This window comes from Suillus fuscotomentosus (assembly GCF_016647785.1).
Source record: "Suillus fuscotomentosus strain FC203 chromosome Unknown F5891scaffold_55, whole genome shotgun sequence".
NCBI classification, from domain to species: Eukaryota; Fungi; Basidiomycota; class Agaricomycetes; order Boletales; family Suillaceae; genus Suillus; species Suillus fuscotomentosus.
The window spans coordinates 1-110340 of record NW_024539567.1 but is presented as its reverse complement, the minus strand read 5'-3'; the positions used below and the strand labels follow the sequence as shown (position 1 = coordinate 110340).

The following is a 110340-nucleotide window of genomic DNA, read 5'->3' as shown; positions in this document are numbered from 1 at the left end:
AGTTCCGAATCAGAAGAGGGGCTTGAGAGAGAGTCCATACTAGAACGGGTATCTTGCACTACGTGCTCATAAGTGGCCCTGGCTATGGCAAGCGCAGCCATGTTAAGGTCATGCAGTATCTGTGCACGGTTGCTTGGACGAGGCATAGTGAGGTTCGAGGGATCAATTCCCCTATTTTTGCGCTGGCTGATATGATGTTGGTTACGGCGGAGTTTAAAAATTCGGGAATTTCCGGTCAAGTCCAGCTCACAGCCTAGGTCAAGCCTAGATGCACCTCATGACCGACATCCACGACGTCAACAATGATCACGGGTGCACCAGCTCCACAGATCTGTGCTATCCCTTGACGATCTGCCAAACGAATGTGTTCTACTTTCACCATTCACACACATTCTTATCCAGGCTCTCATTTGCAATCTCCTCCGGCACAAAGACTTTACTATTGCCGTCCTCACTCCACCTTGTTCTCCGTCTTTGTGGCGGTATGCAGATCTTCGTCAAGACCATCACATTGGAGATGGAGTCATCAGACACCATCGACAACGTGAAGGCAAAGATCCAGTTCTCCGTGCTCTCGGCATCATATCTTACGATCCACAGACTACTTCTCGCCGCTCTTGAACGGAGAGAGCTGGATGGTCCTCTACTCGCTGGTCTATTCCGCATGCTGTTCAAGAAGTTGACGAGGGATGTTTACCGTTATCTCCAGAAGGTACGTCACTCTGTCTAGTTGCACGTTTCTCTATGCTTATTATTTCATAGTGTGTGGAGATGCACAAGGAGTTCAATCTCTCGCTAGCCGTCAAGCATCAAACAATTACCAACAGTCTCAATCACACTGGAGGTGAGTCATCCGGCACTCATCATCCTCCTTCACCCGGCACTCAGCCTCAGCTTCTTCCCCCTGGCACGCAACCTCAGCCTGCTCCCTCTGGCAGTGAGCCTTATTCAGCTCCCTCCGGTGCTCCCCACCTACGGCATGCACCCTAATCTCAGTGGACTTCGTTTATTTTCACAAATTTATTGATATATGTCAGTTCAAATACAAAGCGCCTTGGGGGGATCTACTTTATCACTACTCCTCACAAGTACATATCTCAGATTGCCTACTCTATCTAATTTACTCATTTTGTGTATCACAACCTTTGAAAATGCACAAGTGTCGTTTCTAACTCCGCTATTGTGCCGATGCATGCCGAGTATTATGTAGCTTTTCAGCCGCTGTTTCCTGCAAACTCGACCCGAGTTTAGCGAGTTTCCCAAAAGCTACTGTGAGTCCCACTAGAATTTAAGTATGAATATGGTGGCTGACACCTGAGGCAGGACGGAATCTGTCTGCAGCACAGATTGGTATCATATCCGCAGAAATATTTTGCATTGGTGATAGGATCTGTACTGCAGTAGTATTGGATATCAAATTTTACATATGTTCGTGATATGACATATAGCCAAATTGGGGGACAATATCCTAAATCTGATGACATCACATATCTAAACTTTGAAATAAAATCTGTTTTGCTCTAAGATACGTGTCATATATAGAATTTAAGTATGAATATGGTGGCTGATCAATTTTAATTACAAATTTTAAATATGAACCCTATACATATTTGGTATAGCGATTTCTTATTGGTCAGTCATCGAACAAATTCAGAATAATACAAACCAGATCTGCACATACAAAATATTATTGTCATAATTTCAATATGAGCATGGATCTGGTGCACAAACAAAGCCTTCCTTTCAAATTCTCAATATTGTGGTCTATATATTCTTCATTTGGAGATAAATCTGGTAGGGAATCAATTTCAACCACAATTTTTACATTTGTGCTCTATTTGTTTAGGTTCAACATCGAACAATAGATGTAAAATATTTTACAAATATGTTCCGCATATTAGCCTCCAGCCAATCCGGCAATGTCTCTGGTGTGATACGAGAAGCGGGCCAAACATCACGTCAATAGTACCAAACATATAACAGTACTGTGTTGAATCAGCTCGTCATCCGAGTCGACCAGGATTGCCACAACCCCAGAGCTTCTATGTGTAAAAGTAGCCTCGAACGCCACAAGCTCGACCATCCATGACGCGACAACTACATATGGTATGCAATGTGTATCCAAATGTTAGGAATCCTACACGCAATATACATGATGGTTCCGTGTAGAATTCCGTGTACTAGACACAGCTAGAATGGAAACACGAATTTCGCTGGTGGGCCCATCTAGAAGGTCAGAGTCGCCTTACCCATTGCCATCCTCAACCACCGGAAATCCGAGAAACAACGTGCCTTGGACTAGTTGCCGATTCAAGACCCCGAATCCAAAATAATCCAACGTTCAATCCCAGCTGACTTGAATCAGAGTTTGAAACGATTGATTATCTTGAGTGCTCATAGCAAATCCCACATACCGTGATGCCAGCAACCAGGGCAGATCAGAGGAAGCCTCGGATCTCCGCTACGAAAGTTCCAGGGAAGAGAAGTTTTGAACATAACACCGGGTGGAATACTACGTCTTTGGATGGCGACTTGATTAAAACTCAAGGACATGGCCAATCAAGTCAATCGGGTGAACCGTGTATGTCGCCTTCCTATCTGCTGCGTGGATACCTGAAACAATTGCCATCAGGTGCGTTGATTGATGTGGAACATCGCGGCGATACGATTTGTATGCATGAGCCCATTTGCTTAGATTGTCAAATAAGGTACTTGTGATAATAGCCTCGTGTTTTAGGCATCTAGTGAGGGGGTGATGCACGAACCAGGTTTAAAACACTCCATCAAACGCACCTCTGCAACTTCGAGCAAGACGCCATCCCCCTCAGCTGAGCTGCAGCTCCACTAAAATGGCGGCGCTCATCCCAAACATCACGCCCATTCGAGCATTTGAAGATCACGAAGATCGCGTGGTCGCAATCGCGGTTTTCAAACCCCAATATGGCTCCGACGAGCGCATGGTCACGGGCTCGTATGATGGAATGCTTCGTCTGTGGGACTCAAAAACAGGTGTAGTGTTGAAGAAGATGGAGGGGCATCGCAGTCGAGTGCGGGCTTTGGCTGTTTCACGAGATGGGAAATGGATAGCCAGCGGCGATGAGAGCGGAGAGCTCATCGTCTGGCATGCAAATACTGGGGAACTCAACCAAACAATCAGTAAAACCCACGACGGCTGGATATTATCACTCGACTTTTCTTCGAGTGTCAGGATACTGGCTAGTGGATCATCTGACACTACCACGAAGCTATGGGATACATCAACGTGGCAGGTGCAGTATACACTCAATTGCGGTGGAACTGTCCACTGCGTTCAGCATTCGCCACAGTCACACTATTCGTATGCACTTCTTGCGATTGCAACGGACCACAACATCCAAATTTACACTGGAAAGAGTTACTACAGTCACAATCACCCATCACCACCAGCATCTCCCACTCAGTTGATGACGACGATCAGTGGAAGATTAAACTATTCACTCGCGTGGACGCCAGATGGCACACGGCTTCTCTCGGGTGGTTATGGGGCTGATCCCACCATACGAGAGTGGGATGCACGGACCTGGCAGCAGGTCGGTGATCCTTGGAAGGGCCATTTCAAGGATATCCATGCCATTTTTGTGGACTCTAACGGCACTCTCCTTGCCTCCGCATCTCATGACAACCGTGTCCGCCTCTGGCGACTCTCAGATCGACGAAACATTGGTATATTCAAGCACTCTGGGGAGGTGGACTGTGTCACGTTCTCTGCGAATGGCAAGCATGTCCTCAGTGGAGGTGTGGACAAAAAGATCTCAGAGTGGCCAACATCCGAGGATGCTTTGCTAGAGGATGGTTCAAAGAACGGCCTCATGAAGGAGCAGGCTATGCACCAGGTACGTTTATTTTCATATTCCTGCCCATTCATCATTGAAGCGTCTTTTTTTATGCCAAGGCTCAAGCCTACTCTGGTTTCAAGGCATGTTCCAACCTTTGACTCTTATAACGCAACATGAACATGTTTTATGCAGGTCCTCGCTATGAACTCGACAGTCCGCAACGCATGCATAGCTGGGGACTGGCCTACCGCTGAAAGAATGCTAAATCTAGATATTCACACTGACGTCAAAAAACACATTGCATATGCTAATCGCGGATTTGTTATGGCGCGAAAGTACGACTGGGACCAAGCACTTCAAGACGCAATTCAGGTGAGACGGACTGACCCATCGTGACCTCCTCACAAAAGTCAACTTTGATGATGGTATAGTCCGTCAGCATTCAGCCATCGTTGGCAGGACATATCTCCGAGGGCATTGCCTTCTGCGGAAAAAAGCAGATTCTGGCCGCGAGGATCTCATTTGACCTCGCCTCCATGTTTACGAACCGAGATGTGAAGACCGACCACTTCCTTTTCTTGATTAAGGCAGGTAATATTTTCCAACATACTCCGTGCTTCATTGCGGTTTTTAGGCCATTACATTGTTCAATGCAAATGAACATCAAGAGGCAATTCTTCGCATCCGAGAACTAGCTGCGTGTCCCAATGTCGATCCTGTCGCTTGTCGCATCGTGGAAGTGAGTATCATATACTCACTCACGATGTGTTGCTATTAATTATTACCCTTCGCACACCAGGCCTACCTACGCGTCCAACTAGGAAACATTGCCTTGGAGGGCGCGCGCTACAACGAAGCTGTTGAACACTTCACTGTCGCTGCAAATGATAGCACTTTCTTTTATAAATCGCCAATTCATCTGACGTACGATGAATTCATCGTGGTACGCTGATATGACGCAACCGAAAATTGTTTCATGCTCAACTGTGTGTTTTCTACAGCTATTTGGTTGGGACCTCAAGTCCTTATGGCAAACCGCGAACCAGCAGCAGTGTTATGCACTCTTTCGAGCAGGTAGTTTTAAAGCAGCCGTCGAATCGTGTCAGTCCATGATGGACAAGATTGACGAGGATATGAAGGCCGACTTACGCGCCTGGTTCACTGGTAAGTATTCAATAATGTCTACCCGTCTCTCCGTCTACAATCATTAACTGTACTTCACTCAGCTCTGAAGTAAGATCAAAACGCTCTCTATTTCTTATGGAGATGGTGCACTCGCAGCGAGCGGTCACTCGTATAGTTTGATACAGATATTCTCGAGTATTTTCGCTTGTACCTCAACGATCGCTGTATTGCTTAAATAGTTCTTAGTGCTCGTGTACTGAACAGCAACCACAGGTGAAGCGCATGTGAAGAAGGACCTTCACGATCGGTGAAGCATAGACTGACACATACCATGAATGGTTCGATACGGGAGTGGCATATCATGATGTGCGAGATGAGGAGAAATCGGGTTGGATTGTGCTACAGAATGCTACAGAGTGCTCTGTAGCACTCTGTAGTGAATTACGATTCCCTGATCGTGCATAACATAATTTCGCAAACATCTACGAGAAAACAAGGTGGCATAGCTGCGATCTCGTATGACCTGACTTGTTGCATCAACAAACTAAGTAGCTCGGAGCTTGACGAGCTCGTTCGTTCCATGCCATGTTCAAGTGACATTGAAACTCACGCCGAGTATGCATTGTCTGCCTTCAGGAGTTGAGTGGGTGCGGCGGTCTGATGGTTGACCATACAGATGCCTCCATGATAACGGTCAGAGCGTGTTGATATACCCCGTCAAGACGGCGCGACAAATATTACTTAGTAGCAGATGGCGTAGTGGTGCTCATGGTCGCAGTTGACTCAATCCACTATTGTATCCTCGATGCCCAGTGATGGTTTTACACTTGAATATTATCACCATCTGTAATACCAGTGTACTTGCCCAATCCTATCACAAAAAAAACTTGCATGATTCGGATGATCTTCGAGTATCTCTCTCGAAATGTTTGTTCATCTTGCACTGGTCAGGCTCAAGATTGAGATCTACATTCGTCTTGCTCAATGTGTAATTTGATGAGGACTGGACAAACAACGGGATCCAAAGCGGGCCGAGTATCACGTCAATAGTACCCAACATCGATAATCATACCTCGATTCGATAAGCTCGTCATCGGTATTGGCCACGTCTCCAGAGCTTCTATGTGCAAAAGTAGCCTCGAACGCCACAAGCTCGACCATCCCTGTCACGAGAACCACCCACATGGATTAATGTGTATTCAAATATTAGGAACCATACACCGCAATTGACATATATACAAAATGGTTCCGCGTAGAATTCCGCGTACTAGAATGGAAACACAAACTAGTGGGCCCATCTAGAAGGGCATCACCATACCCATTGCCATCCTCAACCACCGGGAATCCGAGAAACAACGTGTCTTGGAGTTGCCGATTCAAAGCCCCGAATCCAAAATAATTCAACGTTCAATCACAGCTGACTTCAATTGACAATCAGAGTTTGAAACGATTGATTATTTTCGATGTTGATGGCGAATCACACATACCCACGAATCATGATGTTGGCAACCAGAGTACATCAAAGGAAGCCTCGGATGCCCGCTGCGAACGTTCCAGGGAACAGAAGCTCAACATGTCACCGGGTAGAATACTCCGTCTTTGGATGACGACTTAGTTAAAATTCGAGGGTATGGCCAATCAAGTGAATCGGGTGAACCGTGTATGTCTTTTTCCTATCTACTGCGTGAACTCCTGAAACAATTGCCATCAGGTTCATTGACTGATGTGGGACACTGCGGCAGCACGACTTGAACGCATCAGCCCGGGCCATTCGCTTAGATCGTCAAGCAAGGCACTTGTGATAATAGCCTCATGTTTTGGGCGTCCGGTGAGAGTGTAATGCTTTAAAGCAAGTTTAAAACACCCCATCACACGCACCTCGGCAACTTCGAGCAAAACGCCATCCCCCTCAACTGTGCTGCAGCTCCACTAAAATGGCGGCTCTCATCCAAAACATCGCACCCATTCGGGCATTTGAAGATCACGAGGATCGCGTGGTCGCAATAGCGGTTTTCAAAACCAAATATAACTACGACGAACTTGAATGCATGGTCACGGGCTCGTATGATGGAATGCTTCGTCTGTGGAACTTGAAAACAGGTGTAATGTTGAAGAAGATGGAGGGGCATAGCAGTCGAGTGCGGGGATTGGCTGTTTCACGAGATGGGAAATGGATAGCAAGCGGCGATGAGAGCGGACAACTTATCGTCTGGCACGGAAACACAGGGGAACTCAACCAAACAATCAATAAAGCCCACGATGGCTGGATATTTTCACTTGACTTTTCTTGGGATTCCGGGATGGCCAGTGGATCATCTGACACTACCACGAAGCTATGGAATACATCAACGTGGCAGGTGCAACATACACTCAGTTGCGGTGGAACTGTCCGCTGCATTCGGTATGCGCCATGGCAGAACTATTCGCCTGCATTTCTTGCAATTGCAACAGACCACAATGTCCAAATTTACCAGAGTTACTCCAGTTACAATTACAGATCATTACCATTACTTCTATTTCCCACTCAGTTGAAGACGACGATCAGTGGAGGATTCAACAATTCACTTGCGTGGACACTAGATGGTAAACGGCTTCTCTCGGGGGGTAATGGGGCTGATCCCGCCATACGAGAGTGGGATGCATCGTCCTGGCAGCAGGTCGGTGATCCCTGGAAGGGTCATTTCAAGGATATCCATGCCATTTCCCTGAACTCTAGCGGCACTCTTCTTGCTTCCGCATCTCGTGACAACCGCGTCCGCCTCTGGCAACTCTCAGATCGACGAAACATTGCTATATTCAAACACTCTGGGGAGGTGAACTGCGTCACATTCTCTGCGAATGGCGGCCATGTCCTCAGTGGAGGTGTGGACAAAAAGATCTCTGAGTGGCCAACATCCGAGGATGCTTTGCCAGAGGATGGCTCAAAGGACGGCCTCATGAAGGAGCAGGCGACACATCAGGTACGTTTGTTCATTTTCCCACCTGTTCGTTATCTAAGTGTCTGTTTTATGCCAAGGCTCAAGCATACTCCGATTTCAAGGCATGTTCCAACCTTTGACTTTTATAACACAACATGAATATGATTTACACAGGTCCTCACTATGAACTCGACAGTCCGCGGCGCATGCATAACTGGGGACTGGCCTACCGCTGAAAGGGTGCTAAATATAGAGATTTACACTGATGCTAACGATCACACCGCCTATGCCAATCGCGCATTTGTCATGGCGCGAAAGTGCGACTGGGATCAAGCACTTCAAGATGCGATTCAGGTGAGACCGACTGACCCATCATGACCTCCTTACAAAAGTTAACTTTGATGATGGCATAGTCCGTCAGCATTCAGCCATCGTTGGCAGGCCATATCTCCGAGGGCATTGCCTTCTGCGGAAAAAAGCAGGTTCTGGCCGCGAGGATCTCATTTGACCTCGCATCCACGTTCACGAACCGAGATTTAAAGACCGACCACTTTCTTTTCTTTATCAAGGCAGGTAATATTTTCCAACATACTCCGTGCTTCACTGCGGTTTTTAGACCATTGCATTGTTCGATGCAAATGAACATCAAGAGGCAATTCTTCGCATCCGAGAACTAGCTGCGTGTCCCAATGTCGATCCTGTCGCTTGTTGTATCGTAGAAGTGAGTATCATACACTCGCTCACGCCAGGTTCATGTGTTGTCATTGATTATTACCCTTCACACACCAGGCCTACCTACGCGTCCAACTAGGAAACATTGCCTTGGAGGGCGCGCGCCACAATGAAGCTGTTGAACATTTCACTGTCGCTGCAAATGCTAGCACTTTCTTCTATAAATCGCCAATTCATGTGACGTACGATGAATTTGTCGTGGTACGCTGATCTAACGCAGCTGAAACTCATTTCGTGCTCAACTACGTGTTTTCCACAGCTATTTGGTTGGGACCTCAAGTCCTTATGGCACACCGCGAACCAGCAACAGTGTTATGCACTCTTTCGAGCAGGTAGTTTTAAAGCAGCCGTCGAATCGTGTCAGTCCATGATGAATAAGATTGACGAGGACATGAAGGCCGACTTACGCGCCTGGTTCACTGGTAAGTATTCAATAATGTCTACCCGTCTCTCCGTCTACAATCATGAACTGTACTTCACTCAGCTCTGAAGTAAAATCGAAACGCGCTTTATGCTTTCCATGAGGATGATACGCTTGCAGCGAGCGATTGCGCATAGTTCAAAATAGAGATCCTCGAGTAGTTTTCATTTGTACCTTGACGGTAGCCATATTGTCTTGGTGCTGGTGTCATAATGTATTGGCTCGCTTGAACATGTTTACCCAAGTAGCTTTACTTTCGCTCGGAACCACTTCTGAACATCGCCCCGCGTGTCTGTCTTGATGTTTCAGGCTGTGAGCTAAGTGCGATAATCATGTGTATTCTAACTTGTTGTCAATATTTCATGAAAGACATCGATGTCTGATGTTCTTCCTGCACACTGCCTATCCCACAACGTGATCCTAAGCCTTACCAAGGCAGGCACCAGTCCATAATGATACATAAAATACATGAGTACTGTCATAAAATGGTGATACATACATGTGAGCAAATTATCGGCGACCGTGCAGCGATGGCCGCTGTAGGTTTAGATAAAAGCTCGCGTTTCCTCCATAATGCACAAACCCCATCTCGATGTAAATTGCATCACATTCTAGAATAGCATATATCACAGGGGGAATCAAATGTTACTTTTGCTTGATAATTGATGCTATCATTCTGAAGAAAGATTATCCGGCGCTGCGCACTTCTCCACACGGTGCCCGTCAGATTGTTTCACATCTCCAACATGGAGTTCTTCGACAGATCTCAGAACAAATATTACAAGCCTACAGTCGTTAGCATCACCAATCATGAATTTGAACAGCTACCCTAGCCGAAATGCATATGAAGAAGAACCTTACGAGTACGTGTCCGAAAACACAGAATGATAGTGCCATACCACCAAAAAAACACATACGGGGGAAAAGCATATGACGAGAAATGTCCAACATAGGGTCTATGACCCCAAAGGACTCAATCTGATGCCAAAAAAAAAAGAACCTTGCGAGTTGGTGAAGCAGAGAGTAAGACATAACATAGATGGTTCGGTACGGAAGTGGCATATCATGATATGCAACATGAGAGATTTGTGATTCGGGCATAACATAAGCTTCTGCAAGATGACAATGTGGCATGGCTGCGATTTCGTATAGTCTAATACATGCTGCATCGACAAACTAAGTAGCTCAGAGCTTGACAAGCTCGTTCGTTACATGTTCAAGTGGCGTGTAAACTCACAAGCGTGCATCGTCTACATTGAGGAGTCGAGTGGAAGACCTGGAAGGGGGATAAGCGGTTTTTGAAGGGATGGATTCTACAAGAGTTACTTTCCACACGTTATGAAATCCTATAAATGGGACAGGACGCTGCTCACCAATGACAAAATGACATCGCTGTCTCCAAAGTCACCAAGACTCTGATGAATGAACTCATAGGTCTCATTCCGGAAGGCGCAATCCGAGCGAGCGCCTATGATGGATATTCCACAGGTCAACTATTCATAAGCAGGACATGGCTGATTCTTCGAGTGAGATCTCAGCATCTGTCACATACGGAGAAAACAGGAGCGTTCCATCGATTACTCAGAGCAAGCCAAAATGCTACTGCAACCAGAGCTATGCATATCAGATGGACCCGAGGGGAGACAAGCTGTTCGTCACGACGAACCACGGTCTGCGCCTGAAAATCATGTGGCGGGAAGGTGAGTTGAGACTTCAACAAGAGTGTGATTTGTATGTGGTGCCCTTGAACTTGCCAGCAATTTGATGACCTCAAAGAAGGTGACTCGGAAATCATGGGTCACTGTTCGATTGTAGGGTTGTCTTTGGCATTTGGGATGGCGAAACCGGAGAGATACAAGTCGTAAACTGTGGTTTCATCTACCACCGGCACACGGTAAATGTCTTGGAGATAACCGTGACGAAGCGGCATATCCGAGTCGAGTTGAACGAGTAATCACATCGGGGTGAACGATATTTAAAAGAGGTTTATATGTTGTACAAAATGTGAAAACAATATTTGATATTTAAACTAACATAAAGATGGGTGCACGACTTCAAATTTTGGTGGTGTTTTGTGTGTCATCCAAAATATCAAATATTCACAACCATATTCCCACAGACAATATGTCAACAAATATAAGAAATATAATCAGATTTTCCATGTCTGCTTCAATTTAAAGTTTGATTCTTACATAAAACTTTGGAGAAAACTTGAAGTTTTGCCAAAGCTTGACATTTAAATCGAGTTTTAATGTCATGTCATCTGTAAAACTTCAAGTTTTCTCCAAAGTTGTACATGGAAATTGAACTTTAAGTTGAAGCAGACATGAAAAATCTGACTATATTTCTTATGTTTATTGACATATTGTCTGTGGGAATATGGTTGTGAATATTTGATATTTTGGATTACACACAAAACACCACCAAAATTTGAAGTTGTGCACCCATCTTTATGTTAGTTTAAATATTAAATATTGTCTTCACATTTTGTACAACATATAAACCTCTTTTAAATATCGTTCACCCCGATGTGTAAATGCGTAAGCTGGTGTTACAGGGAGTTGACGCCGCGTGATTCTTGTAGAAGGACCTGTGCCCATGGAAAATTTAATTTTGCAAGGTAACACTGGTATGTGCTGAGGCAGAAGTCCGTGCAATGGCGGTAAATCGCAGAAGTCGAGGTGAATGATAACAAATGCAGGGGGATAACACAAGAATGCTCTCTTTGCCATCAGTAAACCGGTGAGTTCTTGCTGGGGATTATGCTGATTATGGTGCTTTTACATGGTCATATATTGCTTTATATCACTTTATATTACAATGTGACAAAAACCTTTCCTATATATTACGATATATTACGATATATGACGATATCTTCTTCTCACAGGTTCTCTTTGCTTCCACAGTGTTGCTCCCAATCTTTGGCTCTCTGGGATCCAGAACGATATCAGTAATTCTCAGTCTATACTCACTGAAAATGAAAGCACATTGATTGTCTGAGGTACTTAGCAGTTCAAATACGCTAGGTTGCATGGTGTTTCGATAGATAGATAGTAAATACGATGTTTAGGGGCGCGGCGTAAAATTATAGGATTAATTTTTATTTATTCATCACATTATTACCAACATATTAACAAAAAAGGGAGTTGTCCGAAAACGACGAATATTGGAAGGGAAGCGCGCTAGCTTCGCCCTGTGGGCGGAGCTCTGGGCACGAGGGAGTTGCACAGTCTAAGTTATTACTTTGTTATTCAGAAAACGACAAGTATTGGAAGAGAAATCGGAGGTAGGTGATAAGTTCACATCATCGTATCACGTTGTATGGCGTCACTGTATTTACTATTATTTGGAAATCACATAAAATGATCCATGTGAACCTGACCTTGCTTCGCAAGGTAATATTGTCTTCACATTTTGTACAACATATGAACCTCTTTTAAATATCGTTCACCCCGATGTGAATGAGTCATGACAGCCAAATCGGCATGAAGTCCAAAAAAAGAAGCGAGTTGTTGGTTGGCAGCTATGTATAGATAAGCCTGAGAACGTACTAGACACAACTAGAAAACTGGTGGACCCATCTACATAGAAGGTCATCGCCATACTCATTGCCATCCTCAACCCGAGAAACAACGTATCTTGGAGTTACTGATTCAAAACCCCAAATCCAATGTTCAATCACAGCTGGCTTGAATCAGAGTTTGAAAAGGCTCAATGCTGATGGTGATTTGCACATACCCATGAATCATGGTGCAGAGCAGACCAAAGGAAGCCTCGGATGTCCGCTACGAACATTTCAGGGAACAGACGCTCAACATGTCACCGGGTGGAAATTCGAATACTACATCTTTGGATGGCGACTTAATCAAAATTCGAGGGCATGGCCAATCAAGTGAATCGGGTGAACCGTGTATGTCTTCTTCCTATCTGCTGCGTGGATACCTGAAACAATTGCCATCAGGATCATTGACTAATGTGGAACATTGCGGTGACACGTCTTGGATGCATGAGTGCATTCGCTTAGATTGTCAAGCAAGGTACTTGTGATAATAGCCTCATGTTTTGGGCGTCTAGTGAGGGGGTGATTCTATGAAGCAGGTTTAAAACAACCCATCACACGCACCTCCGCAACTTTGAGCAAGACGCCATCCCCCTCAACTGTGCTGCAGCTCCACTAAAATGGCGGCGCTCATCCCAAACATCACGCCCATTCGAGCATTTGAAGATCACGAGGATCGCGTGGTTGCAGTCGTGGTTTGCAAACCCCAAGATAGCTACGATGAACGCATGATCACGGGCTCGTATGATGGAATGCTTCGTCTGTGGGACTTGAAAACAGGTGTAATGTTGATGAAGATGGAGGGGCATAGCAGTCGAGTGCGGGGATTGGCTGTTTCACGAGATGGGAAATGGATAGCCAGTGGCGATGAGAGTGGAGAGCTCATCGTCTGGCATGGAAACACTGGAGAACTCAACCAAAGAATCAATAAAGCCCACAACGGCTGGATATTTTCACTTGACTTTTCATCGGATTCTAGGATGCTGGCCAGTGGATCATCTGATACTACCACGAAGCTATGGGATACATCAACGTGGCAGGTGCAACATACACTCAATTGTGGTGGAACTGTCTGCTGCATTCAGTATTCGATGGCACAGCACTATTCGTCTGCACATCTTGCGATTGCAACGGACTGTAATGTGCAAATTTATTACAATCTCTACAGTTACCATCAAACACAATCACCCATGTTGCTGATGACATTCCGTGGAGGATTCAACTACTCACTCACGTGGATGCCACATGATGGACGGCTTCTCTTGGGGCGTAATGGGGCTGATCCTACCATACAAGAGTGGGATACATCGACCTGGCAGCAAGTCGGTGATCCCTGGAAGGGCCATTTCAAGGATATCCATGCCATTCCCCTGAACTCTAGCGGCACTCTCCTTGTCTCCACGTCTCATGACAACCGTGTCCACCTCTGGCGGCTCTCAGATCGACGAAATATTGCCATATTTAAGCACTCTGGGGAGGTGAACTGCGTCACATTCTCTGTGAATGGCAATCACGTCCTCAGTGGAGGTGTGGATAAAAAGATCTCAGAGTGGCCAACATCCGAGGATGCTTTGTCAGAGGGTGGTTCAAAGGACGGTCTCATGAAGGAGCAGGGGACGCATCAGGTACATTTGTTTTCATTTTTCCTACCCATACATCATCTAAACGTCTTTTTCATGCCAAGGCTCAAGCCTACTCTGATTTCAAGGCATGCTTCCACCCTTAACTGTTATAACGCAACATGAACGTGAGCTACGCAGGTCATCGCTATGAACTCGACAGTCTGCAACGCATGCATAGTTGGGGACTGGCCTACTGCTGAAAAGGTGCTGAATCAAGATATCCGCACTGACGCCAGCGATCACACTGCTTATGCCAATCGCGCATTTGTTATGGCGCGAAAGTATGACTGGGCCCAAGCATTTCGAGACGCAATTCGGGTGAGACTGACTGACCAATCATGACCCCTCTATAAAGGCTAACCTTAATGATGGCATAGTCCGTCAGCATTCAGCCATCGTTGGCAGGCCATATCTCTGAGGGCATTGCCCTCTGCGGAAAAAAGCAGGTTCTGGCCGCCAGAATTTCATTTGACCTCGCATCCATGTTCACGAACCGAAATTTGAAGACCAATCACTTCCTTTTCTTGATCAAGGCAGGCAATATGTTTCCACCAAACTCCATCTTTCTTATGGTTTTTAGGCCATTGCATTGTTCAATGCAAATGAACATCAAGAAGCAATAATTCGCATCCGAGAGCTAGCTGCGTGTCCCAGTGTCGATCCTGTTGCTTGTTGTGTCGTGGAAGTAAGCTTGATCACACCAGCTTCATGTGTTGTCGTTGATTCTTGCCCTTCGTAAACCAGGCCTACCTGCGCGTCCAACTAGGAAAAATTGCATTGGACGGTGCACGCTACAATGAAGCTCTTGAACATTTCACCGCCGCTGTCAATGCTAGTACTTTCTTTTACAAATCGCCAATTCATTTGATGTATGATGAATTTATTGTGGTACGCTGATATGATGCAACCGAACATTATTTCGTGCTCACCTGCGTGTTTTCTGCAGCTATTCGGCTGGGACCTCCAGTCTTTGTGGCACACTGCGAACCAGCAACAGTGTTATGCACTATTTCGAACAAACAGTTATAGAGCAGCCCTCGAATCTTACCAGTCCATGATGGATAAGATCGATGAGGATATGAAGGCCGACTTATGCGCTTGGTTCGCTGGTAAGTATTCGGTAATGTCTCCGTCTACAATCATTAACTATACTTCACTCAGCTCTGAAGTGAAATAGAAGCGCGCTCTATGCTTCCCATGAAGATGATATGCTTGCAGCGAGCGGTTACTCTTCGTTAGACATCCCTGAGTAGTTTTCATCTGTACCTTGATGGTAGCTTTATTGCCTTGATGCTCGTTGCGATATATTGGCTCATCTGAACATCTTTACCCTATGTTTCCAGGTAGCTTTACTTTCACTTGAAACTACTTCTGAACATCGTCCCGCACGCCTGATGTTGCAGGCTGTGAGCTGAGTGCGATGATCATATGTGTATTCTAACTTGTTGTGGATATTTAATGAGAAACATTAATGTCTGATGGTCTTCTTCCTGCACTCTGCCTATCCCACAACGTGGTCCTAAGCCTTACCAAGGCGTGGCACCAGTCCACAGTGTCATAATGATACAATAAATACACAAGTACTGTCATTATAGGTGACCAGCAATGGCCACTGTAGGTTAAGATAAAAAAGCTCGTTTGTTCTCCATCACGCACAAACCCATCTCGATGTAAATTGTACCACATTCTAGAATGGCATGTATCGCAGGGGAAATGAAATGAGCTTACTTTTGCTGACAGTTGATGCTATCATTCTGATGAGAGCTTATTCGGCGCTGCGCACTTCTCCACACGGTACCCGTCAGATTGTCTCACATCTCCAATGTGGAGTTCTTCGACAGATCTCAGAACAAACATTTTCATTTTAAGCCTACCGTCGTTAGCATCACTAATCGTGAATTTGAACAGCTACCGCAGCTGGAATGCATATAAAGAAGGACCTTACGAGTTGGTGAAGCATAGAGTAAGACATACCACAAATGGTTCGGTACGGGAGTGGCATATCATGATGAGCAACATGAAAGATTTGTGATTCGTTCATAACATAAACTTCTGCGAGATGACAAGGTGGCATGGCTGTGATTTCCTATAGTCTAACACTTGCTGCATCGATAAACTAGTAAGTAGCTCAAAGCTTGACGAGTTCGTTCGTTAAATGTTCAAGTGACATGCAAACTCACGAGCATGCATCGTCTACATCGAGGAGTTGAATGGAAGACCTGGAAGGGGATGAGCAGTTTTGGAAGGGATGGATTCTACAATAGCATGGCATGAAATTCTATAAATAGGACTGGACGCTGCTCACCGACGACAAAACGAGATCGCTGTCTCCAAATTCACCAAGACTCCAATGAATGAACTCATAGGTCTCATTCCGGAATGCGTAATCTGAGTGAATGCCTATGATGGATATTCTATAGGTCAATTATTCGTAAGCAGGACATGGCTGATTCCTCAAGTGGGATTTTGACATCAGCGCTCAGCGCTCAGCCTCCGTCACATACGGAGAAAGCAGGAGCATTCCATAGATTACTCAGAGCAAGCCAAAATGCTATCGCAACCAGAGCTATGCATGTCAGATAGGCTAGACTCAAGGGGAGACAAGCTATTCATCACGACAAATCATGATCTGCGCCCGAAAATCATGTGGCGGGAATGTGAGTTGAGACTTCAACAAGAATGTGATTTGTATGTGGTGCCCTTGAACTCACCAGCTGCTGCACTTTGATGATCTCAAGAAAGGTGACTCGGAATATTAATCATGGGCCGCTGTTCGACTGTAGGGTTGTCTTTGGCATTTAGCATGGCAAAACCGGAAGGATACAGGCCAGTTAATCTACCACCGGCACATGGTAGATATCTTGGAGATAATCGCGACGAAGCAAGTCGAGTTGAACGAGCAAGTCAAATCGGCTGTCACGGTCACGAATCTGGATAGAGTCATTGATGGTATAGCCTGAGATAAGCATGAGAACATACTAGACAACTACATCAGGCATTTGACCCCGGTCTGACAAAGATTTAGCTTGTTTTACCTAATACACAATATTGAAAATATCTATCATAATTGCAGATCAAATGATTAAGGAATAGATAGGCAGCCTTCAGTGGAGGAATCCACCACCACTGACATAGTGCCAGGGTGCGAGAATAGGCTATCATGCCATACCTGACTGCTGAGTTTTGACAATACATGCCCGACTTTAGATAGGCAGCCTTCCGTGGAGGAATCCACCACCACTGACATATTGCCAGGGTGCGAGAATAGGCTATCTTGCCATACCTGACTGCTGAGTTTTGACAATACATGCCCGACTTTAGATAGGCAGCCTTACATAGAGCGGTTCTGATCAGATTCATCAAGTTTAGACTCAAGGTGCTACACTGGAGATTGCGGTCATTTCATAATCACATTCATTAGATTCACAGGCTTTACAACATTACTATAGAATATGACAAATTAACTAATTAGCACAAGCAGTGTTTCGTTCTCGCAGGGCAGCCCGTTTTTCCTGAATTTTGGATAATGCGCTGTTTTGGCTGATACTTCGCTGCGAGCAGGAAGAATTTGGAAAAACCTGACTGTAGATGAGTTAATTCAGCGCTTCAAGATGTGAAATCTGTTACGGACCGAGTCCACCACGTCATCAGGTCAGTTACTTCCTGGATTTCATCAGGATCGTCCAAGAGGTCAAGGATAGTATGGTAAAAATTCTCAGAGTCCGTGACAGTGTCGGTATGTGAAAACACTGAAGATGAACTCAGAGAAAACCGAACCTGAAGGAATGAGTGAGATAGGCATGTATTATCAAAATTCGAACACACCTGTGTAGCAATATACGCCAAGGACCCTTTAGTTACAGATTTCATGCCATGGAGATATGCATTACTGGAGCGCGTAGCTTTTGGCTCCTTGTCTACGGAGCTTGGAGACGTGAATACGTGTTTGAAACCCTGCTGAAAATATTATGTTGCGTTGGAATTTGATGGCCGATGGTGAACTCACGAAGATAAGTAAGTCGCTCCTCAGTAAACCCCTCCACGGATCTTCTGGATCATAGACGTACCCTGCATATAAAAACATGGGCCATTGGTCACCGCGCACTGCCGTTTCACCGCTTTTAAGACTTTGTTTGGTCCTGGGTAGCGTTAACATCATTAGGCTATTACAAACTCGAAATGCTCACTCTGCGTTGGACCAGTCAAGACCTGCAGGGCAGAGCAATGCGCCAGTGACTTCATGATTGAACCCGCGGTCAGACTTTATGTTGCACGAGAGGGGCGGTATCACCGCCTGTCCTCTGGGTACAAGCCATTCGAGGACAGCGGATTTGAGAGTCTTCGTATCGTCGCCTCACGCACCAGATGCTCCTTTGCCCATCTGCAAGAATGTGACTATCATAACAGCACAGAATTAAAGACCTACCAGTTCTCCTATGTGAATGACATCCTCCTCGTCACCATTTGTCAGGCGTTCTAGAAGACCAGGGTATGAGTCTATCAGTTCCATAAATACCCTGTGTTCTCATCTAATACTAGTGTAAAAGAACGTCAAGGCACTGATGGCATGTGATCACTATACTCGTACTCACTCCGCCGGGTAATCCTCTATCGGGGAGTCTTGCAATTCTTGGAGTCGAAGTATGCCAGAAGTCAAAAGAGCAGGATAGTTACATAATGCAAATACCGTCCGGCCAAAATGTCGCCCATGAAGAACAAGGGGATTCGAGGAGGTTCTGATTGAGAAAAGTCAGGAAGATAATGTCTCGACGTGAAAGACCACTTACGCCTTTTTGCGCGGGCCCATGTAAAGTGCTGAGCCGCTATGCTTGCGCGAACTACCGCCAGCAGTGGAGTTATTCTCGTCGCCGCTCATACTACTACGTGGAAGGAACTAGGGTCAAATATAAGGAGCAAACGAGACACTTTATATACCTCCAAAGTCTTATAAAAAAAACCTTGACGGCATAATTGCCAAGGCGGAGAACAAATCGCGCCATCTTCGCACCATCTTCCACGCCATCTTCGCGCCATCTTCTGCGCCATCTCAATTGGATGGCCCACCGCCGTTCCTGCAATCTAAAAATTATAATTGTGGGGATACATAAGCCGAGACGGTTGCAGCAACTACCACCTACATCATGCACAACGACGCATCAGTTGGACCTGAGACGCCTCACTCACCCTCCCGGGAATGTTTACGACAATGCATCCACATAGGAAGGAACGTCACGCTAAGGTGGGTCTTTTTCAGAGCGAGGTAGAAGTTAACAAACAAATCACGTTCACCTCGAGCTTCCATCTTTCATCACAGTGCTCTAATGTAGATGAGCCATCAACCAACACTGATTGCAAGTCAGTGACAACATGGCAAAGACTAACTCAGACAAGACTTATGGTGCAGGCAGTTCTATCAAAACAATCGATTAGTCCATAGAGGAACGCAGATGACAGGTGAGATCTCACATTTAAAGACTGTTAAGTGTACGACAAGTCTAACAAAATATTCACCTAGTCACAGACGAACCATATATGAGCAAATTGGAATATGAGTTGCATCAAGTGAAGGAACAACTGAGAGATACGGAAAATCAGGTTGCGGCCCTTTCAGATAAGGTGATGACCTACAGGTATAGATGGCTTGAAGAATACTACCGCGCCGACAACCTCGAGCACCATATGCCTTTTGACATCTACGTGCCTGTCCTTGGTCAGATTGCAGCAGGTGCTCCATCTCCCACTTACTCCTTGGAGTTCTTGGAGTATAATGAAGCGGGCGAAGTTTCCGGTGAGGAGCATGGTGAAGAAGAGCATCTTTGAACAATGATTTCTGAAATCAGCATGCATTACCGATAGTCGTACTTAGGAATTTGATTATACCTGAGGCCTGAACATTGGTAAACACGCGATCATTATGATCAACCGACATCGGGTTTTTTCAGAAGGCCAGACTTTAGCTAATCAATCTTGTCTTAGGATATGGGTACATAGTATTTCCAAATCAGCGCTACTACTAAATGCTAAGATCTAAGGCACATCGATGGATGCAGAAAACTAGAGCGTAAGGTAAGGTACAGTAAGTGCCATAGTGGGGAAGCGAAAGGAAAGAAAGAGACGAAAGAATAGGCATGACACTATATAGTGAACGACATATTCAAACTCAGTCGGAATCTAGCGCTCCGCTTCCAAATCGGTCATTGCCAGCTGAGTTTGAATATGTTGCATCCATTGCGTTATTCTGAGTGACTCAGGCTGGTCACAGTACATTCCTATCCCTATTCTCGCGCTATTTTGTATCCCAAGGGATGATTGATTGATGAAGGATGGGTTTGGGTTTGAGAAATGTCGGGTCCAGGCATACCCGTAGGGTCATTGTATTATATACAGTGTATGGCCACCAAGTGTGTACCGGCCCGGGATGGGTGTATTCCTGACGCGTAGTTACCATTTCGAGCGGAGCCACCAGCACCCCTCGGTGGCACATCATTATTACCAGGTTCAAGTTTTATTTCAATTGTTACTACTCAATATCATACTGTTATAATTCGGACATATAAAACATAAACCATTAACTGCACTGGTCAGTCATTGGGCATATAGTATGTGAGATTTATTTTTGCTATGGACATAATATTGACCCACACGGTGGCTGCAGTCTGATACATAATCATGTCCACTGCCAGTGGCAAACGCGCTGTAGAGACTCGCGCGTCTCAATGACGAAATATCCGGCCTTTAACCATACATTCCTATATGTTACAGCTCTACTCCTAAGGACCAGTCTCGCGCGAACTCGCGCGCGCCTTATCCGAACTCGCGCGCACTTAGGCGCGCCTTGCCTACGCACGCGCTATGCGCGCTTCGCGCGCGCGTTCGCGCACCTCCTCATAGGTCTTCGCACTATCGTCCGTCCATCCGTCCCATGTCCTTACTGATTCGCTGGTGCGTTATTTCTATCTTATCCATTGAACTAATAAAATCTTCGGTCCGACATCCGCGCTACTTATGGAAAGTTTATTTAAACTTAGTTATAATTAGAGTTGATATGGTTACTCGGTTCGGGAGCGCGCTCGGAAGCGCGCCTTCTCCATTCTTAAATACAGAAGGGTTTCCTTTGGGTTCTGGTACTTACTTTTCCCTTATCTTTGTGTACTGGAAAGTGAATAGATCACCTCCCCACTTGTTATCAGATCATATCCTCCTGTCAATCCTCCACCTTTGCACTCACTCCTCAGTAAGATCTTGCCTCTAACGCTTTAGGCGCGCCTTCGCTTCGCGCGCGCATATTCTCGGACCTCCCGCTCACGCGCGCATCTCGCGCGCCTTATCTTCTCGCGCCTATTAGCGCCCGCCTAGCTCACAGAGTTTCCCTCCACTTTATTTCGAGGAACTTCTCTCAGTGGTTGTCCTTTGGGTCGAGTCGTTGTCTCGTATCCCGGTCTTGCTGTTGAGCACCCCTTTTGTTTTAAGTGTTTTCACGTATAGTCAAGATTCCTCATCTACAGCGCACTGGCAGCACCCAGTGATGATGAACCTGCCACGAAGCACGTCAGAATTAATCATGACGGTGAGTATAATGCACTTTTGTTAAGATTGTCATCCATGAGTATGTTCCCATGGGATAGGGAATTGGCGGACGCCAGTGTTATCACCTCTGTCGGACGAAGGCAGCTGGTGCATACTGGAACAATTCCTTACCACGGAAATGACATACCCTCAGATGGAAGAGGCTTTGTTATCGCACCTCGGCCCCCAATACTCAGCAGACGACTGGAAGGACGCCCGAGACGCCTTGTTCTCCGGTGATGGCAATGACAGTATTGCATTGGCGAATCTTCTGGCCTTGAAGGCCAGGTACATGCCTCAGGCCTCAGATGGTCCATCGAAAATGATGCATCCAGCAAAAGCTTCTCCCGCAGGCGCCTTCGTGTCGAAGACGGATGGATACTCGTCAAGAACTCGAAACCATCGATCGCGTAGGCGATCCAACATACACGAAATAATATTATTGAATGATTTATTGTGCTAAAAAAATGTAGCCCTTCATCCTCGACGAAGCCGAGGAGGGTGATGATGAGGATGAGGACGAGGACGAGGAAGGGGATGGGGATGGGGATCATCGAGCGCGTAGGAGGCAAGCCAATGTACGTGAAACGCCCCTTTCTAAAAACTCTTACACTAAACCCGAAAACGTAGCCTTTTATCGATGACCAGGCAGGGGAAGATGAAGATGACAGTCTTTTCGACGATGAGACAGGGAGTGAAGATGGCATTATGAGATTGCAGAACATGACATGCTTGACAGGACCATCGGCCAAGGACACATTGGCTGTAGCGATCGATAAAATCTTCGTCAAGTTCGGAGAGAAAAACATCAGTTCTTCGAAAGGACGCCTTTCTTACAGGGCTGCTCGGTTCCCTGACACAAGTAAAAGTAGGACATATCTTCTTCATGTTCACAGTGCGTCTATTTTATGATCATGTAACCTGTCACTCAGCACATCGTAGGAACTGCCACGCCATATATCGCGGAGCACCTAAGTAGCAAGGGATTTTCTGTTATCGTGTCAGCCTGGGTACCAGGTCAGCTGTACGTGGTTTTGGATAGCCCCAGGACCATCGCAGCTTCGCTTCCGACTTCCTATAGTCTCTCCGTGAAACAGTATCTTCTCATTTTGGATGAAGAATTTGGAGTGGTGAAACATTCCAATCTCAAACTTCCAAACCCATCGTGGGTGAGGATCAAGCACGGTAAATATAAGGGTGACATCGGCTATGTGTTCGACTCAGAACAATCGACTGGTTTTGTGGTAGTCTTGATTCCTCCACGAGAATTCCCATATTCAATGCCTCATGGATCTAAGGTGCTCCTCGACCGATCTCGCCTTCCGAATGACAATAGAGTGTCTGACATCATTCATGACGAAAAGGTCGTAGGATGGTCGTAGGATGGTCGTATAAAGGAGAACGGTACTATATGGGACTTTTACTCAAAAAATTTCACTGTTCTCTCTTAGAACTCGTCGCCTCCCCTCACGCTGATGACATTCGACTGCATTTCCACTCCGGGTGGGACACATTATTTGTCAAGAAGTCTATTGCGTCATTTTCCATGCAGTTTTTGCGTGTAGGCGATGCGGTCAGAGTTCTCAGAGGCGAACTTTATTCGAAGATAGGAACGGTCGTGTCAACCGACTATATATTTGGTTCTGCGCACTTAGAATTTACCTTTGACGGCCATTGAAAAGAAATTGACCTGCGACTCAAGGACTTAGAGCGCATCTTTCGGGTTGGGGACACAGTTCGAGTCGTGGCAGGTTCTTACTTGGGCGTGGAAGGACACATCATTCAGATATTTGATGATATCTGCCACGTTTGTCAAGCGGTATCGAAGGAAGAGGTAGGTGTCTCATATACACCTTGTGATGCTGTCTGACATTCATTTCGAAGTTGCAAGTTTCGAAGTACTACTTAGAGTGCTGTTCATTGAATCACACGTTGCACCTACGGCTACCGATCCAGCAAAAATTTGAGCCTTTCCCCGACTGCGACTCGATACAAGTTGGCGATGAAATAAAAGTACTTGCAGGAGAGCACATGGGGAAATATGGGGTCATAGAATGGTTTCCTGTGGGAGACACCCAATTGTGGTTCCGAGATGCGAACCCTATATTCACTGGAGACGATATCTCCACACTGCCACTTATTAAAGTTACCGCGACCTTTGTTCGACAGACGCACATTGCGCAGACAATGAAATTTATGAGGGAGCGGGGTTATGATGTCAGACCCGGAGACTTCGTGAGTGTAGCTCGCGGGCCGGAGTATCAGACAAAAGGTGTTGTTCAAAGTGTCGACTTCCGGAAGGCTCATTTGACGCTGCTGTCTGAAGGCAATGCTTCTCTTGTAAGTTCCCTTCGACTGGATTTGAGCTATCTCTAATTTGTGACAGATTGACGTTCCAATTGGATTCGTCATGAAATTAAGCAATGCGGACTTGGATTCGTTGAAAGAGATCATTGGTCAAGAAGTACTTATTGTTGGAGGTGACTGGAAAGGCTTCCGAGCCACGCTATATGGTCTCGGGAGTGACCTTTGCACAGTTGCTGTGCATGGGCAGGCACGTATCACTTTGAAAAATCAAGACATTGTTACCAGGTGAGAAACGAGCTAATTTTCATGTTGATTTGATTTAATGTTTACGACTGCTAAGTTATGGTATGAGGCTCAATGGTGCAATACTTGAAGCACCAGATCTAGCTTCATTCTGCGAGATGCGAAAAAGATCGTACTTGCCATCACCGCATCAAAGAAACATTACGCCTCCTGAACGATTTCCTCCCGCTAGCCGCACAGATTCCAGCCTGTCGTCACCTAACATGTGGACCACGTGGAACACCAGCGCTGAGGGTATCCATATCGCAGACAACCCTTCCTCGAGTGCCCATCCCAGCTCGTCAACATTTGACCCTTGGACTCTCAACGCCCAAGACATCCAAGATAACATTCGCGCCAATTCTGAGGAACTCTGGGACAGTGGTGAGTCGTCAACGAAGGCAACACAATATCTATCTTATCTCATCACAGGCCCCCTACCTTGGTTGATGAGTCGAGAATTTTCTTCGACGTTCCTTAAGCATCACGCAGTGTTGAAAGTCTCCCCGAGCTTCATGGGTGGCAGGCTACACAAACGGTTTGTATTCACTGCCGTTCCTGACCCATTCTGCAGCACGAATGGACCTGCACCCACGGGCTGCATCTCAGCATTTTGTACATCTAACAGCGCAGGCGCCGCGCTTCAACACTACCATATCCCGGCTAAGGATCTCCATCTAGCTCCTCCACGCAAAAAAAACCAACGGTGCCTTGTTTTGGATGGTGATTCACGCGGTCAGATCGTAACTGTCGCGAAATGCAATGCTAAGAAAAATACCATCGATGTGATTACCGGTACAACTTTCTTCACTCTACGTTTCGATCAGATTTGTATGGTGGAACAGGGACATGATTTTCCTTGACTCTTAACTACTATTGATCTATAAACATACATCCCCTGGACTTTGTAATTTTCAGACGCTATCCGTTGATTCTGACACTACATTACCGATTCATGTAATGACAAAGCTATACGTTAATGTCTACTCTTAGCAGTACATGCATTCCCCTCTTTTATAGCATGATCTCGGTGTCGTTGTTCTTCAGAATAGTAGCAGATAGATTCATGAAGAATTCCTATTCGTCAGTACTCCAGACTCTATTTACTTTTGGCGTCAATATAGCTTCTGCGGAAGACAGTATCTGAATCCATCTCATGGATGCACAGATCACTATTGGTCCTGACCATCGTTTATGAGGACAGCAAATTTACTCATACTCTCTACCTCCGAGTTTATGTGTCTGCAAACAAGAACCGACTGAAGGAGAGAGCCTTGTGTGTGTATGAAGATTTAGCTCCGTGGCAGTAGTAACGATGCTGCAAATGTCGGGTGTTGCCGGTGGAGTTGAATTTAGAAAGTCAGTCAGTATATAAACCCTATACATTTGAGTTATTCTTGTTTTCGACCTTTTGCTATCCACTATGATGTTTAGTACGATGATGCCTTGATTAAATTAGAATATGCGAATGTGTTTGTTGTTGAACGTTGAGCACGGTCAAAGGAGTGCCACAATAATGTTACTATACTTTTCACGCCACACGACGCAAGATGGTGAGATACGATACACACACCCCCGTAATCAACATATCTGATGTACCCGGATTGATGAAGCTTGAAGACCACTACTCGATCGGCCGTGTAGGTCCTCAGATCTCGTGCAAATTGTATAAACGCAAACACGAGTATCACATCAATATGTGACAGACGTCAAGCAGTTTGCACCACATGCATGCTGGTTGCTAATCATACGGCGGATGCGGGCACAGCGGTTGCTGGTCTCTAAGCGTATGAGCATGCGGGGACGAGTGTAAACGAGAACACAAGGATACCTCTGCGAGGATAATAAATGGCAGGTACGCAGGCTCTTCCGAAGAATTTGTGAATATTGACTAAATTGAAGATCATCCACCATTCTTTATTTGGAGGTAGCCAGCTTACCCATGTAACCGCAAGTGCTGGTGGCGCATTCCGCAACATACTCACCTCAACATATTCCTTCAGTTCTCTCAAATACCGCTGCTTCAACATAACTACCACCCCTGGCGCAAAGGCAAGATGGGTAGCGAAATAAATGTGCCTTGTGGTAAGTAGCGAATCGTGAAGGGTGGATCTTATTTCCATATTCGTCGTTCGGCCTTAAATTCAAGTGTACATGTGAGTCTACAAATGTTTTATATGAGGGCGATGTGTTTACCATTGATATGTGGCCAGTTCTCCCGTTTGCCCATGGTAATGCAGTATACCATGGTGTGCTATTAAGATTTTCACCAACATGCTGACGACTTTAGGGTCGACTTGGAATTCCGGGGGTTCGAGATCTGAGCATGTAGAACATGGGGAGGATGGTGCGGACATCTCAGGGCGCATAGATGGAAGACTCATGTCAGATTTCAAGTGTTATATACATCTGCGGCGATTTACATTTGTCACAGCACATGAAAATATGGCAATGATCGCATATGGTAATTATCACTCCATCGCAATTATGGCATTGCTTAATTTCGTGCCATCGCAATTAGCACGCCTTAGCTATAAGCGCGCCATCCCATCCGCTTTCAGAATTTGTCTGGTCTATTCTCTTGCTTTCATTCCCTCATGTCATCTTTCGGTTATACCTGCGTTTGCAAGTGAATGTTCACGGCCCAGAATTACTTCAGCCTACACCAGCATTCATGCCCCCAGACGAAAAAATGTCTGTCGTCGGCAATATCATCAATGAAGGAGTTTGCAAGCCGCAGGAAAAGGTCTCGCGTCTCGAATGATGCGGCTGCTCCGGTGGAGCTGGCCAGAGCGCCTGATATAGAGTCTCACGCTTCAATGTTGAATGTTCAAGATATTCCTCTGCCTAACGCATCCCTTGCTCCTGCCCATGTAGGCATGGACATTGACGAAGACATGTGTTTGGCACAGCGTAGACCGAGACATCAAAACCGTCTCATGCCCAAGAGATTTAGAGATGTACTGCCTCAGCCTCCACCTACTGTGCCTGTGGAGGTGCGGGACCAACCTCCGGAATCTGTTGGTTCTGTTGTCACATCTGACGAACGCTCTGCTTCACCTGTGCGCACTGTATTTCGTACTCCCCCAAATATTTTTGGGCTTGTGCGTCAATATTTCTCTTCGAAACCGCCATCCCACGATCCGGAGGAGGTCATCACTATGGCAGACCTCTCATTTATTCCAGGCAGCCCTCACATCCTCGAAGATGCCCACACACCTGCTCCTTCGAGCCACATCTCTCAATATCACCCCTATCCCAATCGTGCATCATTCCAACTTGGGGACTGGTATTGGAACCAGGGTGTGCAGAAGTCACAAGGAGACTTTGCAAAACTGATAGAGATCGTGGGCGACAGCACATTCCAGGCCACTAACGTGAGCTCCACCCAATGGAAGAAAATCAACTGTAAATTAGGTGCCAATGAGTATGATGAAGGAGATGGAGAGGAATGGGAGGATGAGGACGCTGGATGGCAGAGCACACCAGTTTCCATCCAGGTTCCTTTTTCTCGCACCACTGACACGCCAGGCCCTCAGCTCTACCAAGCCGCAAATTTGTACCATCGTTCCATCGTAGCTGTTATGCGAGAGAAGCTTGCGAACGCTCGAGATGACGCTCTTTTTCGCTACGAGCCATATCACCTGCATTGGACACCTCCGCACATGGACAGCGAAGTCCCAATCTATGGAGATTTGTACACGTCCCGGGCCTTCTATGAGGCCCATAGTCAACTCCAAGAATTGCCGGGGGATCCTGACTGTGATTTACCTCGAGTGGTGGCTGCACTAATGTTCTGGTCTGACGCCACACAACTCACTTCATTTGGTAATGCGAAACTATGGCCTACTTACATGTACTTTGGCAATGAATCGAAGTATCGTCGGTGCAAACCGTCGTGCAATTTAAGCAACCATGTTGCCTACTTCGAGACGGTACGTGTACCGAATCTTATTCACTTTCTTCGACACCTGACCTTGCGGTACCAGCTCCCAGATGCGTTTAAGGACTTTACTGGTGGAACCGGCGAAGGTGCCACTCACTGTCATTGTGAATTATTTCACGAGCAGTGGAAGATCCTGCTAGACGACGAGTTTCTGAAGGCCTATGAACATGGAATAGTCATTCGTTGTTGCGACGGCATTACGCGTCGGTTCTACCCTCGGATCTTCACTTACTCGGCTGACTATCCCGAGAAGTGCGTGAAATCATATTACAGATTGAAATCTGTTGATGCTAATCTTATCAAGAGTTCTCATTGCCACAGTTCGAAACCTGGGAGGTTGTCCTTGTCCTCGCTGCCTCATACTGAAGGATCGCATACAGAATATGGAAATGTCTCGAGATAGACAACAATGCAAGACTCTGGCACGCAATGATCAGAAACGAGGCACTATGGTTAGCGAGGCGCGGACGTTGATTTATGAGAAGAATCTAACGGTTGGCGGCGCAGCGGTGGAACATATTCTCAAACCACAGTCCTGGGTGCTGACCTCAGTGAGATTTGAACTTTGATAACCTACATAGCTAACCATCCCCTAGAATGCCTTCTCGGATTGCCTAGGTCATTTAGGATTTAATATCTTTCATGCCCTTGTTGTAGATCTCTTACATGAATTCAAGATCGGGGTCTGGAAGATGCTGTTCATTCACCTGCTGCGAATTCTTGTGGCACAAGATAAGGGTCTTATCCATCGATTGGACCAAAGGTATGTCGCATAGGTATGCGTAGCTCGTACCATTCTGCTAATCTTTGTTATCAGATATAGACAAACTCCAACATTTGGCGCGGCCACCATTCGAAAGTTCTCGGCCAATTCTTCGGAGATGAAACGCATGGCCGCTCGCAACTTTGAAGATCTCCTCCAGGTATGTGCTTTTCCCGCCATTAAAGTCAGATAGGCCACTGACGCGATTTGTAGTGCTCTATTCCTGTCTTCGATGGCCTTCTTCCCGAGCCGCACAATCAGATTGTTCTTAAGTTGCTGTATACCATGGCTCATTGGCATGGCCTAGCAAAGCTTCAGATGCATTCTGAGCTGACGCTCGAGATTATGGACCAATTGACATCAGTCCTCGGCCACCAGTTTCGCCAATTCAAGGCTACAGTTTGCGCTGCCTATGAGATGCACGAGCTGCGCCAAGAGGTCGAGGCTTGGTCCCGACGCCAGACAAAGAAGGTGGCTGTCATATCCCGTATTCCGGACCTACATCCGATAATATTCCCACGCCTCATCCGGACCTTCGGATGTCCTATCCATGTCTCCAGTACCCATCCGGATCCCTGCACCTCTGCACATCCACATCCGCATGTCCACGTCCAGATCCCTTATCCTTCGCAGCTAGCCTGCATCATTCATCCTTGTCCCATCGCCCTAATGCCACATCCTATATATCCACGCATCTCATCCAGACCATATCCGATCCGGTCCGATCCGATGTATAGATCCGTTTCCTATCCGATATACGATAAGCTTCATAATTCATTTCCTGTGCATATAACGTTAACACAGCCTATCCGGTATTCCTTGTTACCGGTACCTCGGTTATATCTATTACCGGTATGCTTACTGATCCGTTAACCTATGTTCATTTCTGACTCGCGTTTGTCAACCTTTGCATATGCTTCATACATAGCCTTGGACTCTGCTTATTGATCCTTCCGTTATTTCTCTTAGTATATAAACTCGTGTATATGTCTTGTAGTACCTCAGTCTGAATATCATATTAGTCCTTGCACTAGTCTTCACTCTAAGTCCTCATATCAGTTCTAGTCTTCCAACTTAGTTGATATCCATCTCAGGCCTAGGGAGTTTCTCCCTAGGCCAGAGCTCCGCTCCTCCGCTCCTCCGCTCCTATTCTGCTTCGGACTTTGTCCTTGCAGCCTTTCCTCTGTTTACTTCTACTCAGGACAAGTCCCGAGTAGCCATTATACATATCCGTATCAGGACGAAACCTCATTGTAATTTCCGGAAGTTCCTCCGGAACTTTCCCGCACTCATCCGGAAGTTACTTGCACCCGTCCGGAAAGTCCTTCCAAAGTTTCCCGCGCCTTCGGATGTCCTTCGGACGTCTTCGGACTTTCCTCGGACACCAATCTGAAATTAAGGGCACATACTCGGGTAAGGGGCGCAGCGCACGAGCTGAAGCCAAGCCCCTCAGAATCAGTCCTACCCTTTGTGCATGGTCTTAACAGTGGCGAAACAGAAGGCCGGGCACAAAGGCAAACAAACTGTTCCCTTCGTAGAGCAAGGCGAGGCAGATGAGTCGCAAGTATTGACTCAAAATGTAAAGCGAAATAAAGTATTCAATTTTCAAACATACAAGTTCCATGCACTGGGAGACTATGTGTCTACGATTCGCTTGTATGGCACGTCTGATTCGTATAGCACAGAACCGGTAGGTCCTCCAGCGTCCATCATTGAAACTCGTGCATTGAATTATTTTCCAGGGTGAACTCGAACACCGCTCTCCTAAGGCGAGATATCGTTGTACCGATCGCAAATCCTTTGTGAAACAACTAACTCGGATTGAACGCCGTCAGGCTCGCATTCGTCGCATTGGTGATAACATTACTCATCGCCCTCACATCGAAATTTCTGAGTTAGCAAAAAGCCCTCACGTCCATCACCACATTGGTCTAACACAAAAGAAACCCATACACATTGGATCGTACTTGGTCAACCACCAAGGTGATCCGGCTATCACAGTTGGTCTAATATTCTTTCGTCGAGACACTTTTAACATGCTTGCGAAGAACTTCATTTCCAGATTGAAGAGTCATTTATTGCGCCGAATCAACACATCACAAGGTATTCCAGGGATCGGAGATGAACACGATATCAATAAAATTATACTGAAGGATGATCGGATGTATCAGCACAACATCGCTAGGTTCAACTACACGACCTATGATGTTCGTAGGGCCCAAGATGTTATTAATCCAAGGACTTCACATTGCAATGTTATGGTGCTCCGCTCCGACAACACCATGGGGTGCAAAGGGCACAGATATATCTACGGTAATGTACTGGGCGTATATCACGTCAATGTGATATTTATTGGACACGGTATGGTCGACTACACCCCAATTCGGATGGAGTTTCTGTGGATTCATTGGTACGAGTCCATGGACCAGTACTCCACCTGGGAGACCTCGACCCTAGATCGAGTACACTTTCCGCCCCTGGTGGACGAGCACTCATTCGACTTTCTTGATCCCGCAGATGTCCTTCGGGGCTGTCACATCATACCTCGTTTTGCCCGTGGCAGAAGACACGACGACGGATTGGGTTTGTCGGCATGTGCGGGGGACAAGGGGGACTGGCATGAGTACTATATCAATCGGTAAGTTAGTTGCACCACATCATCAATCAGCGGTATTGAGTTCATTTGGTCAGGTTTGTAGATCGCGATATGCTTATGCGCTACCACTTTGGGCTTGGTGTTGGACACGTGTACTCTCACCATCGTGATGCGCAGACTGATCTCCAGCGAGATGAAAGTACAGTACAGTCTGCGTTCTCTCATGCCGGATTCGATGATGCTGATAAAGGCACAAACGAAGGGGCACATGATGGTGAAATTGGAGAGGATGATAGTAGTGAAGATGACGATGAAGATTATGATACTGCAGTGGTGGATCACACTGAACAGTACTTTAGCGGTAGCTGTGAATCGCTACTAGAGGAATATGACGAAATGTACGAGAGCGAAGTAGAGCTAGATTATGAGAATTAGATAAGAGGCCGTACTTTTTGTAATAGCGAACGTAATGGCCGTCGCTGCGTGTATTACTACTCTTGGCACCGCGATGGAGTGAACGTATTTCGGTTCGATTTTGTCTCAAATTAGAGTTTTACAGTGGTATGTACATGTAATAACTAGATGGTGCATTGAGTGCATACTGATTGGGTTCGTCAGGACTACCCCCAAAGAAAACGACTTGATGGCGCGCTAACCCGGACCAGGCCTCTCAGAATCCACTTTAAAAGCTGCTTCAGCGCTTTTCCCCCACTCAGTTCACGAATATCTTCATCTTTGCATTTTACTTCTAATCATCCTATGAATCTGGCCATCACAGAGGTCTATTGCTTCGTCTTCGATGAAGCTCTCAAAGTGATCATGCCGCGTTATGTCAGTTTTCGTACCTTCACAATTCTCTAAACCGAAGTTAATCGATTTTTTAGTTTGACTTCGACAAAACCACTGACTACGATTTTGTTGGCTACATCGCGGTAGGGATCGTCGCCAAGCTATTTCCTCTATATGTAAGCATTTGTATTTCTGACGAATGTATGTCGTCTCATTTCACCGCAGTGCCCAACGACATCCCATCAGACTGTACGTGGTTGATTTTGCATGACAGTCATATACTTATTTCCTCCTAGTTGCGTCCGTGCATAAATCAATGTGCATACATATACACGTCAATCGATCACTTTGCGGCGTTCGAGATCCAACAGAGCAAGACTGTACCTGTGTATATCATACCTGCAAGTTGAAAATCCACTTTGCCACGCCTTCCCACTGATCTGATTTGTAGGATGACCTTGTCGGGCCTTTGCATCTCCCTATGCACAACACGGTTATAGGCTTGGATGGCAAGTCCTATATGGTATACAACTGCGTAAGTCCAACTTGCCATTTTACGGGTATCTCACATATCAATATACCATAGGCGGGCCCAGATGTTCTCCGTCTCGCGCGTCATCCAAAAGGTTACTACCCGTGGTCCGGCATCGACATTGCATCGCTCGCGAACATGTCAGATTCAGGTGGTAGTGTCGATTTCAATCATCTTCCCCCCTTTGTTTCTGAAGACACATCCCTTGCCCACGACGAACCCCAAATTATGATATTGGAAGGCCTCACGAACCAACGATCACAAGGAGGTCTGTCAAACGTTTCGACTATCCCAGGTTCCTGGGTCATCAATTTAGCGAACGTGATCTCTGAGGACATTGTCAGCACACAACAATCTCAAACAGCTCAAAAAACTGTCGTCGTGCCCAAGAAAAAGAAGAAGGCCCAAGAAAAAGACAACCTGAAGTGGATCCAGCAATTCCCCAATTGGAATAAGGCCCTTGCTTATACCCGGGCCCTACTGCGATTGGCAGTGTGTCGCGGCGATGTTGGCAACCCCTACGACCTCCTGCATCAACCTGTCGCCAGGGCCGAACTTTTGCAGAATGTCTGGCCTCAGGCCCTCTGTACTGCTAACATACGCCCTGATCAATTGGAATCAGGTGGGAGCTCAAGTCCTTCGCTACTTGTATATACGCTCACCCCTTTTTAGTTAACTCACCTACCACCAACAAACATTTGACTCATGCTGAGATCTTGGTCTTCGTACGTGTCATCCTTGTTTTCAATCTACATGCTTATCTTCAAATAGATCAAATCTTGGTTGATGCTTTTCGTTTACAATGTCAAACGGTTGGTAGGATGCTCAGCCTACGAATGCTTCGGCCTCGACCACATCACTGCGAAGATCTTATTACTTGAAACGATCCATGGCATACTGCAGTGTTTCATGGAACCAAAGTCTAGTCTCCTCCCCATCAAGGTGAGTGTTCTGCAGTTCCGGGCTGTCACTCTTATTTCATCACACAGGCAAATGGTTTTGCATGGTTCCTGGGCCAACCAATGGCTAAGGAGATTGCTTGGCATGTTGTCTTCCGCCACATGTACACAAATGGTGTGACACTGGTGTTGGCGGATCTTGAACCAACAACATTCAAGGGTGCAGCCCACCCACCCATGGCCACGTTGGTGTTGATGAGCGCCAGTGTGAGTCTCCTGCCATTCTCATGGTTTTTCATCCACCGACGTGTTCATTTTCAGTGTTTCGGCGGTACCCTGGAAACGCTGGTGAACCTAGAAGGCATCAAGGCCAAAGAGATGCCTTATCCATCACAGTCTGTAATATATAGCGGACTCTTCTGGATGGGTCCAGTACTTACCGCCCAGCACCACGACTCGGATCACCCAATGCTCATGTTCAACTTGGGCAAGTTGTGTAACGTTATGTGAGTTCACATTCGATTAATGTGTTTTAGGCACTAACGGCTAATGGAGCACAGCATCACCGAAGTCGCCCGACTGGGCCGGCCAAAGAAAGCCACCACGGGCCAGAAAATAACAGTCCATAAGTAAGTGGACGGAATCGACCCTACAATCATATATGTTGTCTGCATTAGTTTGATTTGAAATGTAACGTTACTGTTAGGTTGCAAACTTTTATGTGACGGTTGAAGAGTTAAAGAGGCTCATCTTGGCAAGCAAAGTGCATCTGATACCTTGAGGTAACCACGATGCTGAAAATAAGTTCGTGACACATACCCTCTGGAGCACTAACATCCATAATTGATGATACGCAATCTACAGAACCCAACCCAACACATTTTGTGTATCACCAATCACGCATGCCATAAGCTCCTAGGCCTCGACCTGGTAATCTATATTTCCAATTAATTTAGTCGCCAGTCTAATTTTATAATTTGATTTTATAGTTTGATGGCACTGCGCCATCTTCGAGTTGCGCCATCTCTTCCAAACTAGGCCAAGCAACACCCTTGTTTCGCACCATTGCTTGAGTATAGGTTGTGTCAGCATTCAACCATCGTGTGAACATCCCTCGAGTCTTTTTCTATCCATGAACCTCAACATGTTAAATATCACATCAGCTTTTGTACCTACATACCAGACGTCCTCGAACACCTACTTTCTCGATATTGAACATACCGATAATGCCCTGAACCAATGGCTCCAGACACACGGAACTAAAGTTGTCAGTGCGCTGATCGTTTTCATGACATTACCCTGATTACTTCATGTTCAGCTTCCCGACTCCCTCTTCATCACAGCTTCTGTGCTGTTTGGATGGGTCGACCCTCATGATCTCATAGCTCTCCTTGACACGAGCCTCAGGGTGGTCACGACACAGATGCAACTCCAGCAAGAAGAGGAGAGTTGCACATTACCTTTTGTACAAAAAGAACAATGTTTGATGGAGGACAGGATGTATCGAGCTCAGATGGAAGTTTCATTATTTAGCAAGGCTATGGCGAACTTGTGTGAAGAACTAGATACTCCAAATCATTCACGTAAGTGTTATTCAGAGGATTGTGTCAAGCCCTTCAAATTTATTTCTAGCTATGTCTCCTGTACCAAAGACGCTGTCTTCTTTGGATGGCACATACGTCAAAGACTCTGACTCGGCTGATTCCAATTGTTTCAAACTCACAGAAGGTGTTCGAGAAAAATGCGAGGCGTGGCTTCTTGCATGCAACACTTCGACAGTTGGTACCAGTGCCAGCCAAATACTTCTTCATTCTCCACAATATGTAACAATTTCTCATCCACATGAACATCTCTTAAGGGTAAGGGTTATCAATGCTATGAGGGAGCGGGTTTTCTGACATCATGCAGCCCGGCGATCAACTTCTTTTCTTGCCTTCTTTCTTGAAAGCTTGGGCCAACGATATCACATATTGCTCATATGTGAGCGCATCCGTCGCCGAAACTAACCAGCTCCTAGTGCGCACCAATGACAGCGACAGCTCCAAAGTAGAGGTCAGAAAGTTGGATGTACTAAAGGCCGAATTTCACATTATGTATTTGAAAAAGAAACGCGCACAAGCCGAAGCAGACATGTTTTCTAAAGCTATAGCACACACTACTGGTGAGCATGTTTTTTTTGCTTGAGTCTCTCATGCTCAACTGTTTGTAGCTTCGTCATCTGGAAGTGCTACAGATGTATCACCACCCGATGGTCATAGCGATTGGTTTGACAATTGGGTTTCGACCTCGTCCATACCCTCCAATACCTCCTCACTCCTTTGACGTATATTTGTATCACCACTTTTTGTAGCTGTTTCGATCTCCAAACTACGATTTGCGATAACTCCCATTATTGTATTACTTTGATTTTGTTTTACGTTGGACTTGATTTATCTTATTCTTTATGAGCCTTTTCCATCGCTTTGAACATTAATTATTATATGCGTGGTTTTTCATGCCTGTCTTTGAGCTTGAGGCTTCAAAGGTCGGATACTCAGTTAATTGTTTGTGTGTCATTCTTTGCTGTGGTAGATCTCAAGATCTCCGAGTTTACCATCGACTGTATTGACAATCCCACGCTACATATCACATTCAATGACTACATACAGCAATCTTAGCCCCTCTCTGTAAAACCTCGCACTCCTCATTCACATTCGATGTCCCATGTAACGCATACGGCCTCTATGGGACAGTTGCCGATGAAGGGCAGAAAAGTAATGGTAAGCACCAGATTATGATCAACGGTACGCAGCTAACAATTTTATCAGACACAGGTGGACTTTTGGTTGGACTCGGTAAGATCGTCACACCTACTAGTACTGGCGGCTTACCCAAGGCCAGCAACCCAATGAATCGGTCATTATGCTGCCCTCCCGACGTCTGGCGGCTGTCAAAGCCAAGGTTTCCGGCATTGCAAAGAAGGTCACAAATATAGTGAGATTGGCGTTTCTGGTGAGCATCCTCATTTCTACCAGACACGCTAGGACATTCTCACAAGTTGACAATGGATTTCGTAGCCTTAACGAGTTTCAGTGAATCGTCTCCATCATGTACAAGTAGCCTGCATGACATCCCCCCCTCTCGCAATATCACAATGTAGTATATCCCACTAGGGCTACGATCAACACATTCCTAGCTGTATTTATACCATCATGCTACCTACCAGCGCTGCATCTCAAAGATTCAGCCTCCAGAATACATACACGCTATCAGCATTACTATAGTGCTAATGCAATCCTCGGCGATCACAATTTTATACTCGCAAGTGTATTTAAATCTACTTCAGTTTGAGGCTACAGTACTCGGATATATTATACTACAAGTACGCAATGTCATCATATCGGCATCGCATCCAGGCCCGGAAGTGTTTGCTAATTATTCTCAGGGTTGTTCCATTTGGGGCTATTTCGTGATAATGGTACAGTGACCATCTGACCATCATCGTGTGAACCGCCACCTACTATTATACCACCACATGTGAGTTGGCAGGTCAAACCATGACCATGACGGTACGTTCAATCGCGACTCCCATTCAAGCTACGTTCCTCAGACTCTCCTGCTAGGTCTCAGATGCGAGAATCCACCAGATCTCGGATTTGCTCAAGCGTAGCATTCCTATCTGGCCCACGCAACTTCGGCGGTACACTGAGATAGCATCGCCATGAGTTTGCGTTTCTATTACAATGAACGACAAGTACTGACCTAATTCAGTATGAATAACCCGCATCACGATTATCTCGTAGGAACCATGCAAGTCGACTTCGCTCGGTTCATGACCTGTGTTTGTGATAACGTCAATTTAACACAGCATTGACAGGAACGGAGCGCGTGGGGATTGGGTCGAGTTTGTCCACCTGTCAGGAGCTGTGTATCATCACAATGCAAGAACGGTGAGCGTTTGCTGTGATTTCAGTTTGCATACTTATCTTTGATAAAGAAAATATACACCGAAATGAATCTAACGATTTGTTCAGATGAACAATTACAGAGGCTCGAAACTTGGATCGAGGCATCAAGAACCAAGCTCAACGGGAAAGAATGGTGGTTAGTCGTTGACCCAATCTTAGTGAGAGGGAATGAGATCTTTCCATATTACTGTGTGGTCCCGGAGAGCCGCACCATCACCTGGTTAGAACCAGTGGACAGATTTCTTCTTTTTCAGGAATGCCCGGTGGTGTGGCACTGGGGTCACAAAAGTGTGTTTCTTTTTCATGCTTTGGTTCTTGAATCTGATTTCATAGGACTCGAGCTTGAGGCCCAATATTGGTGAGTAATTGATATAGGATGTCACCCTGACGCAGAACATTACTCACTTTTTGACTAGGAAACACGTCGAGTATTTTCCACGCGGGATTGAAGTGAGTCTCGCGGAAGTCAAAGCTTTGCAAATGCAGTTGAACTGGTATTGCGTCGGCAAGTTCGTTGCAATTGAGTGCCCGACCAGAATAATAAAGTAGGCTAAGAACAGAAGCATTAGCCATAGAAAAATCAACGGCGGCGGCGATATTCTGGAGCCTCGATCAAATGAAGGAAATAGCTACTGAGCTGGCCATTGCCGGTACGTACTTTCGTTTGAATCCGCATCTCCAGGTCAATAACCAATCCAGAGGAACTTGCAGGATCTAGCGGGATCATGGAGGAACCGGGTGTCGCAATATGTGGTACATGAGCCGTAGAAAACTAAAAATTGTAAATTCATGTTGAACAGGCAAATTATTGCACATACTCCGTACGTCGTTTTCTTTTGCGGGATGTTATTGATTGAGTAGTTGTAAAGGCCATCACGAATACCTTAACCATCACGGCCAACCCGAAGCTCAATTAATGCGAACCCATTCGGTTGCGGAGAGACACAGAGACTTACAAAATTCTGCCCTCATGACTAGTGTTGGAGTCGCTATGTATTGGATCCCGATGATGGTCCTCAAACGCCTCAAGAATATTTACGTTGACGGTCTTGTTAATGGAGTGGACATCAAAGGATTTACGGACGACTTCAACGCCCAGGCTAAAGCTCAAACCACCATAGTAAGTACAATATTGTCAACCCGAAGGAGGGCACTTACAACTTCTTTTGATCTGACAGGCAAGTGTTATCATGGCGGTCGATGCAAGCATCCTTGCCATCCCAGGATTAGGCACACAAGTTGCTACGAAGATATTGTGCTCTATCTCCTTCATTCTCAGTGTCTACTGCATCATCGGGTGCACCTTGGCACAACACCTTGGGTACAGATTGAGATCGCTTGACTTCGCGGTGAGATTGACCTGATGTTTTTGTGACTTAGCCTGACCATATGACTGACTCGATAGGCGTATTACTTGCAAGGGAAGATGACCACTCTTGCAATCCTGGCAAGTATCCCGAGTTTTCTATATTTGACAAGGTAAGCAAGCCTTTGATTGCAATTATCTATTACTCACAGGACCATCGTGACGCAGTTTGGCGTTTTCGATACTTGGGTTGCTCGCAGGTATCTTCACGGCTGAATTTGCACTACCCTTATCTGCCAGGATCGTGTGCGGGCTGGCCCTAACTGTTGGGGCAGGACTCGTAATTCTGTTGATTATCGCAAGTCTTGGTCCTGGACTGATTCGACAGTGAGGAACAAGGGACAATTCTCACATCATATTATCAAATTCGATCGATCCTTACCCATATTTACTTCAGCTGCTTCAAGTTGTGCATAGTTTATCCAAAAAATCTGCGACAATACCACCTGTTCATGCTGTAGTAGTACCTCTGGGATCTGGGATTGGACTGTTTGGCAAAGGCTTCTGATCCAAACAACCTTTTCGAGATCGCAAATTTTGGACCGAAAGCCACCGGAGCAGTCAGTGTTTCATGACCGCCACCTGTCCTCATAAACGGTAGCGCGACATTTTTTTCTGACAGTCCTTTGCAACATTCTGAAAGCCATGGATTCGGACTCAGACTCAGGCGAGGGAACCAGTGCAGTTCCCCGCGCGAACTGATTCAATGTGCTTCAAATATTGTCGAGCCCATTCGCTTGATTGACCGCGCATCATTTAGCATCAATCATACAAGAAAAGCCTGAAGGAAGTCCATCTGCCATCTGCTCTTGACCTCACCAAGTTCGATCATGATATTTCGGTAAGTTTGAGGTTGGTCTCATCGATCCACATGGATTGCTGAAGCAGGTCCAGGACAACGAATCCCATTTTTATCTAGCTCTTCAACAATGGTGGCAGCTCAATCTCTCCCCAGCGTTTATTCAGTTCGCGAATAAGGTTGACTCACTTTCAATATCTATGCCCATACTCTTGCATAACTGTGGACTAGGGGTCCCAAGGGAGTAGGGCCAGGGACAAGGCAGCACTTAGGCTTAGTCAAGGTCCGGAGGCAGCATTCAGGCTTAGTCAAGGTTCAGACGAAGCTTAGTCAGCAGTAGAGCACATGTTCGGAGCGGGTTGTAGTAGTGTCATCATCATCATTCTGCCACACATCGCCTCGAGTCACCTAGTCCTAGTTCAACTGGAAGGATATCATTGACTGGTGGAAAGGTGCCTTGGATGCATCAGACAATGAAGCTTTGATAGCTCTGCTTGAGTACGCCTCTCAGCTCAACACCTGATTTACTAATGTTCTCTAACCGTATAATTATTTAGCCTCCTGAATAAGTTGGCTCACGATCTACGAACCACACTTGCTCCGTCATATGCGGATTTACTAGAGGTCCTCTTGCGACTTCTGCCACAACCCATATCAGCACCCTCCCTTACAGCTCTCCTGGCGACACTCTCAGGACTATTCAGGTATCTTCTCGTACCGTCAATCAATCTCGATCTTTTGGACCATACGTGGTGTTCTTTTCGCGCGGTGCTTCCAACGTGCAATTCTGATGTCCAGCGCGCCGCAGCCGAGGTTTGGGGTTCCGTACTCCGGCGGCTGAAGAGCGTTGCGAGGGAGAGAGCTGTAATTTTGATGGCAAAGAATTTGGAAGGCATCGAGGATGCCAGCACTTGGATGATGATCTTTGCATGCAAAGTGCATATTGCTGCTCAACTTTAGTTGCTAATTTTAATACGCCTGCAGTCTATTTCCCAAACCTTGCACACCAGTGCAGGATCATCGATAGCTTCTCTCATTGACTGCCACCTGACAAATGATCGCCCTGAATTGTCGTATACACTCCTTCAACATGTGCTGACCGCTTTGATTCACCACTGCAATGGCCCGGAAGACTTTTCGGTTGTTGCGAGCCTCATCATTGATCGCTTCTGTGCCGTATCGCAGACTGGTGGTGTGAATCACCAAGATCTTCAACGTGTCATGCAAATTGCGTCTGTCATATGTGCAGTTCATCAAGGATCGCGACTGTCTAGTATGTCGTCATTATTTCTCAGTCTTGCATACCCGTTAAACTTTGTACCTGTAGCAAACCATCTAATACAACTTGCCTCAAGACTGGCGTCACTGCCGCTTGATGCTACCTCTGCATTCCGAAATTTTGAATTTTATGTCTTCACTTCTCACTGCTGGTGACATGTCAATGTCCACAGGGCCAGGACATGCATTTGTCGCTCGGGCTCTTGGTGTTCCTTCCTCCGGCTTGATGCTCTGCGGTGTCCTTGCAGGGCTAGGATGGGGTGATTGGAAGTTTGTCGGACTACCCGCCCTCCTCAAAGCAACCCCTACTCTCCTTCAGGCAGAGCACACCCTCACGTTGCGTCTTCTCGCATCTCTGCAACATTCCGGAAAGTTGGGCGAGGTCGATATCGTCTGGAAGCGATGCGTCGATAGGTGGATACAAATCCACTTATCTAGCTGGGAAATTAGTGATGAGTCGGTGGATCACTTGTACGACATCATGAGTCTCTCCATATTCGTCGACTCACTGGCGCCCTTATTGGTGCCCATCATTGAACGCGCACTAAACACACCGACACCCGAGGCGAATTGGCAAGCATCATATGCCAATGCGGCCTGGGTGATCGGAACATGCATGCAAGCTTTGTCTCGATGCAAATCAGCTTCCTGGGAAATGCAAGTGGATCCATCGGCCTGGACGGCAGAGATCGTGGAGCATTGGTCGTGGTTTGATGAAGTAATGATAGGTCTAGTCGCACTTCTCGAAGCATGGTAATTCCGTGACCTCATTCTGGTTTGTTCTTGCTGACACAAAATAGCCCTTCTTCATCTCAGTCTCTTCCAATCGCCCAATTATATTCCCGTCTGCAATCACAGCTACTTTCCCCTTCTCGAACATTGCGTTCAAATGTCTTGGCATTATTGACATCGAAGATGGTCAAATCTTCTCCCACAGAACATGAAGCGCTGAGGCGCCGTCTGCAGGGTGACGAAGTGTCCCTTGACATGCATGGTGTGCGCGAGCACGTTCTTCGAATAGGCAGATTATACCAGGTCGTGAGAGATGATGGTTCACTTTCTGCTGATATCTGTATTCGGTGGCTTGTTTGTACGTATACCGTCCCATTTATGCAGGCACTTCGCTGATGTCATATTAGCTCAACTGAAGGTCAACTTACGACCGATATGGTCCCCAGCGTCACAAGCTCTCTCTTTTGTAGCCCAGAAGTTTGGCGATGTCGTCTGGAATATCATATTCTCGGAGCTACAACAACCCCAGGGAGCCAATCAAATTCCTGACTGGCTGACCAAGGATGATCAGAATGTCATGGATCCCTGGGAAGAAGAACGATCTTGGAGAGACCCCACAGCACATCGGGTTGGGGGTGCTGCTGTAAGCTGGCTAGATACATTTCACCACCGCAAAATCATCGTTTCGGTAGGTCTTCTAGTTAGCACTTCAACTAGTGTCCTATTAACGATGTGACATAGGAACAAAAATCGTCTGATCGGTTTGATCCCGTCACGTTCGAAGCTCAGATCCTCCTCACTCTCAGACAATGTACATCTTTGGCGGAAAAACATAATCGCGAGTTGGTGACATACTCCATTTCAATCGCAAGTCCAGATGCTCTATCACAATTGCCGAAATATAAGCTTCAGGCGTGGTTGACGCTGTTCAGCAAGTTTAGCAATCCCAAGGCTCTGCACTCCACAGATACACTACGAGAACTGTACCTCTCCCTCCTATCCCATCCCGATCGGGAACTGCAAAAGGTATCCTTATCCTGTCTGCTCGCGTACAAGTCGCCCCACCTCCAGCATCACCAGGCGAAGTTAGGCTTACTACTCGACGAAACAAAATGGAGAGACGAGTTGACGTCTTTGCATATGTCATTGATAGAGATCAAAGACCGGCCTCAAGTAGTGGACATCATCGTCTGTCTGTTATATGGCCTTATGTTGGAAAAGAAGGGTCGCTCTAGAGGCAGTGATCGTCGAGCTGCCGTGCTGACAGCACTCGCAGGATGCACAGACGAGGAGCTCTATTTTCTAGTGGATCTGATGTTGAAACCCATGCAAGTGGACAGCCATGCTCGCCAGGACAACCTCTTCTCACTGCACCCTATTTCCTCAGACATCCCGTTAAAGCAGCAGTCTGGTTACCTGACTTTGTTGGGTGATGTGCTGAAGAACCTTGGGTCGAGATTAACCACATATTGGCCGGCTTTACTCGGGACCACACTTGATATAGTTGCTAATGCTCAGAATCATTTGTCGAATGTGACGGCAGTCGATGCGGATGGGCAGGTGGAAGATGAAGCAAATGAGGAGGAGAGCAAATCTGGAGAAGTATCCAATTCCAGAGTTTTGCGTTATTTAAGGCAGCAAGGCCTCAGGCGGCTTGCAGAATTTTTCCGCTACCCCGTCGAATTTGACTTCACGTCCTATCTCTCTGCATCATTTCCCGCTATTGTGGCTCCACTACTAAACATATTGAATGTGCCATGAGCTGCTCACTAGTCTTTCTTCACTTCTGCCTTGCGAAGAGATAATTTGAGGTGTAGAGCTTGGAGCAGAAAGAATCTGTCCCTGGTAATGAGTCATGGAAACGAAAAAAGTCAAATATTCTTTCATATGGTTGTTGCTCCATTGTAAGATGCATGTCAAGATGGCATGTCCCTATATTCTTCAAGAAACAGAACATATCATATATGAAAATGATCTCCTTGCCAATTTTGATGGCACCTGACATCACATTATAATGCATTGTCAAGTCAATGTCACAATTCTTATTTTGCAAGTACATACAACTACTTGATAACATGAAACAAAGTCACAAATAAGATTGATCACCAACCAGCCAATTATAGTGTATGATAGATCACTTGTCACCTTGATATCTACTTATAAGATGTATATCAAAATGACATTCTTTGGCATAGCTATATATTCTTTCATATATTTGTTGCATATTTGTAAGGCGCATATCAAAATGAGGTGCCCCCGACATAGTCATGTATTCTTCCATATATTTGTTGCATATTTGTAAGATTCATATCAAAATGAGATGCCCCAGGCATAGCTATATGTTTTTTCATATTTTTGTTGCATATTTATAAGATGCATATCAAAATGAGATTCCCTGACATAGCTATATATTCTTTCATATATTTGTTGCATATTTGTAAGGCGCATATCAAAATGAGGTGCCCCCGACATAGTCATGTATTCTTCCATATATTTGTTGCATATTTGTAAGATTCATATCAAAATGAGATGCCCCCAGCATAGCTAGATGTTCTTTCATATTTTTGTTGCATATTTACAAGATGCATATCAAAATGATATGCTCCAGGCAAAGCTGTATATTCTCTAATATATGTGATGCATCCTTGCAATGCGCACATCACAATGACATGCTCCAGGCAAAGCCATATATTCTCTAATATATGTGATGCATCCTCGCAATGCGCACATCACAATGACATGTCCCAGGCAAAGCCATATATTCTCTAATATATGTGATGCATCCTCGCAATGCGCACATCACAATGACATGTCCAAGGCAAAGCCATATATTCTCTAATATATGTGATGCGTCCTCGCAATGCGCACATCACAATGACATGCTCCAGGCAAAGCCATATATTCTCTAATATATGTGATGCATCCTCGCAATGCTCACATCACAATGACATGTCCCAGGCAAAGCCATATATTCTCTAATATATGTGATGCATCCTCGCAATGCGCACATCACAATGACATGTCCAAGGCAAAGCCATATATTCTCTCATATATGTGATGCGTCCGCACAATGCACACATCACAATGACATGCCCCAGGCAAAGCTGTATATTCTCTCATATATGTGATGCATCCTCGCAATGCACACATCACAATGACATGTCCCAGGCAAAGCCATATATTCTCTAATATATGTGATGCGTCCTCGCAATGCGCACATCACAATGACATGCCCCAGGCAAAGTCATATATTCTTTCCTATACATGTTGTACAAACATAATAGTATTTAATTCCAAATCTAGATGTATCATAATGGGTTGTATTTGTCAGGTCTACCTGGTCATATCAATTCCGGGTTGATTTCCTGATGACTAGACACATCTAGAAGGTCATCGCCATACTCATTGCCATCCTCAACCACCGGAAACCCGAGAAACAACGTGCCTTGGAGTTACTAATTTAGAACCCTGAATCCAAAATAATCCAACGTTCAATCACAGCTGACTTGAATCAGTGTTTGAAAAGGTTGATTATCTTCAATGCCATTGCGAATCGCACGTACCCATGAATTATGATGCAGAGCAGATCAAAGGAAGCCTCGGATCGGATCTCCGCTACAAACTTTCCAGGGAACCGTTGGGTGGAATACTATGTACGTCTTCGGGTGACAACTTAATTGAAATTCGAGGACATGAGCCAATCAAGTAAATCAGGTGAACCGTGTATGTCGTCTTCCTATCTGCTGCGTGGACCCCTGAAACAATTGCGACCAGGTTCGTTGACTGATATAGAACATTGCGGCGACACGACTTGGACGCGCGAGCCTATTTGTTTAGATTGACAAGCAAGGTACTTATGATAACCGCCTCATGTTTTGGGCGTCCGGTGAGAGGGTAATGCTATAAGGCAGGTTTAAAACACCTCATCACACGCAACTCTGCAATCTAGAGCAAGACCTATCCCCCAAACACACAAAGTCCACCTCGACTGTGCTGCAGCTTCACTAAAATGGCGGCGCTCGTTCCAAACATCACACCCACTCGAGCATTTGAAGATCACGAGGATCGCGTGATAGCACTCGCAGTCTTCCCCAACCGTGACGAACACATGGTCACAGGTTCATATGACAGGATGCTGTGGAGGAACGATACACGCGGGAGGTTTTACGACACGCTAGAACAAAGGTACGAGTCTCAGTATTCGTTTCGAATCTCTATTAACAATTGTTTGTACCTAGAACAAAGGTACGACTAGATGTACGTCAGCGCTTGCGCTCGAACGTTACAGTGGGACTTGTACTTACGTCTCAGTATTCGTTTCGAATCTGAGACGTTTCGACGAAAACAGCGTCCTCTTATACGGTGAGTCTGCCAGCAATAGCTTTGATGAAAAATATATACTTAAAGAACGAAAAGATTGCCGACGTTGACACGTCGTCGACGTTCTCCGTTTGGAGACGCTCGCACTCGATGTGCTCTATTCTTCGGCCGTATCGTCCTTTCCTTTCTCAGCTCTCTCTCTCTCGGCCTTACTTCCCTCGGACACATCGGCTCTCAACACTCCCCCTCGAGCGTTATCCAAACACATCAATGTCCTCAACCTCTGGAGTCGGGGACGTGCCAATGGCTTCGTGAACGCGTCCGCGACGTTGTCGTCACTGGGGCAGTAGATTATCTTGAAGGTACCGTCCTTCACGTGGCCGCGTACGAAGTGGTATCGCAGGTCTATGTGCTTGGTGCGCGATTGGAATTTTCCCATCGAGACTAACGCTATAGCAGCTTGGTTGTCGCAGAAGACGGGTGTGGGGAGGTCTTGGACGTCGTAGAGCTCGCGGATGAGGAGTTGCAGGTAAAGTACTTCCCTTGCCACGCTGGTCAACGCTATGTACTCAGCTTCAGCTGTTGACAGGGCTATGATAGGCTGTTTGCGCGCGCTCCACGAAACGGGGCCTCCATGGAGCAGTACGATGTACCCGCTCATGGAGTGCCTATGTGGCTGCGATGCCCAATCGGCATCGACAAACGCCTCAATTCCTCCCTCGCTGGATCCCAACGTCAGCTCATAGTCTGCGGTGCCTTTCAGGTACCGCAGGGCGCGTTTGGTGGCCTCCCAATGGGGTCTCCCCGGATTCCTCATAAATTGCGACAGTGTTGCCACCGCAAAAGCGATATCTGGCCGGGTACTCGTAGCTGCGTACATTAACGAACCGATCGCGCGTTGATATGGTATGTCTCGCATAGCTTGGAGTTCGGCGTGTGTTGCAGGGGACTGATCTATGGAAAGGACAGTACCTGGTTCCATGGGCGTGTGCAGGACCTTCGCGTCCTCCAGGTGGAACCTTTCGAGGATCGTCTCGACGTATGCCTTCTGTGAAAGTGTCAAGGTGCGTGCTACGCGGTCCCTCGTCACCTTCAGCCCCAATAACCAGCTCAACTCCCCTAGGTCGCTAATCTCGAAGTGCGCGCGCAGCTCGGACTTAAACCGATGGATATGGGATATATGGTTGGCGGTGACGGCCATGTCGTCGACAGAGACGGTGATGACGACGTGTTCGCGCGAGGTGCGTTTGTAGAAAACGGCTTGATCTACTTTTGACCTGCTGAAGCCCATTTCATTGAAGGCTCCAGCTAGCTCCTGCGCCCACTCATATCCTGCTTGTTTGAGTCCAGGTAAGCTTCTTTTCAGCTTCAGTACCTTCCCTTCCTGACCATCCTTCAAGTATCCAGGGGGCGCTCGCATATATATGTCCTCCTGCAGACTCGCATATAGGTACGCACTTTTAATATCGACTTGGTGTATTTCCCAGTCGTGCTGAGCAGCCATCGTTAGGACTGCACGTATTGTGCTCATATTGGCCGTGGGGGCGAAGGTTTCGAAGAAATCGACCCCGTACTTCTGGCGCTGCCCATTTGCAACTAGGCGCGCGCGAAGCTTCAGCTTCTCGCCGTCCGGCCCGCGCTTTGTGGCCAGGACGTAATGGCATGGGATAAGGTTTACGCCTCGAGGTGCGTCTACGATTTCCCACGTACCTAGCTTCTCGAGTTGACTGACTTCGTAATTGATGGCTTCTTGCCACTCTGCAGCGTCTGGGCCCTTCAAGGCTTGTTGGAGGGTCGGTTCTGGTTGGACGGCGGCCAATGCTAGGTGAATATGCGCCTCTTCATCCAAGAGGTCGAGTTCTGACGCTTCCAACAGGCTTTCCATGGTTAGGGCTGCCGTTTGGCCCTCATTCAGCGCCGCATAGTACCCTGGGGGTGGTCTTACCCTCGTCGACCTCGCTTCAGGAGTAGATGGTTGAGGTTGCTGGGCAGTAGACGGTTGAGGTTGCTGAGGAGTAGATGGTTGAGGTTGCTTAGGAGTAGAAGGTTGAGGTTGCTGAGGAGTAGATGGTTGGGGTTGCTTAGGAGTAGAAGGTTGAGGTTGCTGTGGCATGGTGATGGGCTGGACGCTACTAGGTGAGTTATTATTACCGTTGCCGCTGTTATGTTCGTTGACTACAGCAGACTCCCCCTCGTCCGGCATACCATCGGCTGCCAGGATCGGCGTGAAGGTCACATTCCTCTCCACCGAGACACGCCGTCTGCCGGGCCAATACACCCGGTATCCTTTACTTTCAGCGTCTACCCCCACAAAAACTGCCTCCTCCGCCCTCGCCTCCAGCTTACCAGCCTCCAGCATATGGACGAAGACCCTGGCCCCAAATTCATGGGCCTGCGACAAGTCCGGCTTGGACTTGCGCACCAACTCGTAGGGCGTGCTACCTGGGATCGCCCTTGAAGGTAGGCGATTCTTGAGCCAAGTGGCGTAACTAACGGCCTCAGCCCACAGGTACTTTGGCATATCTCTGCCTAGGAGCATTGCTCTCGCATGCTCGACGAGTGTCCGGTTGAGTCGTTCGGCGACACCATTCTGTTGGGGTGAGTCGTGCACTGTTAGCTGCCGCTCTATACCTTGCTGACGCAAGTATTGATCGAACTCGGCGCTCAGATACTCTCCTCCTCTGTCCGAACGGATTTTGCGCACGCGCACACCTGGTGATTGACGGGCCACCCATGCCTCATAGGACTTGAACGCGGTAAGTGTGTCACTCTTTTGTTTGAGGAACTCGAGTCGCGTCTGCCGGCTAAAGTCGTCCGTGAAACTGACATAATATTTACAGCCTCCCAAACTCGTCGTCTGCGCCGGTCCCCAGAGGTCCGTATGGACTAGTTCTCCGTATGTAAGTGCGCGCATCTTCGTTTCTCTTGGGAAGGACTGCTGAGCTGACTTAGCTTTCACGCAGACTTCACAGAACTGGATGGCGGGCGCCGGATCTATGTCTATGCCCAGGATTAGGCCCTTCTTGACTGCGTCAAGAAGGGCCGCATGTGATACGTGCCCTAGGGCACGATGGACATCATTGATGGTAAGCTTTGTCCTGGCGACGTTGGCACGATGCTTACGGTCGGACGTTACAGCGTAAAGTCCCTGGACTTGGGGTATTTCTGCGATCGTCCTTCGTTCGGGGGGAGCAGACAGTATCCTGCACATTCCTCCTTCGAACAGCACGGCCAAACCGGCGGAGGCGATCTTATTGGTGGAGATAAGGGTAAATGCCATGGAGGGGGCATATAGGACGTCTTTTAGCGTCACGGTCGTTCGTTTCGAGCCCAACGGTAAGTCCATCCTCACGTCTCCTCGTCCTGTCGCATTGACAGTAGCTCCATTCGCAGTGTATATCTTCTGCGGGGCGATCTCGACGAAGGATACAAATTTTGCCCTATCCGGGCAGAAATGAGAGGTCGCGCCGGAGTCTACTATTGCTCCTCGGCGCTCTGGAGGTACGTCCATCGATTTTGCTATGACTGCGAGGTCTGACGTAGCGAAAGCGTAGTTGTCCTTTGGCTCCGGCTCTTTGGCTACATTGGCACTTTGTTTTTGGGTGCGTCCTCCTTGTCTCTGCCGTTGATTCGGCCCCTGACCTTCTTTTCCTCCACCTTTTCGCCAACAGTCACTCTTCCAGTGGCCCTTACGATCGCAGTTCGTACAGACTGCGTCGGGGTTGGATTTTGGAGCCGAGCTCTGCGAGCTTGTGCTCCTCCCTGCATTTGTTCTCGCGGAGAGCGCACTGTTGGTCCCGCGTTTGTTGGGACGTCGTTCGGTGAGTAACCGGTGCTCGTATTCCTCTGTGATGATGGTGATGAGTTCGTAGGGCGAGAGGGGAGTTTTCGTTATCTTGGCCGCTGCGTTCATCGACGACAGTAGCGGCCGGTAGGATTCAGGTAAGGACCCTAGGATGATGGCATGAAAGTCCGTATCAACGACGGCTACCCCCATTCCAGCTAACGACTCCCTCAGGCGCAAAAGCTCTGAAAAATGAGCCTTGACGTCACCACCTTCTTCGCACCTCGTCTCCTGGAGCCTCCGTCTCAGATCTATCTGGACGAGTTCGGTTTTGCCTTCATGTATGTGGCATATTTCCTTCCAGATTTCGGACGCGGATGCTAACTTTTGGACACGTAACAGCAGCCGATCTGTGATCGTGCAAAATATTTGCTGTTTTACGAGTGAGTTCTTTTGTTGATACTCATCGGTCTTTGCGTCGAGCTCATCGATTTCTTTCTGCGTAGGTGTTGTACCATCCGGCTTCGTAACGGCCCCCGTAGAGCTCTTTACGAAAGGCGTAGGCTCTTTAGCTCGTCCATCGGTATATCTCGTAAGTCCTCGTGCACCTATAGCCGTTAACGTCCTTTCCTTGTAGGTTATCCAGTTCGAGCCATCTTCGGCGAGCTTCGGGATGTTAAAAAGGTTTGAATTGGTGCTGGGAGTCGACAAGTCCATGGAGGAGACAGGGCTCATAACCTGTGGAGGAACGATACACGCGGGAGGTTTTACGACACGCTAGAACAAAGGTACGAGTCTCAGTATTCGTTTCGAATCTCTATTAACAATTGTTTGTACCTAGAACAAAGGTACGACTAGATGTACGTCAGCGCTTGCGCTCGAACGTTACAGTGGGACTTGTACTTACGTCTCAGTATTCGTTTCGAATCTGAGACGTTTCGACGAAAACAGCGTCCTCTTATACGGTGAGTCTGCCAGCAATAGCTTTGATGAAAAATATATACTTAAAGAACGAAAAGATTGCCGACGTTGACACGTCGTCGACGTTCTCCGTTTGGAGACGCTCGCACTCGATGTGCTCTATTCTTCGGCCGTATCGTCCTTTCCTTTCTCAGCTCTCTCTCTCTCGGCCTTACTTCCCTCGGACACATCGGCTCTCAACAGATGCTTCGTCTGTGGGACTTGAAAACAGGTGTAGTGTTGAAGAAGATGGAGGGGCACCGCAGTCGGGTGCGGGCATTGGCTGTTTCACGAGATGGGAGATGGATAGCAAGTGGTGATGAGAGCGGAGATCTCATCGTCTGGCATGGATACACAGGGGAACTCAACCAAACAATCAATAAAGCCCACAACGGCTGGATATTTTCACTTGACTTTTCTTTGTATTCCGGCACGCTGGCTAGTGGATCATCTGATACTACCACAAAGCTATGGGATACATCAACGTGGCAGGTGAAGTATACACTCGATTGCGGTGGAACTGTCCGGTGCGTTCAGCATTCGCCACAGTCACACTATCTTGCGATTGCAACGGACCACAATATCCAAATCTACCAAAATCGCCCTTCAGACGGTTACTACAGTTACAATCGCACACTACAACTAGCATTTCCCACTCAGTTGCTGAAGACGATCAGTGGAGGGTTCAACTACTCACTCGCGTGGACGCCAGATGGCAGACGGCTTTTCTCGGGGGGTAATGGGACTGATCCCACCATACGAGAGTGGGATAGTACTACATTGTACTGGCAGCAGGTCGGTGATCCCTGGAAGGGCCACTTCAAGGATATCCATACCATTTCTGTGGACCCTAGCGGCACTCTTCTTGCCTCCGCATCTCATGACAACCGTGTCCGCCTCTGGCGACTCTCGGATCGACGAAACATTGCCATATTCAAGCACTCTGGGGAAGTGAACTGCGTCACGTTCTCTGCGAATGGCAAGCATGTCCTCAGTGGAGGTGTGGACAAAAAGATCTCAGAGTGGCCAACATCCGAGGATGCTTTGTCAGAGGATGGTTCAAATGATGGCCTCATAAAGGAGCAGGTGACGCACCAGGTACGTTTGTTTTCATTTTCCCGCCCATTCATCATCTAAACGTCTTTGTCATGCCAAGGCTCAAGCCTACCCTGATTTCAAGGCATGTTCCAGCCTTTGACTCTTGTAGCGCAACATGAACATGATTTGCACAGGTCCTCGCTATGAACTCGACAGTTCGCAACGCATGCATAACTGGGGACTGGCCTACTGCCGAAAGGGTGCTAAATTCAGATATTTACAATAACACCAACGATCACACCGCCTATGCCAATCGTGCATTTGTTATGGCGCGGAAGTGCAGCTGGGACCAAGCACTCCAAGACGCAATTCAGGTAAGACTGACTGACCCACCATGACTTCCTTACACAAGTTAAATTTGATGATGGCATAGTCCGTCAGTATTCAGCCATCGTTGGCAGGCCATATCTCCGAGGGCATTGCCCTCTGCGGCAAAAAGCAGGTTCTGGCCGCGAGAATATCATTTGATCTCGCATCCATGTTCACGAACCGAGATTTAAAGACCGACCACTTCCTTTTCTTCATGAAGGCAGGTATTATTTTTCTCACATACTCCGTGTTTCATTGCGATTTCTAGACCATTGCGTTGTTCAATGCAAATGAACATCAAGAGGCAATTCTTCGCATCCGAGAGCTAGATGCGTGTCCCGGTGTCGATCCTGTTGCTTGTTGTGTCGTGGAAGTATGCTTGATCACACCAGGTTCAAGTGTTGATATTGATTCCTGCTCTTCGTACATCAGGCCTACCTGCGCGTCCAACTGGGAAATATTGCCTTGGACGGCATGTGCTATCACGAAGCTGTTGAACACTTTACTGCCGCTGCCAATGCCAGCACTTTCTTTTACAAATCGCCAATTCATTTGACGTACGATGAACTTGTCGTGGTATGCTGATATGACGCAACTGTAAATTATTTGGTGCTCAACTGTGTGTTTTCCACAGCTATTTGGCTGGGACCTCAAGTCCTTGTGGCAAACTGCGAACCAGCAACAATGTTATGCACTCTTTCGAGCAGGTAGTTTTGGAACAGCCATCGAATCGTATCGGTCTATCATGGATAAGGTTGATGAGGATACAAAGGCCGACTTACGTGCTTGGTTCGCTGGTAAGCGTTCGGTGGTGTCTCCCCGTCTACAATCATTAACTGTACTTCACTCAGCTCTGAAGTAAATCAAAACGCGCTCTATGCTTCTCATGAGGATGATACGCTTGCAGCGAGTGGTTACTCATATAGTTCGAGACATGGATCCTCGAGTAGTTTTCATTTGTACCTTGACGGTAGCTGTATGGCCTTGCTACTGGTGTCCTAATGTATTGCCTCGCTTGAACATCTTTATCCCGTGTTTTCAAGTAGCTTTACTTTCACTTGAAAACACTTCTCAACATCGCCCCGCGCATCTGTCTTGATGTTTCAGGCTGTAAGCTAAGCGCGATAATCATATATGTATTTCAACTTGTTGTAGATATTCCATGAAAAACATTAATGTCCAACGATCTTCTTCCTGCACTCCGCCTATCCCAAAACGCGGTCCTAAGCCTTCGATGCAAATCGTATCACATTCCGGAATGGCATGTATCGCAGGGGGAATGAAATGGGCTTACTTTTACTTGATAGTCGATGCTATCATTCTGAAGAAAGCTTATTCGGCGCGGCGCACTTCTCCACACAGTACCCGTCAGAATGTTTCATATCTCCAACACGAAGTTCTTGGACAGATCTCAGAACAAATTCTGAGCGAACGCCTATCATGGAACAGGTCAAATATTCGTAAGCAGGACATAGTGGCGCGGGAAGGTGATTTGTATGTGGTATCGAAATTATTGTTCGCTCCGAGAGGCAGCCAGACTGTTCGATTGTAGGGTTGTCTTTCGCATTTGGGATGACAAGATCGTAAAGATACAGGTCGTAAACTACATTTTGATCTACCACCGGCACATGGTGGATGTCTTGGAGACAATCGCGACAAGGCGACTTATCCGAGTCGAGTTGAACGAGCACTCAGCAAATCGGTGGAATCTGGATGAAACAAATAAGAGGTCACGCGTCACGAGCAGCCAAGGCCCAAAAGAAGGAGCGGGATTTTGGCGCCTATGTAGATCAGCCTGAGAACGTACCACTAGGACATAGCTACTAGGAAAACTGGTGGGCCCATCTAGAAGGTCATCGCCATACTCATTGCCATCCTCAAGCCGAGAAACAACGTGTCTAAGTCGCTTGACCAGCCGAAATCTATCCCAAAGCTGATTTTATTTTCGAAACGCGAAACGTCCAGATCAACTTCCAAATCGGCCTCCGAAATCAACTTTGAACTCCCCTGATAATCACAGCTAACTTCAATCAACAATTGATCATCTTCATGCTAATGCCAGCGAATCGCATTATCGCACATACCCATGAATCATGGTGTTAGCAACCAGAGCAGATAAAAGGAAGCCTCGGATCTCCGCTACGAACGTTCCAGGGAACAGAAGCTCAACGTGTCATCAAGTAGAATTATACGTCTTTGGGTGACGACTTAATCAAAATTCGAGGGCATGGCCAATCAAGTGAATTGGGTGAATCGTGTATGTCGTTTTCTGAGCTGCCGCGGGAACACCTGAAACAATTACGATCAGGAGGCTCGCTGACTGATGTGAAAAATCGCGGCGACACGACTTGAATACATGAGCCCATCCGGTTAGATTATCAAGCAAGGTACTCGTGATAATAACCTGATGTTTTGGGTTCCTAGTGGGAGGGTAATGCTATAAAGCAAGTTCAAAACACCCCATCATGCGCACCTTCGCAACACGCCATTCCCCCACACGCACCAAGTCCTCCTCGACTGTACTGCTACTACTGCAGCTTCACTAAAATGGCGGCGCTCATTCCAAACATCACACCCATTCGAGCATTTGAAGATCATGGGGATCGCGTGGTCGCAATCGCGGTTTTCAAACCCCAATATAGCTACGATGAGCGCATGGTCACAGGCTCATATGACGGGATGCTTCGTCTGTGGGATTTGAAAACAGGTGTAATGTTGAAGAAGATGGAAGGGCATGGCAATCGAGTGCGGGCATTGGCTGTTTCACGAGATGGGAAATGGATAGCCAGTGGCGATGAGAGCGGAGAGCTCATCGTCTGGCATGCAAATACTGGTGAACTCAGCCAAACAATCAGTAAAACCCACGACGGCTGGATATTATCACTCGATTTTTCATTGGATTCCAGGATGCTGGCCAGTGGATCATCTGACACTACCACGAAGCTATGGGATACATCAACGCGGCAGGTGAACCATATACTCAGTTGTGGTGGAACTGTTCACTGCGTTCAGTATTCGCCAGTAGTCTCTTTTCGAGTACTTCTTGCCATTGCAACGGACCACAATGTCCGAATTTACCTTGGCAATTCAAACAACTACTGCAGTTACAATTACACATCACCTCCATTTCCCACTTATTTGTTGACAGCGATCAGTGGAGGATTCAACTACTCACTCGCGTGGACGCCAGATGCCACACGGCTTCTCTCGGGGGGCAACGGGGCAGATCCCACCATACGAGAATGGGATACCACGACCTGGCTGCAGGTCGGTGATTCCTGGAAGGGCCATTTCAAGGATATCCATACCATTTCTGTGGACCCTAGCGGCACTCTCCTTGCCTCCGCATCTCATGACAACCGTGTCCGCCTCTGGCGACTCTCAGACCGACGAAACGTCGCCATATTCAAGCACCCTGGGGAGGTGAACTGCGTCACGTTCTCTGCAAACGGCAAGCACGTCCTCAGTGGAGGTGCGGACAAAAAGATCTCAGAGTGGCCAACATCCGAGGATGCTTTGCCAGAGGATGGTTCAAATGACGGCCTCATGAAGGACCAAGCTATGCACCAGGTACGTTTGTTTTCATTTCCCTGCTCATTCATCATTTAAGCGTCTTTTTCATGCCAAGGCTCAAGCATACTCTGGTTTCAAGGCGTGTTCCCTTTTGACTCTTATAACGCAATGCGAACATGATTTACGCAGGTCCTTGCTATGAACTCGACAGTCCGCAACGCATGTATAGCTGGGGACTGGCCTACCGCTGAAAGGGTGCTAAATCTAGATATTTACAATGACACCCACGATCACACCACCTATGCCAATCGCGCATTTGTTATGGCGCGAAAGTGCGACTGGGATCAAGCACTTCATGATGCGATTAAGGTGACACCGACTGACCCATCATGACTTCCTTACAAAAGTTAACTTTGATGATGGCGTAGTCCGTCAGCGTTCAGCCATCGTTGACAGGCCATATCTCCAAGGGCATTGCCCTCTGCGGAAAAAAGCAAGTTCCGGCTGCGAGGATATCATTTGACCTCGCATTCATGTTCACGAACCGAAATTTAAAGACCGATCACTTCCTTTTCTTGATCAAGGCAGGTATTATTTTTCTCACTTACTCCGTGCTTCATTGCGGGTTTTAGACCATTGCGTTGTTCAATGCAAATGAACATCAAGAGGCAATGCTTCGCATCCGAGAGTTAGCTGCGTCTCCCGATGTCGATCCTGTTGCTTGTCATATCGTGGAAGTGAGTACCCGTCTGATCACATCAGGTCCATATCTTGTCATTGATTCTTGCCCTTCGTACACCAGGCCTACCTACGCGTCCAACTGGGAAACATTGCCTTGGAGGACATGCGCCACAGCGAAGCTGTTGAACACTTCACTGCTGCTGTCAACGCTAGTACTTTCTTTTACAAATTGCCGATTCATTTGATGTACGATGAATTTATCGTGGTACGCTGATATGACACAACCGAAAACTCTTTCGTGCTTAACTGTGTGTTTTCCACAGCTTTTTGGTTGGGACCTCAAGTCCCTGTGGCAAACTGCGAACCAGCAACAGTGTTGTGCATTCTTTCGAGCAGGTAGTTTTGGAACAGCCATCGAATCGTATCAGTCTATCATGGATAAGGTTGATGAGGATACGAAGGCCGACTTACGTGCTTGGTTCGCTGGTAAGTGTTCGGTAGTGTCTCTCGTCTCTCATAATCATCAACTACACTTCACCCAACTCTCAAGTCAGATTGAAAGGCGCTCTATGCTTCCCATAGAGATGGTGTACTCGCAGCGAGCGGTCGCTCCTATTGTTTGAAACAGTTTCATTTGTACCTTGACGGTGGCTGTATTGTTCAAATAGTTCTTAGTGCTCGTGTCCTGAACAGCAGCAGCAGCCGGAGCGCATGTGAAGGACCTTCACGAGTTGGTGAAGCATAGACAGAGACATACCATAGATGGTTCTATACGGAAGTGGCGTATCACAATATGCGTCATATGAGGTGATTCGTGCATAACATAAACTCGCAAACTTCTACGAGAAAATAAGGTGGCATAGCTGCGATTTCCTATAACCTAACAGTTCAAACTAAGTAACTCGGAGCCTGACGAGCTCGTTTGTCCCATGTTCAATTGGCATAGAAACTCACAAGCGTGCATCATCTACCTTCAGGAGTCGCTGGAAAGAGATGGATGGACTCTACAAGAGCTACTCCCCCCACGGCATGAAATTCTCTAAATGGGACAGGACGCTGCTCAACGACAAAAACGGCGATGAATCGTGATCTCTGTCTCCAAAATCACCAGGACTCTGACGAATGAATTCATAGGTCTCATTCCGGAACGCAATCTGAGAACGCCTATCATGGACATCCCACAGATCAACTATTCGTAAGCAGGACATGGCTGATTCCTCGAGTGGGATTTTGACATTAGCCTCCGTCACATACGGAGAAAGCAGGAGCGTTCCATCGATTACTCAGAGCGAGCCAAAATGCTATCACAATCAGAGCTATGGATGTCAGATAGACTCGAGGGGAGACAAGCCATTCGTCACGACGAACCATGATCTGCGCTTGAAGATTATGGGCGTGATATGAAGGTGATTTGAGACCTCAAAAGCATCTTCACAGAAGGATGTGATTTGTATGTGTTGCCCTTGGACTCACCAGTACTCCGATGATCTCAAAAAGGTGACTTCGAATCATGAGTCGCTGTTCGATTGTAGGGTTGTCTTTGCCATTTTGGATGGTGAAACTGGAGGGATACAGGTCGTAAACTGCGTTTTCATCTACCATCGGCACACAGTGAATGTCTTGGAGAAGATCGCGACGAAGCGACTTATCCGAGTCGAGTCGAACGAGTAATGACAGCCGAATCGCCTGTGGACGAAGCAAATAAGAGGTCACGACCAGCCAAGAGAAGCGGGTTTTTAGCGGCTATAAAAATAAGAATTGTGGAGCGAACGGAAATAAGAACGACAGAAGTCTATCAAAAAACGGAGATACGGGAATATAGTTAGCACAGTCTGTGATCCAAATATCAATTCATGGATGACGGTCCATACAAGGGCAAGCTTTTTATTCATTCATTCGTCAAGTCTGGGATCTACAACGGTTGAGAAGAATGATGAAATTCAGCAGTACAAGGGGACCAAAAATGACACGCTATCCTACCCACACTATGCACCGGTTCCAGCGGATCTCCACCATCGTACATGTCCATCCTGCCCACCAGTAATGAATGCACCCGCGGTGCCAGAAGCGGGTGGTTTTGGGGACCAGGCAATGCTCCATACTTCGCCACTTTCTTGGAGCGTTGAGACTGCCGCACGTGCCGATAAGTCCCAGACCTTGATCGTTTTGTCAGCGGACCTGGTGGACAAGAATTACTAAAATTATTTTCTGGTAGAACGTGATATACCCTGATGCAGCTAGACGTCCATCTGGCGATATGCTGGTGCTGAGCACCCAGGAGGAGTGGCCCGTGAGTGTGGCTACTGCTCCAGAACCCGGTTTCCCGGATGGAGTCGACCGTACATCGTGAAGAATAAGGCGTTTGTCGTCAGAGGCTGTCAGTAACAACTGGACACCGTTCACTTAGGCTACTTTCACTCGATAAAATTGAAGAAACGAACCTGACCGTCGGATGACCATGCCAACGATCGCACACACATGGCATGCGAAGAATAGGTTGATGTTAAAGCTTGTGATTCCAAGTCAAATATGAAGACTTGGCCAGCTTCGTTTGACAATGCCACTCGAGTACCATCTGGACTCTAATCATCAGAAGTGATTCGTTAGTTATTGTGGGCGTTCTGGGTGTTTTGGAATTCGGGGCATTGCTATATTTAAATAAAATAAACTCACATGTACACAATCCATACCGTGTCTACTCCTACCACTTGTCAAGACTGCTTGTCGTGTTCCGAAAGAGTCAGGGTTCGCAGAGTAGATATTCACGTTTCCAGAGCTGCTGGTGCCCGCATATGTCGTTCCATTCGGATTGAGTGACACTGACCAGGCTAGGCACATGCAACATCATGAGAAATCATGCTTTCTTAGAGTCCGTACTACAACTCACAAGGCTCAGCGCCTTGCACTGTAGAACGGTCGTAGCTTTCATGACGCCCAACCACGGTATCAGCCTGGAGATCCCAAAGCCATGTTGTACCATCGAGACCATTGTACAACGCGAACTTTCCGTCAGGTGAGACAGATAGAGAAACTATGGCAAGATTGTGTGGCGGACGCGACATCGACACCTGTCCAGAGGTGGAATCCCACTGCTTCACCGTGCCGTCTGCGGATGCGGACACGGCCGTATTATTGGCTGTCCATGCTACAGCCCAGATCTCGTCACTGTGCGCTGTAAACGATAAGTTTAATGGAGCCTGCTTAAAAGTTGTAACACTCTGGCGCGTACGTTCTTTGCACTCAAGCGCGTTAACGAATGCGAGACTCTAGCAAATTTTATAATCTAACTGCTATGCATCAGAGAATGCGAACAAACCATATCTGACCGCGTTTGTGGTGGATGATTAGGAACAGTGTAAGGCCAACCTCGACCACAGGAAGATGAAATGGGATCACGGCTCTTTCCGAGCGGACTTAAAACACACACAAAACCTTGCTAATGGCCGAAACCTTATTTTTCCTCACATCAACGAGAGCGGACGAAGACATCGCAAATTCTGTAAACTAATCACAAAAGTATGTTTGTCTATAATAACGCCCAGTCATATATCTGATCGTAAAACAAAGGATGTCTGACGCTGGAGATGAAATTCAAGTCGACGCCGCGGCCGCTGAGGTCGAGGTCACTACTGAGGCTCCAAAGGGAAAAATGTCCGTGGAGGACGCTCTTCAGGTATGTAGAACTTGAGTTTTTCGGCCAGGTTTTATCCATTATTAACTTTGATCGCGTAGCAAGTCCTGAAGAACGCCCTTGTTCGTGACGGTCTCGCTCGTGGTCTCCGCGAGTGCGCCAAGGCATTGGACAAGCGCCAGGCCCACCTCTGTGTGCTTGTGGAGACCTGTACAGAGGCCGAGTACATCAAACTTATCGAAGCACTCTGTGCAGAGCACAAAATCAACCTGATCAAGGTCGGAGACGGCAAGATTTTGGGCACATGGGCAGGTCTTTGCAAGATTGACAAGGAAGGCAACCCCCGCAAGGTCGTGGGCTGCTCTTGCGTCGTTGTCAAAGACTATGGTGTAGAGAGCGAGGGTCTCAATGTACTCCTTGAATACTTCAAGAACCGGTAGGGTGAGTGCCATTCCAATTTTCATATCACGATGACAAGACAGACTCCCTCAACGGAGAATCCGTTCAATGAGGAAACAGTCTAACCGGAATCATTATATTGTCTGATCCTTATTCATGTTTTCGCGTGAAACCTCATCATTGACTGACATCTCTCTACACTACAGATTCTTTCGTACCCTTGTACATCGTTCTCGTACATCTGCGAATAAATGATCTCCTTTGTACCTTGCGTGTTTGATGGCCGACTGTTCCTAAGTATCATTCCACTTCTGTGACTGGCTGTCACCGGTCACATTTGCCAGCACGGGGCCTAAGATTTCACACATGCTACATCGATCAGTTTAAGTTTGACCAGACAGACCTTGAAGCTTGAAGCTTGAGAGTTGGCATTGAAAGAGTCTTCAACTAAACGTTGGTCTCCAAGATTTTATGAGTTGCATGTAGTTTTTGCCGAAATTGTGTCGGCCGGAGTGCGTTAATTCCGTGTACATGATGCTTTCAGACTTATATAGGCAAACTCCCCAAAGTTTCAACTCTCTAAGAGGTCATGGCCTCCCCAAAACCTAGTAGTCGAGCGCCTCATAAGGCTGCCATGTCGCGAACACCATCATATATCCAACTTGCACCCCGCCGCGCGATGGCGTCCTTTGAGAATCTCGTCGCACTCGCGAACCACCAAGAGCGACTTCGGGAAGCTCGAAGGATTGTCTGGAGGGAGCGCGGAGAGCCTGCTGTCGAGCTTGAAGACCTTTGGGAGTGTATGGAGCATGCGGGGCGTGGAGGATTAAGTGAGTTATTATTTGCATACTCACGGTAGTACACATTCTTCATACTCGACATGTAGGAGCTGCAGCTATCGCTTTTGCTCTCCGTGCAAGCGTGAATCTTGTGTTGGCAACTATAAGAATGGGAAAGGTGCCAAAGTGAGTTAGGGCTGGACCTTTACTCAGATCCCTGGTCGACTGAGTTGTACAGGAACATGAGGCTCTCACTCATTCAACATGCGATCTTTGGAAAGGATTCCTTCAGATTCGCAGCCATGCTTGGTGAGAGAATGGATGTTATAGTATCTTCTGCAAGCTTCTTCTTATGGACTGCACAGGTTCCTTCGTGACTGTTTACAAAGCAACACTCAATGCCCTACCCATCCTTCTTCCTGTCAATGAACGTGCAAGTCCACCCTCACCATTTGAGGACGAGAATGAAGATATCGAAGTCCCACCAACGCCTTTCGAGGTTCCCCTCTCAGACAGACAGCCACGTCTTTCCTTAAGCGCTCAAGCACATCAAGTGTGGGTGCGTAAGAAGACGCGACGATGGTACTCTATGTTTGCTGGTGCTCTAGCCGGTGGCCTCGCTGTTATGTTTGAGAAGCGATCGAGAAGAGTGGTCATCGCACAACAACTCTTCGTTCGGTAATTTACTCTACTTTCATGATAATGCGGCGATCCATTTAACAGCGATGTCTAGAGGTTTACAAGGTTCATATAACGCGTTTACGTCGAAGCACGGTTTCCATCTACCCAATGGAGAAGTGCTCATGTTTTGTCTTTGGTATAGTCTGTGTATTATGGTAGAGGTCTTAGTTCTGACGTGAACAGCTGTACACAAATTGTGTACGCATTATTTGCACGACCAGATACACTCCCACGATCATACGCCACATGGTCAGTCGATTAAAATGTTTTGCAGCTTATTTTTGAAGAATTTCTTAGGCTTACAACTGCGTCGGGCGCTCCACCAAGCGCGATGAAGATGGTCCAAGACATGAACCAGACTGGGATGTTTGACATACAAGACATCAACAAGATCCTCAGCCGCGAGGTGAGTTTTTTATCCTGACTCTCCTCGCTACATTCTCACTTGCTTGACAGGATCTTATCCCCGCAAATCATGCCACTCTTCTTGCCAGAAGGGCACTGGCTACCAATTCGCCTCCTGACTTTGGGCCCCCTTACCCTCCCTGTAGCGCCGTGCACCCCTGGGTAGAATCATGCACACACGTGCCGCTACCGCGCTTTTTCACAGTATTCAAATGGGCCTTCCCAATCTATGGTGCCCTGCATTTTATCCCGATGATATTGTTCAAGCGCCACGCATTCTTTAAGAACCCATTGCAGAAACTTGGACGTGCAGGATGGGCTACAATACGGAGTTCTGCGTTCTTAGCAACATTTATTGCTACGTTCCAGAGTATGTATTTCTATCGTGCCTTTGTCCTTGCATGTCATTTTACATACCCTTGTAGCGTGGTTCTGTTTCAAGCATTACCTTCACCGAACGCTCTCCTCCCAAACTTTAGTCAAGCTCCCTCAGAAATTCATTGACTTCTTTTTGTCAAAGTATTCCTATGGACTCGGTGGATTGTTTGGCGCGCTTTCACTCCTTGTCGAGGAAAAGCGGAGGCGAGGAGAACTCGCGATGTACGTTCTGCCGAAGGGCATGGAAAGTGCCTGGTTGACGGCAAGAGGCAAGGGCTGGGTATTCCACACCGGTCAGTTTGGGGAGATGATTGTAAGTGTTCAATTTCGTGTTGGATGGACGTGCTGATTGACATGTGCTAGCTCGCTGCCGTCGGAATGAGTATGGTTATGGTGAGTGAGAGGCTATATTATTGTAATGCAGTCCTGATCTTATTTTTGCGACGTCAGAGTATTTACCAGGTGACTTGAATTCTGTCTGTGGTCAGAAATGTCCTGAATTTTTTTGCAGAACGACCCACACCATCTGTCTGGGCTTGTAAGGCGGATATTGTATCAATTCATCGGACCTAACTGAGTGGGGGCAACGAGATCGCTTATATCCTCATCATTGTTTGGGCTGTCACACCATTTTTTGATCGCCCTTCTTGTCATAACGTGTACACTATGGATACGTCGCACCAAGGCCAGACAGAGCGACACGGATAGCATTAATTGTCGTTATACTGCTTTGAGCTCGCGATGATCAAAATTTCACTGTTTGAAGAGAATGACACATCAAATCGCATTAATGACAACCAAACTTGGGAGATCATGCCAAAGAAATTGAAAGGATTGTACGTGATGGATACAGTCACATGAATAGATAACTCGGCAGTAGTCATGGACTGAAAAATGCTACTGGTTCCTACCAGAGGCAACAATCAAGCACCCGCCCTTGCCCTATGCCTTTTTCGCAAACTCGTCTTCACTCACACAGCATTACTTGCTGAGAAGCATGCACGATTGTGTGAGAATTCTGGTTGATCGGAGACATGAGGTGAGTGGGCGTCCAAGAACGAAATCAGATCGTCCGCAATGATTCGATGCATCGCACTCGTGGGACGGAGCCGATCTACCCATATTGCGCCCCCAGCTTCGCTGGCATCACTGGGATCAAATCCAAATGCGTTTGGGTCATCCAACACGCGCGAAAACGCGTCCCATGACGAAAAGAGGAAGGTGGTGATGTCTGGATGGGTTCTGGTCCAGCTCCGGAGCTCTTTCTCTAATGTCGCGTTCCATGTTTGATATTGTTCCATCACGGTATCAACATCGTCGCGCACTGTGTTTTGAAATGAATATGTAGACAACAGCAGAAGATGCGACACCATACCTGAGGGCGATCGGTGGATTGGAGGGAGGTCAAATAACAGAAAGTTTCGAGCCCCAGAGGCGTATAGTCTCTCTTGGTAACGGAAAAGCCCTTTCAGCGTGTTAAACACGCCATCAATGTCTTCGATGAGGCTGAGGAATTCTCGATCAGTTGATAATCAAGATAGCAGGATGACGACCTCACGCGAGATCATTGATGCCAATCCAGGTCACTATCATAGATCAACGCAGATGCCGTCAGAAAGACAAAGTATGCGACTCAAGAGCACTCACTAAAGAGTGTGTCTTGTGGTTCCCATGGTGCTGATGATGGCTTCTTTGCGACATTCGGAAGGAACTGGTATATGATCTGTCTCTCCAGAGAAGAGACAAAGTCATTTCCCCTGGCATAGTCGTACACCAGCTTGGATGGACGCGATTTCACTAGATGTCCGACCCAGTTTGGCTTGCCAGGCTCTGTGTATGTTACCCCAGGATACGTCACTCCCAGGGGGCTCTTGACCGTCGGATTGGGAGAAGATTGGTAGTCCCAGCGAATGCTGCTATAGGAATCGCCACTGAATGGATCACATTAATCTTCGCTTAGTCGATATGCGGGGTGAGGACGTACAATATGATCAAATACTCGATCTTGCTGAACCCATGCCATGTTTTCCCCGCCTGAATGATAGTCGAAGGCATCCGAGTCGTTCAGTTGAACCGAGTCACTGTTAACGTTGTTCAAGAAGACAAGGAACAAATAATTCTCTTACCTGGCTATAAAGTATGGAGGATCCTCGTGTACTCCGCACTTTGGCGGCAGAAGTACTGCTCCACTAGCATGTTCCGACTTGACAGTTGAAGGGCTGGAGGTTCCCCATTCGGGATTCAAATAGAACCCCGGATTCTCCAACCCTAAGGCCTACTTACTCCCGTGGACTTCATGTCCAAGTTTTACTTTTAACCACAACCCAATTGGTGGAATGGAAGGAAAGGAGTCTCCTGAACGCGTAAATTCGCCGATTCCTTCTACGTCCAAAACGGCGTCTGGAGTATTCTCTTCTTTCCAGCCATACGCACGATCCAAGTTTAGTCCACTGCCCATATCACCATGTTGTTCTGGCACATTAACCTATTGATTCAATTTTGAAGGGGTCCTATCCTTGGTCTGGGGACATTATGTACGCGTTAAAAAGTTTTCTCTTCACATCATCACTATCTGATTTTTTTTGGAACGAACAGTTGCAGCTTCAGCCGTAGTTCCGTCCACTGTTGTTCGTCCAAATGTCTACTTTCCCCCATATCTCCACCGGGTCGGCTTCTCCCTGGTCTTTGGTGGAGCCGCGTACGTTCTAGCGGCTGGTGATGCAAGGAATGGCAGCGGTATAGCTACTGGTGAGTTCCAATATCACTCTCTGATTCACATATGATGTACATGCACTGCGACAGCTTGGTCATTGACATACCTCTTCTTGCATCTGCGACGGTCTCTAAGACCACCATTTTATCCAATCACACTCGCGATGACGACGGGCACAGCTGCATGTGCAGCTTTGTACGGCACAGAATACTTCATGTACCAGACCTAAGTCACGGTTTACCTTAATATTGGTCCTTCTGATCGTCCCTGGGCCGGGTACTCCTACCCCATGACAGGCAAGCATGTCTGTGGAGTTACTAAAATTATAAACATCTACCTCGTGTCGCCAAGAGGCCTGCCCGTGACCGTCAAGAGACAAGACCGACCACTCGGCGTCTTCCCCAACGCCTTCAACCCTTTTCGAATCATCAGGGAAGTACATTGGCAAATAGGAGATGCAATTTAGATGCTCGAGCTTGAGACGGAGAGCTTGAGGGAAACCTGAAATCACCCAATTCTCTGAGGGCGTCAGGGTGATTCGATGCAACGATCGCCCAAAAGATGGATTAATCGTGATTCCTCGGCTCTTGCGAGACAAGCTTTAGATCTTGCCCATCTTGGCTGCAGCTTCGACTTCAGTCTCGCAAAAATAAATCCGGATCATATGTCCTTGCCTGCACCCAGCAGCCATACACATCACTGCATGTGACGATCACAAAAAGTGACGAACTAGAACAAATTGAAATACTTTCAAAATCCCATCGGTGCAGAGATATTGAACGTCAAAACGTTCGCCGCAGTAGCACTCTCGAACCAGTGCCGGATGCCCGCAGCTAAACCAACTATGACCCGATGAGCTGTAAGCGTTACCTAGAATATCATATGTTGGATTGCGATGTGGTGAATCGAGCGAATTAGGGAAGTCATTCAATCACCGGCAGCATTCTAGTATTTGATATCGACGTGTATATGCGCTTTATGCCGTGGCGTTCATCACGAGACGCAACATGTTCTTAAGGTCTTTCCCGAAGTATGTGATGCTTGTGTGTGGCGTATGGTTTGAAGCTGGAATGGTCTTCTGCATACTGGTCTTTCAACACACGTGCACAATCTGTGCTCGAGTACTTTTGACGAGCGTATGTAACCTCGTATGAATCTAGCGGAATCTAAGTAGATAGCTGACAAAAGACATGAGATTTATAGTCGGTATGCTATTGATACAAAGACGAGAAATATTCCAAAGGCTGTAATGAGCATATCTGCTAAATGTTAATAGGACGACGCCTCCAATTCAAAATGAAATGCCCTCGAAACAGTGCTAAAAGCAAAAACATGAGTGTTCGTTTCCATGCTCTCCAGAGGTAACATTAATCGGCCTCGCTGTAGATTGTGGCTGTGAACCGGGGGTCGGTGAAGGAGGAGGAGAGACATGGTCTTCATCAGGGATCCAATCATCATTACGCTTGGGGGGAGCACCCGCTGCAGCGTTGCGCTGTAAGTGAATGTATGAGACCTGGGATATAGTGAAAAATTAACCGAGCACACCTCTTTACCCTGTGCAAGAGGAACATCGACGATAGGCAACCGGGCTGACAAGTGGCGTATGCGAGATTTGAAGGTAGTGGAAACAGCAGTAGAGGACTGAGAGGCAGGCGGTAGTCGTGCGGACCGAGACTGAAAATGTGATGACGATAGTGAACACTCGCATTCTCGCCAGGATCCGTATATGAACGCACCTGAGTCATGGTCTGCCCTGAGGGAGAGTAATTTGGGGGTAAGGGCAACGTAGCAGGGAACTACAAGGTGGGGGTCAAATCGACTGTGAAGGCAAGAGATAGAAGAAACATACGTCCAACGGATCGCGAGGTTCGTGGTTCCGAATAGGATGGAGTGCGTCCGCGCGGGAGGAGGAAGGGAGAAGTTTGCGAAGGTAGTGAAGGAAAGCAGGTCGCTGTGGGTCTTTTGTAGGTTTTGGCGGGATGCGGACGGGAAATTTGATGGGATTATGGCGCACAGGCGGCACGGCGCGGTGTAGATTGCGAGGCGTATTGATCTACAAGAACATATTAACGCACGAACGGATAGATATATGCGACTAGATGCATACATTTGGCTCTGCTTTTTGTGCAGGACATATGCTATCAAGGATGTTAGGTGGAATGTCGCATATGAAAATCCTGGACTTCATATCACACCAAGTCGTGTAAGCCAGTTGATGTGAGTTGGGTGAGAGGATAATGCAGTGCGGTTCCTGAACGGGGAATGAAGCGAGGAGCTGGCGGGACTCGAAAGTCCAGAGCTTGATGGTGTTGTCTTTGGAAGCGGTAGCGAGAAGAGCACCATCAGATGAAAGTGCTAGACCAGTCACAAGATGGGTATGCCCTTTGAAGGGGGCTCCGACAGTCTTCAGTGTCGACGCGTCGAATTTGTAAATCATCCTTGGAAAGTCGATGACATCTGAGTTCGGGTCGATGAAGGAGAATGCGGCTATGATGTTTCGGTCTTTTGCTGTCCAGAACACTGGCGCACGCGTCCACATCCCTCCGGTATTGATTGATTTCCCTACCCTGGCATCCAGTTTCTGTGTATGGACATCCCAAATGTCAAGGCGCTTCCCAAAATTTGACTTGACTGCCAGCTTCTTGGAGTCTTGCGAGAATCGAACAGCGCCCACTCCATCTTCAGATGCAAATGGACCAGACACGAGTTTGCCAGTACCCAAGCTCCATATCCGTATGGAATCATATGACCCGCTCGCCAGCAGAGTGCTGTCCGCGGAGATGTCGATGCAGTGATGTCCCTTGAGTGTCCTTCCAATATTTTAACAATCCCGGTCTCGACCTCGCACGCTCGGAGCTCCCCAAATTGACGCAAATTATCATTATTTCCACCAGCAGTGACGACCCATCGACCATCCCTTGATACCTCCACCGCATGCACACCCCCCTCACAAACACCCCGCGCCCTCACAATCTCTTTACCCACCTGTAGATCCCATTTCCGAGCAGTCTTGTCCCAAGATCCACTAATCATTTCTTGACCGTCTGGAAAGTAGGAAATGGATGAAACATGGTGTGTGACGCTCGATCCGTATTGCAGGTCGTGTCTCGAAGGTTTATGACCCTGCAACGTCATGACCGGTGGCAGGATCGGTTCGTTTGTTGCTTTGACGGGGTGTGTCGAGCTAGAAGCCATAACTGATCTCTTTAACGGCGAGGTTGACAAGTACTAGCGCGATTACGGGGCGGGGTTCGGGAAGGTTCCTCGTGTGTATTGACTAGCTATGTGAAGTCTGACTTGTTCGAGAGCTCCAGCACTTTCCCTGCTAAGATCCATCGTCAATTCATGATTGATAGGCATACGTACGCCACATCTTATATATATCCTTCCTCGTGTGCATTACACTTTATGTAATTCATCAGACAGTGTATTCATATCGACGTCAATGCCTGATATTTGAATGTTAACTTCCATGGAAACATTGCGTTTGTATCGATACCACTTTGATCACCTTCAGTTTTATTCTTGATGAATGGGCCCTCTTCCAGCAACGTTAACGATTACCGCGAAGCTTTATCGCTGCTAAGACGTGTTGTTCAGTCCAATAAACATCAATACTCCCAAATTGATCTCGGCAATGTCAACGAAAGTGCTCCCGGAGTCCGGACCCTTGCTTTGACCGCGGACTTTTATGACTCAATCTATTGTTCTCTGGGTACAAGCATGCATCGTGCATTTAAGCTGTGGACGCTTCCACAGAAGCCACAGTACGCGAACAAATTTAAAGCACGACAGTTCCTCCTCGTCGTTTATTTCAAGCAGATCCCCAACTTGACACAGTACCACATCTTTTCATCACAGTACCCGCGGTTAAAAGACTACACCGCGTAAAATGAACGAAGGAATCCTTCCTCATGGTGCCCACTCATCCAACAACCTAACCCCAGCTCCAAGTCAAGGAGAACTTTTCATGGATGAAACCACACTCGGCAAGCTATCTCGTGCACAACTACAGAAGGTAGCTAAGGTATGTCTCACGTTTCTTGTCCTCAGCACTAGCCACTGACATGACAACAGGCTCGTGGAGTAAAAGCGAACATGAAGAGCGCGGTAATCATTAGAGAGTTAGTCAGACTCAGCAAGGTTGTTCCCCTGCTGTACGTGCCCTACTTCATCTTCGATGCTATAATGGTCCTAACGGTCGTCCAGTCAGGATGAAGAGAGCCAAGAGCCACCGAGGAAGAAATCAAGAACGATGGAGGAGGGGTGTCCAGCTGCCGGTCCTTCAACGCGAACCATAGATTTACCTATAGATGCAAGTTGTGAGTGTCGTACCTCACATCGCAGTACAAGAAACCTAACCCTTTACCAGTTGATCCTCCCATTATCAAGGAAGATCACCCTACACCCATCCTGATTCTGGCGGAAGAAAACAAGACGCCTACAAAAGCAACTGGACACACTGGTGTCATCTCTACCGACAATCTAACGAGAAAATCGCCAAGTCTTTCCCCGTTAGTGGCAAGTCCCAATGAGCACCCAGCTACGGATGATGGCTCCAGTGATTCGGATGGTTCCTACCTATCCTACGCAAGTCCCAGTCGACAGCGATCCCCTGTCAGCTCGCGTGCAGGAACACCTCCTCCCGAAGAACCACAACTGCTCAGCCGGGCTGTGGACATCATGAAACAGATCACGGCCGACGATCAACGCATTCTCGTCCAGGCCGCCGCTCTCCGCCAGAGAGCGGCGGGGCTGAAAGAGCAGGCGAGGAAAGTGCGGGACGTCTTGCGTATCGAGCAGGGACGTCGTGTGAGATTGGAGGCCTACTTCACGTACTGGAGAGAGATCACACCTGAATGGCCAAAAGATTGGATCTACGAAGAAGGCGAGGAGGATCTGATCCGGACAGAGCGAGTGCTGAGGACTATGACACCATCGTATGTGCCCCGCTGTCCTTAAGTTACTCATGTTTCTTACCACTTCGTTGATAGGCTACCATCGACAGGCCCGACAGGTCCACCTACTTTGTCTTTTGACGGACGGGACGCACTGTGAGTTCTCGTTTGCATTTCGCTTGCCCAACTCAGCTGATGACGACTATCAGGAACTCTCATAGGGAGTTGAGACGCCGTCAACTTCAGCCACGACATATAGGTCATGAGGAGAAGAACGGGGCGGCTGCCCCTCCTGCAGAAGTCGAGCAAGCAGATAAACATGCCAATCACCTGCCTTCTCCACAGTTTACAACCAAAGGAAGACCGGCAAAACGAAAACAGTGTACTTGAATCGTTGACGATTATGTTACTTTACCCTCAGTCATGGTATATCCTGTTATAATGCGTATCACTCACAAGTTCGTGTAATTGTTATACCTCGCCAATTAAAATCAATGATGACGCCTGCCTGTCCATCTGTCGCTGTACCCTGGAGGACCAATTGCAACTTGCGTTCCAGTCTAACTCGTGCTATATAACATGTTCAGCGGTCAGAAGGATGGATATCATACCAATGAATTCAGCCACAAGGTCACACCGGTGATGAACCATAGATGATGCTCATAATTGGGTCATGGCTGACCCACTCGGTACTTATGCATGGCGGTGAATACGTAGTATCAGTGTCAAAGCGTTAGGAAAGCAAGCGAGTTGTGCCGAGAGACTTCTGACTGGCAAAGCGAGACCGTCTGTGAGCTATTTGAAGCTGATTTTCATTCGACTTATATATACATTTCTGGAGGCACTAGAGAAACAAAGGGAGGACTTGTGACAAAGGCAGTCTCCCGTAGCAATAATGGGATAATGGGAACCAAGAAACAAAGGGAAGACCATCACCCGGGCCGTGAACCGCACATATGTCGGAGTCGTGCAGAGGACTTGCAGGATGATGCAGCGGTCCATAACCGCAAGTGCTCATTATCCCCTCATTGCACAATGAAATACTAACTTGAGATGATCGCTGACACCCATCTCCATTATTAATCTTTTCCAAAAAAAACATGTATTGTTCTCCATGCATCCTGACAATATGGGCGCTTGAAACACGCGCCACACGCAGGAAGAAACACGTTAGATTGCTTATGGCCTTCATCCAGCTTCACCGAGACTTCTTAGCGATGTAGACGCTTTATCCGTCGTCCAAGCCCACGCCAGGCAGACAATGTGATTCTACACAAATTTATCCCCAAGTCAAATCAAACGTCAAGTCAAGGTCGCACTCACCGAAATCCCACTAGCGTGCGGCAGTATCATCTTTCACGAAATCTGCGAGGCGATTCATGATACTGGCTCCTCGTCGGGTCTGATTAGATGGTACGTCTCTTACCTTGACCCTTCCCTCGCGTGTGCCCTTGACATGATGTGATAATTATTTAAGGTACTATGACTCTGAGGAAACGAAGTGAGGGCAAAGGGTGTCACGCTGGTGGAACCAAAAATTGAAGACTCACATGTCCCAAATTTCACCAAATTTCGAGTGCAAAGCGAGATTATATTAAAACGGCACAACTCTCATATGTCATGTAGTATCCTTGGAATCGACTGGCTGGCCGGGCTCAATACTACCACCAGTAGCATTTATCCTTCCGTGAGCCCAAGTACGATAGCAGTACAACTGGATGAGTATCCTGTATCGAGCGTCAAGGTACAATGAAAACTTAGCGACGTCTGTTCTTCAAAATGCTGTTTATCTTCATGTGTTTGTTGTGCGCGAAACAGAAGCGATGGCTTTGATTGTGCAACTGTATGGCGATCTGAGACGATCCTTTTGTTTCCTTGATTTCTGAACTAGTAAAAATCCGCTGAAAGGCTGTCCAAAATGCAAGATCAGTCGTGATACTTATAATTGAGACTCGGAAGCAACCACCCCATTGCCTCCAGGAAAATGACGAAGCGAATCGACAAATGAGCTCAAAGTCGTCTAAGGCGAGAGATCTGTGTTATCTCCACACGCGTACAATATATCTGAGAGATTATGTGCGCCTGCCATGCTGATGCTGGTAAGTTGAGCTGTTGATAGTTTGTTGGGAACAAAATACCAGCACATCATCATACCAGCACGCCAGCACTTGTGTTAGTTTACTAGGTGCGACCGGATGGGCAAATCTGCGCAGAAACACGTGTCTCTGTTCAAATAAGCTTTTGAAATGTAAGGACAAGGGAAACACTCACTGTGCATCCTCGCTCATAGCACGACCCATATCTCATGTTCCTTCTGAGTCCTCTTATCCCACACGCGAACGTCCGCGCCGTTTCTCGCCACTGATGAAACACGGCGCATTCACCCTCTGCATTGCGTTTGATCCTTCCGGGAATGCGTGCAGGGAGATGATGGCGAGGCGTATGTGTACGGAAGGGGCGATGTTGTCTGGCGTGGGTTTGGTGCAGACTACGAAAGGCTGGACTGTCATCGTGAAGCTAGAGTGAATTTGATTTGGGTCTGTCCTGTGATGGCGCTGGTTGTAGAGTCGCATAAAAGTGAAATGCGTTCGATATTGAGATGGTAATGTCCTTCGTGGGCGAGTTCAATAGTAGGTGGGGATGCGATGGTAATTCCCGCCCATGGGAGAGCGGATGTTTGAACGATTACACGAGAGTTTCCTCTCTCGTCGAGCTGGTTGACCATAGTAAAAGAGGTGAGAATGTGGGTTTCGGTAGCCATGAGACGCCTCGGGTATGTCTCCTGCGCGCAAGTTATGTAAGTCGAATTTGGGGTCATGATGAGACGCGTACAACGTCCAAGTATGTACGATGATAGAGGTTTGTATAAGCTAGACAAAGTCTCAGCGGACGTGAACACTGCACACGAGCAAGATGTTAAATATAAAATGACGGAGGATTCGAGACGGAAAGAAGCCACCGGTGACAACGACAGGTGAGACAGCGTATGGTGCCGAAGCCGACACGATGCGATAAGGAAGTAGAAAAAGGAAAAGAAGACAAAAGAGTCACGGAGGCTGATCCTCCGGGACTGGTACCATGCGTACGTATCCGAGTCGTATCATCCAACAAGGTTGGTAACGGAAAGTGGTACAGGACGCGGGTGCAAGTATCGACACGCTGTTGCGAACGCTCTCCATGACATTAATGGCGTGCATGATACATCCTCCGTCTGCTGCCTTAGAAGTCGTGCCTTTAAACGACAGTATCTGAGCGCCACCAGCATGGAATAAGACGTGGCCCACGCAGTCCGTACTCAAGATCGTTGCACAGGATATCGGGGCCGCTGATGTATGGGATAACCCAGCCACCACTTCTCAATGGTCTCCTTGCAAGGAGGACCACTCGAGCTCACCCCAGAAGCTATCGTTAGAGCTTGCTTGCTCCACTTTACGTCGACTTAGGTGCTTTTGACGAGGGTGGTTTCTAAGAACTCATAAGACTGAGATTCGAGTAGTCCGAGGGGGCGAGGAAGTTTCGTATGGACAGGTCAGCAGATGGAGGCGAACAAGTAGTAAATTCGTAATTCAAATTCAATCGGCAAGCTGCGAGAGTCCTTCAACAACTCGCATTGGTTCAAGTTGCATCAGATACTGCTATGATCTTGATCATGTTTGGTGCGCGAATGCAAACACTTGACAGTATTATTCATTCATTGTGAGCCTTGATTCATCGCCGTGCTTTGGTGTTGCCACAGGTAAGTCGGCGCCCGCCCGCCGATGTCACTGATCTGCGTCAACACTGGATGGACCTATACTAGAATCCCGGAGTCCAGACAGCGACTGCAACAGCCGAGCTTCTCGAACGACAGAATATCAACATCAAAACCCACGGGAAACACCTAACAATATCTGTACATTTGAAGCGCTCAGAGAACCACAAAAAGGGCGGATATACGGTACAGCAACATTCTTATGGAAAGTCTTCTAGGTCATCATTGGTGATTGCATCATCCAGGCTGAATATTTTCATGCGAAGATAGAGGACGCGATGGTTACCGTGCGCTTCATCGCGTGAAGATGTGGTGCTATCTGCATGTTGCGACATCTGACTGTTTTGGATTTGTATCTTTGGCACTCTGTGAAGGTGGAATAAGTATTCTAAAGCGACGGTGTGTCTGTACGATGGCTATGCATGTGCAAGCATCCGACTACGATGCGACTTTCGTAGCCTGCCCATGAACTTGCTGAGCATGATGAAGGTCAGACAATGGTGTTCTTGGTTTATCTGATGGATCTCGCTTTCAGCTCGCGACCTTTACCGGCTCCTGCTGAAGTCGGCACTGCAAACATCACTGAAATACAATGGCCACTGACCGAGGCTGTACAATCAGAAATCGGGCTTTGTTACCTGTTGCAGGCTTCTCGTCTCCCATGTGCGATTTCTCTTTCGACCGAGTATGTACGGCGTCTTACATTTAACAGGTATCAATCACACAGCATGAGCCATGATGTATCTGCCAGTGCAATGCATCACTGTCGCATCAAGTGCACCATCGAATCCACCGAATAAAGTGCGCTGTTGTTGTTTTCTGACTTTTGCTATACTACAGAATGCGACCTTGTTACAGAAAGAAATCAGGGGAGCCTACAGCAAGTCTCGAGCTTGGCCAGCGGAGGTAAGAGAACACAGATGCTCATTGCGATCACATCATCGTTAGATCGATGGCCACATGGTTTCATACTGGAAAATGGCATTGGAAATAAGTTTGCGATATCACTAACCACAGAAATTTTTCTGGTGTCCGAGTAGTCGCGTGCGCAATACCGGTTTGTAAATCAAATTCTACTTTGATCATCTAGGGCTTATTTTTGTCTGATTTCGAACCGTTTCACTTGATCAAGGGTCTGGAGGCAGGATCAAATATACATCTCCATCATACTGATTTTGGAGATAGAAATGCTGAACGGTGGTATATCTAACACGAACGCTGTCGTTATACACTAACCTTCCCCACTCGCTCATACCAATCCCTCGAACATGACATACATCTCAAACGATCCCAGTTACTGGCCATATATCAGTGAAACTATTTTTATAAATTATTGGATAGGTTCGTCGCATTAAGATGTCTAGATCCAACGTTGACTTGCGTTTTTGCAGTTGCTGCTGGCATCGTGGTGGCATATGATTGGGGTGAGCAGGACAGTGTTCGAAAGTCGCTGATATTCTCATGGTATTTCCAGTCCTAACACTTGGACAAGAGGTACGTCGATGATGTTATCGGAGCAGCCATCTCACTGAGAATGGTATCTTAGGTTGAACTCATCTGGGTGAGTGACAAGAGTCCCGTATCAGAAGAAAACAAGAGCATGCACTGAATTCATGACAGAGACAACGTTGGTCTCCTATGACCGTGCTGTATTTGATTGTTCGTACTCATGTTGTGCTTTCGTGTGGTGGGCAACTTGTGCTGACTTCAAAATATTCTAGATACGCTATATTGGAATACCATATTCTGTGTATGTGTCAAGATCAACAACTTTGCACGGTGCTAATAACTCATCTCTGACAACTAGTGCCAGTGTTCTGGGTATGTCTCATAAGCGCTGTATTTCATTTTTCTGACCGGCGAGACACAGAAACTACTCCATCGGTATCGCTGACAGACGCAGTAAGTATCCTGCAACCATCTCATTGCCATCTAATCAATACACTCATATGTAGGGGTGAGTGAGATTCCAAGCATTGAACTTGGCTCAACATAATGACTCAATAGGTGTAAGTCGGAATTTTTGATACTAATGCGAGGGTGTTCACTAATTGGGAGTCTTTAGGCACTACGGCGTTCTACGTAGTAAATGTGACAAATGTGGCCTTGACTGCCACGTTGGGTGGTAAGTGACCCAGGTGCAATACCTCTGTGATATGGACCTGACTGACATGATGCAAGTCGTCATGATTGCTCGGTTGTACGCTATGTATCAAGGGTCTAGAGCGATGCTTATGTTCCTTGTTATTATCTTCCTGGCTGTAAACATCGCCTGCGGAGTAATCGTGGCAATGGCACTGAACGTTGATGTAGCAGGTAAGCTTTACTTGTTAACTTGAAGAACACGGTTTATTGGACAAACACCAGAGGAGACGATACTCTCTGGTATACATATGTGCGGCCTTGACTATGAAGGGGACGAGCAGCTTCTCGCTTCGATCATTTGGATACTCACCACTGTTTGGGAGGTCCTCACATTATGTCTTTCAGTTTGGATTGCTGTGAAACACTTCCGTGAGCTGCGACGACTCGGCCCATCGACAGGATCGACCATCGGGGACTGTTTCAGAGTGCTGATACAATCTCACGTTCTTTATTTTGCAAGGTGAGCTTGTAATGTGAATGCGGTTATATTTTTCTGCTCAAGTTTCGCACATGTTAGCTTTGTTGGTGTCTCTTGCCTCGCGCTTGTCGATCTCTCTCCAGAAATCTTGGTGCGCTGACCTGTCACCAACATCTGCGTGTAACCACTGCTCATCATTTCTGTAGACTTCGAGTTCAATTGGAGCTCTAATACTCTTTGGTGCTGAACAAATTTTATCGGTCGTGCAGATGTTTGTGCTGGGACCACGCCTCATCCTTAGCGTTCGAGAATACAACGCGAAACTCGTGGCATCCTCCGACGCAGAAACTAGCATGAATTCTATTGTTTTCCAAGAGCATGTACATGTATCAACTAGCAGTACAGTGTAGGGAAATGCTTGCCGAGTGGTCTGCAGGGAGGAGAAATTTGGTGGAGGATCCGTCGTGGTATTTATTCAACATATTGTGTTTCGAAATGTATTTGAAAGGTCTGGGCAAAGCTATTTATTGTTGTGTCACTACTGGAACGAAGCACCCACGCTTGAGCTATGTGGCAAGGTGAAATTGTCCGGAACGACTAGCAACCAAACTGGTCCTTGATGACTGATGAACAAGAATCAGTCTGGACAGCTGATTCTGCGCGTTGGTGTTCCAATGTCTGGATATATATATACTGCGAATTGTGAAGCCAGATAGCTGATAACCCGGCGGTGCTCAGCTCTAAGATGTGATTTCCTCCATGCGATGGACCACGGAGAATGAAATGAATGGATCACGTAGTAGACTCGCGGCTCGACTGTACGTCTCTCTCGCGAATGAGCCTGACAAGGATATGGGGTCTGCTGAGTGATGAGTGGAGAATAAGGAAATCGGAGGCGTACCTATCAAACTACTGACGAGGCATCGACTGCGATATTCTATCGGAACCCTCGCTAAGCACGACCATCAGAATAAAGCACCGAACGAGATACAGGCGTGGATCACAGTCTTAGGGCAAGCAAATGATCACTTGAAAGAAGTATCTGATAGAATGTGGGAACGGGGAAATTCGAAGATATTCTGCAGGAACGTTGAAGGGTACCGTGATGTCTCGTACGTGAGCTGTTGCGACGACTAATAGAGAAAACGACTTATGGGTGCTGGTGACCGGTGATATTTTATATATCGCATGAATCAACGCAGGATGAGAATAAAGTTCCGGAGAGCGGCCATCCCAAGTACTGTCGATGGAGATGCGAGAGTATGTCACGAATGTGTGTGGCAAGAACACCATACGTAGTGAGTGGTGAGAAGAGAAGAAATTCGGGGCTTCAAGGCAGAAGGCACAAGCGCACCTGCAAAAGTATCAGTGAGACGCCGATCATGAAATTTTAGGACCCTGGTATACATACTTTGATCAGAGTTACACCGGTCACAATCATGTGTCAGATGTGCATTAGGACTCTTGCAACGATCTGTTTCAATCCTGCCAAATAGCATGACTGTCATGGTAACGCACCGAGCGAGATGCATACATACAATACACCCGCTGATATTAATCAGAGTCACCCTAGTACGAAGAGATAACCATCAGACAGTATTCAATTCACTTCGAGAGGTCGTTATCTGCTCGCCCAGGTAGTACATAAGCGGCATGTCTGGATCTGAGCTTGACAGTTGATAGGCTACGTTCCACACTTGCGAAAATTACCGTCTGTCAGCTATTTGAACACAAAGACTGACAGCAGAAGATGAGCGCACGATCTATGGAAGCTCGAATGGCTTGCGACGCAATGGCTCTGTCGCATCTATTATCCGTCTGAGCCGTTCGGGTGGGGCGCGATGCGACTATTCCATGGACCAAGGAAAGTAGAAGTAGCGTGTCCGAGCTCAGACGACTGATCATCCGAGAATTTGACACATTTATGAATGCCCTGGATTACCATATATCCGAGCACGAAGCAAGAAGAACAAAAAGAACCAAGAACTGGCAGTGATTGCAGAATCGTGCGTTGGGCATATACGGCCTGTCGAACTCTTACTAGTAGCATGTCCGTTAGTGTAGATTGTCGAATGAGGCTATGATATACGTACATCAATACAATTCGTGGTGAAGTTGGAGTAGCGTGTCGAAGCCCAGGCAGCTGATAAAGAAGATATCACGAAGGCAACTGATCATTTGAATGAGCCCAAATAATCCATAAAAGCCAGATGGCCGATGACACCATGACATTGAAGCGGTTATCACAGCATGGCCTCATCAGTCACCTGGACGAACAGACAGAGAGTGAAGGGCTGGAAAAAGAAAAGGGAAAGTAGTAGCGTGTCTGTGACAAGGAAGTTGATAGAAGAAGAAAAAACTCACTATGATGTATCCGAGCTCAAAAAAGGGTGGCCTCCAGAAGGGTAGTAGAATGTTTCTGAGCACGAGGAAGAACGTCTCTGGAGGATCTGTCACAGGAGTAACACTTCAGTCTCGTATATATGCTTGAGTGCTATGTAGGCAGACCAAATACGATAGTTGTTCATTCTAGCTTCGATGGCATAGTGCCTGTCCGTCGAGCTTCACGCGGCGCAGGTCAATTCCCAGGATCTCATCTTCCATGAGCGATGCGAGTGAGGCAACAAGAGTGTGTGAGTTCTGGATCCGAACAGCATTGCTTGCAGAAGGTACTGTAAGCACAATTCTATTACAGCAGTTGCTTGGTTCATTTTTTGACTCCGCAAACGCCGAAGGTAGCGCCGCAAGTTGGCCACAAGCTTTGATTAAATTTTAGATAAGCTTCAACGCTGGCCGCGAACACATGGAGACCCGCCTCTTCATGGGAAACACCCAACCATATCTATGCATTTGAAACGCTCGGAGAACCACAAAAAGGGCGGACATACGGTACAGCAACATTTTTATGGCAAGTCTTCTAGGTTATGGCGATTGCATAGTCCAGGCAGAGCATTTCCATGCGAAGATGGAGAATGGAATATCGTGTGAAGATGCGATCCTATCTGCATGTTGCGACATGTGACTACTTCGAATTGTATTGTTGGCACCTCATGAAGGTGGAATAAGCAACGATCAGTGTCTGTACGGTTGCTGTGCATGTACAAGCATCAGACTACCATGCGACTTTCGTAGCCTGTCCATGAAATTGCTGAGCATGATCATCGAAGGTTTGATAATGGCGTTCTTTGCTCATCTGATGGACCTCGCTTTTAGCTCGCAACATTTACCGGCTCTTGCTCAAGTCGCCGCCACTACAAAACATCCCTAAAATACAATGGCCACTGACTAAGGCTGTACAATCAGAAATCAGGCTTTTTGCCTGTTACAGGCTTCTCGTCTCCCATGTGCGATTTCTCTTTCGACCTAGTATGTATGGCGTCTTACATTTAACAGGTATCAGTCACACAGCATGAGTTACGATGTATCCGCCAGTGCAATGAATCACCGTCGCATCAAGTGCGCGATCGGATGATTCGGATCCACCGAATAGAGTGCGCTGTTGTGTTTGTTCTCTGACTTTTGCCATACTACAGAGTGCGACCTTGTTACAGGAAGCAATCAGCTGACAGCAAGTCTAGAGCTTGGCCAGCGAAGCTAGGAGAACACAGATGCTCATCATGATTGCGATCACATCATGGTTAGATCGATGGCCACATGGTTTCATACTGGAAAATGGCATTGGAAATAAGTTTGCGATATCACTAACCACTGGAATTTCTCCGGTGTCCGAGTGTCGCATGCGCAATACTGGTTTGTAAATCAAATTTTACTTTGATTATCTAGGGCTTATTTTTGTCTGATTTCGAACCGTTTCACCTGATCAAGGGTCTTGAGGCAGGATCAAATATACATCTCCATTATACTCATTTTGGAGATGGAAACGCTGAACGGTGGTATATCTAGCACGAACGCTGTCGTTATACACTAACCTTCCCCACTCACTCATACCCATCACTCGAACATGACCTACGTCTCAAATGATCCAAGTTACTGGCCATATATCAGTGCATCTATTTTTTATAATTATTGGATGGGTCCGTCGCATTAAGATGTCTAGATCCAACGTTGACTTGCGTTTTTGCAGTTGCTGCTGGCATCGTGGTGGCATATGATTGGGGTGAGCAGGACAGTGTTCGAAAGTCGCTGATATTCTCATGGTATTTCCAGTCTTAACAGTCGGACAAGAGGTACGTCGACGTTATCGCCGCCGCAGCCATCTCACTGAGAATGGTGTCTTAGATTGAACTCATCTGGGTGAGTGACAAGAGTCCCGTATCAGAAGAAAACAAGAGCATGCACTGAATTTATGACAGAGACAACGTTGGTCTCTGATGACCGTGCTGTATTTGATTGTTCGTACTCATGTGCTTTAGTGTGGTGGGCAACTTGTGCTGACTTCAAAATGTTCTAGATACGCTATATTGGAATACCATATTCTGTGTATGTGTCAAGATCAACAACTTTGCACTGTGCTAATAGCCCATCTCTTACAACTAGCTTCAACATTCTGCGTATGTCTCATATGCGCCGTATTTCATTTTCCTGACCGGCGAGACACAGATTCTATGCCATCGGTATCGCTGACAGATGCAGTAAGTATTCTGCAACCATCTCATTGCCATCCAACCAATACGCTCATATGTAGGGGTGAGTGAGATTCCAAGCATTGAACTTGACTCAACATAATGACTCAATAGGTGTAAGTCGGAATCTTTGGTACTAATGCGAGGGTGTTCACTAATTGGGAGTCTTTAGGCGCTATGACGTTCTACGTAGGCAATGCGACAAATGTGGCCTTGAGTGCCATGTTGGGCGGTAAGTGACCCAGGTGCAATACCTCTGTGATATGGACCTGACTGACACATGATGCAAGTCATCATGATTGCTCGGTTGCATGCCATGTATCAAGGGTCTAGAGCAATGCTTATGTTCCTTGTTATTATCTTCCTGGCTGTAAACATTGCCTGCGGAGTAATCGCGGCAATAGCACTCAACGATGGTGTAGCAGGTAAGCTTTACTTGTTGATTTGAAGAACACGGCTCATTGGACAAACACCAGCGGAGTTGATACTCTCTGGTATACATATGTGCTACTATGAATATGGAGGGGACGAGGGGCTTTTGTCTTCGATCATTTGGATACTCAACACTGTTTGGGAGGTCCTCGCACTGTGCCTTTCAGTTTGGATTGCCGTGAAACACTTCCGTGAGCTGCGACGACTCGGCCCATCGACAGGATCGGCCATCGGGGACTGTTTCAGAGTGCTGGTACAATCTCACGTTCTTTATTTTGCAAGGTGAGCTTGCAATGTGAACGCGGTTATATTTTTCTGCTCAAGTTTCGCACATGTTAGCTTTGTTGGTGTCTCTTGCCTCCAGCTTGTTGATCTCTCTCCAGAAATCGCGGTGCGTTGACCTGTCACCAACATCTGCGTGTAACCACTGCTAATCAGTTCTATAGAATTCGACTTCTAATGGAGCTCAGATACTCTTTGGTACTCTTGAAATTTTATTGGTCGTGCAGATGTTTGTGCTGGGACCACGCCTTATTCTTAGCGTTCGACGATATCATGCCAAACTCGTGGCATCCTCCGACGCAGAAACTAGCATGAATTCTATTGTTTTCCAGGAGCATGTACATGTATCAACTAGCAGTACTGTGTAGGGAAATGCTTTCCGAGGGGTCTGCAGGGAGGAGAAATTTGGTCAAGGATCCGTCGTGGTATTTATTTAACATATGGTGTTTCGAATTATATTTAAAAAGTGCAGGCAAACCTATTTCTTGTTGTGTCACTACTGGAACGAAGCACCCGCGTTTGAACTAAGTGGTAAGGTGAAATTGTCCGGAACGACTAGCAACCAAACTGGTCCTTGATGACTGATGTTAAAATACAACGAGAATCAGTAAAAGTGCCTGGACAGCTGATTCTGCGCGTTGGTGTTCCAGTGCACTGTCTGGACATATAGATACTGCGAATCGTGAAGCCAGATAGCTGATAACTCGGCGGTGCTCAGCGCTAAGATGCGATTTCCTCCATGCGATGGGCCACGGTGAATGAAATGAATGGATCACGTAGACTCGTGACTCGACTGTACGTCTCTCTCGCGAATGAGCCTGACAAGGATATGGGGTCTGCTGAGTGATGAGGGGAGAATAAGGAAATCGTAGGCGTACCTATCAAACTACTGATGAGGCATCGACTGCGATATTCTATTGGAACCCTCGCTAAGCACGACCATCAGACTCGGAGTAAAGCACCGAACGAGATACAGACATGGATCACAGTCCTAGGGCAAGCAAATGATCACTTGAAAGAAGTATCTGATAGAATGTGGGAAACGGAGAAATTTGAAGATATTCTGCAGGAGCGTTGAAGGGTACCGTGATTTCTCGTACGTGAGCTGTTGCGACGACTCATAGAGAAAACGACTTATGGGTGCTGGTGACCAGTGATATATTTATATATCGCACGAATCAACGCAGGATGAGAATGAAGTTCCGGAGAGCGGCCATCCCAAGCATTACTATCGATGAGGATGCGAGGTGTATCAATGGAAGCATGGATGATTTGTCGGAGTTTGAAGAGACAAAGTGTAGAAGGACGCTCCATTTGACTCGGAACTGCAACTCACCCCTCACTGCACAAATCACTTTGAAAACATTGCCAACTCACCCGTCTCCACTATGAATTCCACATGAAGTGTTCAAAAAAGTGTTAGCGGTCCCAAGGTGTGATATCAGTCGGCTCAATGACTATTCTATCCACATGTGGTAGTCCAGCAGAGAATGTTCGTCTGATAGGCGCCCATGCTGATATATAAACATAGTTCAGTCCGCTCAGAGGAGATATAAACGGAACGCACTTGAATTTCTCCTCAACTTTCATCCCTCGTGCTCCATCAATTCCCGGCCTCCGTCCTTGCGAAGTTTAAACTGGTTTTTATCTTCGTCAAGTTGCAGGACGTGGACAAGGCTATATTCTCGGAAGCGAACCTTGTAGTATCTCCGAGGTTGATTGGTGCGTCGAGTTTTCATAGGGACGGGCGCAGGTGTTGACTCGGTGACGGTAAGCATCTGCAAGGTGGTCAAGATGGCACTCGACTATGTTAATCGCCATATTCACCTGAGCTTTGATGTTGCCGCGCTCGGCCCAACTGCTGCACCTAACGCGGACAGTAAGCATTTTGATTTTGATTTTGATTCTTATCCTTGATACTCAGTGCTGCATCGGGATGGAGTCAGTCATGTGTTTGCACGCTTTTGATGACGTAGTGTGCGCCGAAATACCTTCTGATGGAAATGTGTTTTGAAGGTCACGATTATTCACCACGTACTGAGTCTGATACTGCTGACACTCACTACACGCGGGCACAGCACGTTGTCTTATGCAGATCGTTTATCCCGTTCCATTGGGACTTGAAATTACAAAGACTTCGGTCTGTTGTAAGAATGTCCACGACGGGTAGACGATGTCTTCCCACGTCGATCTATTCCAAGTGAAATAGAATGTGAAGTTAATAATCAGCACTCACCAAAATCCCGCAGGTGCGTGGTGGCCTTACAGGACATCTGTGAGGCGATCCATGAGACTGGCGTATTTGACTTAACGGTACGTCTATTACTTTCGCTCACATAGTCCCTTGACGTCTGACATGTTCCTCGGACGCAGATAACTTGTGGATGTGGTGAGCATACGCGAGACTGTAACACGAGGTGCTCACTGAAGGACCCATTATTTCGTGAGAGGAGAGAGTGGTTGCATGAGTTTCTAAGGTGTGGAATTCGCATTCAATGTCCTGGTGGAGTGTGCCCGACAACCCTGAGACGCGGCCTTCTATCGGTGGTTGGCCATATACCTACATCGTTAGGTCTGTCGATAACGTCTGGAGCGCATACACGAAGAACATACTCAGCCAAAGGGAGAATACCCTCGATTCAATAATATTTAACGTACCGTGTTCAACGATTATGAATAAATACGCATTTAAACATATCCACAGTCGCGTCGGGGAATATCCGGGTGGCCCGGGTGTTATACTATTGTCGGAATCAAGGTCAGTGGATGCATTGCTTTGCATCTGTGTTGCTTGGCCCGGGATAACAATTTGTTGACCACAACGCAACAAAGGGACGCGTTAAGACTAAGCGCAACGGGTTCATCCGCCAGCAGTGGTTGCTTCAACAGTTAAAATACTGCAACTTGCATTTCTTTCCTCCTGTTCAACATCCATCGCATTTTGCCTTCCGCATCTACCATCTAACTTGTGTACTGTGAGTTACTCTTGTATACGTACTTCACCTTCTGTCGCTCACCTTGTCCTGCCACAGGCTGGAGCATTACGCCATACACACTTCATCTCAACTATTCTAGATAATTAAATATGTACCAGGAACAGATTCAAACGGGCCAAATGCCAGTCCAAGGCCCGCCTCAACATCCTTACCCCCAAATGTACCAGCAGGCTCAAACGGGCCAAATGCCAGTCCCAGTCCCAGGCCCGCCTCAACCTGGGTTTCATCCATACCCCCTAATGATGCCCCGGCCTCCACTTGTGCCCTCGCGGTTCAGGCCTTACCCCCCGGAGGTCTACGTATATTGTTATCAACAATATTTACATGCAACTGGCCAAGTCCCCGGACCGCCAAACCTAGTCCCTCCCCCTCCCCCTCCCCCTCATCCACACCATTTGGGTGGGTATCCCCCTGCCTTCCAGGGTATGGGTGTACCGCCAGCGGCTGCGCCGCTTCAACATCCTTCCGCATCCCCCTCGGCACAACCTTCCCACCACACGCATTTGGAGCAAGGACCGGAGGAACAAGCACCAGTAGCTGACGCTGAGGAGAGCGCTGTCAAGCGCGGAAAGCGCAAGGCGGTGGACTTGGATGACGATGAGGCTCCCCCACGAAAGAAGCAAACGATCCACCCCCTTGTTGACTACCCCGATTTCGTGAGTCCATTTTGTATTTATTTCTAATTATCATGCTGACTATTTTTTCATCAGGAACTGGTACAAAACAACGGCGAGGTCCGTTACAAGTGCTGCCTGTCGCAGTGCGAAAATGTGCCTGCAGTGCCACGCGCTGGCATAGAAGATCATATCAAGTGGAAGAGGCACCCGCAGGTCAGGTCTCGGTCCCCATCCCTAGAGTATGTCGAGGCGTAAGTACTACGAGGCCTTTAAATGTGACTTTGGAGCTGATATATGAATCTTTGCTAGTGTAAATGACGGGGACTTTTCGAGAACAGGCGACTCTTGTTCCAACGACCAGCAAGAGACTTACGGGATATCTCAAGGAACTTGCAAAGGTTTGACTTCGAACCAGCCGTTTAAATTTTTTTCTAACAGTTTCGAAGACACTACCGATTTGACTTCGAGCGAGTCGTTGGAAAAGTCCGACAACGGTCTTGACGAGACTACGGATTCGGGTTGGGACGAGGGGTTCAACGACTTTTTCGACATTGAAGCAGCTTGTGAACCAGTTTCTGGCGAGCAGATCGAAGAGTCTGTCAACAATCCTGAAGAAGCCATCGATTTGGCTTCGGGCTCGCTTGACGATGATCTTTATGGAATTGTCGATTCAGCTTCGGACGAGCAGTTGGACGAGTTTACCGACAGCCTGGAGAAGAGTCTTGAAGAAACTGTCGATTCGGCTTCGGACGAGCAGTTGGAAGAGTCTACCGACAGCCCGGAAAAGAGTGGTGTTCACCCAATGGACAATATGACATCGGAAGAGTTGCTTGAATATTGTATCAACCATCTTGATGAAACTTACAACTTCACCTAGGCTCTGGGTGAGTCATTGTATGATATGTTACATTATTTGTTTTTTTTCTAGGTATTTTGAATCGTTGCAGCTTCACCCTTACTATATATTATGATTATGACATACAACCTATGATGCATGCTAACTACAAGCCGGTCTTGCTGAACTCGTACAAAGTACGTCATGGGGCGAATTCGGAAAGGTATGAGCTAGGCTGTACTCAGTCTGCCTTTGAGGTTTGAGTCAATTAAGATTAAGTTTCTATTCACCACAGTAATATCGATATTACGGTCTTCGATCCCCATGAAATCTTTGAGTGCTTACGCTTGGGATCTCTATTGATGGTTGTGTTTGGCATATGTCTCTGCGTCTCTTCCTGTATGCTGAGTCCAGACAGAGTGGAGTGAGCATCATGATAGTAATTCACTTCGTCATTAATGCTGCTGTTGTACGATTCTGCTGCGGCAGTAACGAGAATTAGATCCACCCTCTTTCGTTTAATTACAAAGGTGCGCTTTGCGGCCGTACTACTAGTGATGCGGCCTTTGAGGTCGAGGGCCCAGGCCCGGGTTTCCCAATTTGGAAACACCCGGCGGCCAGCTTTTTCTGCTGCTCTGACCGACACGACCACTTGAACGGTGTAGGCGACATCGTATGATGGATCAATCTTCCGAGAGGCTACTCCTTCAGCTTAAGAATTAGCATCAGAGCACGCGTACCTAGGTTAGTCAGGATCTGATGCTATTGCGGTAGAATTCAATCTCGCACAGCGGCTGAATTTGTGTTCCGTTCACTTATAGCTAGAATGACAGGCCTAAAGGGCCGTACTCAATATCCTTGGCGTTGACTATCTGGATTTCAGGCCATGCCAGGTCCAATACATCCGACTACGCTGTACATTCTAGTAGGTGAACTCATCACAAATTCAGTTATACGGAATTGAATTCTACCACAACAGGCTCGGACCCTGACCAACCTAGGTCCCGGCACACATATATTAAACATTTACGCTCACTCTGGTTACTGTTATCCCTCAAGTTGTCCAATGATCCAATGCGTGACGCAATGCACGCATCATTTGAAACTCAATTCCGCTGTAGACAATGCCACCTTAGGTACAAAATTACCCACCTTATTTGCCATACGAGCAAAACCTAGAATCCCCTTTGAAAACCCTCGCAGTCAACTTCTCGTTAACATGCTCTTCAAGTGCATAGCTGTCTTTGCTGCAGGGATTCCCCTTGGATTGTGGCTTGCCTTCAAGCAAGACATGCAACTCGCAGGGCTTTGGGGTGGTCTCACTGTTGCTCTACTTTATTCGTCGACTCTTGGCATCTGGCTCTGCATTAAAACGGATTGGATATCCGCTACCTTGGCTTAGACGATCGAACTAGGCCTCCCTCAGAACGGGGACAACTTCTGCCTTGGTCAGGAAGTGACCGCGAGGTTATTCAACCGGTTGGTGGTTTGTTTGCTTCTCAGTATCAGGCATCACTCTGACAACTTCTATCCTAGGAATCCATAGCATCTACCGTTCAGGTTGGCGAATCGATGACTGCGAGAACGGTTCATGCCCCGACCCTGCAGACGGTTTAGGATCTTATCTCTATGCAGGCCCTTGGACACCTGAGAGCCTCCTTATGCTTATGGTTACTACCGGAACTTCACTGTGACCATACCGTCTTACCTTACAAAGGGTCCTGCTATCTTTACACTCACGCACTTTTACCTCATTGGGGTACGAGATATTCAATGTCTATCTTCATTCCTAGTCTGGGGCTGATCTTGTAGGCGGATTGGTACCCGTTCCTCGAATTTCGCCTCGCGACGGTGAACATCGTGTAAACGGTGGACACTGACAAGGCTATATCTCGGAAGTGAACCCTGTGGTGTCTCCGAAGTTGATTGGTGCGTTGAGTTTTTCATAGGGACGGGCGCAGCTGCTGACTCGGTGGTGTAGGCATCTGCAGCGTGGTTTCGGCTACGTTGATCACCTGAGCTTTGATGTTGACGCGCTTGGCCCAGGTGTTGCACGTAATGCGGGAGCACGGTAAGCATTTCGATTTTGATTCGGCGTTGCATTGGGTGGGACGGAGTCAGTCATGCTTTTATGACGTAGTGCGCGCCAAAAATACCTTCTTGGATGAAAGAAGGATGGCCTAGAATAGATGCCGGGCTAGATAAGGTAGCCCAAGCGCGTCCACCCAACTCGTGAAACTCCCTATAACTCATCTTTCGTGGCCTTTTTTTTATAGCTCATCCCATGTCGTTCCTACAATATATAGCTGTTTTGGGATTCAGACGCGAACATTGTCGAGAATTTCCTTGAATGCAAGCGTGTCGAATGTAGACAAGGGAGTTGGACTGAGGTAGAGGCTGGTATTCCAATATTAACATTCAAGTTGAGTCTGCGCGTTCACATTGGCATTCAGGCCAGTTCCAATACTCCTCAACACTGCGCCCTTCGCATTACCATGATCAAAAGTATCGTTCAACTATGGGGCTTATATACTTGCTGACTAGCTTCATATACACACACAGCTGCTTCTCCTCGACCCTCCACATTCTACGCTACCACACTCCCCCCCTCCAAGACCATATCACTCATCCGCAACTACTCCCGTCTACCCATTACCCACATTCGCAGTCACAACATCTTCACCGGCTGCATGAATCTCATCAAACCTCTCGACCTTCTTTCATGCACATGCGCATATTGGCACGAAGCGCCGAGAACTGTAGCTTCTTGAGAAGCTGTACAAGAGTTTCGTGAAGGATAGTGTTCGATGCTTCCCGTGTGGACTGCCTTTAGGGAGACAAGTGAGAGTCCAATAGAAGGGTGTGTCCGCACGGTACGAGTCCCGGAGGATTTACCTCCGGGACACTTTACGTGTTCCTTTTTCCTTTCTTGATCCTTATTATCGACTCCATCTTATATCATCCTCGTGTATCAGTCGCTTCTCTCCGTCTCGGACTTGTCGACCTTTCGTACTGTAACTTAATCTCTTTCTCGTACGCAGTCCACCTCAGCGTTGCTTCACCGTCCGCTGAGACTTACTTCGTGTCTAGCTCCCTTCTCACATAATCCAACTTTGAACCAGACACAATATGGTGCCGTATTTCGTCTGCGTCAAAGTTGTGAGCGTTCACGTCAACCTGTTTTTCATCTCTATCTCATACACTGACTCAAGCAGGCTGGCTTGAGACCCGGAGTATAGGATATTGCCCCTATTCATAGGACACTTAGTTCGCACCTCCTTTGTCTTGCGGTACTACTGACGAGTTTCAAAACTTCCCTCTCACACAGTCGCGTCTCCAGCCACCAACTTTTGACAACCTGCGGCAGGGTACCAGTCGCTGTTATCGATGCATAGACTTGCTCATGCCGCTGTTCTCTTTCACACTTCTCCCTGGTATCTATCTAACTTACCGTCTTGGCCTCGACTGCGCGCTGGATACCTTGTGATTTGTTGGGGTGATGGAACAAACACATCGTAGCCGCTCACCGTAAATGACGACGGCAGGACAATCTACCAATTGGATGCATCGACGCTGGAGACCGTCAGAGCTCCCTTCGAAGGGCACACCGAACTTATCACAGGCCTAGCACTTTATGCATTTGACCATGCTCTCCCTGTTAGCGTTTCGACAACACCATCAAGATCTGGGATTACGAGTCACACCAACTTCTTGCTTCCTTCAACGTTCAGAGACCTAGCGCCCTTGTCGTCTCACCCAACTCACGCCATGGCTAGCTTACACGACAAACACCAAAGATGATTACAAGATCTGCATCTGTGATACTCCACCCGACGTCCTTGCTCATGCCAGTGTATGTATTCCCCGCAAACATCTATTGTTCGTATGCTGACATTCTCTTACAAACATGTACATCAAACTTGTCACCAGCATAGCACTTTCATTTGACCATGCTCGTCTTGCTAGCGCTTCCTTTGACAACACCATCAAGCTCTGGGATTGCGAGTCCCGCCAACTCCTCGCTTCCTTCGATGTTCAGAATCCTTTTATCCTTGTTCTCTCACCCGACTCACACCAACTAGCTTATGCGACAAACGCTCACACCAAAGACGATTACAAGATCTACATCTGCGATATCCCACCCGACGATGTCCTTTCTGACGCCAGTGTATGCATTCTCCACAAACCTATCATGATACTATCCATGTGCCAACATTCTCTTACAGACAAGTGCACGCGAAAAGTCACCAGGCAGTCATCTACTGAATGTGCGTTTCTCATCTTTTACTTTTTTCGTTACTCATTTAGCATCATTGCAGTCTGATGCAACTCGTCCTCCTCCTGTTGGGCACCGCAGACCACCGATATTTGCAACACCTATGTCAGGGAGGCCTCCAACTACAATGAACCCAAAGCAACCCATTTTCCTTCGCCTCCACAAACTTCTTCGCTTCTCTCCTCGCATACGCGCAACACGGCTAGATCGAAAGGATCAACCTAGTGATACCTTGGATGTCTGTCTTTCTATCTTGTTTATGTCACAGTTCACTCAACACTCGTGTTGCAGTTCCCTGCTACATCGCCCTTGCCTCCCAATTCCCTTCATAGAGACAGCTCTCCGTCGACTACCTCACCTGGTGGCAGGGCCGTTTTCAATCCCATTCTGTCGTTATCAGACAATGGGAAGAAAAAGGCGCGTGAACCCGAACGAAAAACTGCGCAAGTTGTTGATGTTCCTCTCGGACAAGCTACCTACGTTTGTTTTCTACAATTCTGTTGGATTCGTGAGTTTGACCACTTCATTCGCTAGGCTGATGTTGTTGGTGTGGATGACGGAGAACGACCATTTGTTCTCTTCTTTTGCCTCAGTTGGTTCCAGAAAAGAGAGAAGAAGGTACAACCACGGTCAGTCTATGATGACGAACTCGAGGACGAGAATGTTCTTGATGCGGTTGCCTTGCCTCCTCCCGGGTAAAGTCAATCAATTCGTTCACAATTCATTCACTAACGCAGTATTTTAGCATTCAGCACGGAGAAGTTGATTTGAGAACGATAGTCAGTCGGTCACAGCCTGAAGCAGGAGTGTCTGGCCTTGCGGTTACTTGACCACTTAATATTGTCACATTTTCCTTTGACGGGCAGGTGATTCAATGTAGATATTCCAACTTCGGACCAGAAGGTTGAAAAAAGGCTGAAGCCTATCTATACCTGACATGCGCTCCCAGAATGGCATTTCATATTCTCTGATCCCATTTAAGAATAGAAGAGTGTGTCCGCACGGTACGAGTCCCGGAGCATTAACCTCCGAGACACTTTACGTGTTCCTTGTTCCTTTCTTGATCCTTATCGACTCTTAGCATCCTCGTGTATCGGTCGCTTCTCCCCGTCTCGGACTTGTACTTAATCTCTTCCTTGTACGCAGTCCACCTCAGTGTTGCTTCACCGTCCGCTGAGACTTACTTCGTGTCTAGCTCTCACCTCTGGTACTCTTTTCGCGTGCTCTATACTTACAGCCCATACTTCTCCGAGTAACTTGTTTCGTTGGTGGAGTGTTTAGGGAGCTAGCATCTTTTGTAAATCATCGTTGGACCTCAGACACCAATTCTACCTCGTCAGTGTTTTTCGCTGTTACTGATTGTATGATCGCGTCTAATTAAGAGATGAGTTGAGGTTTTGCGATGCTATACTGACTATGGTTGTTGTCAGGGCGCTCTTATTCAACATCTCTTGAGAGCGCTGTACTTCAGATGCAAGGGCTCCCTTTGCAGCCCAACGCGCAAGTCGACCCCAGAGTCAGAGACTAGGTCCAATCTCTGATCCAAATTCCCGGATAACCTTCGCCGTCGACCAGAATTAGCTTGTATGATGAGTAAATTCTCTGTGCCGTCTCACTGCGCTCGCCCATCTCTGATTTGTTTCTGTGTAAAATGAAAATGAATCAGTAGTTGCGTTCTCTCGAGGAGACTTGAAGGGCTGCCGATATCGACGAACACTGCGTGTATTTTGATTGGTTGATATGTGCAATGCCCTTAGATGCCACAACGCATAGTCAAGGCCAGTTCATGTAGTCTCACTCGCGCAAGCTGACTGATAGTATTCCTGCAGAGTGTCCTATCAGTACCAGCGCTGTTGTCACAACCTCACTGATCGTATGCCTCTAGCATGCTACCCTCGTTGTATGTGAGGCTTCGCAGCAGTGGTCCTGGAGAGCGGGTCTCAGGTGGCGGTCATAACATGATAAGTCTTGCATCGTTCTGGCCCTTCTAAATTCTGGGTATGGATACTCACGTGTTGATCTCAGCGCCAGAGACATTCAGAGACCGGAACATTCACAGGTGATCAGAGCGTGCAATATGGTCGACATTTTGTGGTTGGTAGATTATCAGGGAAGTTGGATGAGCGTGTATTTGAGAACATATATTATTGAGGAAAGGTGATCTCCGTGTTGTCCCACAGTATCAATAACAACTGTTCAAGCTTGCAAGCGTCGGCTGGCGTCCAAAGCGAAACTGTGATGAAGAGCGAGCAAATAAGAAAGTCGAATGCTAAAATTGGATACCATAGCATATACAACGTTTTGGGGCTTTCCAGATACGCCAAGACTTAGAAAGCACAGGTGGGAATAAACAACGAATTGATATCCTCTAGCACAGAAACTGAGTACTGAATATCGAATCGAAGAATAAATAGCACATCTTACAGATAATGACTTCACCCACGTTATAAGATTCTTCCCTCTTTATCATTTCTGTCCACCAACGAAGACCTTGGCTACAAAATCGGTTTGCTCGCATGGCTTCTACAACAACAAAGGCGGCCGCCATGAAATCGATTCTGACACCGTCGGTCACTTTCGAAGGTCATGGAGAGTCGATTCGATCCATATCCTACTTTCCAGATGGCGAGCGAATGATCAGCGGATCCGAGGATAAAACCGTTCGGCAATGGGATCTGAAGGCGGGTAAAGAGATTGAGAGAGCGCGGAGTGTTTGCGAAGGGGATGTATGGGCAGTGGCAGTATCGGGAGATGATCGATGGGTTGTCACTGCTGGTGGAGATTGGAATAGTGTGGAGCTGAAAGTCTGTGAGGTCGAAACTGGGATTGTGAAAAAATTTGAAGGACACTCGAGTCAGATCACCTGTGTTGATATCTCTGCGGACAACACGCTGCTGGCGACCGGGGCTAAAGATTTCACAGTGAGAATATGGAACTTGGACACTGGCAAACTCGTAGCCGGTCCATTCGAAAGCGTCGCTTGGGTGAGCGCAGTTCGATTCTCGCAAGACTCAAAGAAGCTCGCAGTCAGGTTGGATAGGGGAACAGGCCTTGAGGTCTGGAATGTTCAAAAACAAAAGTTGGATGTGAGGATAGGGAAGTTGATTGGAGTCGGAGTCCTACCTGTGCCAGTGTTCTGGACAAACAAAAACAAAAACATCTTGACCGCATTCACCTTTACGGTTGACGTCGCCTGGACGATCTATGAATTCGATGCGTCGACACTGGAGACTGTAGGAGCTTCCTTCGAAGGGCACACCGGGACCATTGAAAGTTTGGCACTTTCATTTGACTGTACTCTCCTTGCCAGTGCTTCCGCCGATGACAACACCATCAAGCTCTGGGCTTTCGAGTCCCGCCAGCTCCTCGCTTCCTTCGATGTTCATAATATCCGCAACCTTACCTTCTCACTAAACTCGCGCCAGTTAGCGTATGTGACATACAACAGAGATGATTACAAGATTTACATATGCAACACTCCACTCGATGTCCTTGCTCAGGCTGGTGTACGCATTCACCGCAAACGTCTATTGTTCGTGTCCTAACATTCTCTTACAGATCAGTGCACATAAAAAGTCGACCCTTAATGATTTTCTACATGTATGTATCTCATTCCTTTACTCACTACACCACTCATCCATCGCTATAACTGCAGTCTGACGCAACTCGTCGTCCTCCTGCGGGGCGCCTCAGACAACCGATATCTGTTATACCTAGGCCGCAAAGACCTCCGCTTACAATCGACTCACAGCAACCTGTTTTTGCTCGCATCCGCAAACTTCTTCACTTCTCCCCTCGCACGAACGTAACACCCCCTGCCCAACCTCGTAATCCCTTAGATGTAAGTCGTACATATCGTTTCTTATACAATTGACTCGACTTTGGAACCACAGGTCCCTGCTACATTACCTCTACCATCCTCTCTCCCTGGGCGGACCGCAACTCAGTTTGATCACGTCAGTCTTCAATTTGTAGTGAATTTGCATCATGACTAGTACTGAGTGCGCATCAAGTTCGAAATGAGTTCTCTGCCTCGCCCCTCAAACGGAGTCACGCAGTTTCTACGGCAGCGTCTCTCATTCCTCGTGCCAAGACACAGTCTCGTGCCACCAGTCGTTGAAGTCGCACCGGGACGGAAGGTCACTGTAATGTAATGTCCTTACTTCTCGGTGCCTATTGCTGATCTGTGGCCTACAGCGACTTGCTGCTGCCAAACTACCGGAATATAAGAAAGTAGACGATACTCGACATCCGTCTAGCCAGCAGGCTACCATGCCGCAGGAAAATGACTCAGCTGATATCGATTCGCTCCCAGACGTGCATTGGTGCAAGGCATTCCTGTGCTATTATTCGTGCTGGTCTCATGGTAGACTGAGGATGCCTCCGCGATGGCGCTTGGAGCGGGTTGACATACCCCGTCAGGGTGACACAGCAAATAGCAGCCATACTGGTGCTCATGGTCGCAGTTAACTTTATGTACACTTGTCTACTGCTGTATCCTCCATAACTGATAGCTTCACTTATATATCAGTTCTACGCTATCTGCGATACTCAGTACATCTTCCAAATCCCACAACATGTGTGAATCGGATTATGATACTTACTCATCCTCACTGATCTGGTCAGGATCGAAATGACATCATCCTACATCATCACGGACTAGGTGAGACATTTGTTTCCGTCAGAATTCGGATGTCTCACAATTTTTCTCTCACATATAAGACGGCCGTCTGAATTGATCTTGCCTGCTTTCTACCTTCACTCGTTCAGACCTCCAACTTCATATAACAATTGTAGTATTCGATTGGACCACACTTCACCACAAACTTTGCGATCTAACGAGTCTCGAGCATGCGACTTAGACTACACGGCTGTCTTGGAATCGAGCTGGATACCGAGCCCCGCCTAACCATCAATCTCTTCCATGTCGATCTCCCATCCGATCTCCGCATCTCTAGTAGACCCGATTCTGACGATCTCGTTTGTCTGGCGAGTTTTTGTACCATAAAGGCTCCTGTCCATCTGGGCTTCGAACTTCGATGCTTTTTCTATGGTATTCGATGACACAGTCCAAATCTGCAAACTTGGTTCGATCCAGTATGCGATCCAGATCCAACAGAACTCGCTCTCACCAGCTCAGGCTTCATTCGACCAAGAGGAGCATCTTTATTCCAACTGTTCTTTGTCCCTCGTTGGTTCAGCACAGCCCTTCTGTTCTCCTGTTTACTATTCCACGTCGATCTCCAAGTCGATCTCCGCTTCTTGTGTCTTTGTTCTGACGATCTTGTTTTCCCTTGGTTTTTGTGCGGCCCCTTCAAGTTTCGATTGATCCCCGATCTTCTCGAGTCCACTTTGAGGCCCACTCAGCCGAGTCAGCCAATGTGTGATCTTCAGGCAACTTTTCGCATCTCCTTTTTTGATGGACCTTGCTCGTTCGATGGCACGATGACGACTGGCCTGCAAAGAAAACGTTGATACTGGACGCTGGAATGGGCACGGACTGCAGGAGAACCCAAGGCCAAACCTCTATAACGGGAGGCTACGGCTCCATCTATCGAGGACCGACTGACACGCTACGCAAGACTACCGACTACGAGCCAGGACCCCTGGCGCTCCACACTGCATTTTCTCCCTCCCCAAATGCAACCGTCCGCGGTTGCACAATGAAAGATGAATGTGCGGGAGTGTGAGGACCTGCTCCACACCACCCTGGTGCAACGCTCTTCGTCGGTTTGTTTTTAAATACTTCTGACAAACGTCCTTGGCTTGTCTGAATTACCCGATTGCGTCATCTTCGTGATCATCTGAGACCCAGACAAACATCTCCAACGTTCGAACCCTGGGCTACTTTCATCTCATAACTCCTACTGAACTGCTCCCATAACATTTCCTTCCTTTCACAATTTGTCCTGGTCATCACCGTGCCTTGCATCGACTTCGGATTTGGTCTGGTGGGCACTCCCTGTTGTGATAACCAGCTTCGGCATTACATGTTAATCGAAACAATTGGTTGGCTTTCTACTGCTTTGCGAATGACCCTTTAATTGTTGATTTTACAGGGGTCCCTTATACTAGACGGTGTTCGAAGCCTAGTACGCCGGCCCTCGGTTTGCCCCATCCTTTTCTATGATCCTGCATAAGAAACTCGTATTAACTATATCGAGGTCGTCGCAAACATACATGGACAAGCCTCGATGGTCCTGGAAAAATGTAGGTATGGTAGGAGTTTGAGATACAACGTCAAATCGACTAGGAATGTGGAGGTATACGATGGGATAACACGGCGGCGGCACGATGATATGTGGTTAGGATTGAGGATTGTGTTTTGACACGTCAGTCTCTGGAACGAGTAGGTCTCCTGTGTGCAGGGCCGAATCGTTACTGAAGTTCACCGTGAATTTTTCACAGGCACATACTACAAAATGGTCAGTTCCTCATCGATCATCGAGCATATTCAAAATTCCAAACACGAGAAGGCAGTAATAGGATATTCAGAAGCTCCCAGGCTAACAGCTTCATTGATAATTGCATCGTTGATGAGGCGCAAGTCCTCAAAAATTCCGTCTCAAATATATATGTATACATGAGTCACCGTTGCCTCAGGTTCGAGCACCAATCCTGATCGAAGGTAGCCGTTCCTTCCTTATTTTGGTGTCCTGTGGCGTCTAATGTTCACAGCTGGAAGTCCGAGTCAATGCTACAGCACTTGTGGACACGGATATGTCCTATCGATCGACTTAGAACCTACTCTTTCTCCGATTCCTTCACGCACCGTCAAACTCATTCTCGCTATTGAGAACTCTGTCTTTCCCTTACCCGCACTCTAGGTATCGTCTTGTCCGCAGTGTGACTCGGTGTTGCATGCTTTCTTGATCTGTGCACGTGTTGGAAACGTCGTCTATAGTGCGAGAGGCTGCGTGGGATTGATGACTCGGAAAGTAGGATTTGGGTAAAAATCTTCTGCGTCATTGGATGAAGGTGGCTGAGACTTATCGTAAAACACTCACTGTCTTCCTTCGCACCACACCCATTTGTAACACCACCCATTGCTTTTCAATTCTCCCTTTTCGTAGCCCCACCAGCGTCTCGCACCACGAATCTGCTAGGCGTATCAGTGTTCAGAAGTTCAGAGGCATGACAGCGCATGTAATGAGATGGTGGTGACTGGCGCAGAGGAAGTGGATGTCGGTGGTGCGTGTACGTTAGGAGGTGAGTGTTTGTGACAGAACCTTTGTGAGGATGTGAGTATAGGGTTCTTGGGTTACCTTGGACTTGGGCTCAAAAGCTATGAGGCATTAATTGGACGATTGACTAAGCGAGAGGTTCATTAGGACGAACCCCGTGTGGGGAACAGAGGCCCGTGAGCGAAGAGACCGAAGACTGCAAACGCTGAAGAAAAACGTTCAAAGTTAATCTGAATAAGATCTCAATCTTTCTCCGGTATAGAGAGACTTAAGCCAGATGATGGAAATCAAGCAACAATGTATACGGTACATATACGGCTCAGTATTGGACCTTCTCACCACTCCGTCGGGCAAACCCCGGGCCCATCCTATATACCAAACAACAATAAATACCGATCAAAGCAAGCAGAAGATATTCTCTTCAATCATCAACAGTGGAGCTGAAACCTGCTTTCTTTCACTGAAACCCTCTTGATCTGCAGTAGCTTGAATTCATCAACATGAAAGGGTCCATTGCGTCAGTTTTTCTCGTAGCTCTCACTTTGGCGTATCGTTTGTGTTGGTGTGTTTTCGGGCCATAACGATAAGCTCAGATCGTTCTTGGCCTTGAAATACACCAACGCGTGTTTTATTGACATATCTCGTCGATATGCTATTGCTACTGTCCCATATAATCCAGTCAGTCAGGTTTGAGGTTTCACGATTCTCTGCTTACCCCGAGTGCCATTAGGGTGTTCTTGGTATTCCTGATCCTTGAGCGCGCACTCCATATGACCATGCTCCTCTAGACACAGAAATTACATTGGCATGCTGCATGCTCATATGTCACTTTCGCAAGCTGAATAGTTTTCTTACGATCCTACGGTGCCTGCCAACTCTAATCAGCTGTTCATAAGAATGTGGTACGTGTCACATTGCATTCTAACTTCGTCCTCACGAATTCTATCCAGGTAGTTGCCCACATCTCAAGTTGCTGTTCTGCAGATGTCGAGTCGAAGGGCTTGTTATGCAGATGCACTGGAAACAAAATCGAACTCGCCAGTGACAACGATGTACATGTTACGTCAGACCCGATGTTGATCAGTTTTTAACAAGTACGTGTCTATCACATTCTAGATGAACTCTCGCATAAATTGTATCTAGGCAGTTGTGCAGGCCTCCGGCTGTCATTCTAACGCTGGTCAGTTAGGCAACTTACTGTCAGTACGCAAGGAATTCAACTCTCCAGCACCAGCGATGCACATACCATACCATCTTCGACACCGACTCGCATTCTACCATCTCCGCCTGGTTAGTAATTTTGATCAACAATTTATCTTCTCCCCCTCTCCTCGCTTAAGTGCCACTCTCGTCATGCACAGCAGTTGACCCTTGATTACTTACTAGTTTAATTGGAGTACTTACCGTTTTAATGCTGATGATCTCCTTCATTGCAATCCTCGTGGTTCCAGTGGGATGGAAGCCCAGCATATGGACTCAGCCGTATTGATGATTTCCAGTATCCATGCCCGGCTGATAGTTTCCTGTACAACCCGACTGAGCTGACTTCTCGAACAGGCGCTATTTCAAGATGGACAGATATTCCAGGTCAACATCTGTATGGATCACATCTGTGTTTCTTTCGGTCTGCTTCAAGGTCGTCCATGCGGCTTCGAGAGTGGAATCCCTCCTGCGAGTCCATGGTGTAATTTCTGGGGAAGTCGAATGCGCCCCAAAGAGATGCTGCGCTTGTCCTATGTAAGCATGATGCTGAGTACGTGAACAAATGCTGTGCAACCTAACCAAGTTTCCCACAGCAGTCGCACCAGAGGCGCAGCATTTTTCTAATGCCCCCGTGGAGAAGCACATACGATGAACAAAAGGATGCAGGGCACAATGCACAGCTGCCATATGGTAGGGTATATATGTGCAAAGCGGCGCCTAAGGCCGATAGCTGCACTCGCATCCAGAAATTCACCATCCCTCAAGCTTTTTGCTGGTAAAGCGCTGGCCTCTCGGTAACACCAGATTATCATCTGTATCCCCAACGCGGATAAACTGATGTTTGGCTTGACCAGGAGCCCATCTTCAAACCGCTGCCAGTGTCAATCATATCGCGCACTGATAACAGCAGACCTCACTTTCGCACCTTTGAACACTTCTAAAGTAATACCTTGCCCATACTACTTCTCGGTTTCGCTGACGGAGACACAGCCATGGTCTCTGTGCCGACGTCGAAGGCAGCTGCTACGACATCAATCCTGACACCGTCAATAGATTTGAAGGGTCACTGAGGATGGATTCGATCTATATCCTACTGTCCAGATGGCCAGGAAATGATCAGCGGATCTGATGATAAGACCGTTCGGCAATGGGATCTGAAGGCAGGAAAAGAGATTAAGGAAGCGCGGGGTGTTTGCGAGGGGAGGGTATGGGCAGTGGCAGTATCAAGGGATGGTCGATGGATTGTCACTGGTGGTGGGAATTGGAATAGTGCCCAGCTGAAAGCCTGTGAGATTGGGACTGGGATTGTGAAGACATTCGAAGGACACTCGGAGAGGATCAACTGTATTGATATCTCCATGGACAACACGCTGCTTGCAAGTGGGTCAGAAGATAAAACAACGCGGATATGGAATTTAGAGACCGGTAAACTGGTAACTGGTCCATTCGAGAGTGTCATTTGGGTGGCCGCAATTCGATTGTCAACAAACTCGAAAAGGCTCGCAGTGACGTCAAATGTGGGGAGGTCTTTTGAGGTCTGGGATGTCCAGTCACAGAAATTGGATGTCAGAGTAGGGGGATATGAGGTAGGAGGCAGATCTGCGCCAATGTTCTGGACAAACAACAACGAAACCTTCATGACCGCACTCAACTTCACTACAGATGATGATGCTAGTGCAATTTATGAGTTCGACGCGTCGACGCTGGAGACTGTCGGAGCTCCCTTTGAAGGGCACACCAAGGATGTCACCGGCCTAGCACTTTCATTTGACCACGCTCTCCTCGCCAGCGCTTCCTTTGACAACACCATCAAGCTCTGGGATTGCGAGTCCCGCCAACTTCTTGCTTCCTTCAACGTTCAAAATCCTCGGGTTCTTATCCTATCACCCGACTTACGCCAGCTAGCTTACACGACAAACACCAAAGATGATTACAAGGTCTGCATCTGCAATACTCCACCTGACGTCCTTGCTCATACCAGTGTACGTATTCCCCGCAAAACATTTATTGTTCGTGTGTTGACATTTTCTTACAGACCAGTGCACACAAAAAGTCAGCCCGTAGTAGTGTCTTACTAGATGTGCGCGTCTCATTCTTTTGCTCATTACACCACTCACCTATTGCTATCGCTGCAGTCTGACGCAACTCGTCGTCTTCCTGCTAGGTACTGCAAACCACCAACATCTGTCATACCTATGGCGCCAGAACCTCCGCCTCCAATAGACTCACAGCAACCCATTTTTATTCGCCTCAGAAAATTTCTTCACTTCTCTCCTCGCACAACCACAGGACACCCTGGTGGGAACGGTCAAACTCGTGATCTATTGGATGTATGTTTTTTCCTCTTGTTTCTTTCGCAGTTCGTTCAACACTCGTGCTGCAGTTCCCTGCTACATCACCCTTACCTCTCAATTGTCCTCGTGCAAACAGTCCTCTATCAACTCTGTTGCCCGGTGCCAGGGCCTTTTTCAATCATGTTCGGCCGCCGTCAGACAAGGGAAAGCAAAAGGCGCGCGAACCAAAAGGCACAACTGTAAAAGTTGTCGATGTTCCACTTGGACGAGCTACCTACGTTTGTCTATAATTATGTTGAGTTGATGAATTCTGACCATGACATTCATAAGGCCGATGTTGTCGGTGTGGACGACGGGCAACGGCCATATGTTCTCTTCTTTTGCCTCAGCTGGTTCCAGAAAAAGGAGAAGAAGCCGGAACCTCGGCCACTCTATGATGACGAACTCGAGGACGACGAAACGGACGAAGATGTTCTTGATACAGTCGCCCTACCTCCCAGGTATATCAAACATATCCGTTCACAAAATTCATTCGCTAACGCAGTCTGTTAGAGACCAGCACGAAGAGATTGAATTGAAAACAATGATTAGTCAATCACAACTAGAAGCAGGACCATCTCGCCTGGTCGAAGTCGCTCTCCCACAGGAGACTGAGACCGCGCCGATAAAACCAGGTTGGATCACTTGACGATTGAACCGCAAGGGAGCGTCACCGTCTATTTCTGGAGGTGTAGAAGACATATTTCTCGGGATCATGCACCTCGATTGCTTGGTAAAGTGGCTCTCCCACTGTATTCGAGAGCTACGCGTGTCAAGACTATTGCTCGCATGGGAACATCTTCGAACCCAGTATATTTACTCCGTGGTGCGGGGTCGGCGAAGGAATTTCCATTTTTGCACTGCCAATGGACAAACCGATGGTGCTGTATGTTTGTGAAGGCCGCGAACCATTTTATGGGGTCACCAGATCTCTTTAGAGAGGTCTTCAAGAAACTGGAGAATGAGATTAGCGTCAGCACGTAATAATTCCCCGATCTAAATCATTATTGGGACATGAGCGAGCGATAAATATAGTAGAGACAGAAACATTCACCTTGAACGTTGAACACGATATCTAGCGCCTCGCGTATTCCATTGGCTTAAATTCTACCAGTCATTGGCGCGCGCAGATAAGGCAGAGATATCGATGCATCATGCTCGATTTCAAAGCGCTTCGTTCGTGTGTTTATTACAAGTTATAGGTTTCTAGAGTAATGCAGACAGGAAAAAAGCTAAAGGTAACGCAGATGAATAGCGAGGACAACATGAGGCGAGGATAACGTGAGATAGGCATGGTATCCAGAATGATATAAGAGATACGATGGAATAGCGTTCGACGATGAATGGTGAATAGCATGTGTGTGTTGGCAGATACAATATCATCAAAGAAAAGGATTCGCCCCTTATATAAAGTGAAAATTTATCCGAGAGGCTTGTACGAGTATTCGTCGGCGAGAAAGTGGAGTAGCAAGGCGTTCACCTCGGATGCGTGGGTTACAGTGAGATCGTGGCCACCATCGCTGATGGTGACGAGGTCGGCTTGCGGTACGAGACTGTGTATCATAGAAGCGTATTTATAGGGGACAGTTTTATCTGATGTGCCCTTTATTGAAAAAATCAGCATTATAGTGGCAGATCGATGGGCGATCTCTCACATGAATAAGCAACAGTTGGTTGCCAGAGCGTGCGAGCGATTGGAATGCAAAATGTAGGCCGCGAATAGGGCCGTCACGAAGAGAAGATGCCACAGCAGCGTTGTAGTGAGGGAGATGAGCGGTTTGGAGACGTACAATCTGAGGAAATAGTACTCAGTAGTTGTCAGATAGGTGGTCATGAAAAAACAGACTTCTTGTATCGGATTGGTTTCACAAGGTTCCGAGGATTTAGAGGTATTTGCAAGGAGACGCATGTAATGCTACGTCAAGGTCAGACGGGAGAGAAAAGGGAGCCGTCCCTCAAGCTTACTTGGAAAGGTGGGAGGGCGGACACAGTTTGCACGAGGGGAGTTGACATGAATTTTGCGGTACGAGAGATATCGCTCGACTATATTAGATAAGTTAGATTAAGTATTTGCCACGTTTGTTGCCGATTACCTCTATGATACCTGCTGAAGCAATAAGAGCGACTTTTCCATTTACCAAATGAGGGAAGTGGGCTGAAAATGCAGTCGCAACGCCACCTCCCTATTTGCAATCGGAGAAAGATTAAGCAGTAGATCAACGCAAGATGACAAATTTACCATCGACAATCCAACAATGAATGCATTGTCCCACTTAACGTATTGCATAAGGAGCGCGAGTTGGGTGGTGTGAAGGGTGGTATCATAAGTTACTTGGGGGGCATCCGAGTAACCGCGACCATACAAATCTACGAGATCAATGGGTTCGTAACATAATGCGCATTAAAAGACAACAACACACCATAGAGAAGTACACGGTATCCTTGTGAGGCGAGTACAGGCGCTACGTCTTTCCAGACGATGGCCGGGATGGAAAGTCCATGTATCAAAACAATCTAGCAGTCATGATAAGTACATGATACTCGCGCACACAAAGAAACGCACACGCTGTCCGTCCTCCGGTCCTATGAGCCAATATCGCACCTGGGTAATGTACTGCGTCAGCACTTGAACACGAGAGCGCTTCAGCAAAGTACGTACCCGTCCTAGAGGTAAGTTGGCGTATGCACCTCCACTATACAAGTCCTCTGGATATACTTTCCACGATGGCGATGAGCTCGGAAGATGCGCAAGGGATGTATGGATGATGGGTAAAGTAGGTGGCCGCGGGAAATTGGCCAAGAGATAAACGGTAAGAAACAGTGGGGGAATGACTAGGGCCAGATGGTGAAATGGGGTTAAGCGCATCGTCGCTGACAACGATGAAGATATGCACAAGAAGGGTATCGCTGGAAGTAATTAATATCACGCACAAATCGCGTAAAACATGAAACGCACGTACGAAAGCCGTAGCGTTCTCCAAAACAGGAGCCGGCATAATATTGTCACATGACTACAGCTTATGCAGCTCCGACAGATCACGTGACGTGCACCGCGCGTTGGGTTGGCGTTGTTTGGCTTTTTGATTTCTTGCGGCCGACGACTCCTTGCTCATCGTCACCCACGACGACCACGACCCGTACTGACAAGGCCTCTCACTGCCAGTCGTGATGAGCAACGAATATCCACCCTTGGCTCTTGATGACCTTGTTCATATCATGTCCCTCTCCCCGGCGCCACCACTCGAAACACTGGATGACTCTCAACTACCCCTCCGCCCCAAAACTACATCTCCCAGGCCCCAAATCGACAATGCCATACGAGAGGTGCGCATGAATATCACGGACATGCATGATCTTGATGGAGGGGAGAAAGAGCTACCCGATATGGTGCGTTATGTTTCGTTTCATACCATCACAGGACGTTTGACTCGAATTTCATATCTATGCTAATAGGTGGTGAGGGAAAGTGGTGTCGTGAATCCTGACCCAGAGCAAGTCATTAGACAGGCTGAGATTATATCCTGCCTAATTGTCCAGCGCGATATACTTGTGCGACAGGCAGAGGAGCAGAGATTGCGGTGGAACTCAGAGAAGGATGGTTGGGCACGGATGGCCGAAGCACTTATTACACAGCAGGCCAAGCACAGGGGCTCGTCTGACAAGGATGAAGTAAGTCATTTTTCTCTCCTTTTAGAGATGTTGGTTTAGCAAGACTGCATGGTCGTCTTGATAAATCACTTTTCACGCCAATGACTCGGCCACGATGCTGCTGGCAGCAAATTAGTTTCATAGACATGTAAACAAATCATTACACTTTTTGTCGTTCTCCTTGCCCTTCTTTCTTTAGATTACCAGTAACTGACTTTGATTCAGGAGCTTGAGCGACAACATGCTATAACTGAAGCAGATAATCGAAGTCTCCGCCAACGAGTGAGCTCGTCCTTCCATCATGCATCCCTATCGCTGATCTCCCACCAGCTTCACGAAACTCAATCGCGTCTCTCCATCCTCGAAGGTGAATTATCCCGCCTCCGCCCCTTACTTCTCATGCAACCTCTTGCATTAAATGGGCATGCCACCCTGAATCAAGTGCCAAAGGCTCGTCCACACCGGCGGAGAAGGAAAGATCCGCCAACTACTGAGGACGAAGACCCTGGCCCCGATCCTTCTGACGAGGACCATCCAGGAGACCCTGAGGATACGCCTACAACCACGCCAAAGCAGAAATCTCGTATAGCTGCAACAAGTCTCCATACACATCTTTCCAAGCGCCAGCACTCTCAAAGACGTGCTCCGCGAGTTCTAACTGCGGATGCAAGAACAGAACACTTGCTGCTAGCGGCAAAGAGAATTGGAAAACAACGTGCTGGCATAATGGCTGGCCTCACACAGGCCCTGGATAAGCGGCGAGAGGAATCAACTTCAACCATTGTTGCTACCCCCAAGACACCAAAGCGCACGACAGCTGTTCCTCCTGGGCCAGGGTACGTCTATCTTAATAGTTCTATGCGCCCAGGTGCTGTGCCGGTGCTTGTTCCGGCATATTCACATCACCTGCTACAAACCCCAAGCTCTTCTAAGACAGCGGCTTCGGCATCTTCCTCCACCCACCAACTGAAGAAGCAGCAAGGTGCGCGTACCCAGAACCCACCAACGCCTCTGGATTCTCTTTTGAGTGCAGCAAGGTCAATGATGGATAATGAGGAAGATGAGGAAGAGACTGTCATTGGCAACGAGGCGTTCACGATCAAGCGATATACCTGACAGTCCTGTACCGAAACGCAGGAAAATCGTCGCTCGGGACAAGGTCAGTGCGCTCAGAGAACAAACAAGAGATCAAGGTGCAGGACAACCAAGCAATAGCTTAGCTGCCTCCAGTTCAAACTGCTGTTGGCAGGGTTAGATCGGACTGGATGTTCTAGCTGATCAAGCTGCCGCATTCTCTTCGCAAGATCAACAGAGTCAATTGGAACCTCACTCACTGCCTAAGGGTAAAGGAAAGGAGAAGGCTTCCACGATTGCTGATAAATCCCCCGACAATCCAGCTGAGAGAAAAAAGCAGGTCAAAGAGGAAAGCAGTCCGTATCTGACGTTGCGCCTCAGCCCCCTCGGTCCCGTCATCCCTCACCTTTACCCCGAGCAAATGCAGTTGACTGGGGTTCTGGACCGCCAAATCTACGTCCAGTTCAGTGGACCGAGGGACCTATACAAGTTTTCGTCCAGAGGACCACGGTTCTACCCGTGAGATCGCAGCCGCCTCTCAGCCTATAACAATACCCCCTACTCCTCCTCCACGACCTGACTTGGCTGATCAAGCGATACATGATACTCCCAGCAGCGCGGCTACGCCACCGCGTATTCCTCTCGCTGAGCCCACTCCCGATCCCAGCGTGGATACGCCCCCCAGTCAGTCCGTACTCCTTGATCCATTTCTCGTACCTTCTTCTCCTCAGAATGAAAGCTCCACCGGTGTGGCCTCGTCATCTGCACTACACCAACGGGCAGTCACGGCCCCGATTAGTAGCTGGGGAGATGCCCCGTTTGATCTGCAAGCTCATCTGCGACACGAGACCGCTCCTGGAAATACTAACGCAGGGAGCGCTGATTCGGTTGCTGATAACATCGGGACCGAGTTCTGGTCCCGCAACTGGAATTGAATCTTTAGCAATCACGAAGAACAAAGAGGTCACTAGGGTTGTGGGCCAAGATGTCCCAAAGAGGCAGCGAAGTCCTTACAGTCAAGTGGAGCAAGGAGGAGGATGATCTACTTGCTCAGGTCAGTGTTCTGTGATTATACAGCAGCCAGATCATTGACACGTTTTGATAGGCTGTTGCCAAATACGGACAGAAATGGGACTTGGTTCAGAAAGCGTTGCCATCGAGGGGATATCACCAAGTTCGGCAACGATGGCTTCGCAAGCTAGGTACGCTGCAAAATATTCATTACTTGCTCCCGAAGCTTATCCGGCTCTAGGGGTCTTCGACAGCAAGCCAGACTTGTCTTCATTCCAAACTGGTAGCTTCCCATCTGCCTCGCGTTTAGGAGAAACGCCAGGATCACCTGTTACAGCTGAACCTCCTCCAAATCCGAAGCTAGGACTTGCTCCTTTGAGCAGTGAACTTGCTTTTTCGTCGTTTTTATCTGGAAGAGCGGAAAGTCGATCGTTGTAGCAAAATTATAGTTGCTTTGGTAATTGCTGACACTATTGTACCTTACTGTTCATTACTAGTGGCACCCGCCGGTCATAGTGTAATTGGTAATTGTTGTGCGGGTATTATGTAGCAGTTGCTTGATTTTTATCGGAATGTAATGAAGAACGCGACATTTGGGTGACTGCGAGTTGTGCTACTGGCCGCGGCTAATTCTGGGCATCGTGGAGAGAAGGGCAAGGTCATTTCTTGGTGGCAAGCTGCGAGCAGAAGTGATTCCAAACTTTTTACTAGAGTCCGCATGGATTTTCTTGTTTCACCTCCCAGTATAGTATCCACTCTGTAGTACTGCGTAATCATATCGATCGATGGCACATATGAGTGCTGGCGAAGTACGATAAACAGCAAATTCCTCCGATCCTACATTAGTACGCTAACAATCAAGTTCTTGAGCTTCATAATGAAGACACGAAATAACGAGTCCAGGTCCGAGTCCATATGATGAAAATCACTCTCCGGTGTCCACCGTTTACACGATGTTCACCGTCGCGTTGCGAAATTCGAGGAATGGGTACCAATCCGCCTACAAAATCAGCCTCAGACGACGAATGAAGATAAACACTGAATATCTCGTACCCCAATGAGGCAAAAGTGCGTGAGCGTAAAGATAGCAGGACCCTTTGCAAGGTAAGATGGTATGGTCACGGTGAAGTTCTGGTAGTAACCATCAGGATCCATGGGCCTGCATAAAGATAAGATCCTAAACCGTCTGCAGGGTCGGGGCATGAACCGTTCTCGCAGTTAGCGATTCCTAAGGCAATGCCAACCTGAACGGTAGATTCCTAGGATCGAAGTTGTCAGAGTGACGCATGATGCTGAGAAGCGAACCAACTACCAACCGGTTGAATAACCTGAGCGGTCACTTCCTGACCGGGGTAGAAGTTGTCCCCATTCTGAGGGAACCCTAACTCGATCGTCTAAGCCAAGGTGGCGGATGTCCCTGCAGCAAAGACAGCTAGCACTTGAAGAGCATGTTAACGAGAAGTTGACTGTGAGGGTTTTCAAAGGCGGTTTCTATGTCTTGCTTGTATGGCGGGTAACTTTATACCCAAGGTGGCATTATCTACAGCAGAATTGAGTTTCAAATGATGGATATACTGCGTCACGCATTGAATCATCGGACGGCTTGAGGAAGAACAATAACTGGCAGAGTGAGCGTAAATGTTTGATCTACGTGCGTGGGGACCTAGGTTGGTCAGGGTCCGAGCCTGTTGCGGTAGAATTCAGTTCCGTATGACTGAATTTGTGATAAGCTCACCTACTAGAATGTACAAAGTAGTCGGATGTATCGGACCTGCCTTGGCCTGAAATCCAGAGGGTCAACGCCAAGGATGTTGAGTGAGGCCATTTGGGCCTGTCAGAAGTTCTAGTTATAAGTGAACGGAAAACAAATTCAGCCATGTGAGATTGAATTCTACCTGAACAGCCTCGGGTCCTGACTAACCTAGGTACCCGCGCCCTCTGATGCTAATTCTAAAGTAGTCTCTCGGAAGGTTGATACATCATACGAAGCACTTGAATCGCCCTACACCATTCAAGTACTGTCGTGTCGTGGTCAGAACAGACTCGGAAAAAACTGGCCGCCAAGTGTTTCCAAACTGGGAAGCCCCTGGGCGCCAGAGGCCGGGTTCAACGCCCATCACCAGTACCCAAAGCTCGCCTTCCAAGTAATTAAAAGAAAGAGGGAGAATCCAATTCCCGTCACTGCCGCAGCAAATTAATGACGAAGTGGGCTGCAGGAAGAGATGCAAAGACAACCAAGTAAGTTATGCCAAACACAGCCATCAATGAGCATGTATATATAGGGTCCTGAGCGTAAGTACTCAAGCATTTCATGTGGATCGACGACCGTAGATATTACTGTAGTGGTGTTTGACTCAAACTTTAAAGGCAGACTGAGTACAGCCTACTAGCTCATACCTTTTCGAATTCGCCCCACGACGTACTTTGTACGAGTTCAGCAAGACCGGCTTGTGGTTAGCATGCATCATAATTTGCATGTATTCGTGTACAGTATGTCATAATGATAATACATAGTAAGGGTGAAGCTGCAACGATTCAAATACCTAGAAAGAAAACAATAATGTAAAATATACATCATCCAATGACTCGCCCGGAGCCTAGGTACCGTTGCCCAGACGTATCAGGTTGTTTTTGGAATTTTCAATTTTAGTGTGAGATACTTTTACGCTGTTTTACCGTCATGTGACGTCCGGATTCGGCCAGATTTCTGGAACCCTTCTGCTTTTGGGGGCGGGCAAGTCTTTGTGTGCCGCTTTGCATTCTTTCTCATTGCCGGCCAATGCAATCTACGTTTCGAGTTCCTTTCGACGAACGATTTGCCAAACAAATCAAATTATCTTGTCGAGTCCCGCCAGCTGCGTGTGAATCCATGACAAACAAACAAATCTATGAGGAGGACAGTGCTAGTGCTAAGAGACAGAACTTTGAAGCTAGTTTGTGTGCATGTGTGTGTGGGGGGGTGGTGAAATGTCTGTGAGTCTTAAATGGTTGTGCTACGGATCAGTGTGT

At 47.2% G+C, this 110340-nt stretch overlaps 22 protein-coding genes across 22 annotated transcripts; 15 read left to right on the top strand and 7 right to left on the bottom strand.

Annotated features, from left to right (window-relative positions):
* Positions 1-17656: 17656 nt before the first annotated feature.
* Positions 17657-19161, bottom strand: F5891DRAFT_1130266 (uncharacterized protein; the record flags this gene model as incomplete). Its single annotated transcript, XM_041364501.1, has 9 exons — positions 17657-17774; positions 17824-17969; positions 18018-18146; positions 18199-18331; positions 18380-18531; positions 18619-18709; positions 18785-18928; positions 18980-19072; positions 19151-19161. 9 exons carry the CDS (start codon positions 19159-19161, stop codon positions 17657-17659), a joined length of 1017 nt encoding a protein of 338 aa, XP_041222003.1.
* Positions 19162-19333: 172 nt separating this feature from the next.
* F5891DRAFT_983435 (uncharacterized protein) lies at positions 19334-20012 on the top strand (the record flags this gene model as incomplete). Its single annotated transcript, XM_041377324.1, has 3 exons — positions 19334-19431; positions 19597-19646; positions 19708-20012. The coding sequence occupies 3 exons, from the start codon at positions 19334-19336 to the stop codon at positions 20010-20012; spliced, it is 453 nt and encodes a 150-aa protein (XP_041222002.1).
* A 1885-nt stretch (positions 20013-21897) lies between these two features.
* On the top strand, positions 21898-25210 carry F5891DRAFT_983434 (uncharacterized protein; the record flags this gene model as incomplete). Its single annotated transcript, XM_041377323.1, has 11 exons — positions 21898-22119; positions 22232-22336; positions 22389-22653; positions 22701-22782; positions 22840-23122; positions 23311-23398; positions 23441-23592; positions 23643-24098; positions 24145-24350; positions 24406-24731; positions 24780-25210. The coding sequence occupies 11 exons, from the start codon at positions 21898-21900 to the stop codon at positions 25208-25210; spliced, it is 2616 nt and encodes an 871-aa protein (XP_041222001.1).
* Positions 25211-32411: 7201 nt separating this feature from the next.
* On the top strand, positions 32412-35770 carry F5891DRAFT_983433 (uncharacterized protein; the record flags this gene model as incomplete). Its single annotated transcript, XM_041377322.1, has 15 exons — positions 32412-32483; positions 32537-32617; positions 32667-32690; positions 32893-32976; positions 33028-33241; positions 33269-33595; positions 33646-33698; positions 33745-33915; positions 33963-34139; positions 34194-34378; positions 34433-34501; positions 34607-34635; positions 35036-35139; positions 35191-35455; positions 35505-35770. 15 exons carry the CDS (start codon positions 32412-32414, stop codon positions 35768-35770), a joined length of 2121 nt encoding a protein of 706 aa, XP_041222000.1.
* A 3019-nt stretch (positions 35771-38789) lies between these two features.
* On the top strand, positions 38790-42019 carry F5891DRAFT_1130265 (uncharacterized protein; the record flags this gene model as incomplete). Its single annotated transcript, XM_041364500.1, has 8 exons — positions 38790-38939; positions 39946-40026; positions 40080-40217; positions 40403-40482; positions 40542-40920; positions 40969-41257; positions 41340-41414; positions 41436-42019. 8 exons carry the CDS (start codon positions 38790-38792, stop codon positions 42017-42019), a joined length of 1776 nt encoding a protein of 591 aa, XP_041221999.1.
* A 74-nt stretch (positions 42020-42093) lies between these two features.
* On the top strand, positions 42094-42390 carry F5891DRAFT_958598 (uncharacterized protein; the record flags this gene model as incomplete). Its single annotated transcript, XM_041375576.1, has 1 exon — positions 42094-42390. A coding segment is annotated over one exon (297 nt), but the record flags the coding sequence as incomplete, so codon positions are not given.
* Positions 42391-58414: 16024 nt separating this feature from the next.
* On the bottom strand, positions 58415-60050 carry F5891DRAFT_1053754 (WD40-repeat-containing domain protein). Its single transcript, XM_041362587.1, has 7 exons — positions 59976-60050; positions 59889-59925; positions 59547-59831; positions 59333-59487; positions 59101-59241; positions 58887-59047; positions 58415-58837 (listed from the first exon to the last, which is right to left on the bottom strand). The coding sequence occupies exons 1-7, from the start codon at positions 59976-59978 to the stop codon at positions 58645-58647; spliced, it is 975 nt and encodes a 324-aa protein (XP_041221997.1). The 5' UTR covers positions 59979-60050; the 3' UTR covers positions 58415-58644.
* Positions 60051-60123: 73 nt separating this feature from the next.
* F5891DRAFT_1150528 (50S ribosomal protein L30e-like protein) lies at positions 60124-60962 on the top strand. Its single transcript, XM_041365127.1, has 3 exons — positions 60124-60175; positions 60227-60332; positions 60392-60962. The coding sequence occupies exons 2-3, from the start codon at positions 60228-60230 to the stop codon at positions 60728-60730; spliced, it is 444 nt and encodes a 147-aa protein (XP_041221996.1). The 5' UTR covers positions 60124-60175; position 60227; the 3' UTR covers positions 60731-60962.
* A 280-nt stretch (positions 60963-61242) lies between these two features.
* F5891DRAFT_592598 (uncharacterized protein) lies at positions 61243-63706 on the top strand. The gene is made up of 12 exons (XM_041372391.1): positions 61243-61519; positions 61576-61654; positions 61707-61777; positions 61834-62146; positions 62202-62285; positions 62333-62398; positions 62447-62555; positions 62606-62924; positions 62980-63245; positions 63296-63325; positions 63383-63394; positions 63444-63706. Exons 1-12 carry the CDS (start codon positions 61279-61281, stop codon positions 63507-63509), a joined length of 1656 nt encoding a protein of 551 aa, XP_041221995.1. The 5' UTR covers positions 61243-61278; the 3' UTR covers positions 63510-63706.
* Positions 63707-63773: 67 nt separating this feature from the next.
* Positions 63774-65169, bottom strand: F5891DRAFT_592561 (uncharacterized protein). Its single transcript, XM_041372390.1, has 5 exons — positions 64917-65169; positions 64580-64863; positions 64491-64518; positions 64308-64438; positions 63774-64256 (listed from the first exon to the last, which is right to left on the bottom strand). The coding sequence occupies exons 1-5, from the start codon at positions 64985-64987 to the stop codon at positions 63904-63906; spliced, it is 867 nt and encodes a 288-aa protein (XP_041221994.1). The 5' UTR covers positions 64988-65169; the 3' UTR covers positions 63774-63903.
* Positions 65170-65268: 99 nt separating this feature from the next.
* F5891DRAFT_958640 (uncharacterized protein) lies at positions 65269-65874 on the top strand (the record flags this gene model as incomplete). The annotated part of the gene is made up of 3 exons (XM_041375578.1): positions 65269-65401; positions 65528-65680; positions 65735-65874. 3 exons carry the CDS (start codon positions 65269-65271, stop codon positions 65872-65874), a joined length of 426 nt encoding a protein of 141 aa, XP_041221993.1.
* A 3438-nt stretch (positions 65875-69312) lies between these two features.
* On the top strand, positions 69313-71064 carry F5891DRAFT_1175182 (uncharacterized protein). The gene is made up of 6 exons (XM_041365702.1): positions 69313-69672; positions 69723-69802; positions 69855-69967; positions 70018-70585; positions 70640-70699; positions 70753-71064. Exons 1-6 carry the CDS (start codon positions 69538-69540, stop codon positions 70931-70933), a joined length of 1137 nt encoding a protein of 378 aa, XP_041221992.1. The 5' UTR covers positions 69313-69537; the 3' UTR covers positions 70934-71064.
* Positions 71047-72042, bottom strand: F5891DRAFT_1053735 (uncharacterized protein). Its single transcript, XM_041362586.1, has 2 exons — positions 71369-72042; positions 71047-71240 (listed from the first exon to the last, which is right to left on the bottom strand). The coding sequence occupies exon 1, from the start codon at positions 71733-71735 to the stop codon at positions 71388-71390; it is 348 nt and encodes a 115-aa protein (XP_041221991.1). The 5' UTR covers positions 71736-72042; the 3' UTR covers positions 71047-71240; positions 71369-71387.
* Positions 72043-78300: 6258 nt separating this feature from the next.
* On the bottom strand, positions 78301-78961 carry F5891DRAFT_592513 (uncharacterized protein). Its single transcript, XM_041372389.1, has 4 exons — positions 78951-78961; positions 78618-78897; positions 78396-78553; positions 78301-78342 (listed from the first exon to the last, which is right to left on the bottom strand). Exons 2-3 carry the CDS (start codon positions 78760-78762, stop codon positions 78447-78449), a joined length of 252 nt encoding a protein of 83 aa, XP_041221990.1. The 5' UTR covers positions 78763-78897; positions 78951-78961; the 3' UTR covers positions 78301-78342; positions 78396-78446.
* A 4824-nt stretch (positions 78962-83785) lies between these two features.
* On the top strand, positions 83786-84654 carry F5891DRAFT_1053697 (uncharacterized protein; the record flags this gene model as incomplete). The annotated part of the gene is made up of 4 exons (XM_041362585.1): positions 83786-83876; positions 83908-84033; positions 84233-84467; positions 84528-84654. Coding segments are annotated over 3 exons (309 nt in total), but the record flags the coding sequence as incomplete, so codon positions are not given.
* Positions 84655-85483: 829 nt separating this feature from the next.
* F5891DRAFT_1053693 (uncharacterized protein) lies at positions 85484-86774 on the top strand. Its single transcript, XM_041362584.1, has 3 exons — positions 85484-85806; positions 85861-86018; positions 86077-86774. The coding sequence occupies exons 1-3, from the start codon at positions 85576-85578 to the stop codon at positions 86642-86644; spliced, it is 957 nt and encodes a 318-aa protein (XP_041221988.1). The 5' UTR covers positions 85484-85575; the 3' UTR covers positions 86645-86774.
* A 1022-nt stretch (positions 86775-87796) lies between these two features.
* On the top strand, positions 87797-88270 carry F5891DRAFT_1053691 (uncharacterized protein). The gene is made up of 2 exons (XM_041362583.1): positions 87797-88081; positions 88139-88270. The coding sequence occupies exon 1, from the start codon at positions 87822-87824 to the stop codon at positions 88002-88004; it is 183 nt and encodes a 60-aa protein (XP_041221987.1). The 5' UTR covers positions 87797-87821; the 3' UTR covers positions 88005-88081; positions 88139-88270.
* A 13592-nt stretch (positions 88271-101862) lies between these two features.
* F5891DRAFT_983424 (uncharacterized protein) lies at positions 101863-102582 on the top strand (the record flags this gene model as incomplete). Its single annotated transcript, XM_041377321.1, has 3 exons — positions 101863-102059; positions 102112-102233; positions 102263-102582. 3 exons carry the CDS (start codon positions 101863-101865, stop codon positions 102580-102582), a joined length of 639 nt encoding a protein of 212 aa, XP_041221986.1.
* A 147-nt stretch (positions 102583-102729) lies between these two features.
* On the bottom strand, positions 102730-104554 carry F5891DRAFT_1053658 (Alpha/Beta hydrolase protein). Its single transcript, XM_041362582.1, has 9 exons — positions 104258-104554; positions 104162-104200; positions 104019-104112; positions 103838-103965; positions 103692-103781; positions 103564-103641; positions 103445-103513; positions 103254-103391; positions 102730-103201 (listed from the first exon to the last, which is right to left on the bottom strand). The coding sequence occupies exons 1-9, from the start codon at positions 104462-104464 to the stop codon at positions 103019-103021; spliced, it is 1026 nt and encodes a 341-aa protein (XP_041221985.1). The 5' UTR covers positions 104465-104554; the 3' UTR covers positions 102730-103018.
* A 139-nt stretch (positions 104555-104693) lies between these two features.
* On the top strand, positions 104694-105494 carry F5891DRAFT_1053654 (uncharacterized protein). The gene is made up of 2 exons (XM_041362581.1): positions 104694-104985; positions 105052-105494. Exons 1-2 carry the CDS (start codon positions 104767-104769, stop codon positions 105304-105306), a joined length of 474 nt encoding a protein of 157 aa, XP_041221984.1. The 5' UTR covers positions 104694-104766; the 3' UTR covers positions 105307-105494.
* Positions 105495-107235: 1741 nt separating this feature from the next.
* On the top strand, positions 107236-107983 carry F5891DRAFT_1246891 (uncharacterized protein). The gene is made up of 3 exons (XM_041369823.1): positions 107236-107374; positions 107426-107522; positions 107573-107983. Exons 1-3 carry the CDS (start codon positions 107306-107308, stop codon positions 107767-107769), a joined length of 363 nt encoding a protein of 120 aa, XP_041221983.1. The 5' UTR covers positions 107236-107305; the 3' UTR covers positions 107770-107983.
* A 49-nt stretch (positions 107984-108032) lies between these two features.
* Positions 108033-108765, bottom strand: F5891DRAFT_592129 (uncharacterized protein). Its single transcript, XM_041372388.1, has 3 exons — positions 108648-108765; positions 108385-108590; positions 108033-108331 (listed from the first exon to the last, which is right to left on the bottom strand). The coding sequence occupies exons 2-3, from the start codon at positions 108532-108534 to the stop codon at positions 108278-108280; spliced, it is 204 nt and encodes a 67-aa protein (XP_041221982.1). The 5' UTR covers positions 108535-108590; positions 108648-108765; the 3' UTR covers positions 108033-108277.
* Between the last annotated feature and the right edge of the window lie 1575 nt (positions 108766-110340).

What these genes read in the sequence shown, in the direction of transcription:
- F5891DRAFT_1053691 (XM_041362583.1), top strand. Translation starts at nt 87,822, where the DNA reads ATGCTCTTCAAGTGCATAGCTGTCTTTGCTGCAGGGATTCCCCTTGGA.
- F5891DRAFT_1053693 (XM_041362584.1), top strand. Translation starts at nt 85,576, where the DNA reads ATGGGTGTACCGCCAGCGGCTGCGCCGCTTCAACATCCTTCCGCATCC. An exon ending in TTGTTGACTACCCCGATTTC is followed by an intron (nt 85,807 to 85,860) that starts GTGAGTCCATTT and finishes TTTTTTCATCAG; the next exon opens with GAACTGGTACAAAACAACGG. An exon ending in TCCCTAGAGTATGTCGAGGC is followed by an intron (nt 86,019 to 86,076) that starts GTAAGTACTACG and finishes AATCTTTGCTAG; the next exon opens with TGTAAATGACGGGGACTTTT.
- F5891DRAFT_1053754 (XM_041362587.1), bottom strand. An exon ending in CGCGCTTGAGTGCAAAGAAC is followed by an intron (nt 59,832 to 59,888) that starts GTACGCGCCAGA and finishes TATCGTTTACAG; the next exon opens with CGCACAGTGACGAGATCTGG. An exon ending in CATGGTCATCCGACGGTCAG is followed by an intron (nt 59,048 to 59,100) that starts GTTCGTTTCTTC and finishes AACGGTGTCCAG; the next exon opens with TTGTTACTGACAGCCTCTGA.
- F5891DRAFT_592129 (XM_041372388.1), bottom strand. Translation starts at nt 108,534, where the DNA reads ATGCCCCGACCCTGCAGACGGTTTAGGATCTTATCTTTATGCAGGCCC. An exon ending in CGCACTTTTGCCTCATTGGG is followed by an intron (nt 108,332 to 108,384) that starts GTACGAGATATT and finishes CTGATTTTGTAG; the next exon opens with GCGGATTGGTACCCATTCCT.
- F5891DRAFT_1150528 (XM_041365127.1), top strand. Translation starts at nt 60,228, where the DNA reads ATGTCTGACGCTGGAGATGAAATTCAAGTCGACGCCGCGGCCGCTGAG. An exon ending in CCGTGGAGGACGCTCTTCAG is followed by an intron (nt 60,333 to 60,391) that starts GTATGTAGAACT and finishes TTGATCGCGTAG; the next exon opens with CAAGTCCTGAAGAACGCCCT.
- F5891DRAFT_1053654 (XM_041362581.1), top strand. Translation starts at nt 104,767, where the DNA reads ATGAGCAACGAATATCCACCCTTGGCTCTTGATGACCTTGTTCATATC. An exon ending in AGAAAGAGCTACCCGATATG is followed by an intron (nt 104,986 to 105,051) that starts GTGCGTTATGTT and finishes CTATGCTAATAG; the next exon opens with GTGGTGAGGGAAAGTGGTGT.
- F5891DRAFT_1175182 (XM_041365702.1), top strand. Translation starts at nt 69,538, where the DNA reads ATGAACGAAGGAATCCTTCCTCATGGTGCCCACTCATCCAACAACCTA. An exon ending in CTGAGGACTATGACACCATC is followed by an intron (nt 70,586 to 70,639) that starts GTATGTGCCCCG and finishes CTTCGTTGATAG; the next exon opens with GCTACCATCGACAGGCCCGA. An exon ending in TTTGACGGACGGGACGCACT is followed by an intron (nt 70,700 to 70,752) that starts GTGAGTTCTCGT and finishes GACGACTATCAG; the next exon opens with GAACTCTCATAGGGAGTTGA.
- F5891DRAFT_592561 (XM_041372390.1), bottom strand. Translation starts at nt 64,987, where the DNA reads ATGCCTTCGACTATCATTCAGGCGGGGAAAACATGGCATGGGTTCAGC. An exon ending in ACCACAAGACACACTCTTTA is followed by an intron (nt 64,519 to 64,579) that starts GTGAGTGCTCTT and finishes GATCTATGATAG; the next exon opens with TGACCTGGATTGGCATCAAT. An exon ending in ATTGGCATCAATGATCTCGC is followed by an intron (nt 64,439 to 64,490) that starts GTGAGGTCGTCA and finishes AGAATTCCTCAG; the next exon opens with CCTCATCGAAGACATTGATG.
- F5891DRAFT_592513 (XM_041372389.1), bottom strand. Translation starts at nt 78,762, where the DNA reads ATGATCAGTCGTCTGAGCTCGGACACGCTACTTCTACTTTCCTTGGTC. An exon ending in CATTCGAGCTTCCATAGATC is followed by an intron (nt 78,554 to 78,617) that starts GTGCGCTCATCT and finishes AATTTTCGCAAG; the next exon opens with TGTGGAACGTAGCCTATCAA.
- F5891DRAFT_1053735 (XM_041362586.1), bottom strand. Translation starts at nt 71,735, where the DNA reads ATGAAGGCCATAAGCAATCTAACGTGTTTCTTCCTGCGTGTGGCGCGT.
- F5891DRAFT_1246891 (XM_041369823.1), top strand. Translation starts at nt 107,306, where the DNA reads ATGTCCCAAAGAGGCAGCGAAGTCCTTACAGTCAAGTGGAGCAAGGAG. An exon ending in AGGATGATCTACTTGCTCAG is followed by an intron (nt 107,375 to 107,425) that starts GTCAGTGTTCTG and finishes ACGTTTTGATAG; the next exon opens with GCTGTTGCCAAATACGGACA. An exon ending in ACGATGGCTTCGCAAGCTAG is followed by an intron (nt 107,523 to 107,572) that starts GTACGCTGCAAA and finishes ATCCGGCTCTAG; the next exon opens with GGGTCTTCGACAGCAAGCCA.
- F5891DRAFT_592598 (XM_041372391.1), top strand. Translation starts at nt 61,279, where the DNA reads ATGGCCTCCCCAAAACCTAGTAGTCGAGCGCCTCATAAGGCTGCCATG. An exon ending in AGAATGGGAAAGGTGCCAAA is followed by an intron (nt 61,655 to 61,706) that starts GTGAGTTAGGGC and finishes TGAGTTGTACAG; the next exon opens with GAACATGAGGCTCTCACTCA. An exon ending in GTGCTCATGTTTTGTCTTTG is followed by an intron (nt 62,286 to 62,332) that starts GTATAGTCTGTG and finishes TGACGTGAACAG; the next exon opens with CTGTACACAAATTGTGTACG.
- F5891DRAFT_1053658 (XM_041362582.1), bottom strand. Translation starts at nt 104,464, where the DNA reads ATGCGCTTAACCCCATTTCACCATCTGGCCCTAGTCATTCCCCCACTG. An exon ending in ATACCGTGTACTTCTCTATG is followed by an intron (nt 103,966 to 104,018) that starts GTGTGTTGTTGT and finishes TTGATCTCGTAG; the next exon opens with ATTTGTATGGTCGCGGTTAC. An exon ending in ACCAACTGTTGCTTATTCAT is followed by an intron (nt 103,202 to 103,253) that starts GTGAGAGATCGC and finishes TTTTCAATAAAG; the next exon opens with GGCACATCAGATAAAACTGT.